The sequence below is a fragment of the Parasteatoda tepidariorum genome, chromosome 8, assembly GCF_982258835.1.
Source record: "Parasteatoda tepidariorum strain Cologne lab strain chromosome 8, Ptep-v5.0, whole genome shotgun sequence".
In the NCBI taxonomy this organism is placed as follows: Eukaryota; Metazoa; Arthropoda; class Arachnida; order Araneae; family Theridiidae; genus Parasteatoda; species Parasteatoda tepidariorum.
Window position 1 is genome coordinate 46,005,499 of NC_141762.1, and position 144,179 is coordinate 46,149,677.

General features: G+C 27.4%; 1 protein-coding gene across 1 annotated transcript; it reads right to left on the minus strand.

Moving 5' to 3' along the window:
* Positions 1-25,054: 25,054 nt before the first annotated feature.
* On the minus strand, positions 25,055-107,835 carry LOC107445842 (TWiK family of potassium channels protein 7). The gene is made up of 3 exons (XM_016060333.4): positions 106,080-107,835; positions 26,734-28,282; positions 25,055-26,681 (listed from the first exon to the last, which is right to left on the minus strand). The coding sequence occupies exons 1-2, from the start codon at positions 106,540-106,542 to the stop codon at positions 27,564-27,566; spliced, it is 1,182 nt and encodes a 393-aa protein (XP_015915819.2). The 5' UTR covers positions 106,543-107,835; the 3' UTR covers positions 25,055-26,681; positions 26,734-27,563.
* Positions 107,836-144,179: the final 36,344 nt, after the last annotated feature.

Consider the following 144,179-nt stretch of genomic DNA (forward strand, 5'->3'; position numbering starts at 1 on the left):
CCCAGTAGACTACCAGAAGTACCCAGTAGGCCTCGTGGGGATACCAAAGAGGGGGAGAAATCCCCTCTGCAAATGATCAAAATTCCGATGGTATGTCTTTTGATCATCCTTAAGGATGTTTCCCAGACTGTATCAAATTGACTATTGGTCAGCTCAAGTGCGATGTTAATAAATCATTACAATTACTACTTCATTCGAAACACTCTCAAGATTTAATAGTCGATCAAACTGGTTTTATTATTTTTAATTTAGTCGAATCTCTCCACCAGTGATTCGACTTGATTTAGAAGCACGTTAGTATTGCCCGTGCTTAGTCATTAATTTTAAACGGATGATATGCAATTTTAAATGGACGATACTTTATTCTTGTATTGACTAATAATTTATAAAAATTAAATTATTAGTAAAAGCAAAATTAATTAATAGACGTAGTGCAAATGACAAAAATTAATTATTAGAAATAGTAAAAAAAATTATACTATTTCAAGCAAGTTCGAATCAAATGTGTTCTTTTCATTTTTTTGGATTATAGAGGTGTATTATTCAAAAAAAAATTTGTTTTCAATCAGACATACATATTGATTGATATCGATAGAAATTACTGTAGATCGTAGAAAGTAGATTCCATTACGGTTCAGTAGACTTGAGCTATGTTCTTAAAGAGGTTTTTCTCATCATGTAATGGCTCTGTAGAAGGAATTTTCTACATTTACGAAAGGATTATGCTTCTGGATCGGATTTCTTCTCTTATATTTTGTTCTTTCTTACTGTTTCTCAACGATACGAAGATGGGAGAACGAAATTGAGTTAGGAAAGGGGGCAAGGCTAAATTTCCTTTTTTTGGCAACCTTCCAGACCGTTAGACAAATTCGCTCCAACTTCACGTTGTCTTCTCAAATTGCAAAGGGACTTCCTTCCGAAAACGGGAATTTCTTCAAAGCCACTGTTACCACACTATTTGTATCCGGCTGCATCTAATAACTCAGTGGCAACGAAAATATCACAAACTTTTTCTTACATAAGAATACTATAATATGTTTATTTGTATTATATGTTAATAATATGTATATATTATGTTTATAGCATATGTTTATAATATGTATATATTATGTTTATAACATATGTTTATAATATGTATAATATGTTTATTCGTGCAATTATAGATAGAGTAGGCATATAAAGTTTTAATCAATCACAACAGAATGCAAAGAACTACGAACAGTAATTGTTTGCAAATTTATCGAGGGTATAATGACTTTAATGAGGGTTGTTGTGAAATAATTTTGTAAGAGACACTTTTGTAAGAACTTGTAAGAACTAATGACAAATTTAGAAAAAAAAAAAACATAAATAACATGATTTTATTGAATTTCTCGATAAATTAAAGTTTAATGTTTAATTCTGTCCATTTTAAATATAGAAAACTTAATTAATTAATTAGTTTTGTGCTTTTCAGATTAAAATTGTCTTGATAAAAATTGCCTAAAAATTAATAATTGGACTGAAAAATTTTAATCCTATTTATGCCAACTTATTTTATTTAATTTAAAATGTCATAAGAAATGCTTTATGAACATTTTTGATAACACTTTTTTAATCATATTTGTGCTAACTTTTTTTTTTATTTGATTTAGAATGCTATGAGTAAATGCATTCTATACTTTTTTTACTGTTTTCTGAATTTTAAAAATTTGAATGACTAAAAAACCGAGGCAACAATGTACTATTTTAAGTATTCTTGGAAAATAATATAGGAATTTTAATCAATTTTAACTTCCTTTATTTGTCCTAAGAATTAACATTTAAAAATAAAGAGATTAATTTTAAAATTATGGATATAGATTTAACGTTACAGCCAAACGTTCATTAAAAGCATGCATTAAGGCATACATTTAAAGCTGTCATAACGAAATACTGTGTGCATACTTAGTGATCTACAAATAAGTTTTCATTTCTGATTTTAAATTTGATTCCATTTAGTGAAATTTAGTATTTAATGAAATGTGAATATCATCTGGCTTTAAATAAAAAAAAATCTCTCTACGATTTTGCGAAAAAATCTCCTTTGATGCACACTTTACTATTCTTTAACTATGGTTTCTATTTTAAATCAATTAATTTCTCCCGGCAAAGAATTAATTTCTCATATATTATTAAAAAAACGCCGCAATTTTAATCTCTGAGTTTTCATACGTCACATTATTAAAAGCTTAATTTGTCTCTCTCATTTTATTTGTATCACTGCCAAAGCGCTTAACTGATGTCAAATAATTAGATATCATCTATTTGATTCTAGAAAACCTTCATTAAGTTGGTGAAAAAATCAATTATCTGAACCATTAATCAATTTCATTATAGAAATCATTAATGAATTACTGAAATTAATAAATGAAATTATAAAACTTATTTATGTTCATTTTTACAGATCTTGATTTAATGATAATAGATAAGCTTGTCATTATATAATCGGGAAAAAAATTGAAAACAACAAATAACTGACTTCTTAGTTAAATTTCAGAGAAAACCACAATAATTTTCTCAGTTTTTTTTCTTTTAATCGTAAAGACAGTTTTTTTGCGGTTTTAAGCCAAAAAGAAGTTTATTAGATAAAAAAATATGTAATAAATTCATCAATCATCATTTAAATGTATCCTATTGCAGGTCGACATTTATTTTTGTAAATCTGTTATTTATTTAGTGATAAAATACAGAAACCTAATTGACTTCAGTATCGATAAAATGATATTTACATCGTATTTTTTCCAGAAACGGTTTTTTTTATTAAAAGAAATAAAGCAGCAAATCCTTCTCCAAGCAGCAAGACTGTTATATCAAGGAGGAAAAATTAGTACTTTTTAATTTAAAAAATGCTTGCAAAACTACGACACCTGATCAGAAAATTTTATCTCTTAGCCATAAGCTGTTTATTTAAAGGAATATTTAAATAAATATGCAATTGAATTTGCGGCACAGGAAGTAAAGGAAAATAAATTGAATTTACACAACAGGAAAAAAGTAAAAAGTGGAAATATAAACTTCCATGTCTTATTTTCAATTATCAAAACTTTTTTTTCCTGTTAAGCCCACTGTAATTGAATATAAAATTAAGAAGGAAATATATATATATATATATATATATATATATATATATATATATATATATATATATATATATATATATATATATATATATATATATATATATATATATATATATATATATATATATTTCCTTCTTAATTTTTTGATAATAAGTAAAGAAATAACAAACAGTTTTTAAAAAAAAGGGATGAAATTTTATTTAAAAAAACCGGAAAAAAAAGATATAATCTTTTCATCAGTCCACACGATTATATCCGCAAAACAGAGTGCTTTCTGATATTGTATCAATAAAGCCAAAGCAAAATATATTAATACAATAGTGTGACGAGCACTCAAAATTTTTTTTTACAGAAATTAAAACATATAAAATAGAACACCAAAAGTAAATATAAGTAAAAATAACATTTTTCTTAACTTTTTCGTGTTTTCTTGTATTCATTTATTATATATATATATATATATATATATATATATATATATATATATATATATATATATATATATATATATATATATATATATATATATATAGGGGAGAGTCGGGAAGCCCAGCCCACTGTCAATTTCATATGTATAGAATATTTTTTCAAGTCAATGGGCCATCGGACATTAATTGTTATATTAAAAAAAAGATTATTTTCAAAGTTTCAAGTATTTATGCAGCTGGTAACATGGTAAACAATAGCTTTGAAAATATGTTGTATACAGAATACAGTATTCATGAAATTCAGAAAAATTGGTTAAATGTTTCGATTAAACTTAATTTTAATACTAAAAAAATAATTTTTTCTATACATACAGCATTAAAGTATGTAGTCTTAAGTTTAATTTGCACAAAGAAAGAAGTTTGTATGTAAAAAATTGTTCGAGTAACTACAAATTTACAAAAAAATTGGATTTCGGGTAGCCCCGCTCACATGAATGTCGGGTATCACCGCCCAATTTTATTTCGTCGATAAATGTACGGTTGCAAAGATTATTATTTTATTGCTTCAAATTTGAATGTTATATGCATTTTTAACAAAAAATATATGTTTTAATATTATATGAAACATAAATTTATATATTTAAAAATGAAAAATTAAATATTTTTACAATGTAATTGATATATCCAAATTAAATTTAATATTAAGAAATCATAAATATTATGGTAAGCTATTTGCTTACTTATTTATTTTCACTTATTTGTGAACGAATCAATCTACAGAAGCATTTGAATGCAATTAAAATACAAAGTGAACTTGTAATTTTATAAGAATTATTTTATATTAAGTTTATAAGAGGAGATCAACCAAATAAGTTTATATTTAAAAACAACTATTGTTATTAATTATTGTTACTTAAATTAAATTATTTTCGTTAAATATTTAATATAAATACATATTAATATTTTAATATATTAATATACATTAATAATGATAAAAAAATATGACATTTGTTGTTATTAAATGATAGAATTCACTAAAAGTATATAATTATGTAATAAATAAAATAATTTTGTGATAAAAATGATAAATGAGGTTTATCTATTGTCAATACATTGGTCATTTTCATTTACACCTGATTATGATTATGATTATGAACATGTTATTACCGGAAATTTGGAAATTGTGGGTGATCAAGATCTAATTAGCATTTTAAGTAAGGGTTCAAAATTTAGAACCAGAGTTAAGATGAAAAAAGAAGATTTTATTTTATCCATTAAAAAAGATCTAGATTTTTTTATTGCAAAAATTTCCAGAAAATATCATTGGCCTGTTGAAGGTTTTTCTGAGTGGAAAGCTAAAATTATTGAAAGGGTTAGATTTAATTTATTTAATACCAGTTTTAGTTCATTTCCTAAAGGTACTTTTATTGATTATGATTTATCTAGAAAAATTAAAAATCTTAAGGATAAATTCATTGTTACTGTTGTAGATAAAGCTTCAAATAATTTCTGTATTATGTGTAAATATTTTTTTAAAAAATTGATTATTGGGGAATATAATGCAAATAATACCTATTTAAAGGTAAAAGAAGATAAAAAAGTTATTGAAAAAAGAATTATTGCATTTAGTAAAAAATTAAAATTTAAATTAAATAGGATTACATTTCCATATTTATTTCCAATAGTTAAATTTCATAAAAATCCGATTAAATTTAGGTTTATAGCATGTGGTACTAATAGTTATAATTCTGATATTAGTAAAAGGTTTTTTGTTTTTTAAAAATTATTTTGCTTAAAATTAAAAAAGAGAAAAATATTATTATTGAAAGTAATGTTGAAGTTTTGGATTTTATTAAAAGTAATGATATTTCCAGCATTAACACTTTTGATTTTGAAAATTTGTATACCAGCATACCACATGAAAAAATTATTGAGATTTGTGAAGGTATTTATGACAAGTATTTATTTGATGAAAAAATTGATAGGTTTAACTGGTTAGATTTATGCAAGTTTAATCTTTTTGAGAATGTTCTTTTTAATGGTTTAGATTTTTATAAACAAATTATTGGAATTCCACAAGGTAATTCCTTTTCTGGGGCTTTTGCCAACATTTTTTTGCACTTTTTTGAGGCTAAATTTCTTGAACATGGGGTGCTTAATGCTTTCCGATACATTGATGATTTGATTTTGTTTAATTGTGACGATTATAATTTTATTTATACAATTTATCCTGGTGATTTGGTCCTGAAAAAAACTAATGAAAATTGCTTTAATATCGAATATTTAGATTTTAAAATTGATATTGTTAACAATTTTATTAAAATTGGTGTGTTTGATAAAAGAAAAGCCTTTAATTTTAATGTTATTTTTTTCTGCAACTTTAAAACTAATTTGTGTAGTAAAATATTCAAAAATCTTGTTTTTTCGCAATTAGTTAGGATCAAGAAGATTTGTAATAATGTTGAAAGTTTTCGGGAAGCTGTGGATAATTTTTTAAATAATTTGAGTAAAAATGATTTTCCTTTTAATTTTTGTAATGTTAATTTTTTAATTAAAAAAATGATTGATGGTTTTTAAGATTTTATATATTTTTTCTTTTAACAGGGCGCAATTCTAGTCTTAACTGAGCAGCCCCAGTTAAGCATTCTATTAATTTATCTACGTATCTCCTTCTCCTGACCTTTTCATATCATTTTTAAACTTTTACTGCGCATTATTATAGGGGGCGTTTTTTTTTTTTTCAGTTTTTAGTGTTTTCTTTTCCTCCGCTTTTGAAGTTGATTCTTGACCTGTGACTGTGAGTTTTTAATTTTCTGATGATTTTTATTGATTTTCTTTTCGTAATTTGTTTATTCTTTTGAATGTATCTTGTTTTTCCTGGACCTCTATACAAAACCATCGGGGTACTGAGGGAGATATTTTAAGCTTTTGCTTCTCCCTCAAATAGAAATGGTTTTGTTTTTAATGGCTACCGGGGCCGGTACCCCCTGAAGACGTCGGCTTCGGTGGTCATATTTTTATTTTATTTCATTTGTTTTGTATTATTTATTTTCACTTATTTGTGAACGAATCAATCTACAGAAGCATTTGAATGCAATTAAAATACAAAGTGAACTTGTAATTTTATAAGAATTATTTTATATTAAGTTTATAAGAGGAGATCAACCAAATAAGTTTATATTTAAAAACAACTATTGTTATTAATTATTGTTACTTAAATTAAATTATTTTCGTTAAATATTTAATATAAATACATATTAATATTTTAATATATTAATATACATTAATAATGATAAAAAAAATATGACATTTGTTGTTATTAAATGATAGAATTCACTAAAAGTATATAATTATGTAATAAATAAAATAATTTTGTGATAAAAATGATAAATGAGGTTTATCTATTGTCAATACATTGGTCATTTTCATTTACACCTGAAAAAATAGCAAAAAAAAAACACAATTTTTGTAACTGGGCGGGGCTACCCGACTCTCCCCTATATATATATACAGTGAATTCGCGATAACTCGAATCTGATAGGACTGACGAAAAACTTCGACAAATCGGAAGTTCGACTTACCGTTAGTTTAGGTTTTGGACTTTCAAAATATTGTCGGATTATTTAATTAATGCTTATTAATTACAAATCTTCTAAATGCTGACAATATTTAAGATCATTTTTCTGACAAGCCATTTACGATAAGACTGTTTAAGCACTTTATGATACCCTGGTCCATCGGCTGCAATTTTGCTGTTGTGTTTGGCGGGAGAAACTGCACGTTTACTGCTTTCAAATTAGGTAGATCACTACGCGCTGTGCATTTATCCATAAAGAGTATCACTTTTCTTTTTTTAGCGAAGAATTTCCGACCCAATTTTCTTACATAGTCTTCAAATAAAACTGATGTCATCCAAAACTTTTTGTTAGACTTGTAATCCAAAGGATACGTTTTAACATTCTTGAAACATTGGGGATTTTGGTATTTTCCGATAACAAGTAAGGACAATTTCTCTGTCCCAGGCGCATTTCCTTCAACTAGGACAGTCAAGCGTTTCTTGCTCATTTTACCCCCTGAGCAGTTTTCATCCTTAAACATCATAGTCTTATTTAAAAGACATTTATAAAATAAACCCATTTCATCAATATTGAAAACATCATTTTAACTGTATGCTTGAAGTAAATTTGGTAACGTTTCATTTAACCACTGTTCAGATACTTCAAGAGGGACAGCTTTAGCTTTTTCATGAAGAGTGCAAAAGACATTGTGTGTGTGTTGCAAAGGAAGGGGAGAGATATCAGCTAGTAGGTTTTTTTTCTTGCTTTAAAAGATCCAAAAAAATCGAGTTAAAGGGAGTAAAATTCGAGAAATTGAGAATAATTAACATGAAATTGAAGATAAAAGGGTCGGGACCTCATAAAAAAAATCGAGTTATAGTAATATTCGAGTTATCGTACTTCGAGTAATAGCGAATTGACTGTATATGTATATATAATAAATAAATAAATACAAGAAAACACGAAGAAAGTTAAGAAAAACAGTAAGTATATATATATATATATATATATATATATATATATATATATATATATATATTATTCGGACCAAAAAATTTCTTCAAATTTAAAGTCTTCAAAATAATCTAAAATTTTTTTGTATACTTTTTAACTGTACTTATTAATATCTTATAGACAGCAGCGTAGTTTATTGACATTTGCTCGAGAAAAAAATAAAATAGAAATTCACCAAATCTTGAATGCCAGGGAAATGACATTACCTTAGAAGTTTAAAAAACAGTCATTTTGAGTTAATAGTAAGTAACTCAACTTAAGCCTTTGTGTTAAATGGACCATAAACTGCTTAAATTAATTCTTTTTATCCAATGTAGAAAGAAACAAAAAAAATTTTGTTGCTGATATGTACAGAATGAAATTGTGTATAATAATCAATCATTAAATAAATAAATAACTTTGATTACATCAAAGCATATTACAATCATATATAAACTTGGTATTAAGTTAATATTTGCTTTCCCTCTTTGCAGTATTAGCAGTTAAGAAGAATTTCTTCTTCATTTTATAGCATATAACTTTGCTTTAATTTAATATTTTGGCCGAAGACGTTTATATTCTGTAAAAAGCAACAGTATTTCTTAAAATAACTCGGATAAATATATGTATATTTTGTTATTAATGTTTTCAAGAAGCCAGGAAAATGACAGCATAAAAACCTACTCACCTTGAAAATTTTTTGAAATAGATTTTGAGCTAGAAAATTGGTTCTTTATTCATGCAAAGAGACATGTTCAGATAGGATTGTATCTAATCAATCTATTAACATAAGATATTGATTCCTGGCGCTATCTATTTTGGTTATAAATAACGAAATAAAAGTAGCTTGGAAAATGACAGATTTTCATGGAACAAACAAATTATTGACAGAAAAAATTATTTTGAAAGAAGTTTTAGTAAACAATACCATCTGCGTGTATTCTAGAAATGCTTACATAAGATAAGATAAAAAAAATTAGATTTTGAAAAATGTATGGGAAGTTTTGAAGCTAGTTATTATTGGAAATATTGTTTGGGACATGCAGGAAAATGACATTTCGATATTCAATTAAATTTTTTAAGTACACAAAACAGTCAATGCTAGTGCAAAGTCATTTTAAAATGCTAACAACAATACTATTTATTAATATTTTTCTAAAAAAAGTTCTTTTAGTGTTATAGTATTAGATTTTGGAGCAAGGGACAGTGAATTGTCACGTTTCGTGAGAATCAATCACCCATATATATATATATATATATATATAATATATATATATATAATATATATATATATATATATATATATATATATATATATATATATATATATATATATATATATATATATATATATATATATATATATATATATATATATATATATATATATATATATATATATATATATATATATATATATATATATATATATATATATATATATATATATATATATATATATATATATATATGAGGAGGATAAATATCTTGATTTTGTTGATAAACATCATAAGCATATTATTACTGGTAATTTAAATATTATAGAAAACTTGGAACTTAGGAAATCAATGATAAATGGCACAAAGTTTAGACCCATTTACCGTATATCAATCAATAAGATTCTAAAATACTTTCTTAATGATCGCAATAGTTTTTGTTTAAAGATATCAGATAGATTCTCTTTACCTTTAGGTATGCTAACAGAATGGAAATGGGGAGTTCATTATTACTTTAAAAACTTTATTTTCAATAATAAGGATAATTTAAGTAAGTATAACAATTCAACAAATTTTTCTAATATAGTTCAATCAATTAAGCAACTTCAAAAAATTTTGTGATTACTCCTATAGACAAAGCTAACAATAATTATGCTATATTCTGTAAAAAATTCTATGCTGAACTTTTAAATACGGAATTAAAAAGTAGTAAAAATTTTGAACTTAGTAATTTCAATAATAATATTGTCATTAAAAAAATTTTAGCTTTTTATAAGAGATTAAAAATTAAAATTAGCAATATACAATTTCCTTACTTAATTATCAGTCCTAAATTTCTTAAAATTCCAGTAAAATTTAGAACTATCACATGTGGGTCTAATACTTATTTAACTAAACCTGGCACCGATTTCTCTAACTACTTAAATAAGATTATTAACTATATTACTAAAGAAGGTTTCTCTTGGATTGTCACTAATAATCAACCGATTTTAGATTTCATTAAACAAAATAAAATTAATTCTATTGCGACTTTTGATTTCCAGGATCTTTTCAATAGCATTCCCCTTTCTATACAAAAATATGTCCTTTTGAATTATTACCATGATTTTAAAAATATCCTTTGTTGCGATTTTGATAATTGGGAAATTCTGATTAATCTTTGTCTTTTTAATAATTGTCTTTACAATGGAAGGGATATTTTTCTTCAAATTAATGGAATACCACAGGGATCTAATTATTCATCTCTCTTAGCTAACTTATTTTTGCATTATTATGAAAAAAAATTTACTCTTAGTATTAAATTTGTTTTTAAATATATTGATGACTTAATTATCTTTAATTTCCTAGATTTTACTGTTTTATTGGGTGATATATACCCTGAGGAATTAGTCTTACTTCGTAATCATGATGATAATATTAATTTCAATTTTTTGGATTTGGGTATTATGAAAGTTGAAAATATCTGCTTTGTTGATTTATACGATAAAAGAAATGATTTTAATTTTAATATTAATAAACTAGTTACTTGGAATTCTAATGTTTCTAGGAGCATCTATTTAAATACCACTTTTAATGAAATGAACAGAATTAAAAGAACATGTAGTAATATTTATTTATCCAAAAAACAAATCGATAAACTCTTTCAAAATCTGATAAAAAACAATGGATACCCAACTAATGTAATAAAATTTTATATAAAGTCATTGAATTAATCGTATATTTTGGTGGATATATTTACTAAACATTTTTTTAGTTAATTTTTATGATTTTCCCATGTGCAAATCCATTTCAGGTAAATCCTTTGCCAAAATTATTTACTAAATAATTTCCTTGTTAATTTGTATAATTTTTCCATGTGCAAATCCATTTCGGGCAAATCCGAGGATAAAATTGTTTGCTAAAAATTTCTTTATTAATTTATATAATTTTCCATGTGCAAATCCATTTCGGGCAAATCCGTGGCTAAAATTATCTACTAAAATTTTTTCTTTGTTAATTTTTCCATGTGCAAATCCATTTCGGGCAAATCCGTGTCAAAATTATCTATTGAAAAAGTTTTTTCCTTGATAATTTAAACAATTTTTCTATGTGCTAATCCATATCGTGCAAATCCGCGGCTAAAATTATCTGCAAAACAGGCAATTTATGTTTCTCTTTTCTATTTTATATTTTTTCTTAAATAAACATCTATCTTCTAAGACTATTTATGATAAATTTTTAAAATTATCCAGCATAATATTACCTTGCGCACATCCATTTCGAGCCCATCCTTGGTAACTAACAAATCAAAACTCAGAATAACAAATCACTTCAGCAGTGCTGTAAGAACGACACTTTAAAACCCTCTTGTTACACTCAATTTGCGCTTTTGTTTTCATCTTTTGTTTTCATATTTTGTAATCTGGCAATCTTTCTGCGAAAACATTTTTAAATCATTCTTGAAAAACATCCGTCCATGTAAGTTGAACTGATTTTGCTGCTCGCTTTATAGTCCCCTCTTTTTAATGTTTTTTCTTTTTATTTTATTATGTGTATTTACATGTTATTTTTACTTATTTGTACTTTTTGTGATCTATTTTATTTGTTGTTATTTTTTAAAAAATTTTTTTGAGTGCTCCTCACACTATTGTATTAATATATTCAGCTTTGGCTTTATTGATACAATATCAGAAAGCACTTTGTTTTGCGGATATAATCGTGTGGGCTGAAGAAAAGATTATATCTTTTTTTTTCCGGCTTTTTTTCCGGTTTTTTAATTAACATTTCATTTTTTTTTCAAATAAACTGTTTGTTATTTTTTTACTTATTATTCCCCCCCCCCCTTTTTCATATGTCTATTATTTTTCTTTGTTTTATTCTCCGTTCGAACTACAAAATGTAATAAACATCAAAAATTTTTAACAAAGCAGTAATACTTGCTCTCATACTTTGACAGACAGTGTCAGAAAAATCTTAAATTGTGTTTTTAATGCCCTGCTAATAATTGCAACCTCTCGAAACGTCTTATAGCGTTAAGATAAAAGAGCAAAATAGCAAGTGTTAAAATCAGTTTAATTAATATATTTTCATTACAAAATATTAATAAAAGTAATAGAATTAAAGTTTTTTCACAATTTTCTTTTAGCTGCGAACTATATTTTTAAGTAATAAATATTTCTCAACTTTCAATCCTAATTAATTCAAGACTTTTCGATTGATTCAGACCAAATTTGCCTTTAAAAAATACGTTTAAAATTAATTTCAATCTAGAGAAAATTTGTTTTAAATTCAAAATAATTTTTTTATATAATTTCTATTATTTTTGTTTTCAACACACTTAAGAAAAATATTTGTGGAAGTAAAAAATTTTATTTTAGGAAAATTGAGTTTTAAGTTTAGAAGAATTTCTAAACCGAACAAATTGTTTATGTCATAAAACACCCGGACACTTGCGCATGTCAGTGAGAAGTTTAGTACTTTTCTGTATCATCCTTTATAATAAAAGATATCATATATGAATAAGCTATTTTGTACATTTTGTAAGTAATATACAGACATTGAGAAATAACTGTACAAAAATATTTTCCTGTTCTTAAAAATAATTAACTAGCACTAAAAATAAAAAAATTATATAGCTATTGCAAAGCAATTTAATCATTAAAAAATACTGAAACAATATCATTAAAAAATGGAGAAAAAAACTGATTGAAGTTTATTAAAATTCAGTGATTACAATGATTTGGAATTTATTTCAGGTCCAGAGCTGCTTCTATAAATGAATTTTAGGATGATGCTGATTTTTAATTTACTTTTTATACACGGGAAATATATGTTTAGCTTCTCAAATAAACTGCGTAAAATAAATAAAATGTATAAAAAAAATTGATATACATGCATCATATTTATGTCGCATTTATGAATTATTGTTTTCAGTTAATTTAATTCCCTATTAGCCAAACTTCCAATATTTGTTGACAGAAAAGTTAATTGCTGATGCTTATGGCAACTTCTATTTTTTTTAAAAACATAAAAACTGCAGTAAATTATCTATGATGAATTATTATTGTTTAATAAAAATATAAAGTTTTTCATTGATTATTTAATCAATGATTAAGGTTAAATCATAAAAACTTTATTTCAGTTTTTCAAAATTAATTTTTTTTTGAATTAAAGTACTTTTAAAAACTCGTTGTTGAATAAGTCCCAAGTTACTATTGTTTCTAATATTAGGTTCTAAGAAAATGGTGAATATTCTCGAAACTATGTAACCAAACCTTTTCCTTCTAGAAGTAAACTACTGACGGATCTTTCTCTTTTTTGCTACACTCATAAAAAGCGTTTTAGAAGCAGTTAAGCAAAATAGATTAACAAGTTTACAATGCGTGAAATTTGATTCATGCATCGCAGCACATTCCAAGACAAAAACTGTTAAAATGTAAAGAAATGAAAACTTGTACTAAAATTTCTTTTTATGGAATGTAAGACTAGTTAAAACATGTTTACGGTCCTTTAACATAAATAGTTACTGTGAATACCTTGTTAGGAAGAAGGATCATAATTTACTTTGACATTAAGAGTTTATAAATTTAGTTAATATTACGACCTCCCCTTCAAGCTTGAAATCACTAGTTATAGTATGCTTAAAAATTTAAATTTTCAGTATATTTTTGAATTCTACAGATGTTAGAAGTTTTTGTAATTCATTTCATGTAGTATATGATTATGTTGTACAGCTATGAGAAATGAATTAGTCTCATAAATAAAAATTATACCCAGTTTTTCTTTCCGGTACGTTTTTAATTGGTGAAATCTTTAATTCCCTTTCACTCATTAAAAATGCTCGCGTCATAGCGTTCGCACTTTTGGCAATTTACTTTGCTGTCAAAAATATGATTTCTAAGGTTACTCGCCAACTGTCAAACAATCTGATGTCAAATGGACTTGGACCAGTCATCCACTCTAAAAAAACTCTAAGACTCGTGTAGTACCTTCATCATGATGATATTCTTGATGATACATGAGTAAAACTGATTAGAAAAAGTTGCATGAAGGTCTTAAGTGATGTTTGAGGGAATATGAGTATGAAATATATGCATCAACAACAACGGACTGTTCTATCAAGATTTGCTAGTGGTCACATCAAGTGCCTCACTTTCAACGAGGGCAGGAAAACCTTCGTCACCTGCACCAAGTGCCAAATTCGTCAGGCTTCTCCTGAGCACCTCTTGGATTGCATGGGACTCTCTAAGGAGGATCTCTATAGCAATCCTCTCCTAGTCTTCGACTTTCTTTCAGTCAACGAACTCGTGGATCTTGTCTGACTCCGTCAGACAGAAAGGATAAGTAAAAACAACAACAACACACATGGCTAAAAATTTGTTTAAATTAAGTACTGTACAATAATGACACTTCTGGTTTAAGGAAAAGAAAACTCTAGTTAATTAAATTCTGGTGAAACTAAACATAAAGCCAATATATACGGTGTATAAACCATTCATTTGGTGGTAATGTTTCCGTTCACATGCTAACGGTTTATCGGAAATTCTAGTTTACAAAATTATAGTTATTCTTTCCACACATTTCGAAAACAATACAAAATGAAAAGCAAATCAAGCTAAATGAATGGTTTTTATGTCATGATCTAAAGTATCATGATAAAAATATCCAAATTTTTCACTTTTACAAATGTTATCACATATTATTAAAGCCATATTTTATAGTCAATTTTACCAAAATCATTTCCAAAGCCCTTTGGTAAAAATTACCAAGCTCCTTGGTGTTCTCATGGAGACAAAAACGCGATTCATTTTTCCAAATTCTGGCAGTTTTGACAATGCTTTTTTCCTCAGTGCAGGAATTAAAAGCATTATTGCGTTTCCAAGTGCCGCAAAAAATCTTTTAGCCACTATTGACTCGAATGATGCTTTAATTTTGGTGATAGTTAGGTACTACTGATATTGCGATACTAGTTGCTATTGGAGATGTGATAGTAAATACTTTTGGTAGTTAAGTAATATTCATTATTTGGAAATAATTCACAATTATCAGAAATATATTAGTCACGTAAGTAAAAAAACTGCTTAGCTTTCCTTTTCGGCAAGCTTTCATTCCGTAAAATCTATAATTCCCTATCACTCATAAAATTTTTTCGTGTCATAGCGTTCGTATTTTTGGCATTTTACTTTACTGTCAAAAATATGATTTTTATGGTCACTCTCCAACTGTCTATCAGTCTACTTTCAAATGAAGAATAAAACTCTCTCTTTTGACAATTCAGTAATCCTAGAGCAGTTTTTCGATATTCATGGAAATTATTTCGTCACAAAATCACAGGATTTGATATGAAACGCGAGCTCTCAAATGTATGGCGAAAATGTTTCCACAACTCAAAACCTTATCGCAGTGCACTGGGAGATTGTTAACTATAATAAGGACTACACAATCCGAAATAAAGTAACGAATTAGCTGACCGGATTCATGCTTGGTCAAGGAGTTGGCTTTGTACCAGGAAAATACGAAAATACGGAGTTTGAATCCCGCTACGGTCAGAGTGTAATTTATATCTCTATTCTAGCTGTCTTTGTTGTGTTGTGGTACCTATATGCTTTTTTTTGGTAACCAAAAGAATGACGAAATATTTCTTTAGTTTTGATTAAATTAGTTTACTTAAAGAAGTGTTATTTCGTCATTTTGACGAAATTTTTGCTTGGAGCATATACCTGGAAACGGTTTCGACAAGAATGAAAAAAAAATATATTTGAGTATCTATTTTTACATCTCGAAGACATTTAAAAACCATTCATAGAAAGTGATAAAAATGAATTTAGTTAAAAACAAATTAGGAGAAAGGAATTAGAATGAAATGTAAAAAGCATGCGATGTAAAAATATAAACACCTAAAAACGTTCATGTATATGTAAAAAACTTATCTTTATTGAACTTCCAAGCACTTCAACTTTTACGTGAAAGATCACATTGCTTAAACATGTATTAGAATCATTTACCTTATTATCAGACAAAAGGCTGGTTTTAGCAAATGTAAGATAAAAGAAAAAAGAAAGAATTAAGTAAAGATGAAAGAAAGACGAAAAGAAGACGAGATGACGCAGAAGAAGCAATGAGGAGGAATGGCCCTGATAAGCCCCCCTTCCTTTTTTCCAGGTGACCGATTACAAATGGTCAGTTGCTCATTCTGGACACTAGCGGCATTCGTGTAAATAATTTGTGACTTCTTCTCCTGACGTTTTGTTTGCGAGTGTCACTTTATAACGATGACATCGACAATGTCAAAAGATTAATCGATTAAACTTTGTGGGTACAGTGAAAAATATTAGGAAACTTCTTTTGCGATGTAATTTGCTTTTCTAGAAACTGGTGTTGTGAATGGTGATCATTATATTTCATTGTTTTTTAAATTTATGTTTTAAACTGTATAATAACTAGCATGTTAGTTTTGTTAAATGCTGCTTTACTAAACAGCTCAAAATATGAAAGTAAATTTTAGACATGCTTATGGCTTATTATGGCTTAGACAGAAGCAGTGAATCCTTTGGCCCTAGCAAATCAGATTCATACTCCAGTTTTGACCAGCAGATACATGAATCACCTCTAACCCGTACTGATGATGGTGTTGATGTTCAACAAAAGTAGGTACTCTGCTAGCGCAGTCGATTGAAGCGTCGCTGACTCTGTGCTGGTGGTGACCTGTTGGTTGTATCTATATACGCAGCAAATTCCATTTTAAATGTACAGTGGATGGAAGTCCGCTCACTGGTTGTGCATTTTAAAGTTTGGAACATTGTCACATTGACCTCATTTGGAACATTGTCCAGACCACATTGTCAGGATGAGGTATTTTTTCCATGACTCTTAAGAGATAGGGGTAGGGGAAGCCCGGGCAAAACGGGACACCCGAGCAAGACGGGGCATCGCTTTTTCTTCTATGCGTATCACGGTAACGATATCTAAAGTGCGTTTTCAGAAAGAAAATATTGTTGTTTTTAATACGCACAAGTTTTTTCGTCAGTTCACAAGGTGTTACCGAAATGCAAGCATTGTTTTGTCTTTCTTACATCGTGCTAAAATATTTTTCCAGGTTTCTATGCTGTTATTATTTGTTTAATGCATTGCAATAAATGCTTCAAATTTGTTGCACTGTAGTGTTATTATTGTACAAACATAATGAGTAGTGAAAATTAAAATTTATTTCGAAAACAAATTTGCAGATAATTTTTTTTTTAAAAATATACTATCCGGGCAAGATGGGACAGCCAAAGTGGAATAAAAGTGTAAAATAAACATTAAACTCTCCGGATTGGGCAAGAAGCATAGAAAATAAGGTAATATTAACAAAAAACAAACATATAGACTAGCAAATATAACTTACTGTTACTGAAGACTGGATTCAATGTTTAGATTGCTCAGAATGGACTCATAAAAAGTGCAGTGCGTATTCCGGTTTTGGCCCCTTCTTATGCAGTAACTGTGATGCTTAGGAACGTTTTTCTTTGTCGATTATTCCTTTATTCTGACATTAATTTCTGTGATTTTTGAAATATAATTATGTGCCCCATCTTGCACAGGGAGCCCGGGCAAGATGGGACAATGTTCTATTTTTGCTTATATTAAGTTATTATTATTGAACTTCATTATTTATTTATTTTCTGTATGAGATGCGTAAGAGCAATGTTCCCACCATATCTTTACACTATAAAAGAAATAAAATTGATCTAGTTTACTATTTTTTAAACCAAGTTTCCTTAAGCGGTCTATCTTGTCCGGGCTTCCCCTAGTTGATTAGCCATGCTTAGAGGAAAATGTACAATAAATGCATTTGAAGAGTTTATTTTACGTCGAGCTAAACAAGGCAGGTTTAGGAGTTTCTTTATTTAAGCCATAATAATTTACTTCCATCTTTAACAATAGGAATGTAGTCTCCTGAAGATTTTAAGGAAGAAAAAAATATTTTCATATAATTTTAAACAAAATTAGCATCTAACATCTTCTGAAACAAAAGGTAAATTGTTTTGAACTTCCGACGAACGACTAATATCTTTTACAACTAATATGGACATTTCAATAAAAAAAAATTAGTACTTTCTAATATTTTAATAAATATTTGTTTTTATTTAAATGTAATTTTTTTTCTAAATTTAACAGTTGATTTCTATAAATACTTATTTTTGAAAGAAAGGAAAGCCTATAAAATATTAAGTATTTGCTGAAATTAACATATATTGTTACGCATTTCCATCTAAATAAGTTAATTTATATTAAATACAGACAAAAGGGGAAGTAAACTGAAAAAAACCACCAAAACGTTCGAGAATGCAACTACAATGTTACGTAACCTGAGTTAAGGCTGAGCTTATATAATCTGGGCAACGCTTTCATCTATAACAGCTCAATTATCTCATCTAAAAGCTCAATTTGCATAAGTAACTCAAAACTATCGATTATTTACTTAATATCATAATCGCAGCTAGCAATATTTATAATAAATCTATATTTCAATTATCATCTTACTGAAGTACCACAATTAATTACTTAAAAACCTTACCTCATAAACACCTCATAACTACCCGTATCTAAATACTGCTTTCAATTTTGCTTACGATATTTTGCTTTTCTTTTTACATTCCAATTTTATGCTTCTGTAATATATTGGAAAGCTTTTAAGCAAATGAAAGGACATAAGCAACGGAGAATAAGGAAATAAAAAGAGTTGGAAAAAAATGTTTAAGAAGATCAATCCTTCGAAAAGCCTCCTGTTATTAAGAAAAACTCCTGTGTCCGTTTTCTTTTTCCGCACCGCTATAAATCATAAAAACCAGCTCAAATTCCTTCAAGTTGCAGGTCCATTTCAAGTTTCATGGTAGAAGTGTATAAATATGAAATAGATGCAGGCTGGAACGACTTGAAGTTTATCACCATAAGTAGAAAAGCGGAAAGGAAATATATCGACGTGAAAAAAAAATTCGGATAAAAATTCGCCCGAGTTGAGTTGTTTTGTTTCAGAAACGATATTTTGTTTTTCAATTTAAATAAAGGGAAACGACACACTGGTATATTAAGAAAAATATATATACTGTGAGAAATATGCCGTATGAATGTTATGTAAGTTTCAAATGAATTGTGAGGGTAGTAGATAAAAGAAATAGGTGAAATAAAATATCTGAGCAAAGTAACAGAATCTTTGAACATCGAGAATTGTTGAAATAAGAAAATGTCAGAAATGGTGCCTAGAGTTTATTATTGGTGACCAAAAACAGCGATATATTCTTTTTCGGTGTCTGAGAATAGCATGTGTTTAATGATTACAGTAATGAGGATGGTAAAAAATTTTGTTGTCTTTATTACTTGGAAGTTTTTAATTATTTTTATTACTTTTATTAATAAATACATAAATTTTAGTATTTTAAATGGTCAAAATTAGTATTTTAATTTGGCATTTTAAATGGTCAAAATACTAAGTGCAACGTGACAGTGAACAGCAAAACAAATCATGTTAATAGATATAAATTGAAGGAAACTTATGAGCAATCAATTGATTTGAACCAGATTAAAAACTAAAATGGAATATTTTACTTCCTTACATGTCTAAAATTTTAATTTCTATATTTATTGTTGAAAAATTAAAGTAAGTTCAATATCAAAAATCATGAAATGCTTGGTTTTTCCTAGAGAACTAAAAATATTTATTTAAAAGTTTAAAGAAGAGATCTTTTTCTGAAATTAAAAGAAATTGTTGTACTCTTAGTAGTTGAAATTAATCTATCTCATATACAGTATGTTCTAAATTAGACTGACGGTTTTCAAAAATTTGTAGCAATAAAAAAGTTAATCGAGTACGTTACAGCTTTAGGTTTGGGTTTATTATCAGTCTGAATCAATGTTCGAATTAGATTTAATTGGATGCCTGCAAACAACGTGACGTTTATGCGTCTATCTGATCGGCTGATCCACGCGTGACGTTGCTTGCAAGTATCCAAATATTTTCTCTCACAGTTCCTCGTGTTTTTACAAATTAATTAAAAAATCCGTCCTTTTTATAATTTTTTTTTTGATTTGATGTATAAAAATTTCCTTCTCTGATTACATCATACGATTGTGACTATTAAAATTCATTTAAAAACATTTCAATGTCATTTTTATTCGCAGAAAGATTTTATAAAACTTAATTGTTTAATTGCTGTTTTCAATTTCTTTTCTGCAACTTTTTCCTTTATCAGCGTCATCTGAAAATAAATTTTTGAACTAAAAATGTGCAATATGAGGCTGTATGTCCCTTCACATGAATTTACTTAGAGAATTGTGCCTTTTTTAGCTCAAAGAATTTAATTATTATAACTTTTTTAAAACCGTCAGTCTAGTTTAGATTATCCTACTCCTGAAACACATTTAATTTGATTTTGAAAAAATAAAACACCTACAAAGTGGAATTAAATGAATCCCTCTTAATAATTTCAAAATATTCACCTTTCTTTCACAAATATTATTTAAAAAGTATCTCGATAAAATTATTTTTTGATGAGATAGTATAAAAAGTGTATTTGTTTTGTTTAGCTTAAGGCATGAAGATACTTCAAAAACATATTTACTTACAAAAGAACAGGTTATTAATAGAAGCAACTGCATTGTTAGAGGACTAGTTTTCTTAAAAAAAAACTTTTATTATGATTGAACGATGCAGGCTTTTAACTTATTATAAAACTTGTATTTAAATTTTATTTTTCTCCAACTATGTAGAAAATCGTTTAAAATTTATTTGATAACACGAATAAGTTTTGGTTTTTATAATTTAAAAAAGACAGGTATAGTTATATATATATATATATATATATATATAATGCTTCTTATATTATCAACTTAAACAGCATGGAAAATAAGTATCTTTTTACATTTAATTATGTATTGAATTTTTAAAATTTTTATATTTAATAGTTATACTTTCATTAAACTTTGTAAAAGGAAATGGTTTGCCTTTTTTAAAGGATGAATAAGAAAAATGTGTCCATTTTTGATCTTTTTCATTCTTCTTATATGAAGTAATAAAAAGTTTGCTTTTAATATCAAAAATGTATTTAGAGTTCAAGAAAATTTCAAAAACCTTCCAAACTATTGCTGATAGAATCTTTCGTTTTAATTTGTTTGATTGCTTGTGATTTTATAAAATTTCCCTAAAATAGTCCATTTTCGAGGAAAAAAAAGCTATTTTTCATAAGTATTTAGGCATTTTCAAGAAACAAGAACTATGAATGATCGTCTGGACTGGATATATGCTTTAATGTTAAAAAATTTTAAGCGATATATGTTATAGTGACTTTTAGAATACTAATTGCAGCTTTTTTTTCAGAACTAAAAACTATTATTTCTTAAAGTTGGCAAAAAGTGCTCGAAACAGTTGGTTATTGAGAAACAAATGAAGATCAATGTACAGTTAAATCACATAAAAGAAAACGATACTAAAAGTGCTTGTTACAAAAAAATATAAAGAAAAGCATACAACTTGGATAAAAAATTTTTATATGCTTCTTAGAAATCTAAATTAATATTTTCGTTTCTGAAAAACATCATTCAATCATTCACTCATCGTCTTTTTTTTTTAAAAAAAAAAGTAAATAATGAGTGATAAATATTTTAAATATTATAAAAATACACAAATTTCATTCATTTCTTTTAATAGTTCTGATGATAAAGCATTAGTTAACAGCAATGTTTTTTAGAGATGACAAGCGAGAGAACAGAAACTATTTGACTATTGGATTCAATCTAATCACGCACGATTGATGAATAACTATTAAGTTCATCATATATACATATGGCTGCTTTAATGTTTAAATTGATAAGCAAGCAATATCATTTCTTTTAAATAATTTATTATTTTATCCCAGAATAATATTAATGCTGAAAGTTAGATTAATGAAAATAATGGGTAGCTCACTACGCGGGCACTTCCTCTAGACAAACACCTCCAATTATGGAAATTTTTTTGCAATCTTCTATGAATAAAATTCTATATATTCTGCATTTTTGTAGGTCTTTAAATCATTTTTACTTCCTTTAAAGCAAACACACTACATTCCATAAATTTATTTCTATATTAAATTTTTTTAAACGTGAATGTTGAGTGAATGCTGAAGACGTGAAACACGAATAGCAAACAAATGAGTGTGTGTTCTCTTATAGAAAAAACAATGGCGCACGTGTGTGGAATGGAACGAAGGCAATTGCAAAACTAACATTCATTTATGATACATGATTGATTGCGATTTTGTGAGTTCTTTTTTTTATGATTGTACTGCTCAAGCAAATATGTGTACAATGCAACAAGTGCCAACCTACCTTCCAACAAATCTCTATTTTCAAGAGTTCAATCGGGCTTTACAAGTAGATGTTACCTCTGTATTTGTAAAACATATTATAAACCAGAGAGGCATTTTTTTTTCAATTCTTAACAATAGGTTATTAAATCAATCATAAAACTTATAATTGTTCAAGTTTGGATGCCTAGTTGAGACGGCGTAATTCGAGATAGCATATTCTTTCCATCAAGCACTGATTAAATTTATAAAATAGTTTTCGTTTTGATAATCCTTCTTCTACACTCTTCTTAGAAAATAGTGGAAAAAAAGTTTATGTATTGTTGAGTTATAACACTTTTAACTGTAAAGAAATCATAAAATCGGAGTCAAAATGTTGTGGAGTTAAAAGAAGTGGAAAATCATCAGGAAAATGTGTGGAACCGAAAACATATAGCTTTTTTCGCTGGCCATTAAGACAAGGGGTGCGATTGTTCTTGTTTTCCAGTGGCAACATCTATGGCCAAGAATTCTATTTCTGTCACACCCATTTATAGGGTGAACCCTTTCAAAAGTCAATTTATTCATCTACAGATCGTAATTTTGACCAGAAACAGAGACTGATCAATCTCCAATTCAGTACCAACAGAGGTATAATTTGCTATGGAAGTATGGAGGACTTTTTAACTCTACAGATTCAACGTGCATCAATCACAATTTATTACACAATAAGTCTTCAGCCGGTTATACTTGAACTCCCATTCTCACGAACGTAAGTCCAGCACCCTACCAACCAGGCAATCCCGGCTTCAAAACATATGATAAAAATATTTTCTAAATATGTTTTGCCTTTTTGAACTAATATTAAAAGCTGCGTCCAAGTTATTTAAGTAGTATATATCTTAACTTTCAACCGGGCTCTAATGAATCTTTATGACAATAATTTATTAGACTTAAATATAATAAATAAAAATATTTTAATTGTTTGTTTTTATTTAACTATTATAATAATAATATAATAAAGGTTATTAGCATTACGGTTCTCACTCAGCCTTAGCGCACCTTTTAAGCAAAAATTTATACTTTGATGATAACTTTCTTGTTGTATGTTCTTTTTACTACTGTTTTACCTTAATTGCAAACACAGTTACTTATTTGTCAACTTAAACAGTTTTATTTGTTAACTTAAACAATTACCACATTTGTTCGTAAAAGTAACTTCTTAAAGTTACACACTGAGACACTGTGGTCAAAACTAACAGGATATGGTGAAATTTACCATTTTCTGGTTTTATGGACAGCTCAAAAAGCTCTGTAATTTCTATCGAAGTGCCTTAGTACTAATTTTGGTAAACTTTACAATAAAATATGCTTTGCCTTATGATGTGTGTTGAAATTTGGTTATAGCTTTGTTATCTTGAGACATTTAAACACGGCATAAAAACAACTTCTTATTTTGCTAAATTTACTTTAAATTTTGTATTGTTTTGCTAATGTGGACTAAAATTTTGAAAACTGAAATTTCAGATAAACCATTAAAGAAAGTCAGACTGTACGGAAATTATACTGAAATTTTTTCTGCGTATAATATACTAACGTCACTGTCTTACATTTTGATATCTTAAAGTAAATATCCTATAATTTTGAAATAGAAAAAAAAATCGAAGCTATAAACTGTAAATAAATATTCGTATTGACTCAGTTTAATAATATTTATTTGCTTCTGAAGTATTTCGATCACTCAATACCACATCATATATTTACTTAAAAGTAAATAATTTTGAGGGGGTAAAACTATTCTTTAACGTTTCTTTCTAAACTAATTTATTTTGTTTACAAATTTATGTAGGAGTATCTGTAGTAACTAAGCAACATAGCATTAAAATTTCGTGATGGTAATCCCTATTAATGACTATTCCATCGACATGTGTTAGAATGCAAATAAACCTTAAGAAATTCCTAATCAAATTGAGGCAAAAAGTACCGGACCCATTTACCCGATCTTCCTCAAAATCAATTTCACCGCAAATTCCATTTTTACCATATATTTCACACCAACAATTATTTAACTACCTTGATTCAGTAATTTTATAATAAATTACTGTGAAGAAAGAAACGGTTTATCCTATTTTTTGCTTCATAGAATTTTACAGTAAAAATTATCGGTATCCTGGATACCGGTACATTTTATCGTAATTTGGTCCAGATATTTTACAGTGTACGTTTAAAAACTCTAGGTTTTAATGCAGGTTTTTTGCAGCAGCTCGGAAACTATTACACCCGTTTAAATTTCCAATTTATGCATGAAGTAAATCTTAGTATAAATTGGAAAACTATTAACAAATTATTTCACAGTGAGTAAAAAAAGTTTCGGTAATAACAAAATTCTTTAACGTCTCAAGCATAAAACACAGGTTATGAACAAATTAATAAAATGCTGAGAAATAAATTAATACGAGAAAGGAAAACAAAAACAAGTTTTTTTTCCAAAACACTCTTTTATTCCTTCAACCGGGTAACAAATTTCATAAGACCAGAAATCACATTTTCTGGGGTAACATTGAAATAGCGTTGCTCTCTGTTTCCATCTATTTCATCAAGATTCAGAGAATTTCTGGATTTATTGCAAGGACCTCTACGTTAGTTTGTTTTCATTAATAAAGATACTAAATTGTTTAGTATTTAAAATCTTATATAAAACACGGGTAGTAATTGTAATAATAATTATGAAAGTCCAATATCGAGTTTTGAGATAAGATTTCAATAAAAATTTACTTTATAGTTTTCGGACAACACTGAATTTTAGTTTTTCAGTCTTAATTCAGTTTCATAATGCATTAAAATTAATAAATTAAATCAAAATATTGCAATATGACATTACATGTGGGCTTAGACGAAAGTTTTGCCGTGAGCATCTTTTCTTGTAATAATTTTAAAAAATTCCTTTCCTTTAATGTATCTTTTGTGAAAGTTGCTCAAAAAAGATGACTGAAAATGATAACCCTGACCTTCATCAACAACTAAAACAATTCGCAGGTAAGATGTTATTTAGATATAAATAGTAATAAATAAATCGCATAAACTAAGACATTTTTTAATTCATAACTACACTAATTATCAATTATTGAGCGTAAAATGTATATAATAACATTGAACTCGATTTTTTTAAAAATAATATCTTAACAAAATTCTTTTAAGTTTTTTTTAAAATCAAGTTGCTCAGTTTTGATTTGGTATTTGGTTGGACCGTGCAATAGAATCTATAAACAATTGAACAAATTCAATCTCAATCAATGCTTTCATTTTCGGTCTGGTTTTTGATGCCATGCTTAAGATGGAAGTAGAACAACTAATGTGTTGTTTTCTTGAAAAAAAAGTGTGACTTAAAACACACTGTTCCTAATTTTTTGCCAATTTGATATAAAAAAAAAAGAAAAATAATTGAAATATATCGTGTTTAGTCTTAACAGTTGAAATTGAAGCATATTTATGAGTTTTTATCAAATGTGATTTTTAATCGGTTTATTTATGACATCACGCCTTTTCTTGAAAAAGAGACTTTCAAATTTTCAAAATAATTTCAATTTCAAAGAAATTTTGAAAAAAGAGATTGTAAAAGAAATTTGAACAAATTGTTAAATGACGAAAATTTACAGGGTTTGTAAAATATTATGCAAACCCTTACAAATTATGAAATACTTTCTTTTATGTAAACAAAGAAGCATAAATTTAAAATAAAAAGCATTAAAAAGAGGGAAAAAAAGGCAAATTAATTTTGTTTACAAGCTTTTATTTATCATAATTATATGCATTTTTCTGTCACTAATTTCTGCATGGTTTTTTCCAACTTTAAGCGCTTGAACAAAAAAAGTAATCAAAAAATGTAGGTCAAAATTTAATAACATTATTCAGTTTCTTATTTTCTGCTCTCCTTCTTTCGCTATTTTTAAAGTGTTTTTTAGAGAATCCTTCTGAGTTTTTAGAATTTTAAAAAAATTTTTAAATGAGGGTGAATTCATTTCATTCAATTCTTAGATCAAAATTTTAAAAAGAAAAAGGAAAATTTGCAAAATATATATTTTTTTAATACAGTAAACATTTATTTCTTGAAATTTTGAACACGATCTTTTTTAATTTACATTGTATTCATAACCAACCATAAATTACTATTCACAAAAATTTCCTTGAAAAAGTTGTTGGAAATTTAAGATGTGATACAGGTTATTATTTGAAAAGAAATTCAACGTGTTTCTAAATCTATCCAACTGTTCAATTAACTGCGGGCGGTTTTTTTTATCAATGTGGCAGAATATAAATTGCCAAGGATCGGACAGAAATTTGAATGTGGGACAATATACATTATGACATACATGTTTGCTAACAATCTTGATAAAATTATATGGTAAATTATAACACCCCAATAAAATTAGACAATAATCATCTAAGTAGTTTTGAGGCATTATTTTTAATGGTACTTCTGGGATACATTACAAAAAGCATTAAAATGATGATAGTAGATAAAACTGAAATATAAATAAAATCTGTGTTTTCAGTTTTAATTTTTTTATAATATTATTCCTAGTGTTTTGTTAGCAAAGCTCAATTAAAACTGCTCTTGAATTATGAGGAAAAAGCAATTCATATTGAAAAATAGCAATTAAACAAAATTTATAATTTGATAAAAATGTCTACTTTATGTATATAAAAACTCTTTACTCATATAAAACTCTTTTATAATCATGTAATCAACAAATACCATATATTTTGGATTGATAAATCTATAGTTTTGATCATTTCATCATAGTTACCTTCTCTAAGGAAGTATTCAATATTTGAAACTTGAGAAACTAACAGTGCCGAGAACAATTTGTCTGTTTAACGACAACCTGCGTCGTTCATTTCTGCTAAGGTAAATAATCCTGATTTCATTAGCTCCGCTTTTTAAGACTTCATTAAACTTTTATCATTTTATAAAATAAGTCTGATATCATCCCATATCATCTTCCTCTTCTTGATCCTTAATGACGCCAATGCTTCTCCCACAGTTTCTAACTTTATGTATGACTTCTTCCTGCATTAAATTAAAACACATAGCTATCAAAGCCATACCACATAAAAGATAAAGGGAACATATCACTAGTTTTTCTTGAGAACCTTCATCGGACACAACTGAATCTCCTGGGACAAGATCACCGAAACCGATTGTGCTGAGAGTCACAAAACAAAAGTAAGAACCATCTAAGAATCCCCAGCCCTCCCAAAGGGAAAATAAAACTGCCCCGCCGGAAATATAACTGACCAATATAAGTAGGCATAACGTGATTGGAACAGACACTCGCGGCCTCTCGTAATCCAGGTCCAGTTCTAAATCGGGCATGTTCTCAATCTGAACTTCGTCATCAGTGGGCAAATGCAACTTGTCCTGTATTCCAAGTTCTGCGTTAGAATGATGGCGATTTGGAGAGTTATGAGCTACTATGTGGTGCACCCTATAGTTTTCTGTTGGATGGTGGTTGTTGTGGCGCCTACGCTTATAAGGATCGTTTGAACTACAGCTGCAAAGTCGTCCATAGCAGTACCGGAAAGATTTGGCTAAAATGTCTCCTATGTTGGTGAGGTATAACAGCATCAGGGGTATTCCAAAGATGGCATATACAATAGTAGCAATTTTTCCCCAATTGGTCCGTGGAGCAATATTTCCATAACCTGGAAAAGAAAATATAAATTAATATTTCAAATAAACTAAATCATCTTTGTAATACATACTGCAAAAAAGTGATTCAGCATTCAGTGTATTGGTACGTTTTGCCGGAAAAATTGATTTTTACCCGAGCATCTGACAGAACAATAAATCTAATCTACTGTAATTTTGACAGTAATAATTATCATAAAATTATAAAAACTCTATAATTAAATACATATTACTGTAAATTTTACTGTATGTAATAATATTTTATCGCAAAAACGAGTTTTACAGGAATTTTTTACAGAATGGTAATTATATTTAGTCTAAGCAAGGGCATTAGTCATAAACCTTGAAAAAGGTTCATAAATTAAAATCTTTTATTAACTAGTAATATTCCAATGACGGAATAAAACAACAACAGATTTTAGAAAGAAGGGTTTCAGATTTTCTTCCACCAGACAGCTGAAAATGACAGTGAAAGACTGCACAAGAATTAGTTCGGAATAATTTTTTTGATCCACTCATACCTTCCATTTATTATCATTGTCATTCTTTAACTACTTGATGAAGGAAGAGATGGTCCTTCCGAAACGCGTAGCTGCTTGACTTTGTAAATGGTAGCTTCAGAAGTGTTAAGAAATATTCATGCGTGTCGCACCAGTAAACTTTCTGAATTGGTTAAAATATCATTTAATTCATTTTTAATGAGAATAAACATCCAAAAAAGAAGCATTTTGCAATTCCAAAAGCAAATAAAAATCTAAATCTGTTGATGTTTCAAGTTTCGGGATCTTACACAGAACATAGCAAGTATAAAATAAAATGAAACGCCATTTAACATTCTCGGAACAAATGCATTAAAGTTTCATGAATAATAAAAATTTAAAATGACGTGCTTTTAACTCTTTATCCTTTTTTCGTTTTCCTTGCAATGAAATTTAATCACCATTCGCGAGAATAATTTTAAAAGATTCCGATTACAGTTACATTTTATTTAGAGAAACAAGATACCTGAAGTCTTCTAAACGAAGGAAATGTGACTGCTATTCCATTATTTCAAAAACAGAAATGGGCGGCTTGAGTTGAAGTAAAGTTCTTATTTCTCTTATTCAGAACGGATAAACGATATTTGTAAACATCGTGATTATCCTTAAAAATTCACATCAATGCAATAATTCTTTCCAAACATATTATTTTCTTTTTTATTTTATACCTCAGTTTTCTCAGATCTTCCTTATTTACTAAGATATTTAATATTATTCACGCAAAAGTACTTCTCTGAAGCAAAACTTTATTAATACGCTACTATTATATATATATATATATATATATATATATATATATATATATATATATATATATATAATAAAATATATGATAAAATCTAAATCTTCTGGTTGTCATGTGTAGAAATTTTTGCATGGATGAAAAGGACAGTGTACTTTGTCTGAAATATGACAAATTCATTTTTGAAAAGATTTATTTTAGTTTAGAACATGAATGTTTACTTTATGAAGAAAATATTTGAGCAAAATTTTAAATATTGCCCAAATAGATGCTAGGACAGATAACAATATTTAATTGTAAGGGGAGTCGGTAAAGCAATTATTAATAATGATGCTAATTCTGACCTTTTACGAAGTTTTTTTTCAGCATCTAAGCAGGATAACGTTACATTTTTTTTCGCACAGAATATTTACATATACTTGTTTATACTGTAATATTTGTTAATATATATATTTAGCGGAAATTTTACAAAAAAATCTTCAATTAGACAGCTTTCAATTTTGTAAAACGGTTTATCATTTTTGGGCAAAATACTTTCATAACTCAGTCTTCTTGTTAACGCTGCAATATAATCGCATTATGCAACTGACATAATTAAAAATAACCGCAAAAATTTTCAAAGCGATTTCATAAGCAGTTTCTAGGGAAAAAAACATCGAAAAAAATAAGTTTTATCATTATTCATGTATGCCCTACTGACTCCCCGGAATTTAACATAAAAATTTCATTAAAAGTGAGACTGCGAAACTATAAAATTTTGGAAGACAGATTTTATTTTCTACACACTCTAATTTTTTTACAAATTTTAACAAAGTTTTTTTGGTTTAAAATGGTTTAGATTCAAATTATTAAACCCAATAATCATTATATTCAATTTAGTTTGTGCAAAGTTGTTATTTACTGTCTCGTTTAGGATGATCAGCATTTATTAAAGGAAATTAACAAACATCTCCAAATTACTTTTAAATTTTAACAAAACTTAAACATAATTAGTTGAAAAGAATTTATCTTTTCAAATGGTTATGTTAAATGTGTCTCATTTAGAGAGCCATTTTTAAATGTAGAACTAGATCGTGATATGAAAAGAAATTAATATTGCTTTTATTAGGATTAGTAATATTAAGTTATAAATTTAATTTATTAATTATCATTTTTTAAAGCAATTATTTTAAAAGTAATAAAAAGTATTAACGTTAGCCAATATTTTAGAAGGCTCAATATTTTAGAATTGGTTCATGCTGAAACCTTTAGATATCTCTATCTATGAAAAAAGTGTTACCAAAAGAAACGACTCCTTATTAAGTAAAATATGAATTTTTCTAGAGATATATGCTGTTATTAAAATTAATTTGTTCTTTTAACGAGAGTTTAGATTGAATGTCTTCATTATTACTTATCATATCAAGAATTTTATATTTTTAATCAAAGAAAAATTGGATTTATGGAAGCATTGCGTTAAATGTTTTTATTGATTATCTTTTATAAGCATCGATATATTTAATTAAGTATTCTTGCCAAGTATAAATACTTCCATTTCTTTTAGATAAAATTTATCTTCCACTTGCTTTTCTAAAATCTAATACTAACATCAAAATTTATATTTTGTAATTAATGACTGCACTGTAAAAAATTTTGAATCAAATTATGGTAAAAAGTACCGGCTCTTATATTGTCAGTACTTTTTTACTTTAAAATTCATTTTTACGTGAACAAGTTGTTAAATAAATATTTTAATATGTCAAACTTTTTTCAGTAATAATTACCATAAAGTCACTGAATCACTCTAATTAAATAAATATTACTGTAAAAATTATAGTATAATATTTTACGGTAAAATTTGATTTTAAGAAAATCTGTTGATACACGAAAAGTGCTTGTACTTCATACCGTAATTTGATTCGGAATTTTTAAATGCGGGAATAAAATTGTTATTTTAAATTACAATTGCAAATGCATGTACTGACTACCAATATAAGTATTGTATATGTTTTGCAAAAAAAATCATTTTTTTAAATACATTGCATCAAGTAATAGAAATATTGCAATTGGAAAGGGCATCTTTCCTATGTCGTTACTTATCCTTGATATGTATTCTATGTAATTTGGTTAACATAGCGTTTCTTTTAAAGCATATTTTCCAAATAGAATTCTGGGATATGCTTGTATGGATAAAGATAAATTAATTCGCTTCATTATTATGAAGCTTGTATTTATTGATAAGGGTGTATAAATTCAACTCGACTAATTCGATTCGAATAATATTATTATAATATGTAACAGAATTAACTTAGCTAATATCATTCAGTATACACATTTATCTTTAAGATATTTGGTACATTTATTTATTTGCAAAATGAAATGTAAAGTCATTAACTGAGCGATTAAATTAATATCTGCATTGATTTGCAAAAATATACTTTGTCGAATGGTTACTACAATGAATATTTATATTAGCTGCTTCTGATATGTACTTGTTCTAATGCATTGCTTTTTCATGACACAGGTAGAAAAAATTCTGAGGAAATTGCCGTACTATATAGTGACTTCACTGGTGAAGTTACCATGATATTGGGTAATAAAGCCAAAAGATACGCTATTTTAACTATTCAGTTAGAATTTTTCCTTTCATATGGTAATAGTTTACTAGAAATTCTAGTTTTCAAAATTCTAGTTCTTATTACTTCACATTTAGTGAAACATGCAAAACTGAAGAGTAAATTTAGTCGAATAATTGCCATTCTTTAAGGGATCATGATAAGGTAAAATTTCCGAACTGTATCACATATACCAAATTTCATCACTGATTATAAAATTATACTTTATTGATAGTTTTATCAAAATCATTAACAAAGCGATTTTCAAAAAATTACAAAGCTTTTGGTCTTCCCATAGAGCCAGAAACATGGTAAATAGAATTTTCTAATAGCTTTGACCATACTTTTTCCTCAGTGAACAGAGAATATCTATATTTAAAGTAAATTAAAAATATAACTTAAATTAATACAAGCTATTCGATTTTTTGTATTGGCAGGAAAAGGCCGTTAGTTTATTAAATTATTACACTGAATAAAGTTTTGGATTGAATTGCTTAAATATTACACCGAATATTTGCATTTTGTGCTCGCATTATTGGAAAAATGATTTTTGTAAACACTAAACATAACATAAAAACTATTCCTCTGTTTATAATATTGACTATAATAAAATTACAATATCCTATTGTATTAAGTTTTCAAAACTTTTTTTTCCTACTGAAAATAATATTTTTTTCCTTCTGTTAGGAGATGGTTTTGCTAACAAAAGTCATATTCAAAGTTTCTCAAATTTAAGCAATAAATCATTCTAGACAGTTCATTTCAGTTATTTTACATCAAACGCCTTAGAATTTCGGTGAAAATCGAAGTCGTTCTCATGGCGCTAGGTTTCCAAACATTCGGCAATTCTTCTCCGAAAGATAGCAATTACCGCAACATTTTACGTTTTTCAAGGGAAAAATATACATTCTTTTACACATTTCCAATTCATTATTTCTAAGCACCAAACGCTGTGTATTGATTTACGCTCAGCTTTTAAAGACTATGCTTTGCAACCGGTTTGTTTAAAGCAGTTTTCCAGTGAACGAATTCGAAATTGTTTATAGATAATGCATAAAGCCTAGAGTTATTGACCATAGTTTCGATCGAACTAAATTTGGGGTTTCCTTTATTGGATTTTAAGCATTTTTTTGTCGTCTCTGTTTACAACGATGGATCATTGGATGTGACAATATGAGTTCTTGTACTGTATTTAAGTCGGAGATTTATTTACTTTGTTTTAATGCAGACAAAATAATTTTCGCTACATCTATCTTTCAAGAATAACATATACAATATGCACATTTTATTTCATTTGTCTATTTTATTACAAAAATCGTTGCTATATTGGGTTCGTTTCTAGCAAAATAAGCTTTAAAACTCATTTTCATGAAATATTACTTCAAATGAAAAAAAAAGCATATGTGATGGTTATGGCATAATAAAATTGAAATATGCTTTTTGAGCACATTTAAATACAGTATAATATTTGAATATAGAATAGTATAACATAATAATATAATTCATAGTGTAATATAATTCAAATTGTATAATATAATTCAATACTAATCCAATTATTGCAATAATTATATTTTGTTACTAATTTTAAGCTTCTAATGTCATTTATTATAAAAATAAAAGTTTATTTTACATGCTGAGTGTTTTTTAAATTGTTCATTTACATATTTAGATAATGTTTGCAATTTTAAAAGAGAAGTTAATTGTTTATACCAGAATCTTATTACATAATTCGAATAATATCACATATTGATAACATGACCCACGTATTAAAAACGTTTGCTAAAAAAATCTGTGTTATATATAGTGAATTAATATTACGTTGAATCTGACCTTTTATCCACGAAAGAAAAAACAACGGAAAAACTAAATATTAACCAGGCTACATATGCTATAATTGCCTTGAAACAGAGGGAAATTAATATAATGAGTTTCTATTTTTTGTCTTATACCATTAAATTACGGAAAAAACACATTATTATAATAATTTAATGTAAGCTTACGAAAACAAAAAATTAACCAGGAAAAACAAAACATTAACCAGGTTACACATAGCATAATTTTCCTAAAACGGAGGAAATTTAAGATATCGAATTTTTGTTTTTTGCTTTTATACCATTAAATTGCTGAAAAACTATATTATAATATTTTGGACAATATTGTAAAATATTAGTAATATTCTCTAGTAGGCAAATATTCAAGAATTTTGTGAGTTGATTATAAACATAAGTCAGTTTTATTTTTATAAGTAATCAACCAAGATATTAGTTGCAGAATGTTGAATTAACTCACGTCTAATTACAAATTTCGATAAGCTGAAAGAACAATAATAAAAATTTCACAAAATGTTTGAAGCCTCACATACAATAGCATTTTCACTTATAAAAATTTCCACTCCTTGTCAAAACTCAGCAAATTGCATAACTTTACATATGGCAATGCTTAAACTATTTTTTTATTTTCTTTATATAAATATTTATAGTTACGCAGACAATTCTGAAACATAATAGTACTTACAGAAATATAATTTTATTATTTTCCTCTAGAGATTATATTGTAGAATAGATACTCTAAAACAATCGTAAAAGATATAAATCTTCCATGCATATAGCAAAACACATATTTCTTTAATGTTCTGACATTTGTCTAGACAGCTGTATAATATTTAACATTAAAAATACGATGCTCAAAAATATCCAAAAATTCATAATTGCATTAAAGCGCATGATTACAATAATAAACAATGTCGCTCATTTCCATTTGCCGAGAAAGGAGTCTATTTTAATCTCAGTCTTAAAATTTATGGTAACTAATTCTTTTAAAAGACTCGGAATTTACAAACAACGAAATTACTAACAGCCGAATTCGCAATAATCATCTTCTATTACAATCATCATTTGAATTACGCTGGGGTGTCCGCCATCTTAAGAATCCATTGCAATGCTCACGGACTTTTCAAGAGAATGAGATGCTTCATCTTAAACATACTAATTAACAGTGGAAAAGGCTCTATGTCAGCTATTAATAAGAAGAAAAGAGAAAGAGTCTTAAGAATCCCAAGATCCTTTAGGATGTGCCTACTATAGCGCATCGTGCCAGGGCACTTTAATGTGTTAAATGAATATTTATGAAAGTTATGCATTAAGTCCAAATGAGAAGATGTGATGGGCACTTTATGTGTATGCCGTGGAGGGTTTCATGAGAAGCGTTAGTAGAATAAAAAGTTATTTTAAGGCTTTTAGATTAATTGTGACACTTTTAGAGTTTCCTTCTTTTCAAAGCTGCTTGACAGAACTTACTATGAAATTTGCGAACGAAGCTTGGACTATTGTTAGTGAAAAGAGAAAAATTTGTGTGCAGTTAAGAAATGAGTAGATGCGACTTAATAATAAAAAAGAATTACCAGAAAGTTTAAATTAGTATATTGAAACGAAACTTCAACTATAATTTCAACAATAATTAATTTTCTTCTGTTTGCGTGAATTCAAGTTCAAAATGAATTTAGTTTTACAGGAAGAACATTCATAAGTTTAAAAATTATATTCAAATAATTATGTCAAGTATTTAAATGTGAAGCAACTGTAGTTTTACAGTAAAGACATTTAAATCTCATAAGACTTGGTGAAATGTTTTTTAATTACTCTATTACTAAAGTTACTAATTCTACTTTGATACATTATTTGCAATATATATATATATATATATATATATATATATATATATATATATATATATATATATATATATATATATATATATATATATATATATATATATATATATATATATATATATAATGCACATATTACGCTTTGTGCATTGCCCATACTCTCAACGGGCTGTGGAGGGAATGCTTTGCTTTATGTATAAATAAGAGATAGTATAAATTATAAAAATAATTCCTTAAACTCCAGATATCACAATCTTCATAGTCATAAAGAAATGTTAAATAGAATTTTTATTATCAAAATAAGCTGTATCAAGTTTATGATCTAATTTTTTGATTATTTAATTAATGTTTGATTTATTATTTATATTCATTAAAGCTGAAATTTTTTTTTCCTGTATGGTGTATTTCTGTTAAGAAGAAGATATAAGATGGGTAATGATGTTTAATATTTATTTATTTGTAGCTACGTTTTCCTTTGAATTCATTTCGTTTAAATTTCCATGGTTTCGGAGTAACTAAAATAGTCTATATTTGATTATATAATAATAGTATAGATTCGAAGTCTTTTACGTAAAGCAAAAACTAATCACGGTACATTTTATCGCATCGTTGCTAGCATAATTATATTATTTATATATAAATGTTTGCTAGTTAAAAATGTTAGACTTTGAATAAATCATAAGTTCCCAATCCAGTTACTACAATTGAGGAATGATCGTAAGAAAAATGTCCTTGCCACTATTTCAACAAAGATTTGAATTGTAACATTTTGTGATAAGTAGAGATTTAAAACTAGAATCTAATGTAATTAATATGAAGTATGAAATGCTTTGAAGTATAAGAATTGAAGTATGAAACGGAAGAATGAGTGAAGTGATCTGAAATGAAATAAGCATGCAGTACCGTTATTTAAGAGTAATAGCAAGAAACAAGAAATACTGCCCACTTTTTTTTAGAAAATCAAGTAATTGGTTAATATGAAAGGACGTAGAAAATGAAAGGGCGGAACACAAAATCTCAAAAGCTATACAGAACCGCTTAAGGTGGCTGCATTTTATTGCCCTCTATAGTAGTTTTGGTCACAAATGTGGAAATGCAGTGAACAAGTAGTTTTCGAGATATATATATATAAACACAAATAATAAAGTTATATAAATACTTTTTGAATAAAATAATGGTTCATAAAGTGGAATGCTAAAATTTATCAATTTATACTGGCATTACTAATTAAAATGAAAAGATGATCAAAAACCTGAATCGTTCTGTTTTTTAAGTCCATTTTCCCTTTTAAAAAATTACATCTTTATTCTCAGAAAACAAGATGTCTAAGCGCACACAAAAATCACGAATAACAGGACAACTACAAACCCTGGATATGCTAAAACCAAATTTTATAGATATAATCCGATCAAATTTTGTTAAATTTTCAAAATTAAGGGACTTATTGATGCTTCAACAGAAAATTTAAAATGAATGTTGAAAAAAATTGTAAGCTACATTAGGGAAAAAAAATAACACACTTCACGCAAATATAAAAATCATTACTACAACTATAATTGAATAAGCAATTCCAAAAAATAAATAAATTAATAAAAAAAACTATTTTATTTTCAACGATCTATTAAAAAAAAATTTCTCCTCCCCAAAACAACCTGTTTACAGTTTTTTAAATACGTTTCTTTCACCCAAATCGTTAACAGGAGTTATTAAAATACGCCATCTCGCTACTACTCCCAAAGCGACTAATTATCGAAATTAATTACTGAAACGGGAATACTAAAAAAGTAGCAAAAAATATTCATTGCTTCCATTTAAGTAACATCTGAATAAAAAGAAGCAACAAAAAAATTCTACAAAACAAAATGTCTTCATAATACGACCATTGATTTTTAAGCTTGAAGAAAAAAAAGAGTAAAAGAGCGTAAAACAAATTTCAGAAATGATAAAAATATAGATATACACGTCGCGGAACCCTCAGGCAACCAATCAATGAAGGGAATATTTCGCACCTTTCACTCAAGTTTGGCTTGGTGCCAGATAAATCCGCCAGAGGGATACAGCTATGCAGTAATGGCTGTTTGTCTACGGTCTTTATCTAACTCTCTCTCTGTTAGAGATTGAAAAATCTTTGCTGGAACAAAAATAAAATTATGATGATTATTTATTCGTCAAATTCTATAAAACATGAAGTAATATAGGATGCCAAAAAATCTTATTAAGGAGAAGAAAGGAAAGGCCGAGGATTTTTTTAAGGAAAAGAAAGTGTTTGATTTAAAGCTGATTAAATATTTATGCGACAAATTTAGAAATTAAATACTTTTGGAAGCAAATGAGAAAAATATTTTATCGCTTCTGCTTATTCTGAGTAGGACTCAATGTAAAAAAGTAATTCTTTATTTAGTAGAAAATGAAGATTTATATGTATTGAAATAAAAGTAACATCAACATATAACATTATTAACTAACATAATTCGTTAAAAGTAACATTATTAATTAGCCTTAAAAATATACCATTTTTAACTTTCAAAACTCATTTTTACAGAAAAAAAATATTGAAAAAAATTTGAATTTATTCCAAATTTACAAGATAATTTTTGTGTTAAATGTGGAATCTACGATAAATGGAGTTTCTTATAAATGCCTGCAGCCAATTTTATTCTTAAAATCACATGCTTGATGAGACCATTAATATACCTTGTTAAATCTTAGAGGTTTATTCACTGAATAACTGTACGGTAATTTTATGTTTAACTTGTTGTAAATAAAACAATGATAAAACTTGCTTTACTTCAAAGTTCCGAGCATAAATTACCATCTTTAATTAGAAAATAAGTTAAACGTTTATATTTCAAACTCTTCGAACTGTATTTAAACTGCTATAATTATTAAAAAATATCTATATTTTATATAACTTTTTTAAAATGCTTGAGCAATCTTAAAAGCTGCTTCCCGAACATAGAAACTTTATTGTGAATAAGATATATTCATTAAACACAAGCGCTCGAAGGACGTTTAACACTAACATCAATAGGCTTTCATTGCAGAATGCAAATTAATAAGGTGCTAAAATCGTGTCATATTTAAACTCATATTGAACCGTAGTGAAGTGTAACAGAGTTTCAAAAGTACAATAGTATTGTTTAATTTCGAATCATGATAAGTTTGCAACGGATTTAAACGGTACTATGCTTTAACAATCCTTAAATTTTCAGACATTTTAAAAATGAGTCAAAAAGTTTGATGAGCGGATTATGCTAAAAGTCTTACATATTTTCATTTAAGTTACATGACTTAGGATTTTTCTTGACAATAATGACCAATCTAATTAAAAGAATCCGAGCACCCAGACGCACACTGTAAAATTCTAGATGAAGTTACTGTAAAAAGTACTGCCATTCAGGGTGCGATTTATTTTACCGTAAATTCCATTTTTATCGGAACATGTTAAGGAACAAAAAATTTGATACACCGTACTTTTTACAGTAAAATCTTTGAATCATTAGAATGAAATAAATATTACGGTATAATATTTTACTTTAAAAATGGATTATACAGTAAAATTGTTTTTACAGATGGTGCACCATTTATTGTAGATTCCACCGTAATTTGATCCGGGACTTTTGCGGTGTGCTCAGGGAGTAGATAGACGTATATTTTTACGATGCTGCATTAATGAACCATGTTGAATAATGTATGAGTATTAATTCTTATAAAAATTGTAACCACATTATATTCCTCTTTTGGTTTTTTGAGTGAAGCAAAAGTGTGTTTAAAATAAGGTCTGTTTTTACGTCAATACTATCGAATTTATATCTAATTTAATTTTCCTTTGAATTATTTTTCTGTATAAATCTAATTTATTATTTTTGTAATACATTCATTACAAAATACAAAAAAAATCTTTTTTAATTTTTTAAAGTAGTTATATTTCTAAATATTTATTTCTGTTCATTTTAATAATTTTAATGAACATCTTTATTATTTAGAATGTTGCAGCTTCAGACTCTGCATAAGGAAAGTAAATTTATTCATTTATTTTTTTTAATTATCATACATGGCAACACTGGGACAACGTAAAGAGAACTACATTATGTGGATTAAAAATACATATTTACGAATAAATTTCAAAAAGCAATTTTTCAATAAAGTAATCACTAAAAATACTTTTTAAGTAGTAATCATACAAAGGAAACTTAAACTTTTTGGCAAGAACTTTTTGAAATATTGCTATGCTTATAATTTAATACATAAAATTTTATATCATATACATGAAATTTATTCGCATAAAATTTACTAAAAACCTGCTAAAATATCAAAAACTTATAATCATGTATGTTAGCTAAGGGACCTGAATTGTATACATTTTACAAAACTCCTCCAAAAGAAATTTAACAGTCTTACATTTCTGTAAATAATTTACATCTCGTCCCATTTAATTTGAATATGAATAACATTAACAAATAGACTTACACGGGTACAATAAGTAATAATAAAAAAAAATAGAAATTTGCTTAAAAATTTTTTTTTGTCACTTCGAATCTTTCATTGCACTGTAAAAATGCCGCGCATATCAATATTTGGATCCTAAAAGTGTTGCTGTCACAAAGATTATCTAATAATACATGCATTTTTTGTATCACTTAGCGTTTTTATTTACGTTGCACTAGAACTGCACAATGGGCTATTGGCGTGTATCATTTAGCCATTTTGAAGATTCATTGTTCTGACCAATGCCAGTGATCTTATGCAATATTTTGTTTTGTGTTGCGTTAACTAGCATGTATATCTTTTATTTGTTTTAACAACAAAAATCCAGCACACTTTATGAAGTTATTCACTTACTACAGTTAATACACAATTGATAAACACATTTGTTTTATTAATTTCATGTGTTAAAAACTGAAAAAAAAATTTAAAAAATATAAAATGACGTGTGACATGTCGGGCTTAGCCCACAGGACACACAGGCCTAATGGGTGCAGCCGCACCCTGCGAGCCATTTTCTAAATTTATTAATTTATATGTACACAAAAATTAATTCATTTTTACTTGAACCTCCATATAGTTCCATGTTTCTAAAATAAAACGATTTTTATTAATTTACCATAATTTGATTCTTCACTATATTTGTTTATCCTCACACTCTGAACAATAGAATTATTAGACGAATGGACAATAATTATTTCCTATAATGATTCATCATCATTCTTCGGCTAGTGTTAATCATCATCTTCAAGTTAATTATTCCACTAATAATGCCTTTTTCAACTAATGGTAAATGCAATAAAGTTCTTTTTCAAACCATTCCTGGATATGAAAAAATGAATTAGTCAAGCATTTAAAATTTAAATCTCTAATATAATTGCAGAAACTTACTAAACTGACAATCAAACGGTTCCAAATAATTAAATTACATTAAACGTCACAAAAATTCTCTCCCTATGTTGATCAGAATTATGTATTTTATTATCTAATTTCAGAATGCCAAATGGTGAAACAAAGTTAAAATATTTTATTAAGTTACATTTAACTATATGTAATTTTGTATTATTTTATTGATTTTGATTAATAGTTTGCTTTGTATTTAACAGAGTGAAGTTTAGTGCCAATCCTTTGAAATGAAACAGCAGATATAGAGCAAAAGCGAAACACACTTAAAAATATTTTATTGAATAAACTCGAACAACATAATTTAATTCAATTCAATTTAGCGTATGTTAAATAAAAAAGCAATTCATTTAATACCATGTATCCCTTAGCATGAATAACTTCACGAAACCGAAAAATCTCTTGATTCTTTTTATAAATATTTTTTTTTCTTTTGAACGAAAATAACTAAGTTTATATAAAATAAAATAAAAAATAAATAGAGTTATTATTTTGGACAAATAATAAATCTCATTGAAAAAAGTCACATTACGAATGTTGAAAATACTTTTATAATTTAGGCTGTTTTTACATCGGTTTAAAACTTACGTTATTGATTATTTTTATCTTATTTTGTATAAAGTCATTTATTCTCTATAAAAAAAAACAAGAGATTCATCAGCTTTATAAGGCTATTCATGATAAGGTATTTATAATTTAAAATCGAATAAATTACTTTTTATTTAATTCATGCTGAATTTGATAATGTTGCATTATGCCCTTACTGTAAATTTAGTAAAATATTTTAAAATGCGCTTTGCTTTTGCTTCATATTTGATGTTTGAATTCTAAGTAATAACACTAAACTTTATTCTGTAAATGTTATCAATTAAAACTATTCCATACATATTTCATGGTGTGTATGAGTTAAAATAAAATCTTTTATTTTGAAGAATATAATTTTTAAAAGCTCAAAATAAAGTATTTCATTAATCGTCAGGTTTAATATTAAGAGATATTCTCGATGATTATATCAATGAATTTTTAGAACCATCATTAATCACTAAAACTAGAGAGTTAAGATACTGCAATTGCATTTTTTTCCACCAAACATGCACTTATTTATTCAATGTATAGGAAATAAAAAGCAACACGTTTACTTCGCGTTGAATATACTTTTAATCACCGTTTGTCAAGTACTATAACCCCAATCTGTTTTTAATTAAGATGATAGAAAGAACTATTACTTCCGGACACCAATCCTTAACACTATATTAATACAGAATCAATTCACTCTGGGACAAGCACGTGAAGAATTAATCTATAAAATATCCTTTAATTGTAGAGCTGATGGCGTCATGTTTAGATTCATAAATTATTCCCACGACACAAAGCAGGTGATGGAAAATATCAAATTTCAATAGCTGAACGCAGGGTGAAAACAATTACCTTGATTGGAAGACCATATTTAACTGCAACTATGTATAGCTCCCTGACACCAAACTTCAATCATAGCACCATCTAGGGGTTTCACCCGGCGGGCATCTTTCTGTTGCCCCTGGTTACGTATGCAGTGCACAAGAATTTAGAGCTCTGAAACGCACGGAATTTCGGAGCTAGATTACATATTTGCTTCAATGTGGGCTATGAACCTCGCCAATAGAGGCGGCCCGAACCCCAAACTGAGATCTCATAATTTCAGGAGTTGAGTATTAGATTTTGGAGGCGCAAATACTATTGGAAGTTGAGCCATATTTGTCGCGAAGTTAGTTTAGGATTTGTGCCAGAGATGTGTGGATACTGTTTGAAATGGATGGGATATGTAATCCAGTACTTGTTGAAATAGAGGCTCGAATGTTTGTTTAAATTGAGATTTATAGAGTAGTTTAGAATTGCAAATAAAGGTGATGGAGAGATTAAAGGGATTATGAAATGAACCGTGACTAATGTTTGAACTAAAAAATATATGCAAAAAAATTATATAGGTAATTCTTACATAGAAACTTAATATTTAATTTCAAAGACATTTTTGACGTTAAATTGTTAGATATTTATTGAAAATAAAATTTTAAATTTTAAGGTTTGTGCAATCGAAATTGATAAGTTATTTTGAAAAATTTCAGTGATTCGAATAAAGATTCTGGCAACTAAAATAATGTTTCAAGTTGAACCATATTTGTCATGAAGGAAGTTTAGGTTTCTTACCAACAATATGATGCTGTTTTCTAGTTCATATGAATTTAATATGTCAGGTTCGAGTACCGATCAAAAAATGAAAGGTTTGTGTGTGGCTATGCTTTTGAGCTTTGTTGTTTGCTTGATGAACTCTGTAAGTAATGTTCTATCTTTTTTGTATTGCTTACAAATGGGATTCGCCCACTATTTAGTCAAGGTTCCAGTCCCGTAGAGTGTCATGTTTTATTATCTCTTTTTAGGATTTTTTCATGCTTTCAGAATGAAGCCCTGCTAAGACATAGACATAATGGTGCAAGTCAGGATCTAATCGTCTGGTTTGTTGGTCTCTTGGGTTTTCCTTCAAGGATCTTGTTTGAACGTATTCCGGGTGTTATTTTTTTTGCTGTAGTTCCTATCTTTATTAACCAAAATATAATTATTATCTATACCAAATATTGCTTGTAATTTATGCTGAATAATTGTGTTGTTATGTAATGTTAAAAGGCCAATAAACTAATGAATGTTCTTTGTTTAGTCTTGAAAAATAGACTTAATTTTAGTTTTTTTATCTTTCAAAAATAAGTTTTAGTGAGAGTTTGTTGGAAATTGGTATTTATGTAGCAGTTCTACTGTTACTCTAAAAATTGTAAAGTTAATCAAAAAATAAATTACACATTGAGTGATTATTAGCACACACATATATATATGGATATTTGAAAGTGTTAAGCATTGCAATTCGGCACCAGTTGAAACGGTAATAGTAATAGAACTTTTTTTAACGTTTCACTAAAGCAGCACAATGAGGTCTTGGCGACGGTCTGGAGAACATTCACGAAGATGATCCAGATACACGTCACTCTTTACAGTTGAAATAGTTTAACGATGGTCGATGCCGGGAGCCCTTAGTCTATTCGCGATTCTAATCAAAGCGTTCATCCAACCCTTCACTGTTCGCAGCCAGTGATGATTGACTTCAGTGATCTAGAGGCTTTGCGATCAGTCTACTGTGGGACGCCTATTGAAATGGAGTCCCAAATTTTGAGAATTAAGAAGTAGTTTAAATTTCCAAATAAAAGTGATTCCGAATGTGACTAATTAGGATAATTATTCCTTAGTCTAATCTTCTTTATACTTTAATCTAATCCATGATTTAATCTTCAATATTCTAAAGTATTTTAAATCCATTTTATCCTTTAATTATCCTTTTCTTAAATATTTAGAAAATTAGAGAGAAAATTCAGAACAAACAGCAAAAAACGTTATAACGAATGTCTTAAAACTTGTTTAGATGGATATGCATGGAACTTATTGAAATAGAAATTTTCAAGCCCATTTTTTTGAGTAAGATTTGTGTAAGCAAAGTTGATGATTTTTATTACAAATTTTAAACAATTGTATTACAAATAAAGTTAGTAGTTTATTTTTTTCATTCTTTATGAACTGAATGTTATAATTTTATTGACTATGAAAAATTATAAAATATATATTATAAAATATATAATAATATATTATAAAATATATATTATAAATTATAAAATATATATTATAATTATAAAAAAATTATATAAAAAATATATAATTATAAAAATTATAAAATTATAAATTATCTTTGCAAAGTAAAATAATCAGTTTATCTGCAAAATTTAAAATTTACATAAGAAATCTTCTTATTTTACAAAAGAGGGGACTTTTCAAGTGGACTGTTTAGTTCAAGGGAACTTTTCAGTTCGGAATTAAAAGCTGCAAACCAAGCTTAATTTCACAATTTATTAAAATTTCATAAGCTTAAGTAAAAAACAAGAAATATGATTGTAATTATGATAGTAGAAAAATCTCATTATTCAAAATACCCCTTACACTAAAAATTTATTACAATAACCAGTAGGAATATTACTTATCATTTAACTGTAAGAATGACCTATTAGCAGCAGAGATTTTTTCTTAGAAAGCTCTTATCTCTTTTATCGATACACAAGCTGTGAACATAGAAGTTATTAACGAAGTTATGTGGCAGTTAAGGTCTAGAGGTTACGATTAATGGAAAAGAGACTGAAAATTTTATCAGCACATTCCAAAAGTTGAAATGGTGAAGCTGTTCATTGGATTGCATTAGACTCCCTTTTCGAAGATTGCTACTTAGTGCTGGGGATTTCGAACCGTAATTGCGATTTTGATTGGTCTACGATTGGTTGTGGTTGAGGGAGGTACCTCATCTTCGAGAGCAATTAAAAGCCGAAATAGTTGTGGAGATTAGAAGCTTTTGGTTGCCTAGTGTCTGTAGCGATTTAATTAGATAACTCTTTGAATGGAAAGTATTTCATTAAAAGTAAATATTTTTTTTAGTTGTGGAATGTCGTTGTTCAGCTTACAGCTCACAATTATCTAATCTTTATTGAAAACAATTTTTGTCTGATGAATTTTTTTTCACACGTCAAAGAATATAAAATTGGAGCAAATGATTTCTGTTGTAGTTTTTGAGACATTAAGTTAAATTATAGACTAATATAATTTAAAATTTTCTGAATTTTGTTAGGACAAAAAATTTTAATTTATCATTTCAGACTTAAATTATATTAAATTTGCTTAGACACAAATTAATGTGTAATTAATGGGTAATTAATGTATAATTATCAGTAATTAATGCATATGCATGAGCGTAGAAAATTGCGTTTAATTTTAAATACTTATTGAATTGTGTAACAATCTTCAAAATATACAACTTTAATTTCAAATTGCATATTTTTCGGAGGAATCACAAACTACAGAAAAAAAACATTATTACATTTTTTGGAGTACGTAAAATCGTAATATTGCGAAAAAATTTTGTTATTGCTATGGAGGCAAATTGAATTATATCATAGCGCCTACTCTGAATTGTTAAGTTAATTGAGAAAATAAAATTCAACAAATTGTATTTAATTATTTTTAATAAGTTTATTGTTTTAGCAAATGACGCTAAGCATGAAATAGTTCACGAATTAATTATGGTTTAGAAATAGGAAAGAAAATAACTTTATCCCGTAGCCATAAAACAATCACATTGTCAACTAAGGATTTAGAATGATTATCTGCTAGTAATAATATAGCAATAATTCATTAAAAATCACCACTCATGTTCCCATAATACAATCATTTTGTCAACTAAGGATTTAGAATAATTTTCTCAAAGTTATAAAATTGCAATAATTAATTCAAAATGTGGAGGACTACGAGGAGGGATTTTTGATGCTCCTTTAGATGACCACAAAACCTCCCACTGCTAGTCCCACGGCAAGGAGACCCTCTATCACTTAGGATACTTTTGACAACACTGTGGTTGGCGTGAGTAGGGTGAGAAATTCGCATCGACCAATCATCCCTGGAATTCGAACCCGAGTCACCAAATTGGAAGCCAAGTGCTCTGTCCCCTGATCCTCCACCTATCCCGGTTTGTCATTTGATATTTAATTTTATAGCCGTCGTTGAACAGCTGACCCAATTTTTCGGGTTTACGACATCTAACGTTCGACTCCGTAGCCTTGCAACTTTTAGCCCACTCCAGAAGACAAGGAAACTCCAGGATCAATTATTGAGAGAAATTTGCTTTCGTGGAGGACTTTTTGATTGAACTGAGCCGCATTTGTGTTACATGGAAAGGAAAACCAGAAAAAGAGAAAGAATTTCCCGCAAACCTCCCACGGTTAGCCTGACGGCAAGGGGAACCGGTTTGTCATTTGCTATTGCTAGTTATTGACTTTCAACTTTGATGGTAAACTGCTGGTCCTATTTTAAGAATTTATGATTTAAAAAAATAGATTGTTGATAAAGAAATATTCGGTTAGTTTATTGTCAAAGGTGCTCCAATAATTAAATAAAAAATATTCAATAATTAAGTAAAAAATATTCACTAATAAAATTAAAGCAATTCGTTACTGCATTTTTTTCTACACACTTGATGATTAAAAGAACATTTAAAGTATATGAAAAGTGAAATTTTTACATTCAAAATTTTTATAACGTAATAACTATAGAACTTTAAAAATAACCATAAAAATCTTAGCTAGATATTAGTCATATATCGAGACTATTTAAACGCGATAAAATTAATCCAGTGTAATTTTTAAACTATTTTACTAATAGCAATTGAAATTCGTTGCTTTCTTTCTTTTAGATCTACTTATAACACATAATTGTAAGAATCACAACTAAATACAAAATATTCGTAGGGTAATTTCTGTGCAGAAATACACCAATTTATACATATTATTAAGTACAATTCAAAGTTATTTAGTTCATACTAAGCTCATTAAAACTTGGAAGATTTAGTTCCGCATAATTTTAAAACTATATTATTAAAAACTGTCTATAAGTGATTTTGTTTTCTCTTAAAATGAATCGCAACACAATCACAGATGAGTACTCATAAAGTAATTTATGAATAGATATACTCCAATTGTTTTAACAACCGATGCCTTTTCCCCAAAACATAAAAGTTGTTAAATGCATAGGAATCCAATTTCAGAACAATTCGAAAGTGGATCTAAATTCCTCTCCTTATTCCTTTCAATCCTCATACAAAGACAGGAAGTTCCATGCGTTGTCACGCTAACAAGTAGAGGAATGTTTCGTTGTCCTGAAATAGATAATGCTTTAGTATCCACTAGATTTGCTGTTTAAAGCTTAAGTGAGGTACGCAGGAATCTCTCTCTCTCTCTCTTACAGTGCTTAAAATGCTCTAATGCGTCAGCGTCGTAGTGAGAAGCGGAAATTTAAGTCTATTAGATTTCGCAGAAAGTACTCTTACAATGAAATAAGTCAGGGGACTTGTGCATATTTACTCAAGAATTGATTTCCTTAAGGAAAATTCAACTTAGTTCCATAACGGAAGCTATTTAAACTCTCATGGAATTAGAAATAGTATGGCTTGCAGTTGCAGTCTTAAACTAACATATCTAGATATTAATTTTTTTTAGAAAGTGACTTTTTTCTCTTTTATGATACACGATGTATGGTCAAAGCTACTGGAATATGATGAAATTTGCAGTGTTTCCAGCTCTATAGGAACAAAGAAAAGATCGGTAATATTTGCGAAGTTTTTTAGTAATTAATTTGGTAAAATTATTAATAAAATATGGCTTAATAAAATACGATAAAATTTGGAGAGTGTGGCAAAGTTTATTAATTTTATCGTGATACTTTAGATAGCATAAAACCCATTCATTTGGTTACATTTACTTTTCCGTTTTGTATTTTTTACTAACGATGTGGTAATAAGTAACTATAATTTTGGAACCCATAATTTCCAGCAAACCGCTTTCATATGAACGGAAAAACAGTCAAATGAATAGTTCTAATGCAGTATACTTAGGTTTTTATTGCCCAAAGAAATGTCATTACTTTATAGTACAGCAATTTTTCTAGAGTTTTTTTTCTCCGTGTAAGTAGCTTATAGATGTACTATTATAAACATAACGAATTTATTAAATGTATATTTAGTTAGTTTGTTAAATGTGGCAAAATCACGCAAGACAAAGACATTCAAGTTAAGTAAAATATACATTTGTTTGAATCATTTATAATACTCTAGAACGCCTTAGTTTCGTTTATTCAATTTACATAAAACAAATCTATTCTGTCTATTTACATAAAACAAATCTATTCAGTCTATTTACATAAAACAAATCTATTCTGTTCTTCTACTCGAATGATTTGAACACTATATTTATATTTAACTTATTATAAGCCATATTTGCAAAGGAGGAATGAACCATAATGTTGAATTAACATCAAAAATTATGCATTTAAAATTAATATTCATTGATAAATGTTCATTATGTATATTCCACCTACTTTAGGATCAATGTAAATTGTGATGTACAATAGTGGTTTTCTTGCCTTAAAAAGCAGCATTGGTGTTTTATTTCGTGTGGCAGCTTACAGCCCATCCACCCATCTTCAGATTAATGGATACCAGAGCTTTTATTTAGGACCGTTAATATAAATAGGATTTAAATGTTTAAATGCTTAGTATTTATTCTATGCATTTTAGGCACTGTCGTCATTAAATTCTGTTCTTAAATGATGTAAAACTTTTTATAAACACTAATGTTAAAAACTAAAACTAAAATGTTGTAAGCACTAATAATTGTTCATTCATCCTTACAACAACAGGCTGCGATGTTACAGCGATTAAGGCACTGAAATGTAATTGATAAGGATTGGTGTTTTCTTTCTTGTGGCAGTCTAAGACCAGCCCATTTTCGGATTGATGAATACCAGGTCATTTGGCAAGTAACGATGGTCAGTGCGCAATGCTGATCACATTGATAAGGTCATGCTGTTAGTCTTGAAATTGTGGAGGCATAACTTTCATGACCTTCTTGGTTCAAGTTGTATTGTTATACTTTACTTATATTAAAATTGAATGATTCTGTTTACTTTAACCTGTATGCAAGACTAATTCCACGTTTTAATTTTATTTTTTCAGGATGATAATATATAAAAGATTTTAATGACCTATATATTTGTATTATACCCACTGTACACAGCATGAAGCAGAAAAAAATTTAAAGTATTTATTACATATTCCCTTTTTCAAATAATTGTCTTACACTATGAATGAGAAATCCCTACTCAGAATCTAAAAAATAATTTAATTATGGCACTCAGGAAAAATTTTAATAAAAAGAAAAAAATTAAATTTAAGTTACTAATGTCTTTAAGCCCATAAGCACACAATTGAATTCCCATCGCAATGACAGTGGACGCATTAGTACAAGAGGTCAAGTCACGCACCAGAGGGGCCCCATGCCAATTAACAAAGAAAGCTTGTTAATTGTAGAGCTGGTAATGTTATTTGTTGAAATACAAACCTAACAGTAATCAATTGCTTTGAATACAATTCTATTTATGAACAGACATTTGGTATCAAAATGTTTTATATCATTAATAAATAATAAAAAAAAAATCCTTTTCAAAAACATTACAGATAGAAGACTCTTTAAAACATGTACCCATAATATATCTTATTTCTACTAAAATATCCCCAACAACATGTTTCAATTTTTTGATAGTCGATTCCATCTCATTAACTGGCAAAAATAGATCAAAATTGTCAGTCATTCGATTCATGTGAAAAAATACAATATATTTCATTCCATTAAAAAGATGAAAAATTGAAAATGTCACCCTTCAAAAATGTCAATTTCCGGTTTTTACAAGCCTGTTATCAGAAAAGTAGCAATTTTTTATGATAGAAAGTTTTATAAAGATAATAAAATGCGATTCCTGAATGATTACTTAAATTTTTAGAGTTAATAAGTTTTATAATAAGTTTTCTTTTAATACTTATAAGACTGCATTGAAATTTCTGCTCGTTTTTAGACCTTATTTTTACGCCATTCTTAATTACATATTTATCTGATGCAGAAACGTATCTAATATTGAAGCCATAAAACAAGTTTAAAAATACCCTAAATGAAGTCGTAAAACGGTGTATTTTTTTAAAACAAAAGCTTAGAAATAAGTAAGACATAAATATTTGCATTCATATAACTTAAATATTTATATTAATAAAACATATGTACACATATTTAGTAGCTTTGTATGGAAACGTAAGCAAAAATAACCAAAATAAAAATAGCAATCAACAAACATGAGAGATAAAAGTTTCGTGAGATAATATGTTGGCATCGTAAATAAACTCATAAAATATTATGCATAACCAATATAGCAAATCGATTCATTATATAAATATGTTATCCCAAATAAAAGCCAAAAAGGGGATGTAATATATATCGCACAAGTGAGATCTTTCTTTTAATTCAAAAAAAAATATTTAAAGATTTTGTTCAAATACAATAGAAGTAGTATCATTTTGCAATAATAAACATTTACGTTCTTACATAATTTCTCACATAAATGATTCTTCTAAAGCCATTTTTAATAAAATAGTTTGCATTATAAATTGGAATTTAATATTATAGTTTCACTGATTTCTTTTTAATAAGTTGTTTATTTTATAGAAGCGTTATGTTTGATAGATATCACTGATTGAATTATAATTTGTATTTTCTTGTTTAGAATAATTTTTCAAGAGCGGTTATAAAAATAAGTTAGCTTTTTTTCTATTTTTTATTTATTTTTATTTAGCGTACGGGTGAAGTGTAATTTTATAAATTTTTCTTTTTGTCTTCCTTAGAGACACAATAGGCTATTGGTGTTTTTATTGAAATTCCATTTATACTGAATTATAATTTGCTATTTTCATCTCCCATAATGAACAATAGCATTAATGAATAATAGCATTAAACGTAATGATCAATGAAATTAGCATTAAACTGTTTTGTTTTTATCTCCCAAAAATGAACAAAAACAAATTTTTTCAATTTTAAATTTTTTAAAAGAAGCGTTTAGCAGTATTAGAAGGAGCAGATATTGTTATAAGGCAATTTATTTAAAAAAAACTGCAATTTTTCAATATTTGCAATTTTTCTATATTTTTCAGTATAATACTCTAAATTCTTCAATCGAGCTGATTCTCTGCTACACGAGCTTATAACTAAATAATGTATGAAGTTGATTAATTATGAAAAATATAAAAAGTGTTGCAGACGAATATTCATAATTTTATAGCAGACCTTTATAGTCGTAGTAACCATAGATTTAAAAAAAGAAAATAACGCTGAGGAACGAATTGTTTGTCGCATTTATTCAAATATTTGATTTTGTCTAATTTGGGTGACGGGGTTTCATATCTGAAACTAGTTTTGCTAGTAAAGCTGCAGTTTAAAATGAAATGTTTAATCTATTTTCTTGTCGAAGCGTTCAAGATGTTATAACAAGGATTTGCGTAAATTTCATAACAAACGTCAAAGGTAGTTAGGGGATATCATCGGGATTAAAACTGCGCCATGCCCGAGAATAACATTGTACGCGACCAAGAGGCTTGCCTATTATGAACTGTTTAGCACACGAAGAAACAGCTCACATTAGGGAAGCACCCATATCGGCGTGTTATGACATTTGCGGGCATTAAAAGTGAGGCTTGGAGAGAGAAAGCGTTTGCAGATTTGGAATCTGTCCAAAAGACTCATGCAATAGAAAATAATGCTTATCTGTTTAATTAAGGCTATACATTAATTTGTATTATATCTGATCATGTAAAAGATACTTACAGTTTGTATTAAATTCAAAAACTTGAATATAATTGATATAAATTAACTATTGATATAAAGTATAATTATTCCTATTAGACAGAAACATGCATAAATAGATTTTGACCGGGACCTTTTGGTTTGGTGCCATTTTGTTTGGCGTCGAAGACTTCCCCCATTTCATGCCAACTTGAGTTGAAATGTAAACAACCTGCAGACAATATTAAAAGCTCGCCTCGTTGTCTTCGGAAGTGAAAACTATTCTCGTTTGGTGTGAATAAGCGAGTGTTTGGTGTAAGTTTATTCTATAGCAGGTGTTTAGATTTCAGTTACACCCTTTAAATCAGATATAGAAGCTCGATTTCGTTTTAACCTGAAATATAGTGGTTCGCGCAATTTTTCGGGAAGCACAATATCAGATTCGGAGAGATAATTTAGACCTCATCACCGTTTTTACACAGTATAATAGATCAGGTGTGAAAGATCTTACTTTAAAAAACGAACAGTTTCAGGTTTCAAGACATGGAAGCGGAATACCTTACTATTTTGACTTCATACAGATATTTCAGTCAGGACTTAATACAATCACCTAAATTTAGGAGCATCTCTGTGTAGCCTTCCGAGATCAAATTTGAATCGGCCTAGTGCAGTTAATTTTGCTTTCAAAAAAGAACAACATCGTGTAGAAAGATATGAAAAGGAAATAACTTAGTACTTAGACCATATTAGATATTGTTCATTGCTCAAATTTACGGGTAAGTAAATCATTTAATTTGATTATTCTGTTTATTATTAATTAACTAAGTAATAGGCGGCGGATATTGTAATCTACTGTGGATGTCAAATTAGAAATAGCTCTTTTATTATTCAAAATGTGCAGCAGAAAGGAATTTCAAGGTATTTATTACTGCATTCAACTATCGAAGGATACATAGACAATTATAAGGACTATTATAAACTTCAATTCATTTCTTTTAACAATATAATATGTGCGCTTAGTTTCTACTTATCTTTGCTACAATACAGTAATTGATTGTATTGTCGCTCAAGTATTACTTTTCCAATTACTTAAACAAGAATTAATTAGTAAGATGAATTCATGAATCCATTCATTTTATTTTTTTGGCATTGCACATAATTAATGCAAACGTTTCAAAAGTTTGCTCTTTTTAAATATTTTTTTTACACTCACTGGATTTAAATTTTTGGACAATTGAAAGCGGCTGTTTCAATAGTAAGCAGAAAGGCAAACGTTGGGTAAACCGATTAGGAAAAACAGTTCACAACTTCCCTTTTGCTTTTATATTTCAAAATAAAACCTACTTATTATTCCGGAAAATAGAATGAAATAGAACGCATTTACATACTATTGAGCTGAAGCACCCTGTGCCAACTTCGTATTTTAGATTTTTTTTCTATTTCAAAGGAAAGAATTTTGAAACAAACGAATTTGTGTCAATATAACGCATTTCGTATACTTAAGGATATATATATATATATATATATATATATATATATATATATATATATATATATATATATATATATATATATATATATATATATATATATATATATATATATATTATAAAATAAATGCATATAATTTAATTTTTTAAATTAACAAATAACAATGTTTTTAAACTGAAAATCGCAACAAATTAACTTTATTTTGATAATTATAGGTACACTTAAGCAGTAAGAACTATAATTTTACTTATAACCAATGAATTTCGTCCGATCTTGTATTCTTCAAAATATCCTCCTTTAGTCTTAATAGCAGCATCGCATGGTTTTGTCATTCTTTCTACTAGTTTTTGCAATGTTCTAGTTGAGATCTGGTTCCAACAGTTAAGTAAAGATCTTCAAAGTTTGTTATGATTTGTACATCACATTTTTCTAACATTTTTATCGAGTTGATCCCACAATAGCTCAATAGGATTAATATGTTGGGATTGAGAGGGCCAATCCCTTTATTTCAGTACTTTTTTTTCTTTTCTTTTGATGAAATGCAGTCTCTATATAATTTCGATTAATGTTTCGGATCGTTATCTTGCTGAAAAATAAATCCTTGGCCAATGATTTTCTGTCCTCATGGAAAAGAATAACGCTGCAATATTCTGCGATGGTATTTTTATCCATAATTCCCTCCATTCTAATAAGATCTCTAACTTTGTCACCGGCAAAACATCCCCAAACCATGACTGAGCCTCCACCATGCCTCACAGTTGGTGGAAAACATTGATTTGTCATGCGTTCACCAACTAAACGATGCACATACTGCCTTCGTATGCTTCCAAACATTTCAAATTTTGCCAAGTCAGTAAATGAAACGTTGGACTACTGTTCTAAGGACCAGTTAACATGTTTTCTGGCTCATTTCGGTCATGTAAGTATGTTTTGCTTTCTTTAAAGAGGTTTTCTATTTCTAGAGAAGATACACAATCTTTGAAACCATAGTCACGAAGTTGACGTTGTATAGTAGTTACTTACAAAGTTTTATGATTAGTAGCATTCAATTCCTCGAGTATTTCTGGTACTGTTTAAGTCTGCTGCCGCTTACTTTAAATGAAGATAAACATATCCTCACGTTTGGACGTTATTCTCCTTGATCGTTGGCGACTTCTAATTTGGCCAGTTTCTTTCTTCCTTTGTAAAGTTCTAACAACAGTCTTTTGGGAGACATTAGTTTTAAAAGCAATTTGTCTACTTGAATAGCCTTCTTCATGAAGTGCTATAATATCTGCTTGTGTTTTAACACTTATTTCTGGTTTTTGACCCAAAATGCTGTAGTAAATTGTTTAAAATAATATCAATTTTGTTTTTAATATGTACCAGTTTTTTCAGTCAAATGCAGACTTTTATATCAATATTTTAAATGTGTTATGTGCATGAACTTAACTTATAATGAACATTACAAAAGAAAATTGAAAGTAAATTGTTTATAAATTAAAAATTAATAATTTTTTAATAATAAATTATACTTTTAGAATTTTAGAATAGGTACAAAATGAAAAAAATTAGGAACAGTTTTAAATGGAAACAGCCCTTTGTGAAGTTTGTTGATATTTGTTGATATATATATATATATATATATATATATATATATATATATATATATATATATATATATATATATATATATATATATATATATATATATATATATATATATATATATATATATATATATATATATATATATATATATATATATATATATAGTGACCTCCCACCTCGTTTTTTCATTTATACGAAAATTTTCACAAGTCCCTGTTCATTATATAGGAATGTAATGATAATTCTTATTCGTTTATGCGTCACTCTAAAAATAATATGAGGCGAAATTTTTCTTAGAATTGCAATAAAATCTTAGTAAATCTACATAAAATCTTAGTGGAAGATACTATTTAAAAGTCGCATACTTGCAAATAAAAAATATATAATTTAACAAGAGTTTAATATCCTCAAAAGTATTGCGTTGAAATCCAAGTCATTTTTGTCGCGGTTAAATAGTATTAATCCGAGAAGGAAAATATTGTATCATTTTCAATTGAAGAAAATTGTTGATATTACGTTAAAATTCACCTCAATCATATCTATAAAAATGTATCATATTTCAAAAGAAATAAATCCCATTTAAAAGCTAATTATGTCTTAAAATAATTGAAACGCAATTGTAAATAGTAAATACCATAATTCTATAGAACTAAAATTATTTACAAAAACAAATTATGAAAAATTGTTTTAAAACTAAATTGAAATTTTACTGTCTTGGAAATGTAATTATTAATTTTTAGTTTGTGTGTTCAAGATAAATTTATAAGATTTTAAATGCATTATTATATTTATTATTATATATTTTAGTTGAGGCTTCCATTTCATCGTTACATCCATACAAATAAGGAGATTGAAAACCCTGTAAAACATTAAATATAAGTTGAAATGAAATCAAGGATATTTCTTTCGGGACTTAGAAATTTACTTAAAACATGCTTTACAAAAATAAATTATCGATTATACTATGAAAGAATTAAATCACAGCACAAAATTATTATATCACTTTAATGTAGGAAACATACTTTCTATAATTATTTTAAAAAAAAATATTTTCGACAAGAAAAAATAATTCATTAAAGAATTTAATTAAAGTAAGTATTCCCATTTCATTGGTTTTGAAATAAGAATGTCAATGCACAATTCGGATGTTAATATTTTTTTTTAATAAAAAAATTGAAAAATATGCCATTATTTCAAATTTCAGTGAAAGCTTCTGTTTAAATGTCAAAATTCTTTCAAATAAAGAAAAAAAGATAAATTAAAAGTCCTGTAACATCTTAAAAAAAGTGAATTGAAATCAATGACATTTCTTTCAGGAATAAAAAATAATGATCAGTGCAGGAAAATCATTGTAAGTCGTTCAACCAAATGGGGATGCTAATGTTACTTGAAAATTCACCACAATGGTTCTGAAAAACAGTGGGTGTCCCACAAGATACTTACACGTTTTTTTTCTTCTTTTATTTATTTATTTTTATAATATGCAAGCCTTGAAGCCACAAATAAAAAAAAAGATACGCATGAAACAAACGATTGAAAACGAATTGCGCGTTTTTGAAATCTTCTGTAACATGCATTGTGGTCGCCATTTACTATTTTAGAATAGCTGATTTTGTACGTTTATTGACAGATCTTTTTTTTTGTTTCGTTTTATTTGTTTATGCATTCTTTAGAATTTCTTTCATTCTATCTCCCTTGTTAGTTCAGTTTCTTTCTTTTATTGATTTTGTAACTCTTTTATTGCTCTAGTTTTTTTGAAGCTTCACGCAGCGGGTCTCAAAGATACTCGGTATACATTTATAAGGTTTCTTGGGACGAAAGCATGAGTAGATTTGGTTTATTGTTCACTCGTTTTTGAGATTCTTTATAACATTTTTCCGGAAATAAAGCACTTTTATTGTTTGTTTCTAAGGAAATTCTGTTTTTCAATATGCTTTATAATCAAATAAGGAAGCTACTTCTAAGAAACGCATTGATAGCATGTTTGCTATTCTTATTAAATATTTTTTGCCTTACTCAACACAAAGTGTTCATCATTATGTAAGGGAAAATTGTATATTTTTCAAGAACATGATATAGATTTTACATATTACCTACAGCGTCTGTTGGATGTTTTATTAAAATTTTAGTGGAATATAAACCATGTTTTAATCGACAACATTCAATTTTCCTTCTAATGGCAATTTTTCTTAGACCTGTTAACAGCTAGTTCAAATGTAATCGTGAAAAATCTTTCCTAATGTATAATAATAGTATATAACATTATAATATTATATAATATATAATATAATATTACATAATACAAAATATAATATCACATAATATATAATATTACAATATAAAGTATTATAAAACTCTATCTCAGTGATTCCTCAGAAATAAAATAATTAGTGTAAGAACGCCATATGCCGGAGCTCGAATAATGATGTTGATGCTTAACAAAACTAAAGTGATGGACGTAATTAAAATGTAAAGCCCGTCAAAAACTTAAAAAAACGTGAAATATATGCAATTCTGATTTCAGTCAAATGAACATCACTGCATTGATTAAGTTAAATGAGTCTAAAACTTTAAAAATATTATTTATTTCTGATAAATTTCTTAAAAAGGCATATATATCTACGCTTCAGAACTAAATAAAAGAGTACTTTAATTTCGTTTTGGAAACTTTTTGTACACTGAGTAGGTTGATTGAATGTTTAGATAATTAATTGATATGATCCTCAAGATTTACCATAAAGTCAATAACGAATAACTGAAAAAATGCTGCAAATTAAAGAAATGAGGCATTTTGAAATTAACAACTTTGTTTCTCGGACGTGAAATGAGAGAAGGTCTAAATCTTTAATTTATAATTTTCCAACGATATATTTTACTCATTTTATAATGTTTTGAGGGTAAATAAAAGTAATGAAAGTTTCTCATCTATAGACTGGCATTACTATTAATGGAATAATATTTCTATAATAAATGTTACATGAAATACAGCTCTTTTTTATAGTTTAAAAAGAAAGTAAGTAGAAATGTAAAAATATACTAAGCAGAAAATCGGAGGTCAAAATGAACAAAATTGTCTAACGAGTGTGACAAATTTTGAAATCATTTCAAAATTGCACGTAATAAATTGCAGATGAATATGGTGAACATCATTGACTCATGGCATTAGTCTTCGTGATTGTCTCACTTGAATATCTGTATTTCAAGTAGACTGACATCTTCTTTTTTATAAAACTTTCTAAGAAAATTTGAATATTTATTCACTTGAATATCTGTAACTCAAGTAGACTAACATCTTTTTTCTATAAGACTTTCTAAGAAAATTTGAAAATTTATTCAAAGTTTTCCACAAATCACTTCGAATTATGATTTATACGTTTAGTTAAGGCATCAAATGTCATGCTAAAATAATATTGTGCAAAATAATGTTTTTTTAATTAAAATACTAATGTTTATTGAAATCTTTATTTAATTTAAATCAAGCTGCATTTCCGTTTTTATAACTTAATTGTTGTTTAAAAAATTATTAAAATTGTCGAAATTTCTAATTAAATATTAACGAATAAATCTACAGTCTAATTTAATTTCAAAAACAAAATTTTTCATATCAAACAAAAAAATTTGAAACGCATACAAATTAATTACCTCATTAAAAATTCCCTGAATTATAAACGCTTATATATTATAAAAGTTTCCATTTTATATTTGTTTCGACTGAGTAGAAAAAAAGATCTTGTTCACTTTAAATTTAAGGAATCTAAATCTCTTCAATTTCTTAGAGAAATATTTTTTATCCTAATTCGAAGAGAAATTGTGTTTAATTTCGCTCCGTTAACATTTTTAACTTTAATTAAGTCGTAACGCTTTTTATTCTAAAAAGATGCCATGTTTAATTTATTAAGTATATGTATGAAACATTTTTAAATCATATTTAATTTGAATTAACGTAATTGAAGTTAAATTTGTAAAGCAAAATTTTTCCTAATTTCGAAGTATACATTTATTATTTAAATGAGTACATTTTAATTTTTCTAAGCAAAAATGAAAAAAGCCTTTTCAATGTGTGTTTTTCTTAAAGAATGACATTTCTAGAAACTCTTAGGTGCATACTGATGTTGAATAAACCTGTATATTTAAGTACATGACATTTAAAAACGATATGAAATTGAATTAATATTTTTTTAAAGAAACGTGTTACATTTTTATTTTTAAGTAAATAGTTTTTGCAATTTCATAATAAAAACTAATTTTTAGTATTAGAGTTTCGCACTAGGGTTATCATGTATAAAATTTAACAATAATTATACGAAAAATCCAAAAATAAGCAGTTTTTCAACTCTCGAACGACTAAGTGGATAGTTGTTACACGAGAGACCTATTGGGGTCACTTAGATATTCCATTTAAAAAATAAAAAATATTTCTTTCAAATGGCAGAGGTGAATTGACATGTTAAAAAGCAAAACACCGGAACAAAACAAGAAAGTAAAAATTCATTTCCTCAGGAGCGCTCTTGCTTCCCAATATAGCTCGGTAGACGACGACCCACAGAGGGCCCTGCAGCACAGGATGTGCCTGCCATCCAAAACAGCTTGGCTCATGCACAGAGAACAATAGGGATCAGGTGCCAGCCCTAACGAAGCAGGTGGGCGACTAGGCAGCCATGTCCGATATATAGTCGAAACTGAGCCACCGCTTCGCGGCGCGGCCAGTCTGGAATGGTGTTCTGACGAAGATCTCTCCACACTTTGGTTTTTACCCTTTCTGACAATAGATGATGGAAATCCCCATTGATTTTTGTTCTAATGTTCCTTTTCAAAGTTGAGAAAGGGCCTGGGCTACTAAGAGCCAGGGGAATTCTTGTGCCTCTCTTTGCCAAAACATCAGCCCTCTCATTTCCTGCAATATCACAGTGTCCGGGAATCCATTGTAAAGCTACAGTTTTGCCAAAATGGTGGAGTTTACGTATCGCATTCTGAAATTTTAGAACGTAGCAATTGGAAGGGCAATGCATAGATTCAATCGAGCAAAACGCCGCCTTCGAGTCTGAAAGGATAACCACATTTAAAAAAGACTCTATAAAACAAAAAAGCTGTTCGAGAAAAATACGGATTGCAACAACTTCCGTCAAAAGCAGATCTATTGGCACCCACAGGGGCACCAAAGGAGAAGAGATTACAAAAGATACCAGCTCCAGCATTTGGTTGATCCGGATCGAAGGAGCCATTTGTTAAAACTCTCAGCCAGAGCGGTCGCTCCGGGCAACGGATTCCCATTGTCTCCAGCGCAAGAAGGTGGAGAGCAGCAGTAGACGTTTCACTTTTGACAATGTCCTGTTCAAGAGAGATCCTGACATTAATTTTTTGGTAGTCAAGAGGGCTCACCAGTTCCAGCTGACCCTCTAGTTGGGGCGGATCGATCCCAACCAATTGATCTTGACTGTCTGAATAAATCCATTTGAGTTTTTAAACTACGAGGAGTAAGTGCACGTTATTGGGCATTTGTAATTAAGAGTAAATACACTAAGATAATACTTCTATATCTATAACAGCATATACACCGAAGAGTCATTATATTATGACCACCCTCCATCTATAACAATGGGGTCGCCCAGGTTTTCATGGTTTCTCACCCAGGAACAATGTTTTCATGGGGCACATTAGGACCCATAATCCTCATAGAACAATCCCTGAGGTCTGTAAGCTACTTGAACATAGTTGCAATCAGGTTCACCCATTCATGGCAACAGTTTTTCCTGCTGGGGATGGTGTTTACCAACAGGATAATGCACCATGTCATAAGGGTCGAATCGTCATGGATTGGTTCGAGGAACATTCCAGTGACTTTCAAGTCATGTCTTGGCCCCCAAATTCACCTGATCTTAATCCAATAGAGCATTTGTGGTCCTACTTGGAAAGCCAAATTCGTGCAGCCACGCTACCCCCTCGCAATGTTAGGGAATTGCAGGACCAGTTGGTGAGCGCTTGGTACCAGATACCTCAGACTGCCTATCAGCACCTAGTGGAATCAATGCCACGGCGGGTGCCAGCTGTTTTGAGGGCTAAAGGTGGTCTTATATGTTATTAGCAGGGTAGTCATAATGTAAGGGCTCTTCGGCATGTACTCTAATATAAAGTGTAATAATACTACACAAAATATAGTATTGACAGTAGTACCTATTACCAAAATTGAACATCATTGGGGTAGAGCAATTTTCCACAGTTCCATGAATATTTTATTTTTGTAACATTGTTTATTTTTAGTTCCATTGGTACCTATTACCTTAATTTGTTAAATATAATTGATCTTAATAAGAGTATGACGATATTTTATAATTCCTCTAATCGGATAAGTACCTCAACGCCAATATATTGTCCGTACTAAAAAGTTCCAGCCATTTTCTATCAAAAATTAGCAGTTTATTGCGAAAAAACGCTACATTATGTCCAGGGGTCTGTCCAGACATTTTGTGAAAGGTCCGTTTTTCGTGAAATTGTGAAAAAATTGCTCACATTCTTTCAACCAGGGTCCGCTTTTATTAATTTGTGCAAATAGGGTCCGTTATTGCAAAAAGAATTTTTTTTCAAGGAGTTTTTAAATTGTATAGACATACAAGATTATGCTCAACACTGTAAAATTGTAATCAAAAAAATTAAATTTTAAAAAATAAACAGCAATTGCTCCTTCTAAATTAGAGATGCAACATACAAATATTTGGTATTTAGCCTATACTGCTGAACGCAGAATATTAATTTCGGACGAATAATGGAAGAATCGTCTGCCGAAGACAAAACTTAATTCGTTTACATCCATCTTTCTTGTTTTCTGCCCTGGAAAGGGTTTATTCGATTAACAAAATAATAATGAAGATAAACAAATTTGTGAAGGGTCCGATTAAAAGAAAAATCATTTTGTGAAGGGTCCGTTCTTAAGTTAAAATATTTTGTGAAGGGTCCGTTTTTAAGTTAAAATATTTTGTGAAGGGTCCGTTTTTATGAAAAGATATTTTGTGAAGGACCCGTTAACGGACCCAAATTTCTTCTAAACAGACCCCTGATGTCTCTTGGCTTCAGTTCGTATGGAACGCAACTTACATATTTTTGGATCATTCTCAACGATTTCAAACGATATGAAATTGCTTGCTGGGTCACTTGTAATGTAAGACCAAGTTCTTTTTGCTTTTGGGATGATTCTTCTTCCAATTCCTTTCCGTCGTACAATTTCGGTCTTCCACTGTATTCTTTGTCTTCCACATCAAACTCACCGTTTTCAAGCTTCTGAAACCACTCACGACAACTTCTGTCACTTAAAGAAGCCTCAGCATATGCTTCTCCAAACAATCGATACTTCTCAGCTGAAGATATCTTAAATTAAAAAAGCAAATCAAAAGTTCTCGCAAACGACGTTTAAATGTCACAAACCTTGACATTTTTGCACGATAACATTTAAATAGTAATACGGAATCACTAATAATGTAAGGTTATGTTGTTACCAGTTGAACAAACTTACAATAAAACGTTTAATACCATTCAATTTATATATAGCCTTCTTGTAGTGCAATCTTTTGACGAATGGCGGGAAACTTATTTATATACCCAATGGATTTTTTTCCCTTTTAGTACATAACTTAAGTGTTTGTTTATTATAATAAATATACCACAAGTAATAACGCATCATTGACGTCAGTAATAACATGGCATTTTTTGCATTTCTTTTAAACAATTTTGTACCATGTCTCTCTCAATTTTGCTTTTCAGTTCAATTTTTCTTCCCATTTCATATATTAACTACTTAGTTTAATCGAAACACGTTCTAAAAGCGAAACTATATCCAATAATAAACTCGTGATTAAAGACATACAACCTCGTTTACGTAAATAATTAAATTTATCTGATATAACAAATAAAAAATAATTAATAACTAAAGAGCATGTAATAAATTCATTTCCATTTTTTCTATTAAACAGAGCTACAAGCTAACACACATCACTGGTGTTAACTAAAATATTTAAATTTAAAGAATCACCTACCGTTCAATTTATATCAATGGATTCTGCTGAACAAAATCGAAAATTCGATTTTTTCAAATGTTCCCCCTCTTAAACCATCTTATGAGTATCTTTAAAAGTTTTTGAAAGCTATCATTACCCTTTTTATCTGTTGACTAAATTTCAAGGTTCATGCCCAATCTGTCTTGGAGTTATAAAATAGAGACACACAGACAGTCAGGATCATGAACAGCTCTTTTCAATATTATAGATAGATTTATTTAAATAAATGGGAAATTCACTTAAAAAGTAAGAGTTTTGAGAAAAAAAAATATAACATGATATTATAGATATTTTACAAGTGTATTCAACGATTAATTTTCCTCCTTCAATGAATAAAAAGAGCGCAAAACAACTTTTAACAGTAATTATAATTTTGCATGGAGCAAATTCTATTTTATCTAAAGAATTAACACCTAACGCACAAGAATAAGCTACAAACATGACACTGATTGTTGATAATAAACTCAAATTTTAACTCAGAATTATAAAAAGAAAATATATAACTTACATATATTGAAAAATGAAACAAATTATTTTGATAGATCTCCCCATGAAATAAAACATTTAAAATTAATAGCCGGATTTTTATATGATTACTTGATTGCCTTGATTGTCCATTCATTGATTGCGTTGAGTGCAAATATTTGACGTAATTCCATAAAGGGCAAACCATGGGAGGCTTCCTTAAAATGTAAATAAATGGCTAATAAAGGGTTAGTTTTCCCAAGAAAGTTCTTGATCCAAATGTTACCATGTTTTCTGCGTTGCAATCAAAATTGCAAGGCCACAAATTGTAACATATTAGAGTGCTATCGCAACACAAATTGTAACGTATATAGCATGTATCACTAAACTGACTGTTTCTTGATTTGCAATCGGAAAAAAAAAAACATTTTAATAAATTCAGTTGAATTTTAAAATTTAGTTTTGTGCTTGAGTACTATAAAACAAAGCAAATTTAGTTAAATAATTAATGTTTACGCGATTGTCGCTTTTAAATTGTTCATAATTTACTTTTTTTTGAGATATCGTCAATAATTCTTTTTAGACAAATTAATCGATATTCTGCAAGCATCCTTTCAAAAATTTAATTAACTAGAACTTTTATTTCTGTGCTATGAACTTTGTACCGCATCTAATTAATTCTAACTTCTGCACATTGTAGCATAGTTCAAGAGTTTTGTTATACTTTTAACAAAGGCAATTATTCAAAAAAAATTTTACCTCGTCGCGCATGTTGACATTGAGGAAATGACATTGATGATTTGAAAACAATCATGTTTTTCAAAATATTCAGTTACATCGGTGAATTTTCGTGGAATTGTAGATTGATTTACTATAATAAATATTATTGAATTTCTTCTTGGAAATCTGATACATTTACATTCTAATTAATTGGTAGTTTCAAGCGAAGAAATGCAACAAACTAATTAATCAGCGAGGGATAATTAATTTGTATTGCCATGCATTCTTAAATGATCAGGAAATAATATTGATGATTGCTTACTAATTTAGGCAGAAGAGATTCGCTGTTTGATTCGGGGAATAATTTTAAATAATGGAGAAATTAATTGCTTTCATTATTTTGTTAAATGAGAGCTTAATGTTTTACAATTGTAAATAGGAGCACTTTTTAATTACGAATTTTATTTGCTGTTATAAAAAACAGCTTTTTTTTCAATTTTATATCATAAAGAAAAGACTTGAAAACAATTAATGCTATTAAACTACATAAAATATCAGTAAAAATATTACTTACGGTAAAATATTATTTAATAAATATCTAAGCATTTTTTTACCTGCAAAAATCTAGTTACAATCAAATAAATATACTTTCATATATTGCAATAAATAGGAGACAAAATAAAACATGATTTATAAAAAGTTTCAAGCGTTATATGTTTGTTACATTAAGTAATTATATAAAAACACAGTTATGTTTAAAAGGAAAAATAAATCCTAAAACTATAAAACTAAATTTTCTCTAAAATCTTTGAAACAAATTTTTTTCTAAAAACTATGAAACTAGTTTTTGATAAAAGAATAAAATGATATTTAGTTAATATTTTCTTATCTAAAGCAAAGGAAGTTAACCTCTTTGTAATTAGTGATACATGTTTTGTATAAAAAAAAAATATTTCGAACTAAATTTGAAGAAACATCAAGAATTACAAGGATAGTTTCTTTAACACAACTGATTTAAAATATCAATTAGCTACTTTGATTAATTCACGTAAATTTGAATTTTATCAAGGTCCTTTTACAAGAAATTTTTTTCCCAATGTCTTATTTTCATTAGAAAGTTTTTAAATACATATTTTATTACTACAGTTTTAAAAAAAAAATTTCTTTTGATTGCAATATTTGACTTCAAACACTTTTTTCGTCGTGCCTATTTTTTAAAAGATTTATTTTTTGTATTCTAATTTTATTATTTTTATTATGTTTCAAAATATGTGCATAATTATTTTCACATCGATGCTAATCTTCTGTCGATTTTACTATTCATTTACTATTCATGTTTGTACAGAAAAGTTTTGGATTGCAAAATGAGGTATAGATTTATCGGCCAAGTGAAACCAAGAAAGTTTAATTTGTTTTCAAATAAGTTTTCAACATATATAATTACATTTATACAACTATAATTGATATTTGTGATACTATACCGTCTAGATAAAGATTATATTAATGTATCAATAACATAATGTATCAACTTACATGTTATTATTTTATTAATATGTGTGTTTATTGCATTATAACAGTGCTTTTCATATGCTTCATAATGTTATAATGCAAATAATAAGGGATTGTGTCTGTATTATTTTTACGTTTTAAGTAAATTCCATGTACCAAGAAAAAAATTGCCAATTTGGTTGACATATTAATAAGTTAATGTCCGTTTTTCCCCTTTTCTCAAAATGTTTTGGTCATATTAAAGCATAATGGTGCATTAAATTATTTTTTTTTACGTTTCAGTATTTGTATGGTGTAAAAAATAAGAAAAAGTAGCTATATTATCTTTGTCTTTAAATTATAATGTATATAACCTGACAAAATATGTTATTGCGTCTGTAATATCTTTAGGTTTGAAATAAAATGCATGTGCCCTGATAGAATATGTCAATTTTACTGATATTTTTCAACTACTAAATTTTTTCAGAACGTTTTCGGCTATATTACAGAATTATGGATGATAAAAATACTTTGTTTACGTTTCATACTATAATATTACCGAATATAAGGGGAGGGCTAGTATTATCTTTATGTTTGAAATAAAAAGTACGTACCATGCTGAAGTATGTCAATTTCATTAATATCTGTAATATCTTTAGGTTTGAAATAAAATGCATGTACCCTGATAGAATATGTCAATTTTACTGATATTTTTCAACTACTAAATTTTTTCAGAACGTTTTCGGTTATATTACAGAATTATGGATGATAAAAATACTTTGTTTACGTTTCATACTATAATATTACCGAATATAAGGGGAGGGCTAGTATTATCTTTATGTTTGAAATAAAAAGTACGTACCATGCTGAAGTATGTCAATTTCATTAATATCTGTAATATCTTTAGGTTTGAAATAAAATGCATGTACCCTGATAGAATATGTCAATTTTACTGATATTTTTCAACTACTAAATTTTTTCAGAACGTTTTCGGTTATATTACAGAATTATGGATGATAAAAATACTTTGTTTACGTTTCATACTATAATATTACCGAATATAAGGGGAGGGCTAGTATTATCTTTATGTTTGAAATAAAAAGTACGTACCATGCTGAAGTATGTCAATTTCATTAATATCTGTAATATCTTTAGGTTTGAAATAAAATGCATGTACCCTGATAGAATATGTCAATTTTACTGATATTTTTCAACTACTAAATTTTTTCAGAACGTTTTCGGTTATATTACAGAATTATGGATGATAAAAATACTTTGTTTACGTTTCATACTATAATATTACCGAATATAAGGGGAGGGCTAGTATTATCTTTATGTTTGAAATAAAAAGTACGTACCATGCTAAAGTATACCAATTTCATTAATATTTTTCCCTTCAAAATTTGATATTTTCAGAACATTATAGTTATATTTTAGAACTCAAGTATCATTAAAATATTTTCTTACGTCACAATATAATATAACAAAATGTAAGGGAACATGTCAGTATTATCTTTACTTTTAAAATAAAATGCTTGTACCTTGATAAAATATGTCAATTTTATCGACATTTTAATACTTTAATGTCAATTCTTTTTATTTTTTCGGAATTTTTTTTTCTGTCATATAGTTTTATTTATTCCAAAGGGAATCAAGTTCTGTCAAAATGTAGCGCACTGGCAGATGCAATGGGATTTTCATTGTGTATCTCTTTCTTTGAGGCACAAGTGTTGAATTTGAAGCAAAGATATCTTCCGTTGAGACTGGCACGTGCATTTATTCTGAATCGAAAAAATTGCTCACTCGGGTATTTGGAATTTCAAAACATGTCAGGCACAGTTTGGGAATAGGAGTGAAAAACAAAAATATCTTTTGTGTCATTTTAATACAAAAATAGCGGTTTCCTGCCCGTCTGCGAAAAAGTTGGTTCTATTTTGATACAACATAGAATATTTAACATTTAGACTTCTCTTACAATTGAAACAAGAATGCTTGAAAGTTATTGTTTTAAAAATCACTCAAATAACGTTAGACGAAGAATTGTACTGTTAAATGATTTAAAATCCACCTAATTACCAAAAAATGAATACAAAAATATCTTTGTCTTTTTTATACAAAGATAGTAGTTTCCTGCCGACCTGCAAAAACATTTATTCCATTTTGATATAACACAAAATATGTAACATTTACCTTTCTCTTATAATTGAAACAAGAACTCTTGTAAGCTATTGTTTCAAAAATCTTTGAAATAATGCTAACTGAAGAGTTGCGCAGTTAAAGGAAATTATTTGAATTCCATTTAAATAATCCATCGGTGGCATTCAGAATTTAAAATCCACCGGCGGTTAAGTTATTGTTTTAAAAATACTTGAAATAATGTTAACTGAGAAATTGTACTGTTAATAGAAATTGCTTAAAATCCATCAAAATACTGAAAAGTAAGAACAACAAATTATACCAGTCCATGCAAAAATAAATAAGTTCGTGTTCACTGAGAGAAACCTAAAGCAAAATAGAAGATATATAAATTCACAATGAGAAGCAAAATTTAAGATTTAAACTACCAGAATGCAATGGAACTGCAGAATGGTACAATTTACAGTGCTTTTAGATATATGAGAAAAAGAAAACCACAATAGTTTATGACAAAACTTTTCGGTAATGACTTTTGGTACAACTAACAATAAAATATGGTTTGCTTAATTACATGATATGCTTAATATATTGAAAAAATTATGGTATCCTCACTTCCGTTTGGTAGTAAATGTGGTTACCATATATATATATATATATATATATATATTAAGAAAAAGTATTTAATGTGTTTTAAGAAGATATATAAGACACAATATCAAAATAAATTTCCCGTGTTTTCAATTCTAAATTGAATAAAACAATATAAACTAAATTGAAATTTAAAATTTACAGCATTAGAATTCAGAATTAACTTTTTTTCCCTGCCTACAACTTTCTTTTAGTGGATTTTACACACATAGTATTCAATTATAGTTGAATTTAGGAAAATTCCATATCAAGTTAACTTTAACATTACAGCATGAAATATGGCCGCTCTTATTAAAAGTAATGTTTTTTTAACTGATAATATCCGATATTATTCGTAAGAAAATCTCGGTTTTAGGAGAAATAAAGGTTTTATCCACAGTGCATCCTATTAAACAATTAAAACATTTTATTTAGCTTCACTTAAATTATTTTCCACTCTCAGTCATAATTCATCTAAATTTAATAATTTCACCAAACTTATTAAATTTAATGTATATTTTTATAAATTTAGTCTTTTTGTAACAAATATTGTATATTTCCTGTTGTCACATATGTTAAGACATAAAACTTGTATTACAAAGTAGGTACTTAAAGTGATATTTTTGTCGAATTGCAGTTGTTCATAATTATGTAATACTTATATAACATTTTTACTGCGTTAAAGAGTTCAAGAAATGTCGAAATTGTTTTTTATTTACTACATATACTTATTTGGAATTACTAATAGAATATTTTACTGATATTTTTTAAACATGTCAGAAGCAGTGCTTAATTGCTTCAAATATTTCTAATTACTATAAGCAATGCTGTTCTAACCATCTTGCTCTTCTAGCTGTTCAAAACACGGTTAAATCCCAAACTCTGTTTTTTTCGACAAAATATAGGTTAGAATCTTTTCTAGGATATTCATTTCTTGCTTTATTTACTCTAACTACGGAATTCAAATTAAATGTTTTGATTTCTTTCGATAAATAAGACACAATAAAATTAAAAGTTTTTGATCAATAAATTTAAACATAGATTAAGAGTGTTAAATTCCGAAGCAACAATGTCAAGTAATATAAGTGATCCTCTAATAACTATGCAAGCATTTTTAATAGTATTTCTTAATAATCAAATATTTTCATTTCTCCATCCCATATTTTCTTTTTATTTTTTTCTTTTATCTATCAATTTTTGAGAGAAAATAGTTCTAAACAAAGAGAATTTGCAAAACTATTGAAGAAGTTATATACCTCATGAAAAAATAATGTTGGTCTCACTTATTGTATGCTCACCAAATCCCCTTAGTTTTTTGCGATAAATCATCAGAAAACTATGCTTAAAAAACTATGATAAGATTCTTGATAAATTTATTTCCTTATAAATCAAAATTGATTTATTTAAAGATACATGAATCATTTAAATTGCATGGAACACAGAAAAGGACCACTTTATTTACTTTTAATATCGGATTTTCACGCACTAGGACTCCTAGTAAGTATTGCGTAGTCCTTACCTTGTATGCTAATTTATTTGTACAGTTAATATTTTAAGTAGCAAAGTCAGACACAAAGGCTTATTTTGTTTTAATAAATATGCGTTTTTTTTCCGATATATTTAAATTCCTGTCCCTCAAAACATGGGGTATAGCTACAACCCAGAAAATATATCCCAATACTATAATCCCAGTAAAATTTGGACCTGTGAGTATTAATTTAACTTTTTCCATACATAATAGCCTAAAAAGTTATTTTTAAATTTTACTTTGTCTTAAACTTTCCGTTCGGAAACTTTCAAAGCAAAGATTTTGTCATTTAAAATTACTATAAAAAATTGTATATCATACCATTGAAAATTTTTTCGACCATTAGTAAAGTAATAAAAACGATAAATATTTACAAAATGTATTTCTTACGTGAATATACATATATTTAAATACAGTGTTTATAATTATATTTAATCAATTTTATCTTTGCTTTATTATTGTGTTATTACCATTGTGTTATTATCATTAGTTTATGAGTACAGTAAAGGGATAAAGCTCACTAAAGGGATAGTCGACTCCTTCGCCTAAATTTTTTCGACCATATTTTTCAGATACTTCCTATATTTTCGGAATCAAAATTCCAAGTGCTTGGAAAACAGTTATGTTTATTTAAATAAGTCTTTTAGCCATAAGTGATATCATAATTGAAAAAATGGCCTGCATTAATAATAAGATTGAAAACTGTTTAACTATTTCATCAGTGTTTTATTTCAATGTATTGGTTATTCCCATTATGTTTTTATCAAGTTAGAATATATATATATATATATATATATATATATATATATATATATATATATATATATATATATATATATATATATATATATATATATATATATATATATATATATATATATATATATATACATATATATATATATTCTATATATATATATATATATATATATATATATATATATATATATATATATATATATATATATATATATATATATATATATATATATATACATATATATATATATTCTATATATATATATATATATATATATATATATATATATATATATATATATATATATATATATATATATATATATATATATATATATATATATATATATATATATATATTTGTTTGTTTGTTTGTGTGTGTGTGTAAACTTCATGAACACATAAATGTGTAACTAAGACAATAACATGAGTTTGTTTAAAATTGTGTTTCGATATAAACAAATTTATTTCCAAATTATATGACAAATTAAAGTTCAACAATTTTTATTCACACAAATTGATTACGTACATATTTTTCTTAACCTCTTGAGGCTTATATATCATGTTCTCATTTTAATAGTCATGAAAATATTTAAATACTAAAAAAAATTTCATTTTCCATTCTAAAAAGTCTCAGATACATTCTTGAGAGAGCTGTTTTTGAAATTAACTTGTGATTTGTTAATAGGTTCCATTTAAGATATTTCATTTCTGTTAAGTGAATCAAGGATTTCATTTTAACTTTTGCATCACAGCACTTATTAAAATAAAGTTATTTACTAATGATTGAATACTACTGAATCACCAGAACTCAATCAAGATGTTTCGAAACTCAATCACTGTTTACACAAAAGGGTAACTAACACAAAAGGTTGCACAGAAAAACAATTATATAGCAGCGCATTTATTTCCCCTATAATTCTTCTCCCAATCAGATATCACCATTTCGTGTATCTCATATCTATTCTTTGAAGTATTTCCCCTTATTCTCTTTTACCCATCAAAATACTTCGAATATTAAACAAAGAGAAATTTACCAGCGACAGCACCGTTTGATTATTTCAGGTTCAAACATTATTGTGAACATGTAGCTTATGTTAACACGAAACCCGTAGCTGTTTACGCTCAACCCTTATGAAAACGCATTCGAGCGATATATAGAATCCTGAATCAGCGAAACTATCAGAATTGAAATACGCGAAACGAGAAAAGTAGATTTTGTTATTCAGATCGAATAAGGGTTAGATCTAAAATTTTCCTTTTTCTGTGCGAAAGCATTTTCCGCCATTCAAGGGAACTTCCTTTCAGATGATAGATGAATTTCTGATGTAGGTTTGTAAAGCAGATGCAATGCAATGTTTGAGAGTTCTATAGGAAAAGTTTATTTTAAATGGAGGATTAAGCATTATTGTCTGTTTAAACCTAAACTATAAGATGGCAGTCGTAAAATAAACTTAATTCCTTTGTTACAAATTGAATGCCAGACTTTAATGTTACTAGAACTTCTGGAGTAATTTTTATACGAAAATATTCTTAATATTCCTATTGTATGTAAATTTATAATATATTTCTCTTTTACAACTATAGATTACTTTTAACAAAAAGTTTAATTGGGAGTTTAAAGAACTTTTAAATGGAGATAAAATTGTGTTCACTAATGAAATAAATTTGAGATAACATAAGGTATTTCTTAACAACCACGCTTAATATGCATTTTTAAGTACCTAGTAAAATGATATAGAAAAAATTTACCAATTTTTAAATTTCAAAATACTATTAAAGCTAGTTAAAGAGAAACGTTTTCCAAGACTGACGAACTACTGTGGAAGATGGTGAGATTAAAACCATTAAAAGTTTGTTAATTACCTGATGTTACATAAGGCATGTTCTACCAACTATATTTTAACTCTTCTTTTTTTTCGGACAATAAAACATGTTTAATTTGCTTTTATCCTGCTTTCTGTAGTAGTTATTCGCTAGACTTTCGTTTTCACTTCTCTTAAAAATTGATTTTTCGGCGTTAACCCTGTCATGTATACAGACCTCATATTAGGACGCCTATAATGTTGCTTTATAATATTATTCAGATACGCATTTATACTGCAATTTACACATAGTACTCATTTAGAGACTCCGCATAGTTCTTCAAAACCACACCAGGTGGCAGGCCATTTAAGATAGTTAAAAGAATATAATCTCTTAGACAGTTAATGGAAGATTCGAAAAAGAAGTAAAAATCTGATATTTTGTTCATTTATTTTGGGAGGTATATCACATTATTGGAAAGATTGCATTATTTGATATATTTTTTTATCTTATAATTGAAATTTGAGTATTCAGTTTTTTCATGCTTACAATTATTTTAATAAACTATGCCAAAAAGCATATGTCCTCACTAGGACGAGAGGACATCACTTTTTGACTATATTGGACAAACATGTTCAACAGTAAATTACTATACCACAATCCTGTGATACTAAATGACTTTGTAGCAAATCTAAATATTCTTTATAACTAAAAGGAAAAATTCATGCATGATTGCGTTAACTTGAATGTTATTACTTTGATTATATTGAGAAGTATTCTAAAAACTTATATTCAGGGTGGTGATTGTAAGACACGTTAAATAATAGTTAATTTATTCTATTATTCTTTTACAAACCTGAAATCGAGTGTATTTGTAAGTACTTTCTATGCAAAAATTGATAATGTACTTCCTTTCTCTAAATTTTGACTTTTGATTTTTTTCATTATCCTCATTATGTAGTATTTTAGTTCTCTGAGTCGAATCCATAAAGTTTTGAAAATTATAAACTAATAAAGAATTGTATTGCTAAAATTGGAACGAAATGCTAAACATTGAGAAAAGTTACTACATACAAAACAATAAATTAAAAATTTCTCTAACTTGTTTCGCTCCAACACTGTCGAAACATTTATTAGGGTTGAATGACTTCAACTATTCCAATTTTTTCATTCGATTTTATATTTTAACAAATACGTGATATTCAATGAATTTTAACCAATAATTTAAAAAAACAGAAATAATGGAGATAACAATCTAGAGTTGACATTTGATTTCAATTAAAATCTACATAATTTAGCTTTGAATTAATGGTCAATACTTTTAACTACACATAAATACCTCTTATATGCATAAATAGACATGTACGTTTAATGAGTTATTGTCGAAATGAATAATTATTTTCTTTAATGTCTTCAACTTTTACAAATTTCTAAACTATATATTAAACTCAAAATAAGAATTTTCAAAATAGGATAAATTTAATTGTAAACAAAATAGCATATTATATCTTTTAACATTAAAACTAAACCATAATCAATCATCATTATGGTAACACGAGAATCTGGTTTTTGGCAACTTCAAGAGATAATTACGCAATTAGAAAATTAGTAATTCTGTATCTTAGTGTGATTATTTTATTCAGAAAACAAAACCCGTGATTCAATTAACGATTAATCACTTTTTTGGAATGAAAATGTTTTACAGCAACAAAAAAGCAGTGCAATGAATTAGTTTAAATAAAGACGTTGGTTAGATTATAGTTAATGTTTTTTCTAAATAGATTTTTTAAAATAACTACGAGTTTTCAAAAGCAATAATATGCTAATAAATACTTTAACATAATTTAGATATTGTTGTCTTATATTTCTAGACTTTTAATAAGATTGGCAAGTTTTGCCATATCTGAGTATTGGACCGTTTTAATCATGGCAAAAAAACTATCGCACCAAAACCCCTGCGTCAGAAAATTGCATGAAGAACAATAAAAAATATAATTTTCTATGGATATAAAAATCATTATTTATATCACATTTTTAGAGTACATTTCTGATACTGTTTAAGACCTAAAATTAAATATTACTTTCCTTATGTAACTTTAAGTAAGTCGAAAAGAAAAAGTGTAAGCAAAAAGCACCTTCAACTTAAAAGCTTAATTTAAATATAGATCATTATATGCTAGCAAAAGATATACTGGAAGCTTAATAGTTGCGAAGTTGTTTTAAGGAGGAGGCCAACACAGTAAAATTTTCAAAAAAGGAAAATCATTACATATTATTACATATATATTATATCTTTACCTTCAAAATAATTCTAACTTAGGTAATTAACATAGATAATTCTAACATATATTTCTATAAGTAATATATTGAGTTTTATTTTGTATTATTATTACACTTAAACTTACTTTTCATGGATTATTGTCCTAATGATTAACTATAATCCAAAATACTTAAAACAAAAAAAGCTATTTGTCAGTAATTTTACGCAGTTCTTAATCGCAGAATTAGTTTTAAATTTTTCGAGGAAGTTAATAACACAAAATGAATATTAATCGTTTCTATCTCATAACAACATTATTAGAAATTTTTAGGAAAGAAATGGCCAAATAACAATCTATTTAATTGTTATTTTACCATATTTAAACAAAACAGTCAAATAACCATAAATAAGACGGTATTGAAACCATTAACAGTAAGAAAATCGTTTACAAACTATTTTTACCAAACTGTTAAATAGTAAGAATTTTACTGCACCAACTGAGCCCACCTAATGAAGCGACTTAGTTTTTTGCAACTACGTACATATTATAGCCGAGCGAGCTAATCTGTCAATCTCATGACTGACAGAACGGGGGTTCAAATACCAGCGTCGACACCTCCACTCCCTTTAACACACACGAAGAATTCTAATATCCTGCACTCTCCAATGCCCATTATCTAACGAGAAGCCTAATTCCTATGTCCAGTTAAATGTCTTTTTTTTACGGTTTTGAAACCATGGTAGGTATAAATGGTTAAAAAACCACATTCTTTAGCATTCATGATCTTATAACCATACTAGTTGCAAATGGATTCAAAACCGTAAAGGTAAAAAATAATCTTCACATTAATCTTTACGGTTAATCGGATAGACAAACTGCTACCGGTTATTTTACCGTAATTTCGGAACGAAAATTCTAAGTTTTTCTCTAGTTCTAAGTTTTTCAAAACTAGCAGTTTTTCAAAACCATTTCTGCAAAATTTTTTGATGATCATACTATTTTTAAGAAGCAAATAAAAAGCTTTTTTTTAAACATGTAGCAAATTCTTTGCCTCCTTATTAAGCTGCATCCATAGTAACTTTTAGTCAGATTTACTTTTCGTATTTAAGACAACGTCTTAAATCAAGTTCTTGTAAGTCTTCGCACTATAACTATTTTTAAATTTTTAATGGAACGTTGAATCAAATATGGTTTATAATCAGCCTATTGAAAATGTAAACTCCTAGTAACATAAAATTTTGAAAGTTCTTTTCAAAGATTTCTTAATATTCAATTTTGTTTTATATATATATATATATATATATATATATATATATATATATATATATATATATAAGATCTCTTACATTTTATTTTATTTTTTTTCGTATGTATTTTTTACTTAATGTGTTCTAATTTCGTTTCAATTTTTTTGAGTGCTCCTCACGCTATTGTATTGATATATTTTGCTTTGGCTATATTAATACAATATTATAAAGCGATTTTTTTTGCGGATATAATCGTGTGGGCTGATGAAGAGATTATATCTTTTAAATTGCTTTGTTTTCCGGATTCTTTTTTCTTTAAGATATCAAAAATTAAACTTTTTTTTAAATACTCTTGAAAAATTATTTTTAATAATTTTCTTCTCTTGACATTATTTTTTATTATTTTCCATATTTTCTCAATATTTTAGCTTATATATATATATATATATATATATATATATATATATATATATATATATATATATATATATATATATATATATATATATATATATATATATATCAAGAGAGAGATAACATTTAGCTTAAATAAAGCGTATGGCGATAAATTAAAAAATTTTAGAAGAATTTGATAAAATTTTAGAAGACTATCATTAAGAAAGTTATTTATGTAGAAAAGAAAAACTTCATTTTCAACTAATAAATATTCTACGAAATAATCCCTCCTCTTTAATTCTTGCTTTAATTTTAGGATCAAGAGAAATTAAAAGAGTTTAATAAAATAATTTGTATAGCATGCAATTAAAATATTTAATGCATATTAAATTTGGAATTCAGTCTATAAAATAAATCAGAAAGAATCTATTTAATGAGATAAAAGCCAACTTTAAATAGATTTAAAACAAGTTGTGTAATTATTGTTAAATAACAGAAATTAAAGGAGGTGTAATTATATTAAATATTTTAGTGAATTAAATTCTTCAATTCTTTTAGGAAAGCCGACTATTTAAATCAGTATCTTCAGATAAATATAATATAATGGGTATTAACTTAAGTTTATTTTTTTAATTATAGCTTATTGCGATATTTAATTTTCGAACACAATGAGTACTTTTAATTTTAGACGCAATTTTTTTATAAATATTACTTCCTAGTTTCTTAACGTAACATTTAAAAATTATTGTTTAAATTGTTTGGCCGTCAATACAATTAATTTGATTCCAGGATCAATTTAAGCAAACGCAGGAGTTTTGAAACAGATCCGTTAGATTCTAAACCTTCCTTGTTTAAGTCACTTAAAGGTTTTAATTTAATACGCTATTTTGTTTGGCTGATGTAATATACAGAAGAAAAATCACCTTATTATTATTTTGAGCTTTATTTTTTTTTTGAAAAATATCACCTGAGTTAACAACATTTAGTTTAAATAAAGCGTGTGGCGATGAACTATTAAGTAACAAATATGTAAATATATTTGTTATTTTTAAGAATAGGCAATATTAGGCAAGTTTATGCCAGACAATGACCCATAACCTTAAGAATCACCAGAGTAAGGAATACAAGGCAAGTTTAAGCCAGTAAATGCTTTCTAACTCTAAAATTCCATCAATGTATGGACTATCAGTCATGTGTATGACAGCTAATAAAACTTTTTAATGTCGCTTTGTTTCAATGTCAATATCATCATCACTATTTTGAATAGATTTCATGAGTTTATTACTTTAATTTTCAAATTAAAGTTTATTTTTCAAATACTTCAACAGTTTAAGAACACCAAGTAATTATCTCTATGACTTGATATCAATTACGATTTTATACATAATAGCTAATATATGGTTACTATACAAAAATTTGGAAGTATAAAATGATTTGCCTTACACTCGTTTCATTTATATAATTCCTAAATAAACGTCAAATCATACTGCCAGTTATATTATGAATAATAACTGGTAGTTCTTCTAAAGACCATTTTATTACCTTATACGAAATAATCAACGGATGTTATAAATTTGAAAATAATTCTTTTTTACCAACCTCAGACTATTATGAATGTCAGCCAGTTTTATTTTTAATTTTTTTTTATTTATCTAAAACATGATACTCAAAGTAACATGTTACTTTTTTTGGGTGATATGTTTTAAATAGTATTTTAAATAGCTGTTTTATATTCGCAATCGTCTAAAATAATAAAAAACAATAAATCGTAGAATTGAACTGCCAGTTATTATGAATAATAACTGGTAGTTCTTTAAGACAATTTCATCGAACCTTATGCAAAATACTCAACTGATGTTATAAAATTAAAATCATTTCTTATTAACCAATCTCACTTCGCTACGAATATCACTCAGTTTTTTTTTTTGCATACTAACTGAAACATAACACTGAAAGTAACATATAATTATGTGTAGATATAAATGGAGACAGCAAGACCTTTTCTATACACGAAAAGAGAGTTTATTCCGAAGCAAGGCACGTGCATCTGACAGCCACCATTTGTAAGCTTAGAATTCTTCCGCAATAAACTCCGTTTCGTTATTTCTACACCAGCTAGGTGAGGAAGCGGATTGGCGAAAGGTAAGCCCTGTGGGGGTGGTTGGACATGGATTTTCCAACCTATATTTGATCAATGATAAGAGAGAGAAGGTCAAAAAGTACTTTATTCTTTTTCCCAATTTTTTTTTCTCCACCGGATTTTCTGAATATTTTGCTCGAAATTTCTGAATATTTTTAACTTTTGATGGTATGTAAATTTCGAAGAAAGGTATAAAACTAGACTATTCTTAGCACCACATATGAATAAGCAAATTTCAATTCCTTACATAATTATTCTTAACATAGTGATACTATATAGATTAATAGGTTTACTAAAACAAGGCATATTTCAAACGTAATATCCTTCTACATATAAATAAATAGGATCATTAGTCTAACCTACTATATATATATATATATATATATATATATATATATATATATATATATATATATATATATATATATATATATATATATATATATATATATATATATATATATATATATATAACCAAACATACGAGGCTCACAAAGAGAATATTAAGACGAATTAAAATTAGGTTCAACAGAACGCAAGTGGATCGAATTTAAATAGTATAAAATTATTTTATATAATTGACAGGGCCGTGGTGACTCATAGGATAGAGCACTCGCCTCCCAATAAGGTATACCGGGTTCGAATCTCAGTGATGACGGATCGATTCGAATTCCTCACCCAGCTCGCTCCGACCACAGTCCTGACGTAAAATATCCTTAGTGGTAGGTATATTAAGTTTTATATATATTACTTTTAAGTTATTAGTGGAAGACGTGCGAAACTAATACGCTTAGATAATGAAATTGATGTTATCACTGATATTCCGCAGATGCCTTAAAATAATATACTTAATTTAAGATACCATTTGTGAATAATTTTAATTTTCATTTGCCAAATTTTTGCTTCTTTAAAATTTAGGGACATTGTTTTCATAACAATGATACTAGCTGAAATTAATTATGAGCTATTTGAAATTAATTATGTACGTATCTTTAAATGTCTTCATCCGTTTCATAAATTTAAAGCATTACGCCAAGAACAATGCCTTGAAATAAATTTAGAAAAAAAAATTGCGTATTCATGAAAAAGTATTTTAAGGCTTAAGGATTAAAATATATTTTCATACAACGCAAATACATATTTAAACACTCTAACACTTTACTTTAATCTAGCTTAACATAATTTGAAAGAAATCAATTTTCATTTTTCTTCTTTTTTTAAAAGAAATTAAAGGAATTCATTATGATAAAGACAATTTAATTTGACTGCACATTAAGAAATGTAAAGTAAACTAATTGTAAGAAATTAATATTTAAGCAAAAATTGTACATTGAGAAAGAAGTATGGTCAAAAATACCAGAATATTATAAAATTTACAATGTTTCTAAATCAATGGGAAGAACCAAAGAGCTTGATAATTTATATCAAAGCACTCTGATAATGATTTTATTAAAATTAACTGTAAAAAAAATGTTTTACAAAACATGTTAAAATTCGGTAATTGCGCTAAAATTTAGTAATTTCATCATGATACTTTATAACATGGCATAAAAACTATTTATTCGGTTAAATTTACTCATATCATCAGTTTTGTATTTTCTTATTAAATGTTTGCTAATAAGTATTATAATTATTAAAACTAGAAATTTTAAGACACTGTTGTCTTATGAACGGAGAAATTACTAACTGACAGGCTATCAAATGAAATGTTTAAATACGGTATATTTTGGGTTTATTTACCAGATTTATTTTGAAATGACAATACGGAACGGTAATTTCATCCAAATTTTTTTTCTTGTATAATCTCATCGATTTTGCAACCTCTATCAATTCTCAAACTTATAAAACAAAAGCTACTTGCTAACAGATAACTAAAGTTATGTTATTTTTAAAATATTGACTTCCATAAACAAATTAATAATTAGATAATTTTAAAACTTCTTTTTCTTAAATATAAAATTTTTTCTCACCCCGCACTTCTATTAAGTTATTTTGTTACATTATTGTGATGGTGATATTTTTCTTTCTATTTTTGTGTTGAAAAAAGACTACAAGCACTATTTTTTTTTCTCGAGACATAAACAACAAACAAGCATGATTAATATTAGTGAGATAATAAAATTTATAAAAGTATAATATTACATATGTAAGGAAATTATAAACTATATACATATTTTTTGATAATTTATAATAGCAGTTCCTACTGATATGTCTATTTGAGTTTAATATTAAAAGTTAATGTCATAATATTCGGGCGTTAGACGCTTGATTCCATGATTGATCCTTAAATAAAAAGAGGTGTTTCATATATTATTATTTAAAAAAAGTCGATTGAGCATAAACAAAAAACTTCATACCTTTAAAAGCAATGATAAACTTAAAAAACGGAAAAATATATTGAGTTATGCTCTCTTTCTTTTAAAAGCGGAAATCTTCAGTTTTTTAATAAATCAATGTCTTGGATACAAAACATTACGCTTTTCACACCTGCGCTCCATCAGACGTAAAATATACCTTTTCCCTAAATATGGGCATGTCTCTGTACTATAATTAGTCGAACTTATCCGTCACTGTGATGTGCTTTCAGTGAATAATGGCTGTTTTTTGAATAACTAGTGTTTGTTTCCTTGAATAAATAATAGCCCTTTTTTAATTGATTCATCATCTCGTACCTTACTTGAACCCATACATAAATAAATAAATTTCTAAAGGTACACCGGGAAAAAAATTCTGAAAAAAAATTCTGGTTAATAAAACCAAAATATACGGTATTTGAACCGTTCATACGGCACTGTTTCCGTTCATATGGTAAAAGTTTATTGGAAATTAAGGTTTTTATCATCATTGTTCTTATTACCTCATTTAGAATGAAATGCGAACCTGAAAAGATGCGTACCTGAATTTACTGAAACCTGAAATTATTAAACTATCATGATAATATTACTAAACTGCACCAAATATATCAAATTTTATCATACATTTTAAAACCTTACTTAATTAGATAATTAATTTTTTTAAACTCACTACTAAAACGTTTTAAGAAAAGTTAGAGCATTCTGTTGTTCCCATAGAACCAAAAGCACGACAAATTTTACTATTTTCTGGTAGTTTCAACCCTACATTTTTCTCAGTGTACAAATTTCGCTTTATATATTAATTTTCTTAAAATTTGTTTATCTCAAGTTTCCTAATATGTTGTCAATTTGAGTATTATTCAGCATAATAAGGCAACATATTTTCTTCTAAAAGTAAAAAAATAATGGAAAATTGTTTTATTTCAAAATATGTAAGGCTTGATTAAAGTAAAATTCAGCTTTCTTTTGCATCAATAATTTTCCTTTTTCCCTTTCTCGAATTTAAAATAAGTTATAGATTCAAAAGCTTTTAAGGGCATAATCAAAAAAGCCCCAAGGACAACACAACATGGAAAACAGGAAAATTCTCAGAAAAGAGGAAATAAGCTAATCAAATACTTGCACTCGGGGGCGCACCATAAAAGAAGTCTGCGAGTACTTCATAAACTTAAATTACTTAAAATAAACATTCTTTGCGATTTGTTCCTCAAAGCTCTTCTGCTGTGGCTATTAAAAATCCAAAGGTAAGCAGAAAAGAGAAAATGTTTCTTAAAGCAATTATCTTAATGAAGTAAAACTTTCCTTGATATATAGCACTGCCCACCCCCTGACCCTCGGTTCTTCCGGAAGGCGTGACCTTACCACACATTCGATGCTGACGTCAACTTCTGCTGCAGACACTGAAGAAACCCACGAATCGATTCTGTCTTTTTTAAGGAAGAAAGTGTAAAATCTTGATTTTTTTTTTCGAACCGAAACTTTTAGCTTTAAGTAGAATTTTTTTCTTCTTTTTCCCACTTTAATTTGCAAGGTTGAACACAATTTGAAATTAGAATTCGGCTTTTACGAATTAAATGGCTTATTAGGAATGCTTGGTTTCGCAGTATTTAAAATTTGTTGTATGTTTCACAAAAGTAATTACTATCGAAAAGTAATCTGCTTAAAAGTGCAAAACACATAGATGATGTTATGCAACTTTACCTAAATTAAAGAAGAGAATGTTTTGGCCGTCAAAATTAAAAATAGCACTTAAAGAAATGCAAACGTCTGCGTGTTTAGTTTGCAAAGCAGAGCAAGTTTTCACCTAGTAATAACACACTAACAAATATATCGTGTCAGTTCCCAAAATCGTCATTTATAGTACTTTTCCTGTTCCATTGAAAAAAATTATTTTAACCTAACCATTTCGTAAAATGTGTTTATTTTATTTAATTACCTGTGACACAATTTTAAATTTACAACCAAGAATAGTTAACTGCTCAACTTAAATACTTCGAACATGAATCGGAAGACAAAGGACCTAGTAGAACAATTATTTGAACAAACCTGCTTCCGAGGCAGACTTTTTTAAGGATTGAACCCGCCTTTTAGTTACAAGGAGAGGAAATTTACGATGACCTTCTAAATAGCTCTGACAATAAAATTTTAATCTACCAGCGACAGTTGGAAATCGAACCTATTTCATGATATTGGAAGGTGAGTGCTATATCTTCTGATCCAACGTGACTCTTTCCTAATATTTAGGAAAATTTGGAAGCCACTTAGAGTTACATCTGGTAAATATGGTGGTTGAAATAATTCATAAAATTTTGAATTTGTTGAATTTTGGTCTAGTAATAACAAGCTTGCGAGCTCTTTGAATGTTGGCAAACGAGACCTTCATCTACATCATGTAATTTTCAGAAATAAAATCTATCACACAAACAACCATGGTACTTGCATAATTATTTAAAAAAATATCCAATGGCCAGTTGATGTTAATAAGATAGGCCGATTTCTAATGTTCTTATAAATTTCCATTGCCGTCATTACAACAGGTTGTGTAATGATCTATCACCAATTATGGTTGCCCTGCCTCTTTTAATTCCAGTGTTGCAGCCATCCAAATTTAATCACTACATTTGAAGAATAAATATACTTCAATTAAAACTTTATTTCTTGTTTATATTCAATAGCTGCACAATTTTTTTGAATAAAATAGTTTATCAATATTTTTCACAATTATATATTTTTTAAAATATGTATTTTTCACAATGTACAAAAGATTTTGTAAATGTGTAAAACGTCATTTTTTTAAATGCATACATGTCTTAACGTATGAAATATATTAATTATTATAAAAAAAAATAATGCCTGTTCAAACACATGATGGAATTTTGTAATCTCACAAAAAATATAGATAATATTTCTATTTTTAGGCAAAACGTTAAATTTCTCGCATTCACCTCTCTAGCCCTAATTTTCAAAATATTGTCTAGGCAATGATGTTTTCAAGTTGTTTAATGAATACTTTGAATATTTAGGTTAAAAATGTGATTATTTTAGCAAGAAAAAATTTATAACTTTTGGTCCAATAATTTATGTCATTTTGTAGCGTATTTAATTAATAGTTTGGATCATCATTTGTGGGGATCGGGGCAAAATTGTTTTTGTAATCTTTATCCTTTACAAGATAGAAAATATTTTTAATATTTGGACCTTTAATTAAATCATGTTATTCAAAGATTCGTGCAAAGATGATTTGCTCTCTGCATGCATCAACAGTGATAACGCCTACATGTTCAATACTATCAATCGGGCACTTTACGCACCACAGATTTGATTTATTACTACAACCTTGATAAATAAGAACAAACGTTTCAAGATCTACCCTATACGCTGTAAGATATTTCTCTCAAAAAATGGTTAAATAACACTTTATTTAATTGTGCTTTTACCATATTCAAACAAGACAGTCAAATAACCATAAATACGATGGTAATCTAACTGTTAACTATGAGAAAAACCGTTTATTAACTGCTTTCACCTAATATGGTTAAACAACTAAAATGTTATCGTACCCACTGAGTCCACCTAATGAAGCCACTTAGTTCCTTGAATTTGCTTACATATTATACCCGAGAGGGCTAATCTGTTAGTCGCACCCCCAACGGAACTGGTTTTCCAGTCCCAATGTTCAATATTTCCTCCATTCCCTTCAACACATGAAGAGTTTTTCTAGCATAACGCACATCCCAATCTGTGTACTGCACTCCAATGCCCATTACCTAATGAAAAGTAAAGCTCCTAAATTTCTTTTACGGTTTTGAAAACATGCTAGTTGCAAATGGTTAAAACACCGTATAGTTTTTTTATGCATGGTTCTTTAGCCATACTAGTTGTAAACGGTTTGAAACAGTTAGTGTAAAAAATGTTCTTTACCATAAGGCTTACGGTTAATTGTATGGGCTGAAGGCTACAAGTTATTTTACCATAATTTCAGAATGAAAATTCTGACAGCGTAACGTCTTGTCAGCAATACATATCTTGCAATATATTGTAAGCCAAATATTATTTTTGTTGGCAATTTTTTTTCATGTACTTATCACAAGCTCACAAGCTACATCCATATATCGATAACTAAGAATTCATCTAGAATCATTTAATTAAACAATAAAATACACTTAAAATCTTGGAAAGTTAAAATATGCAGTAGCGTATTTTATTTTATTTGTTGCTACAAGCGAACTTCAAGTTAAAAAAATTTATGCCTTATAATATAATTGGTTTTAAGAAGTATAAATTATACCATAAAATGATATGAAATATTTAATTTTTAAAAAATAATATTAGCAAAAGGCTAATAAATGCATTTACTTACTGTGCTTATCTCATTAAATTAAATTGTCTTCCAATAAAAATCGCAATATGATTATTAAAAACTATTCTTTTTTCTTCTATTTCATACTTCTGTTTTATAAAAAAATAAACAATTTATTATTTTAAGCAGCATAAGATAGTGAAGTCCGTAATAACAATAATAAAAACTTAAACTGGTGATAGAAAAAAAATAAAGTTTAAAAGTATTTGTATTAAATAACTTGAAGCTTCAGAGCTTCTTTCATTTTAAAGACTTTGGCAAAATAACTGAAATAATCTGAAGAAAAACAGTTTCCGAACGAAAAAGTTGAAACAGAATTGCTTTTGCCAATCTCTTTCTTAATATGTTCTGATTATCTATGCATTAAGTCGAAGGGAAATTTTTTCCAGCAAATTTTTTCCTTCCAATTATTTCAGCAAAGAATCCAGTTCACGCTAAATAAAAAATAAAAAAAAATCGAAATCTGTGCATGGACAAGCTGATTATCTTCTTTTTTGAAATGTTCAGTTAGTTATACTTTTAATTTTCTACTGTGTTTTGCAATTAGAAGAAAATTGAACTTAGACTATTAAACTGATAGAACTTTTTTATGTCCTGGTGAAGATTTAAAATTTGTGAATGCATGAAATGTATAAAGAAATTCAACAAAGACTTTAGAAATCTGCTGAAGGCATTTGCTGAACTTCTCTTTAATGCTAGTTTTTTTTTCCTTTATCGAAACGAAATCGAATTTCTTTCTTTACGCTTTAACTGTAGTTTGCATTCGGGTGGGATTATTTCAAAACAAAAGTTTAAATTGGGTAAAAGGACGAAGATTTTGGATGAATATAAATAGGAATTGAAATGACACGTTAATTAATCAATCAGATCGAAAAAACTGAAGCATGGTTAATCACTTCTTTCAGACTATTGGTTTTAATTATTGCAGTAGGCAAGTAAACAACGATGTTTGAATGACAGCATTATTAATTTTTATTTTATTTAAAAGTGGGAGAACAATTAGAATTAAGGAATAGAAAGTATAGTTAATGTGGACTTACGTACTATTAGTTTTAAGCATTATCGCATGTAAGGGGTTCTTTTTCTTTTATGGATATTTCTTCAGCACAATTCGTTAATACGTTTGCATACTTATATTAAATTTTCATTATTTATTTATGTATTTATATTTCTCCATTTAAATTTTCTCAAAAAATGTGAATTTGTTTAAATTTTAAGCTTAACTTGAAATAAAATTGAAAAAGTGATGCTATTACAAGAAGTATATATATATATATATATATATATATATATTTCTTTTCAAAAATTCTAACTTTATTCTTAAGTTATAGTTATGTTTTTTAGGTGTCATCGATCTCAACTCTATAATATTTGATTTATAACAAATTTTTTTATCAGAATATAAAAGTGGGTATAATATAAGGAATACAATCCTTAGCAAAACGCTGTATTCCAAATATTTACATATCTCCATTTTACATTCCTGGCCGGGCATGTTAATTATAAATTGATGAATTCTGAAGAAGTGTTCCCAGAAATTATTTTTAATAAGATAATTTAAAAAAAGAAAGTGAAAAGTAAAATTTATGAAAAATGGAGCCCTGGTAGATCAAGAGACAGAGCGTTTGTCTACCAATGTGTTTAACTAGGTTCGAATCCCAGCGGCGGCCCATTGATACGCATTCTGCATCCGCCTCGCACCGACCACTGCGCTGACCTAAAATATCTTCAGTGTTATCCTTAGTGATTCATGCATTAGAATCTCCTTGCCGTCGGACTAACCATGGGAGGTTTTTGGGATTTTTTCTAACCGGGTAAGGCAAATGAGGGTAAGTTCCATAAAAAAAAGTCTTCCACGAAAGGTAGTGTGCTTGATTCAGAATTTTCTTTGTTTTCTGGGTTGGGTTCAAAATTACAAGGTAGCGGAGTTAAACATTACTAACCATAATTTCAGAATCTGTTTAACACCGGTTATAAAATAATAGAATAATAACGTCAATACATAAGTTAACGTCAATGCATAATAACATCAATAATAATAACGTCTATACATAATAACATCAATAATAATAACGTCACTACATAAATGTATGTTACACTTATTTACACCATACTGTATTTATTCGCAATTAGCGCATTCTCAAGTTCCTAGGCAACGTCGATAATTAAAACCAACTCAATATCTTAAACACAACACATTCCTTTGTACTTTCAGTGAAATAAGGCTTTTCAAAGCAAATGAATGAAGGTGCAAATATGCACACCTTTTTGAACGGAACGACTGTTAGAACCATCACCTTTCTCGTCCTACCTCGATAATTTTCCATTTTCTCCACCCACTACTCTTAGCACAGACCGACATTTATCTCACATGCCTTCACTTCTCTTCACAAACGCAAGGTTGACAATCGGATCAATAGTTATGTGGCAGGCCTCACCGACTCCTGAAGTTGTTTTCTCCCTATTTTTGTTTGATACTGCTCTCTGACGTTCAGCTAGTTCAAAGCAAATTCATTCTTCGCTTTTTTTTTCACTTTTTATCGTTTTCAACTTCCGAAAGGAAAGTTCTAAGAGAGAATTTTTGCATCCAGGAAAAAGGGATGCTTTTTTCGATTTTCTATAAATAAAATGTCACTAATAAAAATGATGGTAATGAAAATTCGATTTTTCAATTAAAAACTAAGAAGTGTATATGGAATTTCGTTAGCATGATGATATATAATCAGAGAAAATGTCGAAAATAATAATCGATGGGTTGCATTTTCTAATAAACTGAATTGACTTTATTTTTACAAAAGTAGCTATTTTTATTTTCTTATTTTTGTGATTTAGAAATTATTTATAGTTATTTTCTTAATTCACGAATTCTGCAAAAAAATTATTTTATTTGAAACGCACAATTTCTTTTAACCGATAAAAAAAAAATTGTTTCTTTTTATACTGAAATAAATTCGTTTACGTAAAATTTTTAAAAAAAATTTCGCACTTTTATACGGGGTGATTAGATAGTCGAGTAGAGTAGAAAAAGATCGAGTAGTTGGGGAAAATCAAGTACCTCGATTTTGTACTCGATGAGTACCTCGATTAGCTTCGCTTTCTTGCAGTCAAGCTCTGAATTACATTATACTAGGTAAAAAGAGGGAGCTGCCATATTAGAGTATTGTAATTGTTGAATTCATGGCGCCTGTGTTGATAAATTTGATTTATTGTGTCATTTTTCTAATCTTCTCTTGTTTATAAACTATCCTTATTTATTGCTCATTACAGTTATAAAAAATATTTTTTGGTTAACTTATTAAACTTTTATTATAGATTCATGCCCTTACAAACAATGAGAATTTAATCTAGCACACTATAAGAAATCTTGGTGTATAGTCGCCACCATTTTTGGTGTAGAGGTAAACTAACAGTGCATGTTGTTGCATTTTTACTTACTTTTTCACAGCTATAGATTTATTGATTTATTTATTCATTATTTGTTTGTTTACTGACAATGCATATTTTCATACACATTTGAAACAATGTATGACTGCATTGTAATATAGTTTCGATAGAAATATAGTTGAAATAATTCAGTCACAAAAATTGTTTCCTTGCCAAGTTTATATAATATATTTGCCCAATAGCTCTATACATAACTCCAAAAATGGTAGCAAATTTACACCATTATTCCACAGTGCAATAGCATGGATCTGTTTCCTTACAATAATTTCTGATTTCGAGATAAAATTGAAAACTGGGTATAACCGGGTTGTAAGAGAAAGACCGGGTTTAACCGTCATCATATAAATCCAATTTGGAAGATCAGGTGAAAGAAAACCAAAAAAGAACGAGGAAACATTGTGCATTAAAAAGGAGAAAGTAGTTTTACAATGATAAATAAAAGAAAATCACTTGAAGGAAAACGTCAAAAATGACCAAAAAGAGAAGTGTATGGAGAAAAAAAAATAAAACAAAACAGATTTAACAAAAAAACCTTCTTTCCTTGATTCCAATGAAGAGGATGAAAACACTTCAGAAGCTGATAATTGTTTACATTGTAAGGAAGGAGGTACTCAAATAAAAAAGTAAGGGGGGGCGAGGGATTGGAAAAAGTTTTATCTGGGCCCACGAAGGCAGCAGTGCAGCTGAGGAAAAATAAAATTATATCACACCTGAATTTCCTGATTATTTTACTTCAAAATTTTTAATCCAAAATTCTGATTAAAATAAAAATATCTTCTACTTCCCAGTGAAATTCAAGTCTTTCTAAATATCCTTTAAAGATGACATACACGCTTAATCTTACTCCACTAATGGGGTGAAATCGGATGATTTAAAATGATCTAGTGTGAAGTCATTTATAAAAAAGTATATTTATGGCTTAATTTAAAATAATACTTTATACACAAATAAAATTTCCTTTTTTTTATTAAGATTCACTGTCTCTGTGTCGAATAGCTGAGATCCAACTGGTATATGAGTCCTAGTTATCCATACTGATGAAAAACGTCAAAACTACCAATAATATGGAAAAATTAACGTTTCTGGCTCAAGAGGAACACAAAAAGGTTCGTTACTTTTTATGGAAGAGCCTTGGTAATGATTTTGGTAAAATTAAAAGTAAAATGTGACTATATAATGTGTGACAAAATTCAGTAAATTTGATAAAATATGGTAATTTTATCGTGATATTTTAAATCATAGCATAAAACTATTTTTTTGATAACATTTACTTTTCAGTTTTGTATATTTTTCTAAATGTATAGTAATAAGAACGATAATTTTGAAAATCAGAATTGCAAGTAAACCGTTACCGAACTGAAAAATTACCAATTTAATGGCTTTTTTCCATCTTGGTTTCATTAACCAGAATTCTTTTCACTAGATATTTCATTATTATAGAGTACGACAGTTTTACAAGAATATTTTTCTCCATGCCAACTAACCCCACTTTCTTCTACTTTTTTTTTTAAATTCCTAAAATTAAACATTTTTTAAACGTTTTAGTTTCTGAAACGTTAAAAATACTGTATTTTTCAAAAACAGTTTTTTTCACGTTACTCTGTAATATGAGTAAGGCTGGTAGCTAACAATTATAATATCTGTTTAAAATTATTTGACTGAAGTTTGGGTAAATTTTTGAGAAAATATATAGTATATTTTTTTAGACAAGCGAATTCCAAAAACCTTTCACTAAACACATTGATTTTTGTACAAACTAAATGTGATTTTTTTCAGTGAATATTTTTACTGTGAAAATTAATATGCTTGCATTTAAAATATATTCAAATTCTGTTATTCTGAAATAAAAGAAAAGTTATTGATATAAAACTTTTATTTATATTTTTCAGACTTATAAAATATCCAACTGTATAACAGATGATTTATCAATAAATGCCAGTAAAAAGATTACCCATTAAAGTATTAAAATAATTTTTAAAAGTTTTCAGTATAAGTATTAAATTTAATTTATGAACCCTGATTAGAAATTGTTTTTGATTCTATTAGGACAAGATATCTAAAAAAAATGCATTAAAGCATGCGTTTACGGAACACCTGTATACAATTAATTTTTCTATTGGATTAGTACCAAAAAGTTAATATCTGAAGGATTTTACAGCTATTTCTCTTAATCAGCTTAAAATAATAACTTCCAATCATTAATCCTTACATCACTTACGAATGAAAATCTTATTACGATAACCTTAGGAATGAGAATTTGCGAATTATATACGATAAGTATAACTAATTCGGAAGAAGGAATTAATTGAATTTTCATGTACATCGAATCTTAATGATTAAGTTTTGAAATAAAACGTACAACTAATACACTTAGTCCGTGACAGTCATAGTTTAATACAAACTTTTGCAATTTCTGCGATACACTTTTAGAGATTTTAATCAAACTTCTCGTGTTAGATATTATTTGTTATTTATTTACAAGAAAATTCATATAGAGTTTAGTTTAATTTTACTGCAATATTAGTTAACGATATTCAGCTTAATTGTTATTTTAGCTTACTTGGAAATAATCAATCGCAATTAAAAGTAAACACTTGTTCAAGCAAAATTATGTCCTAACTAAAACTATAAACAGTGATTACAGTGTCCTAACTAAAACAGAAACAGATTCATTTAAATCTAGATCCAAATGTTAGAAAACGCAGCAAGTTTGTTACTAGCTTATATCTATTAAACATTTCTGTGTGGATAAGCAGTGTTAATTGTCACAAAAGGTTTTAACATTTTGCTTCCAATGTTATTAAATTTTACAATCTGAATAAATATACATAAATGGAATAATTTAACATAATTGGAAAAATTTATTTTAACGTTACTTACCCTAAGCAAGATTTAGTAAGTCGTATTCGTTCACTTTATGATTTTGTGTACGCATATTTAATGTAAGGAAACTGAAAATTAAATATGTAGGCCTATAACAAATTAAAACATATTTACCAGATCTGTGCTTTACATTTAATGCAAGTATAAGTTACAAATATAAATTCATTTTCACCTTGAGCTCTAAATAGCTCAAGAATTTAATTAACAACAAATTTAACTTATTTACACAAGCTAAACTATAAATATAATGTTAAATAATTTTACTCAAATAAAGCATATTTACCCGTATACAGTTAAAGTTAAACTCTATAACTTCCAATATTGAGTAAATATGGAATTTCGAAACATAATTTGTTTTCTAATGCAATCTTTACATTTATTCTAAATTAATTAAGAAAAAAATTGACTTATCAACGAAGTCTTATCTTGTTAGATTCAATTAACAATATATATATATATATATATATATATATATATATATATATATATATATATATATATAATAAAACTTATTTACCAAATCTGAGTTCTGATTCTGGTACAAAAAAATACAACACACAACAGAAAAGTAAAACTTACCTTTTAATGCAAATTCAGAAGCTACCCCAAATATATTTGTAATAAATGATAAAAAATTGATTTCTTTGTGAACTCCGGAATATTTGACTATTTATCTAGAGCTAACTCAGTTAAAAAAAAAAATTAAAAAATCTATCTACCAAATTTTAGTTCCCATCTAGTTTAAAAATAAATATTAAATCTACTTCATTAAATAATATTTGGATTCAAATTTACAATTCCTTAGACAAAATAATATAAATATTGAATTTTTTTAAGAGAATAAGTTGCAGGTGTGGTTAATTTAATCTATACATAATTTGACAATATGCAGATTTCTTGGAAACACTATTTTATTCCATAATAAAGGCAGTTAACCGAAACATGCTGTTCTAATTTGTTAATTTTAAAGTTCAGCAATCAGAATAAGAATTAGAGAAAATAGAATCAACTTCTATAATTGGCGACTTAGCATCGAAGTTTAAATATTCAATATAATGATAAAATCATTTTCTATTCAAAATTTTTTTTTAGAATAGCTTTGCATCTTAATTTAAAAACCGAAATAAATAAATATATATATATATATTTTTGATTTCTATCGGAAACATTATATATTTTCAATTTATTCAATTGTTTTAATTTCATTAGCAACCAATCAAATATTTATAGTTATACATTTAATCTCTCTTTTACAATAATGCCAAATCAACTGACACAAAGTATAGTAAGTCAATTTTGTTATTGTAATATATATATTAATTAATGTTTGGCTGTCATTGAATACTTACAGAGCATCGAAGTTTAAATATTCAATATAATGATAAAATCTTTTTCTATTCAAAAATTATTTTTAGAATAGCTTTGCATTTTAATGTAAAAACCGAAGTAAATATATATATATATATATATATATATATATATATATATATATATATATATATATATATATATATATATTTTCTATCTGAAACTTTATATATTTTTAATTTATTCAATTGTTTCAATTTCATTAGCAACCAATCAAATATTTGTAGTTATACATTTAATCTCTCTTTTACAATAATACCAAATCAATTGACACAAAGCATAGTAAGTCAATTTTGTTATTGTAATATATATATTAATTAATGTTTGGCTGTCATTGAATACTTACGGACGAAATTATATCCCACTTCTTGCAGATATCAATAATCATGATGTGATTTACAATTGAGCTGGACTAATTATCGAATGGTTTCCCACGAAGCTACCCTAATGAGATTTATAATTAACATCTAGCAATTTTCAGTAAATAACCAATTTGTTACTAATGATATTATTGATTTACTTTTGTCGGTGAGTTATAAATTTAGATAAATTAACTGAGTAAATAGTAAATTTGGTCCAGAAAGCCTGCTTATTTTAATAAATAAAGCATATCTGTTTTATAAATATTTAATAGATATTTTATATATATATATATATATATATATATATATATATATATATATATATATATATATATATATATATATATATATATATATATATATATATATATATATATATATATATATATATATATATATATATATATATATATATATAAATCCTTCTTTTTTATAATCTAAGAACAATAATATGTGAGATACGTTATTTCAATTGTATCACGATTTAGGAAAATTTAATAACCCTTCTAAGCAATATAATTTCAATTTACAATATTGATTTTAGTCGGTGGCTCTTATTTTATTTATTATATCATTATTTTCACATCACATATATTGTAATTCGATAAATTATAAGAAATATATAACTTTCCTATAACTTGACAAATATTTTCAAAACATAAATACTTTTTCTTACTTCACATATAAAGAATAAATACTTTGAATAATTTTTTCCTTCTACAGTAAACAGTACTAAGAAGGCTATTGGAATATTTACATTTAATACTTTTTCAAACAGAATTTAACGAATGTTACTTCTATAAAAATACTCCTTAAATTTATCGGTACTTAGAAAGCCTTTTGCCCATTACTTTAAATTTAATATTAACACTTATATTTAAGTGTTAAAAAGCGAATTTTTTTAATAATAAAAACGAACTTATTACAACACCGATATTTTAACCTGAAAAAAACATTTTTTACTGATTAAATACTTTTTTTTCTGAAACATACATCTAAGATTTATCAGTTTAAAGCTATGCTCTAAAATCGTACAACTTGCCGAAAACTTAAAAAAGTGTTAAAATTAACTCTTTTTTTTTTATTTAAGTAAACTTTTAGAATTGTGCAATCGATTTATATATGTATGGTTAATTTCTAACTCAAATAAATTAAAGATTGACCAACATTCAATCATTTAATGAATAAAAAATATGCTTTTTATCTAAAATACTAGAAAAATTTATAAATTGCAAAAATTAATCACATTTTAAAGATTCAAAATTTAATCACAAATTTAATTTTTATGCTGATTTAGCATTTTTATGGCTTAAAAAAATGTTTTTATATGAATTTAATTAATACATGCAAGAAGAAAATATAAATAATATATATTGCTATTTATTAAAAAGAGGTCTTCTGACAACAATTTGAAGAAACAACTTATTATACTTCCGTACAAGAAAAATACGTTTAAATGATAAATAAGAGAAAAATTGTACTAATTAAACTCGAGATAAAACATCTGCGGAAACAAAATTACGCCTGCATTTAAATTTAAAAAGTCATTGTGTCAACAAAATCACAATTAACTCTTTTAATTTGACTTTTAAATTTACTAAGTAATTTAAATAAGCTTTATTCACTCATTTAGAGAGCAGAAATGATTTTAGAGATTTTTTTTCAAAAAGGCAATGAAATCTTTTTTTGGACTTTTATGACTAAAAATATATTTTTAGAAAATAAAATGAACGCATAAAAGCTCTAGGCATCTATTAAGAAAAGTGCTAGATTTACTAATAAGCTTCCTATAAGGTGAAACATTTTAACGTAAATGATAAAGGCAAAAGTAAAAAAAAAATTAACATTAGTTTGTCCGGGTATAGAATTTTTATGAAAAAAAATAATATTATTAACAAAATGTTTTTAATAAACCGATAAAGGTTAGAGAATTAATACGAAAGTACATTGTTAAAATATTTAAAAGCGTATTGAACAACATTGTTGTTCAAATTGTTTCGACCTTAATACGATATTAGGGTGAACAATAATACATTGCTTTTTACACTTAATTATACAATATTTGCTTTTACTATACAAAAGTTCTACTTAAACGAAAAAATCGTTTGTTCAACACAGTATAACATAATTGCAGCTAGTTCGATAATTTTTTGTTTCAACGTTGAACTAATTTTTCTTAGATGCACTAACTTCCTTAAAAAACACGTTTTTTTATTGATAAAATATTTTTAAACTGGTCCAAATAAAGAAAAAAACAGCTACTGATAGGAAAAAAAGCCAAAACGTGGTTGACCTGTTTACTGCCCACCACATTCTCCTGATTTAAGCCGCATGGATTATTTTCTTTGGTGTGCACTTACAATTGTTCTGCGCGACTGCGTTAAAACTACTGTGAGTTAAAATTGCTGATTGCAAGAATCGTCTGAGCTATTGTGATATCCAACAACATCCAGGTATATTTTTTCGCGTTTCTCAATTCATAGCTTGGCGGCGAGATGCATGCATGCATCGCTAGCAATAGTGGAAAGATCTTTCACGTGTGAACAATTTTAAGCATGTTTCGTTATATTTTCACATATCATAAATCATAAAATTTAAAGGAAATAATTTTTAGAACTTGATATTAAACTTCATAACCAAAAAATTAATAAACTTCTCACCCGATAAAAGAAGAGATTTTAAGGTTAATATTATTAGTTTAACACATTTTAATTCTAACCTATTCTTTAAGATTTTTAAGAATATTTTGATTGGTTAAAATATTAGGTTACAATTTATTTGTAATAATGAAACAGATTTTCTTTCAGCTATTGGGAATTTTAAAATTGCATTGGAGAATAATAATTTTCCTTTTAATTACTGTAATTATAATATTTTAATTCAAGTTATTTTATAGACTTTCAAATAATTCGGCCCATTCTGTGATATTTAGGATTTTTTTATTCCTGAAGCATATAGATAGCAGCACTTTTTTGAAATTTTTTACTCATTGAATGTTTTTTGCTTTATTTTTCAAGATTTTCCAAAGAGGTCAGCACTTGATATATTTCTAAAGTTTTCTTAATTATTTGACAATTTATATATATATTTTTTGATTTGGTTATTCTAACTGTAACTTTATCTTTATTTATTTTTCTTATTTGTGGGAGTTTCATTACTAAGTCTTACTCTGTGTACTTTTAAATTGTGTTTGTATGTTATTGATTTTTCATTGCATTTACATTTAAATTTTTCTAATTGCATTTTCTTATTTGTTTATCCATTATGGGGCCTCGGGGCATGGCCAGTTTTTGGCACGACAACTGACGACGGAAATGCTCCTGCCTTTTGACTTTCAGCGTGTCCCCTGATGAAGTACCGTTTTGCTAACACACATATCTAAAAATAATTTTCGTTTTTTTCTAGAATTGTGTTTCTGACTTTCTAAATTATTAAAAATAAGGCAAATTTGGTTTTAACTACTTTTAGCACTTTCCCATTTTGATTTATTATCATTCTAAGTGTTATTTACTTATATTGTCTTCTTTCTGAACTTGAATAAATCAATTTCATTCTTTGATTTGATTCAAAATTATCTTTATTTAGTAAAATATTCAAACTCATTTAGTAAAATATTCGACTCATTTAGTAAAATATTCAAAACTGAAAAGTAAATTTAACCAAACAAGTGGTTTTTATGCCTTGTTTTAAGTTATTATAGTGAAATAACTAAATGTTACTAAATTTTCCAAATTTTATCGCATATTTTAAAGTTTTATTGTATTCTTAATTTTACCTAAATCGTTTACTAAAGCGCTTCGGTAAAAATACCGAGGTTTTTAGTGTTTCCATATCAACAGAAACACGATGAATTTCGCCACACACTTGTTTCTGTGTATTAATCTAAGAATAAGATATTTTTTTGTAAAAAATAGGTATTTTATTTCAATTTAAAATTTAGAACCTCTATTTTAACTGCAGAAAGAGCTGAATTATTAATTGTTTCGCTAAAAAAGGAAACACACAGACACTTTTCTAACAAATATTTCAAAGAGATTTTATTTCTTTAACTATAACAAGTGACTTGCATACATTGATAAACACTGTGTTGAAGTACTTAGAGTACTTGTATTATTAGTAAATAGACAAAGAAATATTTCTTCATCATGAAAATTAGGGAAGATTAAATATATTAGTACAGATGTAATTAGTTTAAATTAAATACCTCATTTCTTTAGAAGAGATTTTTAAAATAAAAAAAAATCCTTACCTAAAAAAATTTTTATAATTAAACATGGAACAAATATAAGTGCCCACACCTTCCTATTTTTCTTATTTGCATAAAGCATATTAAATTTAAAAGCACTTAACTTTAAAAAAAAGAAATTTTTTTCTAGAAGTGAATTACTAAAGTATGCGTTGAAAAATCTAATAACCGGTGTTAAAAACTACGGCGTTCTCATTGAGCCTGGATTTAAGTTTTTTTTTAAAAAACTCTCCTTTTTTTATTATAGCATAAACACTTAAGTTATTTTATTGAAATACATTCTGCAATGCAATATAGAGCAGATTTTAATTTTTAACCTAAACTCTTCTTACTTCATTTTCTAAAAATGGTAATTATTATCTCCAAAATTGTGTTTTTCAAAATCAAAAATGTCATGCTAACAGAGAACAGCCGGATTTTGGACTTACCAAAAGCCGTCACTTGGTGTCAATTTGATCTTCATTAGAAACTGATGTCATTCGTAAGTAAATGGTTTTATAAATGATGAATATTAAAAAACACAATACATAAGGGGTTTTATAGATTATTTTTTTATTAATGTAATGAAAATATAAAAATATAGAGTAATATTATATAACAGATTATTCTTTCATAGGAACGCAATCCTTATGAAAATAAACAAGCGATGTGAATATAAACAATACGCATTAGGCCACAACATGTTTTAAATGTGTAAATTCCATCATTAGTTTGACTTTGGCGTAAGCGTACTGCAGTATATCCGCGCGACGTGAAAAAGACAGCGAATTATCAAAAAATTGGTTTCAACCATTTCTTATAGTTCATTTCTCATAGTTACCGGAAGTTTTCTTCTGTTCTTTGCGGTGTTAAATAGCTTGTTTCTTTTATTTCATAGACTGAAATTTATGAATTAGGAGCTATTTGATGCACAAACACTGATTCGTAGTTCTTCAATAAGGAAAAGAATGAACTTGCTATGAGTAGTGAAGGTGACAGAAAGATTTCTTGAAAACTGTCCAATTAATGAGGACAGCAACATCACAAACTTCGTAACAATATGCGAGTCACCTACAAATTTTACGTAATTTAGAATAGTCAGGTAGGTAATTTAGAATGTCACAATTTTATCTATTGTAGTAAGTGATAGTGCTTTACTTCTACTCGATGCTGCCATCTGCAAACGCATTCACATAAATGCTATTCAGAATTATGTTACTTTTTTGCTTTTGCATTGCGTGTTTTGCTTCCATTTTACTACACAAGATGCTTTCCATGTTTAGGCTTAGAATTCCATTAATGTGGGAATTTCTTTTAACAAAAAAAATCACTTACAAGTTTTACTGAGATATAACACCTATCAATAGTCTCCTTGTGTTCAGAGTTTGGATGTTGCCTCATACTCAGGGCATTATAATTTCCCAGATTAGATTTCAGTTTGAGCCGTTTTTTCTATTTGAACAAATAAAGCTAACCATCGAAAAAAACTTTTATTTTTTGATTTTATGTCAGTTGGAAACAAAAATTTGAAGGTTTCGTTATGCGGCAAATTTGTATTTTGACTTGTTTGGCAATGAATATCCCCCTTTCAGTTCCCCTGCTTGTTCTTGTTCAGGATTATAAAATAATAAAAATTTATAATCAGGATGAACACTGTTTCTTTCAGACTCAATAACGAATTTGTAATGCAATAACTATTTCAAACATCAAGTCTAAGATACATATAATTTAACGGAAACTATTACGTGCATTTTTGAACAGGGTATACTCCCATTTCTGTTTTACAAATCATTTTTGAAAGGTTTGAAGCATTTCAAAATCAAAAACAGGTATAAGAATTAACACTTTTCTTATGGGGTCAAAATTATCTCGTTTGGTTGTTTTAGGTAGCTCTATAATTATTTATTTTATTGCTAACATAAACGCTTGAAATTTTAAAACAGTATACTTAGAAGCAATTTAGAAAAAGTGAAAAATATTGCCTTCGAAGCTCACGTGCAATCTTAAAAACAACATAAGAAATGGCAAAAAATGATTAAAATGATCCCAACGCCTTATCTGGCATTAAAAACTACTATATTCTCAAAGAATTATTTTATTGAAATATAGTCAACGATGCAGTAAAAACATGTTTTAATTTTTACCGAAAATCTACTCACTTCAATCTAAACAAATGCTAATAATTCTCAAAGAATTGTTTTATTAAAATATAATCAACGATGCAGTAAAAACATGTTTTAATTTTTACCGAAAATCTTCTCACTTCAATCTAAACAAATGCTAATTATTATCATCAAATTTTTGCTTTTCAATATAAAAAAAGGCTATGCTAATGGTTAAGAATGTTTTGAATTTTCGGGAATGGGGAAACAAGTCGATGCCATCCATCATCGCGAAACTTCCTTTATTTGTGTCATATCGTCTGCAGTAGTTCTGGAATGTAAGAGAAAAAGGCCTAACCCTGGTTACCCGCTGATGTTAAAATATGCATATATGCAATGATCGATTGCTACAGCTGGCAGATTTCTCATCTTATTTTTTTATCTGTACAAAATGTGTAAAAGATAAGTGCTATATTTAACGCTTTTCTTCTTTTTTATTTCCGCACGGAAAATGGATAATATGAAACGAAAACAAATACGGAAAATGAAAAAACAACTACTTTGATAAAATTATGTTTGAAAAAAATATTTTTATCGAGTCAACAACTCTGTTTTAAGTATATAAATAAATCTTTCATTTCATTTGAATGTTACATGAGCTTTCATTTCTTTCTATTTTAGATTATGAGATTTGAAAGATATGTGATAAAGCAGAAATAATAATAAAAAAATACTTATGCGTTTATAAATTGGGAGGAATTTAATACATTTACACATTTTATAGTTTAGAGAATTTGATTTTGATTAAAAAATAATCCACTGAATAAACTAGGAATATTTTTAATGAAATAAATTATATGGTTATTATTGCTACATTTTATTTTTCACTTTTAATACATTTATATTTCAAAAATCGGTTTAATTTTCTTAAAGTTTAAAACGGCAAAAATGTTTCTTTCAATTTTTTACAACATCGTCAACAGTATTTAATAACTTAAGGAAAAATGCAAATAAGGAAGCCTAATCATCAACACAAGGAGAATTCTGCCTTAGTAACAAGGTAATGACATAAATATGTGAAATTTATATAAATCTTTCATTTTTCAAATATTTTTATTTTTTAAAAATTCTGCACGTGACATTTATTTTTGAATTTTTTTCTAAATTTGGTGTAATTACATTAAATAGCAACGGTTTCAATACAACCACATTTCTAGATTATAGAAACAATCCTGTCTTAAAAATAGAAAACGGGATCCAAATAATATGCAAAATATAATTTCGTATGGGAAACGGGATCAAAATACTATGCATAATATAAATTTTGATTGGAAACAGGGTTCAAATGGTACGCATAGTCTAATTTCCTTTTGGAAAAGGTGCCCAAATAATATGCGTATCGTAATTTCTTATTGTAATAAGGGTGTGAACAGTATGCATAATATAATTTCTTAAATGAAACGGGAGTCCAAATAATATGCAATCATAGGATTTCTGCTTACTTTCATATCTTTTCTGATTAAATAATATAAATTCGTTTTCTGTAAAGGGAATTGAAAAGATACACTGTTAGAAATTTCTCTGAAAAAATGGTTAAATAACAATTTATTGAATGGTTATTTTACCCTATTTAATCAAAACAGTCAAATAACAGTTTGATCACTATTTTATTTATGGTTAAGTTTGAGAAAAATTGTTTATTAACTACTTTTCCTTAATACGGTTAAACACCCCGAATTTTATCGCACTCACTAGAACGACCTAATGAAGCTACTTACTTCTTTGCAAATGTGTACATATCATAGCCGAGCGGGCTTATCTGTCAATCTCATGGAACTGGTTTATGGTACCTGGCAAAACTGGAGTTTGAGTCCTAGCGTTGACACTACAATATTTCCTCCATTCCCTTCAATACATGAAGAATTTCCAGTGTCCGGCGCACTCCAATGCCCATTACCTAACGAAAAGGCGAGCTCCTATTTCTAGTTAAACAATTACATCTCTTTTTACGTTTTTGAAAAATGCTAGTAGTAAATGGTTAAAAAGCCGTATAGTTTCGTATTCATGACTTTATAACCATACTTTTTGTAAATAGTTTCAAAATCATAAAGGAGAAAAATGTTCTCGACCGTAAACTTTACGGTTAATCGGATGGACAGACAGCTGCCAGTTATTTTACCGTAATTTTAGAAGGAAAATTTTAACAGTGCACCAACGATATATTTTTATTCTGAATATTTAGTTGTAATGCTATCTCGTTCTGCATTTTTGCTTCTTTTTGTGACTTATAGAGACTGAGAACATAAATATATTAGCAAAATTTTTCTTTTGCTTAACCCACTGATGGTTCTGCACTTACAAAGTCATATTTAAGCTGCTGTTTGCAGTCAAAATCAGTTTTTCGATGTTATAAGAAAGGGAAATAGTGTATAGGGAAGAAATTTTTCCTCAATTTTGTATCTTTGCTGAACCTCCATTAAGTTAAAAATAATATAATAAAAGTATTTATAATCATCTAATCATAAGTTAACAGGACATAAATTATAATCATATTATACAAAATGCAGATTACAATTGAGTCATTTTGAGACTTTTACTGCATAAAATTACATTATGTATTTATTTTTTGTTTTTTCGGTATTAAAAAAATTATTTTCATCCATTTTATTTTAGTCATTATATATGTATTTGTTTATCACTATTGTGTAGCAAATGGAAATTTTCTAAGTAATAAAAATAATGAATACTGACTGCTAATTAATAACAATATTATATTTGATGAAGTACGTCTCTCGTAAGTTTTTTTATTAATATTTATTGATTATTTTACAAATTCCCAAATAGCGAGTATAATAATTTACTATGCAGCGCTAATGCATACATTGTTGAAAACAATTTAGTATTATTACTAGATGTGAAGAATTAAATGAATATTTTTTTAATGTTAATGGTTGTTTGAAAAATAAGTTAGAAAAAATTGTAAAACACGAGTAAGAAGACTGCAAACCAGACTTAACGACAGTACTGTATGCTATACTGATAAAAATAGCGCCGTCAAACCAACCATAATATGATAGAAATGGTGTTTTTGACTCCATAGGTACACCAAAAAGATTGGTAATCTTTACCGAAGTGCTTTGGTAATGATTTTGGTAAAATTTACCGGTACAATATGGATCTATAATGTGTGATAAAGTTTGGCGACTGCGGTAAACCAATTATTTGATTAAATTTACTTTTCAGTTTTGTATATTTTACTAAATTTATCGTAATAAGAATTAAAATTTTGAAAACCAAAACTAAACCGTTGCTATAAGAATGGGAGAAAAATTATTAATCAGAAATATGTTTTTTTTATACCAGAAGTGTCCTTACTATACAGGGTGGTAATTTTACTAGTTTTTTTTCTCCTTGATAAAATCAACAACTTTATAAGTTTTAGATCCTATGTTCAAAACGGAGTTTTATAAATATTTTCAAATTAAAAATATCTTGTATAAGACAATTGTTTTTAATTAAAAAATGAAGGAAAAGACAGAGAACGTGTTTTAAAAAAACGTATACACTACTATGTATTCATTATATGTTTATTTTTAATATAATTCAAATTTAAAAACACTGTTTCACATTTAATTATTCTTTAATTACCCATAAAATGTTTTCTTCTAATGGATGCTATAATAAAACCTCAATGCATTGGTGTATTTAAATTCTAAATAAACTTACTAGTTTTAAAACTTAAGATTATAGATAAAATTAAAAAATCCTAGCTCTGCTAAGTAAAATAATCTTTCTACTGATTTATTTTACATATTTTAGAATCCATAATGTCATTAAAGCTTATTCGAATATGCCAAAAGGTTTTATTTTATTTTCAGTATTGATACTATACTTATTTATAGTATTATAAAGCTAACTAAACTTTTATTTTTGAAAACAGACATCAACAGTTATAACTTAGTTAAAATACTAAATGCAATTTGATAAGCAAAAATTTAATGGCTTTGATTCGTTTTGAGAATAAAAATATTTATTAATATTTTAAAAAACAGAAATTAAATAGATTGTTAAAAATGAATTAAGAATGAATCATTTTAAAATTGTGCCAAATTTCGAAGATATAAATTTTGAGATTTACTACTGCAACATATTAAATATATAACACTTGATGTTTGAATAAAAAATACGATGGAAAAGAATTATTTTCGGCATTTTACTTTCTGTCATTGAGTTAAAAAAATACTTACAATCATTTAAATATTTGATTAAAAGTTTATTACTTTTCATAAAAGTATATTGATATATTTTTTTTACGAGTCACTCTATCTGAGTTTTTTTTTAATTCTTAAAACAAAATTATTGAAGCTACAACTGTTTGATAAATAAAAGCTTTTTTTAACAAACAAAAATCAATGCTATAATAATCATATTATTTTTAAAGCGTTTATCTTTCAAAAATCATTTAAATGTCCAAGAAAAAAAGTATCAAAGGAAAAGTCTGAAGAATATGATAAAGGATGCAAAAACTTAAAAGATCATTTTGAAATCTATGTTATTATGACGAAAATTAACAGTTTTGAATTCACTGACATTACAATTAATGACAGCACTTTACGATTTCTGAATGTTGTATCATCCTGTCTAGAAAGGAAAATTAAAGATTATCAATAATTAAAAGGCAATTTAATTTAACTTCTTAATAGCGTACTTCTCCTAAACAGTAGAAAAGCGCCATACTCTAAACTTTTAAAATTAACAAATACAGAGAAATATAACAGTGATAATTAGCTGCATCTAATGTAACAGATAAATATTACGATTAAGTTTTCAGTTAATGTTAAAAGCTTGGCAATAAACTAACAATGAATCAAACAATGTATTGATTGACTTTTTATCAATGGTTGTAATTATTGACTGATAAGATCGAAAGTTAAGAACCATCTTTTACACTTATCATTTTTAAAATAATATTAGAAAAAAATATTAAAATATTTTCATTAGAAAATTAAAAATCTTGGAGTATTATTTTCACATAACCCATTAATAAAGAAATAAAATAAAAACTAATAAAGCTTTCAAAAGAAATACTCTAGAAAAATAATTAGATTTAAAAATAACAATCATTAAGAGTTAATGAGGACATTTTCTCCATATTTGCTGCAGTTAAAACAATAAAATCAATAGCTATGCTCGAAGGTTTATAAGTATGATAAATTTAAAGTTAAATTATTTTATATGTAGCTCTCTTATAACCTTGAAAAAAGTTTATTCCCCCTTTTATGATATTTTTGTTTCAGTTTTTCAGAAATTTTGTTTCTTATTATCATCTAAAAGTCAAAAATAACAATATTTTTTTTAAAAATTTACCACTGGGCAATATTGATTGGTTCGGTGTTTTAATTGTATGTAAAAACGATAGAATCATATTTATTTTTAATAAAAAGGAGCTAAAACATATAATAATCTATCTAACCTCCTGTTTTTTTATGAACGACACATTTTCAGCTTACTTAAATTTTCTAGACTTAGTTATTATTTAAAAAAAGGTAGCTTTAAATATGTCGAAATATGTTACACATTTCAAACATATTATGCATTTTAAAAACATAATTTTGCACTCTCATAAATGTAAAAATGTCCAAGATACGTTTTCTATTTTCGGAAAAATTGTGTTTCTTTGTTTGCTGTTAGTTACTAACAAGATTCGTTTTTAATAGCTGTCAGTGTGATTAAATATATAATAATTTTAAACCATTAAACATTTTTCTTCAAAAATATTATAAGAAGGTATTAATGAATTTGGGTAAAGAAACTTACCAATGGTTGTAATGACAGTCAATGAATATAGAAAAGCCCCAGAAAAAGACCACTGTTGATTTTTACCATCCTTTCCATCATATCCATCTTTAACAGCAGCAATTAGTTCTGTTTGAAAATGCTTCACTTCATGGGCAACCATTCGCGTCCAATTATCCTTATAAAGTACATTAAGATTGTCCGTTATTTCCCAAAGCCGTCGCACAGTTTCAGATCTTAGTTGGCTTACTTGGTGAGCTTTTTCTTCCTCATAAGGGGCTTCTAATGCCCTGAAAGCGAATGCACCCATAACGCTGTATCCAATAACCAAAGCACATAGTCCAACATGTGAAAAAAGAAAAGTGGTAAAACGTCGACAACAGCCTTTGCACTTGGATTCTCTGTGGTGATTACCTCTCTTCCTCGGAGGGCGGTGATGGCCGGGGCCCATCATACCACCAGTACGATTCATTTCCATTTCCATAACTATTTCTTCGGGATTTTTCTTTGCCTAAGTTAAGGAAATATGATGCATCGTATACTGAATTCCCAAACATGTCCTTAACATCTTGTACGTAATGTAGAACTACTTAAACTTTCGGATCAGTGCACTAGTTTTTCAACTGGGATGGCTGACATTCCGTTTAAAAATTTATTGACGAACACAAACTAACATAAGTTTTTTTTTCGTTGGTAAAGTTTTATCCTGCGCAGTAGAATATAAAGGACATGTTTTTATAAAATAATTATTTACTCATACTGGATTATGTGTACTAAAGGAGAACTTCAAAATTAATTTCACTATACAAAAATTTATGCATTTTAAATATAAGCTAATTTCTTTTAAATTTATTACTCCTTTATTTTATGAGCCAACTGAAATTTCAAAAAAAATAGAAAGTGTCATGTCTCGCAGTATGGTATGCAACAAAATTCAAAAATTCTAAGTAAATCAAGATGGACATCCATGGCCTTCATTCATGAAGTAAAAATGGTAGCCATGATCTATATTGACGGAGATGAAATTTCAAATAGCCATTATCATCGTAAATTCTATAAGCTCTCCGATACAATCGCCTTAAAATTGCAACAAATATTAACATGAGCATTGGATACAACATGATTTTTTCCTAATCATGAAACTTAAATATTTCGAATAGTTCATTAAGGATCTGTGTAGCCTTACTAGTTATTATTTAAAATTTTGATTTAAAATTACATGATATTTTGAAACATTTCATGCATGTTTGTTTTATTTAAACAAACGATCGTGTACAATTTAAAACAGTTTAACATTGGTTATAATTGTTCACAAAAAATTTAGTAGACACAGGCATTTTTTTTTCTAAAGAAAATGCAGATTCTCTGCATTGGAACAACGCATAATAAACATAATCCTGTGGCCACACATTCGCTAATTTTGAAGCAGAAATCACATGGCACAAGTAACAGTAGTAGCTGGATTCGGCTGATAGGCTTAGTCGAAATCAATAATAAAATTCAACTCATAAATCCTGACAAAAAGTAAGAAAATCTAATGAAAATGATCTCTAAAGTGACGACAGAAAATCTGAAATTTCTTCAATACTGCTACACAAGGAAAAAAAAATTTGGTGAACTCATAGGAATCCTAAGAATTAGATTTGACTCCTATCACACAAGTTTTCCTACACGGTAAGCAAACTGCAGAACCATCTGACTCAACTGCTGTGAAACGATTTGAGCTCAGTATTAGAAGAATTCCATTCCAAAGCTTCGGCAGGGAGAAGAGAAATGCGCCATCTTGTGGAAGTAATTTCATACACTGCCGGTTATTTAATTAACTCGTTTTAAAGAAGAGGCATGTGAATGAAATGAAGTAATTAGAATTTTCTTCATTAATTTTTAATTTATTTATGAAATTCAATAGATGATTTATTTTAATATCTTATTAAAAGTACATATACCGAGTCCTATTTCGACTAATTAATTTGTGTTGTGTTTTGTTTAAATGAAGATTTAATTATTAAAATAAGCTTTCGAACGCAAATTAAATTGCTGAAAATATGAGTATTTTTCTTTAGTTTTTGTATTGTTTTTCATTTTCTGGCAATTTAAGAGTGTTTTAATCTTGAATTTTTAAAACAAAGATTAAATTTCGTAGTCAGTTATTCTTAATTTTTTTCCATGCTTCAGGGATTAAATTCTTTTTTTTGTGTTTATGTGAAATTAAATATCTTCAATATTTTAATTGTAGTTATAAAACATCAGAGATTTAGCAATTTTATTTTATCATTAGCTTAATTATGTGTAAAGGAAATTTATTTTTAGCTTTATTACAATAATTTATTATTTCTTTTTTTCTTTTTTAGCCTATAGATAAAAATATATTTTATGTACATTTTATTAAAGAATAAAATGCTTATTTCAGACATTTTATAAATACTTAGATTGGAGTAGTAATATCATTTTTAAATTCATTGTAAAATCATTGCAATGCATTTTTTAATAATGTATAAAAATTCAAATTGAAAGATTTTTCTTTTAAATATCCAAATGCTACTTTTTAATATGAGGAAGTAAAAAATGTAAAGTGTATCAATTTGATAGTAATTTTCAGACCTCTAATTTGAAATATACTATCTGTCTCCAATCAAATAAAACCTCTAATCTGAACTTCAAATATAAAGGGAATTTTAATTATTTTAAGTTTATATAAACAAGCCGTCCTTACTTATCCTCTTTGTGCCGAACTTGCACACAACGCCTCTAATCTTTTTCTCCACACACTCCTGTCTTTGGCCAGGCAACGCGCTTCTTCCTATGCAGCTAATCTTACTCTACTAAGATCTTCCTTAATGCTTTGTTGCCATGTTAGTTTCAGTTTCCCTCTTTTTCTCCTTCCATCAGGCTCCCATGAGTTTGCAACATTTGCAGGATTGTTTCTATCTGTTCCTAGTATATGGCTGATCCATCTCCATCTTCGTTTTAAAATTTCTTCATTGACAAATGGTATATTAGTTTTTGTTAAAAGATCTTTATTTGTTATACTATTGAGACAGTAGATTTTTAGTATCATTTTTAAACATCTATTTTGAAAAGTTTCCAGCAACAAGACTGTCCATTTAAACAAGACGGTACATTTTAATTGCATAGAACAATTTCTAAGTTATCAAAAAATTAATAATGGGTCCTATGGATTTACTCTGAAGTTTTTTGAGTTCCGTGTGTTTGAATAACTTTTTAAAAATCAAAACTGACTGATATGGATATAAGTTACACAGTTATCAAAATTAAACAGTGAACAATTAGTTGACATATTTCAGTGAATTATACAAATTTTTTTAAAAGATGTTTTATAATATATTTTAAGAAGGTGTTATAACGTTTTTGGAATAATCGTTGTCTTAAAGATTGTGACTTCTACAAATTATAAAAAACACCATCTAATTTGTTACGGGTGTAGCATTTGGTGTTACGGATATAAGACGCTATGATTTTAAATTATGAATTGCCTTTCACAAAATGGAAACCATAAGTACCCAAAAAATTACAAAAGGACTTATTTAATTTAGAAATAATAGCTTTAAACGTTATAGGAGTAGTTCTGGAATTTGATATTACGGAATTGAATTTTCTAGGGAAAAAAGAATTTTATTAACAAATTTTTAGGAAAAACAAATACTTCTTTTACGTTCCTTTTACAAAAAAATATTTAAATAAAGTTTTACAAAATAAGAAGATCGTTTCTTGATCATGCTTGGGATTAAATAAAAATGAATAATGCTCATATTTTAATTGTAACGTAAGAAATTTCCGATGCCGTAATGAAATTTATTATGGGGAAAATTAGAAAACTTTCGTTTTTTCTTTGAGTCTGTTGAATCTTTAATAGGCTTAGCATTATTTTTTCTGTATTTTAGCGTTTCTTAAAACAGTGCAGGTTGCTGCACTGTTAAAATTTTTATTCTAAAATTACGGTAAAATTATCGGCAGCTGTCTGTCTATCCAATTATCTGTAAAGTACATGGTTAGAAAAATATTTTCTACAATTACGGTTTCAAAACCGTTTACAACTAGAATGGTTATAAAACTAAGAATACAAAACTATACGGTTTTTAACCACTTACAAATAGCATGGTTAAAAAACGGTTAAAAAGAAATTTTTCTGAACATAGAAGCTAGGCTTGTCGTTAGATAATAAGCATTAGGGAGGGCAAGACGCTGGAAATTCCTCATGTGTTGAAGGGAACAGAGAAAATACTGTGTCATCAACGCTGAGTCTCGAACCCCAATTACCAACTATGTCGATCATTTTCGTCGATCCCGAGGCAGATAAATTAGCCTCCGCGGCTATAACATGTGCTCAGTTGGAAGGAACTAAATAGTTTCATTAGGTGAGCTTAGTCGCTGCGAAAAAATTCAGATTGTTTAACCGTATCTGTTGCAAGCAGTTAATAAACTGGGTTTTTTTCACAGTTAACAGCTTAAGTATCATCTTACTTATGGCTATTTGAATGTTTTGTTTGAATATGGTAAAATAACCACTAAATGAATTGTTATTTAAACATTTTATTTCTGAGAAATTTCTAACTGAGCTGAAAAAATATCAACATATTGAAAATCAAGAAGTTTCATTCAGATCTGTCAATGAATTGTCATTTGGCGAATCTGAGATCATTGCATATGAATATATTCTTCCTATAGTGTATGCGATTGCTGTATACATTATAGTTTAGTCATTTGTCCAGTATGCCCTTTATCCCTCTTTTTGGTTTGAACAATGGTGAAATTCTTGCTGAAATCCATCCCATGAATACGTACTCTTATACACATACTCTTATCTGATATCTGATTTTTGCATTCATGAAAGTAAAGGTGTTTCAATGTATTTATTCACAATGTTTAAGAAATGAAAATTTCTATAAAATTTTTAAAACACCATAATATTGCAGTAAGTGTTGAATTAAATTTCAATTTAGAACGAATAATATATCCCATAAAATATCACTATTTTTAAAAACAATGTCATAAAAAAAAGATTTTTTTTATTATCTTTATTTGAAACCAAAATTTGGTAGTTCATTAAAAATTTTAGAGCAAATAATTTATTTAATACAAATAATTTAAATTCTACATTTTCACCAAAAATGAAACTACATATTTCCTGTCATTCGAAAGATTTTCTGTTGCAAGATTTGAATATATAATCAACATCATAGGTAGAAATTACCAGTTACCAGTAACTAATCACCAGTAACTAAAAAGGTATGGACACATTTTCAATAATCCATATCCATATCTTGATTAGTCTTTTAAGTTAGTAAAAGGAATTTATATGAAAAAATCTAATAATTTCTAATAACACAATTTTGATGAAATATGATATTTTGTGTCAAAAACATTCACCAAAACATGAAACTAAAAACCACAGAAACTAGAAGCCTCATTCAAAACAGAATACTCTTCCATTAAGAATAATAGTTAGTATGGAGGACCCCTGTGAATTATTTCACGGTAGTTTGAGTCGTAATCAACTTCTTGGAAAAATGAATCAGTGATTATTTCAAGCCCTAGCACCAAATAATTTATCCAGAGTAAAATGCAATTTCTTTTAAAATATTATTAAGTTTTTAGAAAAATATTTCATCTGAAAACATTTACCTTATAAATACGAGACATTCTAAATTAAATCAAACTGAATTTTGGGACGATTTAAAAGAACAAAAGTTAAGAAGCTTAATCATTTGGTCTCTCCCAATTTTTTTTATATCTAACGATTATTATTATTCAATTTTATTTCTTATTTGAATTGAAATTCTCAATTTGTTTGGACATGTAACAATGTAGATATGGTACGTCTGGAACTAGTTTTTAAAAGAATTTCATGCATGCTTAGAACGAAAATGTTCATGGAATTTAAAGTGTTACTAAATGATCAAAAGTGATTTGAAAAATATTGCTTGCTTTTGATTTAAAAAAAAACTCTTGCTAAATTTATATAAATAGATATAAATAAAAAATATAATATTAATAGATTAAATACTGAAAATATTTTATTAAATATAAAAATGGAGTATTTAAATGAGGCCCTTATTTCACATAGCTCTTGAAGAAAATGACACTTGAGTTCTCAGTTTAAAATGGCGCCATTATATAATTCCTAACCAAAATAATAGTCTCATTAGTCTTACTGGTATTCTATATAAAATCTTAATTAGCAGGTGACACTATACCACTTTATTGTTTTCATGCGAAGAAAACTGCTTTGCTCTTGCTTAAGTTCGTATATCAATCGATTAAACATTGTGATGCAATACGTTAAAAATAAATACAAATAGAAAGTATACAAAAATCTCCTGAATAAACACCCATTACATAAATGTTTAAATATTAAAGTATTGCATATTAACTCGTGCAAAACATATAATTATTAAAAAACTACAGTGCGTCTAATAATTTGGCAGAATTGTTATAATACGCGAATATAATACGTGATACAATAAATAGTTTATATAATATATCGTATAATTTATGCAATCGTAGAATTTATATTATGTATCGTCTAATTTAACCAATTGATGCACAAATGTAAGCAAGTGTAAACTGGTTTGAGTCGCGTAAAAACAAAAAAGCTGTATAGTATCACCTGATAATTAAGATTCAACATAGAATCTTATAGTTCATCTAATGATATGGCCAGGGGCTGTATATGTTACAAGAAATCAATCTATGTAAAATTAAAATATACATTTTAAACTTTGAAATGACATAAATATATTAAATCTGCTAAAGTTTGAAATTTTGATATATTAGTTAGAATCGCCCGGTATACCCTACACTGATGTTTTTTTAAGGTCAAGTGCCATTGCCCGGTGTATATTTGCCCGATACTCCAAACACTGATGTTTCTTCTAATCTGTCGTCAGTAAGTATTAAAGTATATAAATAAATATAAATATATCAAATAAATATAATAATATTAACGAATAAATTAATATAAAATTGGATATAACAAATATTTCGGACATTCACCAAAGTGACTATGTGATTGTTGACATTCACCGGTGAGAGTCAGAAATAAGGGTATTTAGCAAATATTTCGGACAAACACCAAGCGACTACGTGAATGTCGACATTCTCCTGATTGCGGTGTTTCACCGTAACGTATATATATATATATATATATATATATATATATATATATATATATATATATATATATATATATATATATATATATATATATATATATATATATATATATATATATATATATATATATATATAAACGAAGGACATAAGGGATATCAGGGACATAAACATAAGCAAAAATTGGAAGTGAAATGTTTAATTAAAATAACCTTTTTGCATTTTTCGTTTAATAATAAATGTTTCAGAAAGTTTTGTTGCCAATAGTGCATATAAAAGTAATAAAAACATTTTGCGTTTGAATTACTTTTGATTTAGGAGTTGATGAAAGTATCAATCTGTAAAATAATATTTTAGGCATAGACGTTATGAGATATTCAGATAATGGTCTATTGTTTATATATGGATTTTTAGAATTACAAAAATACCAACAAAATTTCTTTTCAAGCAACAAATAAACTAGGTTTGCATTTTCAGAACAATTCGCATGTATTTCACGTTGTATAATTTTTCCCTCTTTTTTTTATTTTGCATTTGTATGCTTCCTACGTTTTTTTTTTTATTTAAAATAAAAGAAGTCTGAAACAGCATTTTCCTAGGACAGCTTTGAATTTCCAATTTCCAATAGGTTTGTAGAATTTCCAAACACGACGCATGTATGTAAACTATATAGTTAGAATAATATAAAGTCCATGAATAGGAAATTTATAACTGATTTTCAGAGTTTAGGAAAATATTTTTTGTTCTGGGTTAAGATTTCAAACTAGTACAGGGGAAAAGCTTAAGTTTAGTTGATTTTTACGTTTAAAATTTTCACGTTTAAAAAGAATAAAAGTCCAGTTAACTATTTTCTTACATTAAGAAAAAAAGTATGATCTGAACTACCTGTATATCGTAACGTTTGAAGAGTTTCTGACATTATAGAAACAACAAAATGTTCGATAACTTTTACTAAAGGGGTTTGTGAATGGCTTTGGTAAAATTAATAATAAAAAATGAATTTAATTAATAATAAAAATTAATAATAAAAACTATGTAACAAGAATTGATAAATGGTAAAATTCGATAAGTAAATCATGGCACTTTGGAGCATTGCATAAAAACCATTTATTTGATTAAATGTACATTTCAATTTTGTACTTTTTCCTAAATGTGTATTAATAAGAACTATATTTGTATAAAACCACGTTCTCGGTAAATCATTACTTAATTAAAAGAAAAATTAATAAGTAAATGGATTAAATACCATAATTTTTTTAACCATAAATATTACTTATTTTTTTACTAGAAATATTATTAACCTACAATACGGTTTTTTTAAAAGAAATTTTCCCTCCTTGTTAAAGCATATGTTGAGTATTTATCCTTTTATAGGAAGGGCATTGGTGAAAGTAATTGTACTAAAAGGAAGACAAATGGGAACAGAGTCTTGGCTGTGGACAAACCAGAGGTTATATGGTTATATATGGCTTAATACTGGAGGTTCCTGAAGTGGATCAAGAAGTACTCTGCGATATCGCATCCTTGTGAGCTGAAGACATGTTGATTTTGGAAGAAAGTGGTAAAATCCTAGAATAGCCCACCTCTTGGCGACTTTTTGAAATCTCGCTAAGTTGACGATTATTACTGGGATCAACGTTACTTTTTGATTATTGAGAAGAACAATTTGAATTATTAAAAATTTATTGAAACATTTTTAATAGAATAAAAAAATAACTTACCTTTACTCTGATGGTTCCTCTTTTGACACCGGGAGGTACGTACTTATGAAATAATAAAGATGATTCTAACAGCAAGAGATTAGAACCGTACATGGCAAAAAAATACATCCTTTCACCTCTTTTCTAACGAAATCCTAATTTCGCGTAGGTATAAATATCAAAAAAGGAATCAGGTTTAAGAATTTTGGTGGTGTGATCGCACGTTCAAAATAATTTCCCCGAAATATCTTGCAGAAACCTAGTTTGGTGAGATTTCACAAGCTTGTTTGGTGAGATTGCCGACCAGCCTGTGAAGGAGGCAGGGAACTGTCCTTGCATCAGAAAGGTTCTGGGTTCGAATCCCGGTCAAGTCATGGGTGTTCTTTCCTTTTCTGTACTATCTGTCCTCACTGTGGGAGGGAAGTTGGTCCTCCTAATAAAGTGCCCCTGAAAGAGAGGCCAACAAAATCGCCCTGTATATGCCTGAATTGACGAATGTTAACACAGGTGGGCATTGGAAAAGAAAAAAAATGTTTGGCGAGATTTAAAGAAATCAGCACGGGGTAGGCTATTTTCTGATCCTCCCGAAGAAAGTAATTTTTGGACAAATGGCACTAAGGTAGAAATTGGCGACAGAAGTAATTTTGATGTCAGCGAAAACTTGCCGAACAAAGCCATTGAAGGAATGGGAGATTGTTTAGCTGTTATAATGAAAAGTGGCGATGGAAACAACTGTGAGGAAGAAAAAGTGACAGATATTGGCGAAGGGGTACTGAAACAAAGTGTACACAAATCAGCAATACCAGAGAACAGAGACTGTAAATTGATGAATTTAGTATCTAATGATGTAGAAACGTGGGTAAGGATTAAGGAAATATTGGCAACAAAATTCTCAGATTTGAGACATGTTGGTGGCACTAAGACTCAAAGTGCATTAAAAGTCCATAGCAAGCTTTTTAGGGACAAAAAACTGAAGTTAAATGCATGGGATACTAAGAAGAGAAAGTCATCAAAGGTTGATGAAAAACCACATAGAAAAAGAGAAAATGTTTAAAGAAAAAATGTTTTCTTCGCGTTGTTCGAGACAGACAAATAGAAACCAAAGGAGAATTCGTATCAAGCAAAATGATCATACACTGGAGTATGGAGAAGCTGAAAATAAGCAAAATTAGTGCCAGAATGTCAAACACAGGAAACAAAATGGCAAATGTACACTGGAGCATTGGAAACTTTGCTAGAAATGCAAATTTAAAGTGGTTATGAAGCAATACTTGCAAAACCAATAAATCTGTAACCATAAAAGTCCCGAAAGGTGGATCCTAGAATAGCCCGCAACGTGGTGATTTCTTTAAATCTCGCTAAACAAGTTGGTGAAATCTCACCAAACTAGGTTTCTGGAAGATATTTCGGGGAAATTATTTTGAACGTCCGATCACACCACAAAAATTCTTCAACCTGATTAGTTATTAAATATGTATTACGCGCGAAAGTTAGATCTCGTTGGAAAATGGGTAAAATGATTTATTTTTCCAAATTTATGCTTCTGATGCTTATTTGTGATATTTACCTGAATAAGTATTGAAAACGATCCAGTTTGAACTGTAGGTTAAAATTTCTGATTCTTAATCGAAACAATGAAAACAAAAATATCGTTCAAATGATGAAATTCTCTTTTATTCACAACTCAAGAAGTATTTATGGGATCTCTCTGGTTCCATATCTCCAAAAAAAACTCACCAACTTAATGTATAACGAAATTATAAGTGAAAGAAGGAATTATAAAAAAATTATCAAACAACAGCAGTTGTCATAGCAGCACTTGCAATGACGACGCATGCGCACTGTTTACTATTACTCTTGATTACTGTAGCTGAAAAGTGTGAGGACGCCATCAAATTCAAACCAAGACTCATTTTGCCAATGGGTAATAAATTTGTAATAACTTAAATTGCTTCTTTTTTCTTATTTTTTTGATATTCAAAACGCAACGTTGATCCCAGTAATAATCACAAACTTCGAGAGATTTAAAAAAATCACCGAGAGGTGGGTTAGTCAAGGATTTTACCAATCAAGAAGAATTATACAGATGCTAAACAAGTATTTTGAAATTATCATGTATGGCAATTGAAGACGGGAGAGAAAACCAGGCAGATTTTTTTCGGAAAATTAAAAAGATTGTCTTGAATGCTTATGGAATGGTGAAAAACAACCAAGCATTTAAAAGTTTTTATCATATTTCATGCTTTTAAGAGTGGCAAAAGAATGTTATTTTTAGAACATTTTTATAAATACTTTAGCAAGATTAATTTTTTTATATAAATATTTTGGTTTATGAGAAAACACTTTTCAAGTATAAAGATGCAGATAATATTATTAGACAGCTGATGAGACTTTTATTTTAATGAAGATGATAAGAAAAAAAAACCTCCTAACAAACATTTTATTTTAAATGTGTCTTAGGTACTTTTTACATCAATAGAGTAATTTTAAATTGTTGTTTTGAAGATTTTACTTGTATGTAGTAATCTTACATGAGTTTACTGGAGTTTAAAATATGAATTGATAGTAATGCGTAGAGGTAAGAACTTGAGATGCAATATCTTAAATAGTATTTGATCACTATAAAATTTGCCAAGACTTTGAAGTAGAGCAATTGTTAAAAGTAATGAATCGTTATATAATTAGGAAAGTAAATGATCCATAAGACTTAAGAAACTCTTAAAGAGTATTTCTGTCATGAGATCTTCATTTATATTAACTAAATTTTATTTCTATTGGGAGAAAAAAAATTCCAAGTTAATACGGCAAATTTTTCTCTTGGTGGCATGTCAGGACTTTTAAAAATAAAATTTAACGAAGTTGTTTACAGCAAGAAAAATAATGAAATACTAAAACATGCAACGCAAATATCAAAAACCTAAAAGGAAAGAAAAAAAAACAATAATTTATTTTTAGGAATAGAACGATAGAGACTGGCCGGTTTTTTAAAGAGTTTAAAATTTTTTTTTTTGGTTGTACTCAATGTAGTCTAATAAATGAACATTTTTTTTTAACGTCTCTCTATTTGCAATAGCGCTAAATGGCATATTTCATTTAATCATTGGTGATTCTGCTAGTCTGAATCCAGACCTTTCGTACAATTCTTTGACAATTCCTCTAATTCTTTATTATTATTACTGTATTTACATCATAACTTCAAAAATGAAAATTATTATTTTAATGAAATTTTTAAATAAACATTCGTCAGATATTTGCCATTAATGTTGTTTCTAAATTTGTTTCGGGAAAAATACAAAGCTGTAATGTAATTTTATGTAACGTGATTTTGTTTACTAAGATGCTTATTATATTTGAAAGCTTTTAAGATACTATATTGATTATTTGACTGTGAAATTATCTTCGTTTTCCTTATTTTCATTAAAAATTAATCTCGACTCTTTATTTAAACTAGTTGTAATTATTGAAAGTAATTGTATGGTATTTTGACAAATTTAATATAGTAAGTATTATTTTTTTAAATTTATATAAAGAAATTTAACTTTTTTCCCCAAACAATTTGGAATTTTTCATAGATTATATTATCGTTATTCTGAACACTAAAATGAACATGCAATGAACACTAAAATTCTTCGAAATAATCCTAATGATAAAATCTTTCTATGAAAAATTTATTTTATTTTGAAAGCGTTAAAATTTATTGTTTGCCATAGATATATTTTTTTTCTTTAATTTTTTAGTTTTTGTTTTTAGCATTACTTCTTGTTTTATGTGTCAAAAATCAAAATTAAATTCTTATCTAAAACATAAGCGAAAAACTTATAAAAAACGATTTTTTTTTACTTTACTTTTTAAAGAAAACTTAAAAACTTTTTAAAGAAAATTTACTTTTCAAGGAATAATTTATTGCTAAAAATATTCGAAATTCGATGTGCTTTTTTTTTCTAAAAAAAAAAGACTTTTGAATGCTTAATTAATTTAATGTCATGTAGTTTCTTGCCACTATAAAGTTGTATGAAATTCTGTTTTAAGAAATAATTGAATGGAGAAATGAAAAATTTCTTGAAAAGTCTTTTACGTTTGTTGTAAGAAAACTAGCATGATATAAAGCTATCACTACAAAAAAGTCATTCTTTATCATAGTAATTAAACTTTTACACAAGTCAAACTATGAAGTAAATATATATCTTTTTCCCAGAAACACAGAAGCAGTTTACTGAAACACAAATCAATCAATCATCGTAGAACGAAATTCAGTTCCCGCCCTAACTTTTTCTTTTGTTGTGCTATGACATGTTATTACAAAGCGGATGAATCCGTTTCATTTTTACTTTTACTTTTGGAAGATGTTTGTCCATGTGGCTGTCAATCGTACCAAATATTCACCGCCTATCCTGTCATATCCTAAAATGACAGACTACGCATGTTAGAAGCTGATAAAATATCCGATTTAGAAAGAAAAGGTTTTGCTTTCTTCTTCCTATTTTTAACGTTTTATTATTTTCAATAAAAATATGATTACTTCTGCACAAGTGCAATTTCATTCTTTTCTTTTCTTTTTTTTATTTTGCATAACTGATTGAGTTTTTAGTATACTTTTCAACTAGTAAAATAAGATAATAGTGCATAGTAAAATTAGATAACTTAATAACTGCTTAAAAAATTAATTATACTCTGTAGTAAAACATTCTGGATCAAATAGCTGTAAGAAATATTTGCACCCACAGTACAGCAAGCTTGTACAGCTTAAAATTGACTTTTACCGTAAAATTTATAATGTAAATTTTACAGTGATATATATTTAAATACAATGATTTTATAGTATATATGTTTCCAAAGAAAATTCCGGTATATCAGTTTTCTGCTCCGTAAAACTTAGCTGCTTTTAAGAAAACGTAATATACCATCTGTTAATGAAGAAATTTTGAAACTAAGATGGAGATGTCTCAGCCATATACTGAGACCAGATCGAAACAATCCTGCAAATGTTGCAAGCTCATGGGTGTCTGACGGAAAGAGAGAAAGAAGGAGGCCGAGACTAACATGTCAAGGATGCATTAAGAAAAATCTGAGAAGAGCAGGATTAACTAAATGGGTGGAAGCTTGCTTGGCCAAAGACAAGATTTTGTGGAGAAAAAAACACAAGGCCTTGTGTGCCATTCGGCATGAGGAATATAAGTTAAGTTAAAGTTGAAAGCTAAGCTGCAATTTGATCCGGAATTTTCGGGTGTATTGTGTACACACAATAAGGGCCCATATTCATGAGGATCATGGGAAACAAGGAAAATCCGATTAAATCTAGCTACTCGACCTGATAATATCCGAATCTGAAATTTATTTTTTAAAAAATTAAATATTAAAAAAGAAAAAAAAAAGAAAAACACGTAAATTGCTGCGGGAAGATATTTCCAGCTGAATTGCTTCCCTTCTGAGAGCTTAAAATGCATTTATCTAACTGTTATCATTAAACTTAACAAAATTTTGTGGCATTAAATTTTGTAAACTCTCAGAGTCGGTATTACCTCCACTGTATTTCGAAATCTGTATTTTCTATAGACAGCATTTAAGTGATTTTGCAATGTTTGCACAGTACCGATGCAGTTTAAATAATTTTCAACTGCTACACAATACTTATTGCTTTTTTTGTTGTTAAAATTATTTTTCATTAATTCAGATACAATTTAAGGATACAAAAATTATTTCGTTCATGAAAAATTTCAGATTTCTTAATGATAAAAATAAAATTATTTACCTATTTTAATATATCTAAAAAAAGGGTGCCTTTCGAAAGAGATTTTAATAAATATTTACTGAAATTATTTCTGGGGTAAAAAAATCGTTATTGATTTTTAGTGCATAAATTATATGCTTTGAAAAACGCGTTTTAAACGTTGTTAAACAAGAATAATAAAATACACTGCACAACAGTAAATTCATTTGGATATGTTTTTTTTTAAAAAATGTGAATAAATGAATTATTTGTTTTCGTTATGAAAATAATGTTTACATTTAAACTTTATATTGAGCTTTTATAATATAAAGTAAAAACTTTCCTTTTTAATTAAATTTCAATATTATTCTTATAATTAAACTCCTCTATTGTTAACGTATTAAAAAAATTCGAATGTTTTTATATTTCATATTGTAAGTTCAGTAATACTAATAATAAAGAGACTAATCATGTAAAAAATAAATATGAAAAAGCGTGCATTTTATACACTTTATCTGTTAATTTTTCAAATCTTTTTCAATTTTCTACATATAATTTATTTCATTTAGAAAATATTTTTTTTTATTAAAATACATTAATTTTATCAACATTTCAATGCGATTATAATAGATAGTTTGTGCACTTAGAAAAGCATTGTTGTCAAAACTACCTGAATATGGTAAAATTTATAGCACTTCTGGCTTTTTGAGAATAACTAAATGCTCGGTAATTTTTGAACGATAATTCTAATAAATTGAACAATGAAATGTTGCTAATTTTATCATGATACTCCAAAGCATGGCATAAAAAACCATATTCATTTAAATTCACTAGCTTATGAGTTTAGCATTTTTTATTAAATGTATGGTCAATAAGAACTATAATTTTGAAAACCTGAATTTCCGGTAAGCAATTACCATTTGCCCGAAAAACGAAAGGTTTTAATACCCTATATTATAATTATTTTTAACCAGAATTATGTTTTATTTAACTATTGTTGTTTTAGCGTTTTATAAAATTATCCTTAACATACAGTTCGGTAATTTTACCAGAATTTTATTTTTCTCCGTGTGGGTTCTTAATTTTTTACCAGTACAGTTTTAAAAATGCTTACTATTACCAATCATACGTTTTTGATAATGAAAATTATTAGAGCTTAAGCATTTAAATGTTAATATTCTTTGCCACATGAACAATTAAAATCTTTAATAATGAATGTTTTTCTTAATTTCCATTTGTCGCAACAAAATTACTACAAAGTTATACCAAATTACTTAATCTTTAATATTTACGAGATATTAACTTATTTCCAACTATTTTTACGTTTGATCTTTAGACACATCCTTGAAATTTTTTTAAAAAATAGTGGCTTTGAAAAGAAATCTTTCCCTAAGCAGAAAAAATGAAAGGGAATTCCATAATTCAAGCTTTTATATCAGCCTTCTTTCAATTTATTTATTCCATAGCATTCTCACCCATGGAGAACCCTAACCTAAGCACTTTTCTAAATAATGCAATAAGCAGACGGAATGAAAAGTGGAATTGAGAAGGGTTCACCTCTTATGGACCCTAAGGGATCGCGTGACGCCCCCCAGCCCCTCTCAAATCTTTCCGGGAAAGGTTAGCGTGATCTCGTCGGACGATTGACCTAAATCTGGAGGCAGTCCCATGCCATCGATTTGTGAATGGGAACTACCGCTATGAGTTTGAGTTGTTATAGCCATCATCCCTAGCATTTTTTTTTTCACTTAGAAAAATATTTTTTTTTTTTTGCACTTTCATAACTACTTTCTTTACACATTCAAACAAAAAAAAATTTTTTCAATTAAAATTATGCTTACCTTCATGAATTCAACTGAACTAGATTTAATTAGAAACATCTTTGCCAGAATAATATTTTCAGTACACATAAAGGCTTAATAATGAAAGGCAGTTTTAAATTTAAGCTATATCAAGAAAAGGTAAACCAAAATATACAATATTTGAGCCATTAATTTGGTAATTACTTCATTCATATGTTTCTGGCTTTCAAATTTTACTGGTTTTAAAAAATAACCCCATAATTATTACCAAATTTTTAAATAAAAATTATTACAATTGTAATAACAATTATTGCAATTAAAACTGAAAAGTAGATTTTGTCATTTAAATGCCATACTCTAATGTATCGGGATAAAATTACCAAACTTTATCATATTTACTAAATTTTATCACATATTGTAATATCTTATTTTATTGTAATTTTTATCAAAACCACTCCCAAAGCAGTTCGGTTAAAATTTCAGAGCTTTTTGGTGTTCTCATAAAGCCAGAAACACCGTAAATTTTACCCAGTTCTGGTACTATTCACCATACTTTCTTCTCAGTGTAGCTTAAATAACGTGATTAGTTTAAAAAACACCTAAATTCAACAATTCAACAATATTATAAAATATATCTTTCTAAGACTTCGTCCGAGAAAATAGTTTCGTAATTTTTTGAAAGTTATTGTTAAAAAGAATATTAAAGTATAAGAGTAAACGCATAAAAAAAAATTTGATGCAGAAATATTAAAATAAAATTAAAAAAAGGAAGAAATATGGCATGAGTATGAATGAAGCTTTTAAAATTATTAAAGGAAAAAATTTTCTCTTCAAATTGTACATTTTCCGAAAATATTTGAAATTCTACATGCTTCCAGTAAAGACAGCAAAAATCTAAAAATAATTATCTAGACCAAGAGAATTAAAAAATGGACTGTAAAGGTCGTGAAAGCAATTTATAGTCTCGTAAATAAGTGCGTAACGGATTGTTAAGAGCAATTTATCATCTAACTTTGTCGTAAAAGTCGTTGTGAGAAAAACGATTTTATTTATAATAGGTAATAATCCCCTTTTTATATTCTCCTATTATTCGTAAAATCTTTCATAAATTAAATTAATTTTAATGTGGAGTATGTAGTTTCAAAATGGTTTTCTGAATATAAACACAAATTAATCCTTTTTAAGCCTCTATTAGCTAACATTCTCCGCATATGGACAATTAGGTTTTTTTAACTAAATGCTCGATTTATTTGTTTGTATTTTAAGAAACAAAAATATATATTAGCTAGAATTTTAAAAAAGTAAATAAATATTTTGACGCAATATTTATACTAATGATTCAGAGATTAAGCGGAAACGGAGTTAGTTTTTAAATGAATAAGGACTTAAATAAACGAGATATAACCAATGCCTAAGTATATGTTATTAATATCAATATAAAATATATTTATAAATATGCGTTTTCTTAAATAAAAAGAATATTCAAAAATTGAGGCTAATCTCAGAGAGATTTCTTTTCTAATATTTTAAAAATGACTTTCAATAAAAACAATCTTTGTATGTACACTTAAAACTACAATCTTATTTATTATTTATATATGTATTTATTAATTTATTTATTTTCAAAATAATGTCTCTTTTTAATCAAAAAGATTCTCCGAATAAACCTTTGAATCTTTCCATTCCTTGAATATGGAAAATATTTACTTTCACAAACGTAAATATTTACTTGGTAATAAATATTTTAACAGTTTAAAAGTATTTTTAACTTTATTACAAATATTTCGAAGTTTTTTCAAATTTCCTGTATTGTATTATGTGCGCTACATTTACGCTACCTGCACATTTCTTTGGTCTTTTGTCAAAGATTTAAAGGAAAAGGGAAATTAGCATTTGAGTATTTATAGATATTTCAGATTCATAAATTATTGATTAAAAAAAGTTTTTTTTCAAGGGATTTAGTAAAAAATAGGCAATAGAATGTGGGTATTTTCTGTTATTCGTGTATGCATGTCAGAAATTATATGATTTTTAAATATTTCAAAGTAATGTAATTTTTTTAAAAAATTAAATCTTTATAAAGTTTATCAAAACAACATACACTGAATAGCCAAATTATTATGACCATCCCCTCGATGCACTGTTGGACCACTTTTAGCCCGTAATACTGTTCGAATTCTTCTTGGCATAGATTCTATGAGATGTTGGTAAGTAGCAGAAGGAATTTGATCCCATTGAACTGCACTTTTCAGTTCCATCAGTTTTTATGGTACTGGATCCAACTGTCCTGTTCGATTTCATTCCACAAATTCTCAACTGGATTAAAATCTGGTGATTGTGACGGCCAGCGAAGCAAGGTGTAGTTACTGTAATTTTCTTCGAACCATCTGACAGTACGAGCTCTATGACAATTATCATTTTCTTGCTGAAAGTATCCATCGCTGGCAGGGTACACTGTACATCATTAACACAACAGGATGTACTTGATCTGCGATAACACTTAAATATCCTAGGGTATCAGATGTTGTTCTTCAGGAATCAAAGGACTAATGCAATACAAAGGAAACATCCCCCAAACCATAGCATTGCCTCCACCAGCTTAAAGTGTTGTGGCAATGCAGTTGGGGTCCATCCTTTTGTGCTGTTTTTGCCATATCCGAACTCTGCCATCTGCATGGTGTAATTAATAACGCGATGCATCATACCACATGAACCTTTTTCCATTAAACTGCTGTCCAATTCTTATGATCTTTTGCAAACTGGAGACATCTGCTCTTGTCAAGGTTGACATCGGAGACTTTCGAACAGGTCGTCATCTCTCATAGCCTATATGATGTAATGTGCGGTGCACAGTTTGTTGCACAAACGAAAGTCAGCACAGTAAATGAGAAAAAGAGTTGATCCTAGTTGATGGTTCACTCGCCTTGCATTCCCTTTTTGTAGCTATCTCGCTCTCTAGTGGCAACACTGAGACTTAATAGCTCATTTTCAATAAAACTTTCAGGAAATCATAATAATTTGGTCACTCAGTACATTTCGTTTATGATAATAAAATATGATACATATAGTTAAAAATGCTGCATTGTAACAGTTTGGATATATTTCATTTTGCCGTCTTGATGGAATTGCTTCTGGGAAATTTAGGATCAAACTTTGTTTTTAAAAAGAGAATTAAAAAAAAAAAGAATTTATTGATATTTTGATGATATCAGCTCTTTTGTTGGACATCTTAAGTTTTTAGTCACTGGATTAATATGTATAGAGGAATAGTAATGTAGAAGAGTAATAATATAGAATATAGATTATAGAAGAAAACAGAACCATTCAAATAATTAATTAAGTTTCAACGTGTATATATATATACCTTAATACAGGATTAAAAAAAAGTTCTAAGTCTATACACGTCCTTCATACTCTAAAACCAGTATAAAGAAAGAGAATTTAATGCACCAGTTCCGATTCTTAACAGGTTTAATCAGTTAGTTCTTATTGGCGATTCATTACTTAGCTATTGATCAAAAATATCTAAATGAAGTTAGATTCAGTGATCTATAATAGTTAGCTACATAAAGCGCAGTGTATATTCTATATTCCACATTACTAGCCTTTACTTCTAACGATTGAAATTTTATATAATTTTGAGAATGAAATTAATTTCCTCTCAACTTGATCTACATAGATAGAAGAAACTAACTCATGTTTTATATCAATTTTACTGCTTTAAATTTTTAAAAAAATATTATTTCATTTACATTTCTATTGCTCCAATTAAGACATCGTTAGAAATGAGTATTGTTTCTTTAGGAGAAATTATAATTATTTTTTTGGAAATATTCAAAAAATATATTAAATATTTTTGATAACTGTCTATTTTTTATTTTTGTTAAATCAATTAATTTCGTTTCAAAAAGCCTAAAAGCTCTACAATACATTAGTAAACAAATGCAGAAAATAACTGTAACATTTTTCTTAAATTGTTTTTCAAATTAATATACTCGGTAATGATATTTTTAGTTACAGAAAACATAATTCTGGAAATGAAACCAAAATATTTGGTATTTAAACCATTCATTTAGTAATTTCTCCGTTCGCATAATAATGGCTTGCCAAGAATTCTATTATAGTTGCACACTTTTAGCAAAATTACAAAATTGAAATATAAATTTAACTGAATATATGTTTTTTACGACATGCCTAAAATATTATGCTAAAAATACCAAACATCACAAAAAACTTTCCCCAATATTTTTCTGTTAATTTTAACAGAAGTTATTTTCAAAGCAACCAATCATCATTATTTTCTGTTAATTTTACCAGAGGTTATTTCCAAAGCAACCAATAAGCAATATTTACCAGTTAATTTTATCAGAAGTTATTTCAAAAGCACTTTGGTAAAACTTACCGACCTTTTTAAGGCTACCATACTGCCAGCAATATAAATTTTACAATATTCCGGAAGTTCTAACCGTATTTTTTTTCCTATTGTTCAACTATAAACATAAGTAGTACCAGAAATCTTTCTACAACAGTGGGGTAAAATTTTATAATTATGTTAATAGGAAATTAGAAAACAATCAGAAAAATATTTTGAATTTTTTTAAATCGCGTAAATCAAAATTCTTCAAATTTACATTGTGTGAACGCTTTAACTTTATTATTCCATATATTTTTCAAACAAATGGGAAAAAATTACGTTAAGGTATGTACGTATTATTCAATATCTAGTGGAATATTTTCTCGATTGTTATTAGATCCGAAAACTGAATATTGGGGAAAATGGCTGACTAATGAAGCATCGTAAACTTTTCCGTTGACCAATATCGGAAACTAATGCATTGTGGTGCTAAAGTGCATCAATAGCATATAAAACTAAAACTAAGATACTTAATTTTATCAAAATTTTCTTATGAATTGCCTAAATTATCGTATTTGATGAAAATTACATTAATTCAAATTAACCGAATCATAAATGCTTTTACATGAATTAAAGGTGCGTCAAAGTATTTAACATATATCAAACTAAATCGTAATGGTCTACACTTGTCGTGATCTACTCTTACTTTTAAAACTAAAGTTTATAACTTTTCTCATTGTTTGAAGTAGTTTACGAGAAACGAACTTTAAGTAGAGAAAAACTCCGCCCATCTTGAATTCTCTCTAATCATTTCTTTGGTTATTTAGTTAGCATTGGGATTTTAATTTAAATGAGTTTGAAAGACTTCTGCTTCATTAGTATTGACCTAAACTTTGAAAACCTGTAACAGAACATTTATATTAATAATTAATTCTATATTCAGTGCAAAATGATGCTTAAGCGATTAAGGATCATTTTTAATTTTTACAAAAACACAACACCAGTTTTAATATTATTTTAGAAACATTATTTGAAAATATAACATTATGATAGTAACACTTTTGCTGTGTTACTTTCGAAACTTATTAGCTTCTTACGTGATCTATATTATATTTCAGGAGTATTTTGAATTCTTTTTAAAAACAATAAAAGTTATAAATGATTTTAAACGTAATTTTAATTGGAAATGTATTATTTTGATAAAATTATTTTTGGAATGTATCCCAACTTATTCCTCAAGAAAAGCTTTAATGATCTCAAAACTATTTTTCGGAATTATAATTTCAAGTTAGAAGCATTTGTGGTTTTATTTTAAACATTTAATCTTTTCAAACATTTTAGCATTTTTAAATTTTTTGAAGCACATCAAATTTTACATTATTTTTCAGTTGCAGTGTTAAAGTTTTCAGGAAATTTCTATATTCTTTGAAACATGAAACTATCCGAAAAATAATATTTTCCGAAAATGTAACAATAAGATAGAATATTTCTGAGGAATATTCGTAAAAATACTTCAATTATTATTAGCTGAATACCCGTACTTTTCACGGGTTATAAAAAATGTAGATAATTCATATGTATTGATCAATACTAAGATATCTTGGCCAAACCACCTATACCGACAAGCGAAACACATATACGGACTACCGTAACACATTTACCGACAAGTGAAATTGATATATGGCTACAATTATTTAAGCTAAAACATATCAATATTTTTATGTATTAGTATCTATTACCATTCCCGGTGCCTTTAAGTTATTAGATTAAGCATCAAATAAAGACCAATTATAAATTCCACTTGCCACCGTGCCTTAATTCGAAGTCAACCATGGTTGATAATTATGATTAGCTTCATCAATTCCCTTCCAATTATCCTTCTCAATGTGCCTTAAGAAATTTTTTTCATTGTACCTAAACTAGGCCTCTTGGTACCAGTAGTAGTACATTTAGTGCATATTAAAAAATCACCAATTGAGGTAATAAAACTAGCAGTTGTCGTTTGTCAACAAAATTAATTTATCATCATTGCTGTAATTAACAGAAGGGCTATTTTTTACGTTTCTCATTCACGAATAAATACCTTTTCTTTATTAATTTAGCTTTTTTAAACAAAATTTATTTTCTTTATTTCAGTCTGTAATTTCCAAATTATTCGAAATAAATAAAACAATTTATTCCCGAAAATAGCCATCAGCGACACTAATGACTATATACAATATACTTGTAAACAATTATGCAACATTTTTCATGCATTTTTTTTTAAATAAAAATAAAATAATTTTATTGAAAATGTGCAAATATACACAGTTAAGGATGTTCGAAATATAGCTAATGTTATTATCACCGATTAAAATTGTGCCAACGCCTTGTAACGTTTTATTACAATAGAACAACAAAGAAAAAACTAATCAAACTTCATACATATTATTTTAAAGATCAAATCTTATTTATTATGTTATTTTGATCTAAATTTTTCAATTGAATATTTGTTTTTAAAACAAAACTTTTAACATCGTTTGCATCGTGAACATTGTCTTTTTGTTTCTTATCAACATTGAGAAAAAGTGATTATGGTTGAAACTGCCAGAACATTTCAAACGTTATTTCTGGCTCTATGAGAATACCAAAATGGTCAGTAAATTTTACCGAAATGATTTGGTATTGATTTTGAGAAAATTAATAACAAAACATGAGTCTATAAAATGTGAAAAAAAATTTGTAAATGTGGCGAAGTTCGGTATTTTTATCATTAGTTAGCTCATGACATGAAACCATTTATTCGGTTAATTTTTCAGTCTTGCATTTTTTACTAAATATGTGGTAATAAAAACGATAATTTTGAACACCAGATACTCTAGGAAATCACTACTAGAAATACAAAACTATCCAATGAATGGATAAAATTCCGTAAATTTTGTTTTTATTAACCAGAATTTCGATTTTTTTTTTACCAGAAATGTCAGTACCTTTCAATACGATAATTTTCACAGAATATTTTTCTTCGTGTACTTATGATTTCTAAAGTAAATTGAATGAATGAGTTTTTAATATTTAGTTTTTTAGGAGTATTCATAAAAAAAAAAAATTCATATCGAATCGTAAAGCAACTTTCAATTACTAAAAATGAGCTTATTCTTAGTATAAGTATATTTTGATTCCTTCACAATTGACATTGCAGTCTAGATTGATTTCTTTAAGAGAAAATCGAAATTATATCCTTTTGTGTAGTATAAAGTATTTTATTAGTTTTAGTATGCATTGGAGTATATTAGTAGCATCGCGAACTAATTATTTTCAATAAAAAATATCTATTTACGAAAATGAATACCCTAAGTATTATGATTATCAGAATAATGTCCTGATGTTTATCATTATTTTAAATACACCAATAATATTTTTTTTTTATGTTGGAAAGACTAACAAACTTAATCTCTTATTTTGATTCAATTAACGGTATTACTATATATATTATTATTAGCAAACCACTATGTTCATATTTGTTTTGACACATAGTTCTAATTTTTATGCAGAAATAGTTTTCAACATCTACTTTTTTTCCGGCCAATTCAAAGAATTTTGTTAACGTGATATCTTACTCAGTCATTTATCTTTTAATTTAAATGTTCATGCAAAATTTCTCGTAGATTCATTACTGTTGAATTGATTTCATATGCATGACGAAGTAAATATGCCAATGACTTTAAATATAATAATTTTTATTTTTTCATTCATTTTGGATATTTTAAACTTTTAAATGTTTGCTAGCGTATTTAATTTGGTATTGTTACACGTTAATTGGTTATTTTATTAATTTATTATTTTTTATTTTTAAGGTATTATTCTTTGTTTACATTTGTGAATAAGTGTTAAAGTGCATTAAGTAACAATTATTTAATTAAATAATATATATTAAATTTAGTGAAATCGCGAGATATTTGATTAATAGGCTAGATGGATAACTTTCATTTCATGAGTTTTTTTCTTCTGTCTTTGACACTTTGGACATGTTTTGCTATACAATATAATTGGTTGAAAATTCTAAATAATTTGAAATATTGATTAAATTTAAAAAATAAATTAAAATTTCATTTTTGTTTCATTGCAAGTCTATAGAAATAATTATAGAATAATTCTTAAACGATTAATTTAGAAAAATCATGATGCATCTGATGCATATACAGAACAGAATTCCTGATTAATCTGATGATTTATAGCCGATATTCATTACATTTAGAGAAAGTGAAACTTTGTCATTTTGTGTAGTAAAATTTTTTTTTATGTATTGGAGTACATTAGCAGTGTCGCGAATAGTTATTTAATATAAATATATTAATAATTACATTAGAAAAAATGGAAATTTTATCATTTTGTGTAGTACATAGTACTTTATTAGTTTTTTTATATATTGGAATCTGTCATCAATGTCGGAAAAGGTTATCTAGAATAAAATATACCTAATCACTAAAATTGAAACGTTATGATGCATCTGATACATATACTGAACGCAAATTCTTATTAATCTAGTAATTTGTAGTTTAAATTCATCATTATTGCATAGCGTAAAGAGACATCATGATGCATCTGATATTTAACAGAATTGATGCATCTGATACTGAACAGAATTAATTTATTTCAGAACTGATTAATTTCAGCACTAGTGAAAATTTTATAGTATTTTTCATTTTTTGTCTGCTAGATGGAAGCACTTTGCCTCCTCATATTCAAAACCTTTGCCTCGGTCTAAATTAAATACTCATTTCAATAAGAAATATATAAATAGTATAAAAAAATGGAAAATACTTCGGAAACAAACATGTATAAACTAAAAAATTATATATTTGTGACAAACTGAAGATTTGATTTTATATAACAAATATTGGCTAAATGTACATTGAAACTCTACAATTAGTACAAACAATAAAATAAATAAATACTTATTTAATCTAAATATTATTAGACTTTATTTTTATTTTTATAATTACACATTTTTAATTTGTATAGTATAATATTAGGTAACATAATATTTTGTTTAGATAATATAATATTGAATTTTCACTTTAAATATTATTTATTTCCTGAACTTACTTTCCTTGAAAATTAAGGCTCTTAAAGTATTATAATTCAATATAGGCTAAATAATTAATAAATGTATTAGGATTTTAAATTTGTTATTTTCTAAAGTATTGATTATTATAAAAACAGAGAAAAAATATCTGACGCATTTTTCCACCCTCATATTATATTTTATATTTATTAACTAACAGTTACAGTTTTTTATATTGACTAGAATTAAATATAAATATTTTATGCTATATATTTTAATTTTAAATACTAAACAAACAACAGTTTCAATTTATAATATTTAAAGGAAGCCCTATTTATGAAATACGTGATTGGTTTTAAATTTCTTAAGATAACCAGTAGTCAACGTGATCTAATAAGCTTTTCTAAGATCCGAAAAACTTATTTTTTGCAGACATTTTTTTCTTCATTTTTCTACTTTTGGTTTAATAGTTTGGTAATATTTATTAAAACGTGTAATACATAATTCTTTATATAATCGATAATGAATGTACAGAACTTAAAATAATATATGCATTAGATCAGTTATTTTTTTTTAAAAAAGAGAAGTAAAACACTGTGCTTTACTGTAATCCTTCCTTTTTCAACATTAATTTTGCAATATGTGATTCTAATTTCTTTTTGGGATGAATAATATTAATATTTAGAACACGAAATTTTTTTAAAAGTGTATATGAATTTAAACACGAATAACTTAATAACTAATTAATATAAAGAAACTAAAAGTTATTATTTTCATTTTTAGTTTCAAGTATAATTTATTGTAATGAGAGTTTCGATAATTTTCAAATTTTTATCCTTCTTTCCAATTAATTGTAGCAAAGAACTTGTCTACTTTTCTGTTGTGCACATTTAAAGAAAACGATTAATGGTGTCAATTAATAATACAGATATTCCATTCAATTACTTATAGTAAACTTCAATTTGATTGTGATATAGATCGTAAAAATAAGACTACATAATTTTCATGTGAAATGGTTACTTAGTGAATAATATGTAATATTTTATATGAACTACTTTTTATGCATTTCTCAAACTTAGTGGCTCCCTCTGTCTTTATGTATTTAAGTTCTCTTTCGATTTATTTGAAATACATAGGTAATTTTAACCGAATCTGTTACTTATTTTCTATGAAATAGGATAGAAAGGAGTGTGTTTAGATCTTTTCTTTTTCTCTCATCAAAAATGAACTATACTGCTATAAAAGTTTTTAATTCAGGAAATTAAGATATTCATATATTCTACTTCAGAATTAAAGCGTCATATTCACAAACAATACTTGTAATAAAGCAAGAATAATTGTTCGTATATATATATATATATATATATATAATAAAAAAAAATCTGTAGCACTACCATGAAATAATACTTTTTAAAAAAATTTCAAATTATTAAGAAAACATAAATATTGAAAAAAAGGAAAACATTTCAAAAGCAGAGTTTATTCTACGTTCAGCTTTTATTTATGATGCAAGAGAACTAAATATTGGGCAACACTGTGCAGATTTGTTTACTGATTACAATTTAAATTAACAATTGAAATTACAATTTACTGATTACAAAATGATAAGTTGTTAAATATAAAAAAGGGATGAAATTTTATGGAAATTGATTTAAATAAGTTCGCATAATACAGGTTTGGGCAAAAATATAATAACTTCTAAGTTTATAATGAAAATCGTTAGGTTTTAATACAAACCCTATTGCAATTCAAAGATCACTCTCCTAACTACGCCTTTAAAATAATAAGAAAAACTTTAATAATTATTAAAAAGTTTCTTTTTTTTAATTTTTTAGAACAGATTTTATTTTAATCTCTCTCTCTCTCTCAGTGTATATATATATATATATATATATATATATATATATATATATATATATATATATATATATATATATATATATATATATATATATATATATATATATATATATATATATATATATATATATATATATATATAAAATGCATAATGCATGGTCGAAATCAAAACACAAAACCGCTAGAGGGCGTCGAAGTTTATGTTCTTATATCAGGCAAAAACACACAAAGTACGATGAAATTAAGTTATAAAAGCAAATTTAATGGCATATGATTACAATAAGTGTTCAAAGCAGTGGCCGGCAATGGCTATGCTCGCAGTACAACGGCGATGAAAAGATAGACTAACACTCTGAAACACACCAGGCATATCACGAACTTTCCCTGCAGCGGCCGAAAGCTCTGCGACAAGTTCTTCTGCAGATTCAATGGGAGTCTAATACATAAGAGCCTCCAACTGTCCCCACAAAAAGAAATCCAGACATGAAAGATCTGGCGAGCACGGTAGCCAAGCTATAGGATCACCTCACCCAATCCATTGGTTTGGAAAGGTTACGTCCAGATAGTTTCGCACTTCTCGTACGTAATGAGCAGGTGCTGCGTTCTGCTGGAACTAAATGCATCGTTTGCATCTAACAACTTTCCAAATGCACCAGCACCTTTGCGTTTTGTTTTCGACTATGCATTCTTTGATAAAAATTGTTTGCTTGAGTGTGTACTATCACTTCTTAAAATTTTGCCCATCTTTTTAGAATCCCCCTGTGTATCATTAATAAAAGAAGTTTAAAAAAAATAATGCTTCAATGATTATTATGCAGTTATTTTTAATTTTTTTGTTAACGTTTCGTTTTATTTTTTTGCTTGCATAAGAAACCGTGCTAAAATCATTCATATAATACCTGTAAAATACATTTCAAAATATATTTCTAAGTAAATGTAATACTGCAAATAAAAAAATAATTATAATTTTGCGGAAGAGTAACAAAAGCTGACAAAATATAGATTTTTATCCACAGATTTTATTTGAAATTAAATTAAACACTTGAAGACAAAACACCTGATTAAAAGCATTCCTTTAATAACTACACAATGCATTTACAAGTCTAAATATCATAAGAAATTCAGTGAAAAGAGGATTAAGAACTAATAACAAAAGCTTTAAAAACTATAAATATTTATAGTAAACAGATAATATTTATAAATAATAATAAAAAAAGTTAAAATCTTCTATGCAATAGCCGTTCAATGCATTTTCAAGATTACATCATATGGTATAAACATTTTTGTTCGTAACATTGTTTATCTCATTTGGAAGGAAAATTATATTTTTTTTTTGTATCAAAGGGGACTAAGAGTTATCAATTCAAGCGCATCGATTCGATATCATTTGCATTTCTGATATTGTACACAATTTAATTCAATTGAAGAAAATGTACTTGAATCAACAATAAGTAACTATTTAATAGCTATTGCACAATTTTCTAAAAGAATGGTTTAATTTTAATTTAAATAATATCTTGCAATTTAAAACGATGTTTAAAAATTATTTAAATATTTCTGAATATTTTTAATTTTTTTATCTTTTATTTACTTTTTTGCTAAAGTAAATTTTATTGTTCATAAATAATCCTCATAATTAAATATTTTAACTCCAGAAACTTCTTGAAACATAAGAAACTAAATTTAAAATTCTTCTGAATGCATCAAATTTCAAAATATAAGAGCTTTAGTCATTACAGAATCGTACAACATTACTTTACATTATACTTCTAAATTGCAATACTTTTTTATAGATTTAAATAGCAATAACTTTATTATAGATTAAAACAATAATAAATTAGGTACAAAAATAAATGATTTTAAACAAAAATTAAGTATAATTCCGCTCTAAAAATGCTTAAAAGTTTGCAAAGCAGATATGTTTTTCTCTACCTTGTAAAAGATATGTTTCTGATAATCAACAAATATGAATAGCATTAAAAGAAATCCATTTCTTTATTTTAATGATATTGTTATTCTGATTTTGATAAGTAATCATATTAATAAAATATATCATATAAAATATTATCAAGCTTTTCGGTATTCAGAGCAATGCTACCGAAACAGTTGAACCTTATAGCACTAAGTACAATTGTAACGTATATTATCTAACAAATAAAAACATATTGCTCATTTTAAATTAGAAAATTAGGTATTAAAATGTGTAAATAAGCTGTAAATCATATTCTGTTGGAATATGATGAAATGGTAAACGTGATGTTGTTTATATATATATATATATATATATACAGGGTGTCCCAAAAGGTCGTTTACAAACTTAACATGCTGGTCTGTCATATCATGATGAACAAAATTTACATAGGAACTTGTGTCCGAAAATTAAAACTGCGACCGCTAGAGGGCGATAATTACACGAAAACGGGAGAGAGGGAAAAACAATCGTTTCAGGCGTGGACGTTGAAGGAGAAGGATGAATGAGTTTAGTAACGCAGAAATGGCCGACATGCATTACGTATACGGCGCCGCTGATGGAAATGGACGAGCCGCGGCACGGACGTACCTTGAGCGCTTCCCAAACAGACGTCAGCCAAGTCATGCTTTGTTTGGACGATTGCACAGCAGATTATGTGAATCAGGTGCTTTCGTACTCGTGGCCACATCGGTCGAGAACGTGCTACACGCACACCTGTCGTAGAAGTAACCGTGCTACAGGAGTATGCCATCAACCCGCAAAGAAGTCTCCGAGAAGGCGAACGTGTCTTGGGTGTAGCTCGTTCCACCATGACGCTGTGAAACGTGCATTGTGGCGAATGGAAGGAATTTTGAGCATTTGCTGTGATGTAATGATGTTTTATAATAAAAATCATATTAACACCGCTATCGATATCATTTTTTTCTCCTCATCCAAACCTGCACTTATCGCCCTCTGGCGGTCTCAGTTCTAATTTTCGGACACAAGTTCCTATGTAAATCTTGTTCATCATGATGTGACAGACCAGCATGTTAAGTTTGTAAACGACCTTTTGGGACACCCTGTATATATATATATATATATATATATATATATATATATATATATATATATATATATATATATATATATATATATATATATATATATATATATATATATATATATATATATATATATATATATATATATATATATATATATATACGAAAAATGTCCATTTTTGATACGCATGAAAAGACTTATGTAGTATCGTATGTAGTATAAAACTAAAATAAGTATTGCGTACACGTATATAAATGCGTTTACGTGTTATAGTACTTATAACAACACCTTTAGTAAACTAGGAATGAAATACAAAACAGAAAAGTAAATTTTATGCTAAAATATAAATTTTATGTTTTATAATTTCATGATAAATTTACCAGATTTAATCTCACATTAAAAAATGTATTTTATTGTTAGTTTTGCCAAAGCACTTCCAAAAGGATAAGAAAGTATGAATTTATTCACGATAAATTCCCATTTCAATTTTCAAATAAAGTGACACAATATTAATACTCGATATACTTTTTAGTTGAATAAAAAATAACAGAATTATAAATGTGTATCCAATATACCTAAAGTGTAACAAATAGCTACTCAACGTACATTTTATCAATCAGTTCGGCACATAGAAAAGTGTGTTTGATCAGTGCGGTTGAAAAAAAAAAGTAATTTATAGCCCGCTTTAAATAAAGTGTTATTAGATTATCTGCATTAATAAGGGTAAGGAAGAATTATTGTTTGTTCAGAGATTTATCTCTTTCGGTCATCTCCTAGTTACGGTACTTTGGCATCTCTTGAGAGAATGGAAAAAGGTTCCTTTCTCAGGTCGGAGCCGTAAAAATAAATTAAGACTTACGAGGTCGTAATTCATTAGATAAAGAAAAACAGCTGTAGAGAATAAGGTGGTGTGTATAGATCGCTACTTTCCGGTCAATTTTTCTTCATTAATAATCACTTGACCGAGAAGAATGGCTGAACTCTTATAAAAGGTTTTTGCAAACTTCAAATAATTTTATTTACTGTTTGAACTTTAATGTTTTATTTTATCCGATGTACCTTTTAGAATTGTTTATGCTTCTAAGAATTATTAGTTAATAAATATTGAACTCTCTTATTTGAAGAAACGTGATACAATTTTAAAAGCTGAAAATTTATGAAAGGTTTTCGATAATTATAAATAATTTTTATTATCTCTAAAATTAAAAATTGAAAGTTTTCTCTTATTCGAACTCAAGAAAAAAATCAGAATAAAACCAACGTACTGTATATTAATAAAATTTCTGGTAAAAAAAGAAGAGAAAAAAATTTAATTATAAGATCAAAATATACCGTATTTAAGCATTTTATTTTTAATTTTTCCGTTCATTCAGTTTTCTGGAAATTCAGATATTAAAAATTATAGCTCTTTTTGCCACACATTAAGTAAGAAATGCAAGAGTAAATGGTAAATTTACTCGGCTGTCATCCAACGTTTTGTTTTACTTTGATATAAAAAGTCGGGATTAAACAGGTTATCCTAATAAACGAAAATATGCAATGATCAAACGTACCATAATAAAAATTGCCAAATTTCCCGACTTTTATCATATAAGATTTATATATTATTAGATTATATGTTATTTGTAATTTTGCCAAAATCATTTCCAAAACAATTTGATGAAATTTACTGAGCTTTTTGGTGTTCCCATAGAGCCAGAAACCTGATTACATATTCTGGTATTTTTACTATATTTGTTTTCTCGGTATGATATCTTTTGTAAGATTATCCACTTAAAAGGATATTGTAATTTAAAATGTTTATTTTATCACAGACATAGAAACATGATACTTTTTTTAAAATATGTATACCTTATAAAAGAGTTTTGTGAATTTCGAATAAATTTTTATATACTTAGAGCTATATAATTTTAACTTATCTCGTATATCACATAAAATTATGTATTTATCAAACGGTCATATTTTTATTTCCTTCGTTTTCTTTACTGCTATATTTATTGTTTCTTTTGAAAACTCTGCTTCCTTTAAGTGCGTTTCTTTCAAAGATAGTTTTGTCAATTTAGAATTAAATATTTTGTATTATTTTGCTATTATATTTATCAAATGACGTTATTTACTTTGATTTTCGCTTTCTGAAAAAAAAAATTCATTAAAGTTTTACAGAGCAAGAGAAAATTCTAAAGTCTGAAAAACTAATAAAGGCGTTTGTCAATCTGAAATGATTTTATTTTTCGATGCTATTACGGGACTGCTTTTCTTTTGCTGAGATATGCCTTGTAGAATTATTTGTGTCAAAGGATTTTGTTATTTTATAATTTTCTTTCTTTCTGATACATAAAAATGCATTAAATGTTTTCAAATTGATACCATATTACAACTTTTCAAAAATTTGAAATATGTTTTCGCTATAGTAGTAGAAGTTTACAGTTTTCTTTTATGTGACATACCTTTTAGGATTGTTTATTTTCAAATGATATTTTAATATAAATAAACGCTCTAATTCATTCAAATGCGATGCAGTTTTAAGGGTTCAAACCTTAAAGAAAAGGAATTCTTAGAATTTCTATTTTGGAATTACGGTAAAATCACCAGCAGTCTGTCCATCCAATGAACAGTAAAGTTTACGTTAAAGAATATTTTTTACCTTTGCGGTTTTTAAACTGTTGGCAACTAGTATGTATGGCTAGAAGCCATGAATATAAAACTATACTGTTTTTAACCATTTATAAGTAGCATGGTTTCAAAAACGGAAGGAAAAAATTTAGCTGATCATAAGAGCTAGATTTTTCGTTAGGTAATGAACATTGCAGTTAAGGTTGTGGTTGAGTTGGGTTTTACCAAATGAATCGAGGAAGGTGGATTAATTAATTTATCTGGTTCTTTCCCCTATCGTAACATACGGAAAATACCAGATATTTTGTGTTAAACAGTTTCATGTTGCTGTTATCATGTTGCTGCGTGAATGAGAGTATCGTATTCTTATGGACCAGGGTCACAGATTAAGGATGGCAGAGCATTGAAAATCCTTCATATTTTAAAGGGAATGGGAGGAATATTGTGGTTTTAATGCTGGGGTTCGAACCCCCGTTCGATCAAATATGAAATTTTATGGTGTTATGAGATTTTATCACCTATGAGACTCTAATATGTACTCAGCTGCTAGGAACTAAGTGATTTCATTAGGTTGGCCTAGTTGGTCCGATGAAAGTTTGGTTATTTAACCGTATTAGGTGAAAGTAGTTCATAAATGGTTTTTCTCACAGTTAACAGTTTGAATATTATCTTATTTATAGTTATTTCGCTGTTTTGCTTGAATATGGTAAAATAATGATTATAAAATTTTTACTTAAAGTTTCTTTTTTGTGTAATTTGTTCGTGTATGTTGCTTTTCTGTCCAGACGCAATAAAATTTCAGACAAAAGTTTCGTAATGACTACTTCAATGAAACAATGCTTTTAATACTTCATAATCATTTTATAGTATTAAAAAATACAGTCCATGTGAAAACAAAATCTCATATTATCACTTAGTACTCATTTAATAGTGATACAAAATAATTAACGCCTCGAAACTGCAATACAGCTTACAACACAAAACGTAGCGATGCATTTTTGTATGAGATGAACAGTAAATTTAGTCAAACATACTGCAGTCTCAGAAACGTTTCTTGTATATAACAATTTAAAACTTGACAATGTAATCTCTCTCAAATGATTTAATTTTTTAAATGTCTCTAGAATGGCACACGATGTAATATTTCGGGTTGTTTCTCTAAATTTTGAAAGCATTTTTGAATATAACATATAAAGCTAAAATTGCTGAAAAGAAGCATCATTCCCATTTTTTAATCTGTATAAGTTATATTTTATAATATCTGTTGAAATATAATAATTTTTATAACATGACTATTCTTTTCTGCCCATAGGGTTTCTTATAAAATTAACTATTTTTCTTGCATTAATTATAATACTATAAAAACACTTAGTGTAGGGGGAAAGGTAATACTTTATTTTACTTAAATTTGAATCATGTTCTTTTTTTTCATATTTTTCTTGAGAGAGGCAAAAGATTTTGAAAATGACTCTTTCAATAAAATATTTAGCGAGTTTTGCACTTACAGCATGTTAATAATTCATTTACATTCAGTGATATCAAATTAATAGTAATTAAATGCACGACAAAATTTTTAAAATAATACATATTTTTGCTTCTTCTATTTGACCAAATGTAAATAATAATTCCTAACTTTATTTCTCAATACGAGATGGCGCTATATTATTGCACTGAATCGATTCTTTGCAATCTATAAAATGTATCCATTTACTTATTTTTATATCTAAACAACACTCATCTCTACAAAAGCTAATAAAATAGTGTCAAAAGTTAATACTTGTACAGAAAGATGCAACTTTTTAAGTTATTGATTCCAAGATTTTAAGTTGTGATTTGTCTTCAAGATAGAGAGTTTAGAAATCTTAATATAACTGCTTTTTTCAGATTTAGGAATTTAGAATTGCTTAGAAAATTTTAAAATAGAATCAAAGTACCAAGCTCAATTTTTTTTAAAAAAAATAGTTATAGAAACTGGTTTATTATTTTTTTAGAAATGGATTGCTTGAGATTTTTACAGAGAAATTACAGAGAAATTTAGCATTTATTTTTTATTTCTCATATTTATATAAGTAATAACTAAATACATTTGAGTCCTAATGAAATTTAAATTGATTACTTTTATGAAAATATAAACAGTATGAAAACAAAACGTAATTTTTATGAAAACAAAACATATTTTTTTTAAAAGAATCTGTACTTTTCGTAAACTTAACAGTTTTATAAATTCCGGATTTTTATTACAGTAAAAGGTACAGGTCATCAAGAAAGCCGGTGCTTTTTACCGTAAATCCATATTTAACAGAACGTGTTACGGAACAAAAATATCTGATTTACAGAAATATTTATAATAATAATTACCATAAAATCACTGCATCAATCTAATTGAATAAAAATCACAGTAAAACTTACGTTATAATATTTTATGGCAAAAATGAATTTTTCAGTAACATGAATTTTGCATGTTATGCGCAGAAAGTTTCGGTACTTAATAGCGTAATTTATTCCTGAAATTTTTATGATGTACCAGATAGAAGAGCTTCGGTAATGATTTTGACAAAATTAGCAATAATGCATGGTTTCATATTGTGGATTAAGATTAAGTATATAGGACGAAGTTCGGTAATTTTATCATGATGACTTAATGCATGGCATTAAAAACAATCTTTTGGTTAAATTTATTTTTCAATTATGTATGTTTCTAAATTTCAATATTTTTAAAATCTTTTCTTTTTTCAAGCATTTTAGAGCATTTTTTGTTATTAATTATGTGGCACATTAGCGAAAATACACGCACTTTCTTTAGGTTTGTCTTTCGTTTTTCAAAATTGTGAAAAATACTTATAAATGCTTCAAAACTTCAGTACAATATTTAAAAATAATTTTATGTTTAATTATACCGAATTTAATTTATCACATTTATGTTTATATTCACTCAGAAAAACGTATGGTTAAGATATCAGTATCTGGTCAAATGTATTTTCTGCCTCATAAGGTATTTCATCCAGTAGGAAAGTTTTTATTATGATGCTTTGACTGTGACTTATAGCAGCCAAGGGGGACCCTTAGGAACTTTAAAGGGACACTATGGAACTCTAAATAAATAACACAAATCAAATTCATTTTTATTCAACGTTGCAAAATTTGTTAAAAATTTTATTTAAGATCTAAATTTTTAAGTTATTCTTAAAGATAAATTTCAAGAATAATTCAAAAATTTAAATTGTTCCAAGAGCAACTTAACAATTAGTAACGTAAAAAATAATTTCAAAACGATAATAAAAAATTCTTACTGAAAAAAAGTGACAATCCTCGACTTCTGAAGTTAAAAACCTACCCCTTACTAGGAAATAAGGTGTTTTTGTGGTTGACAGATGTAAAAAATACACCTGATTTAGAAAATGAGGTCATGTTTTGCACCAAAAACGACCTTATTAATAAATCTCAATTTCAACCTCATATATATATATATATATATATATATAGATATATATATATATAATATACAATAAAATAAATAAATACAAGAAAACACGAAGAAAGTAATAAGTTTCATTTATTGCGCATAAGCTGCAAGTAAACAGAACTCATTAGATAAGTTCAAAATGAAGATAAACAAAGGAAAATTATAGACATATGCAAAAGGGGGGGGGAATAATAATGAAAAAAAAACAAACAACTGATAAAATAACAAACAACTGAAAAGTATAAAATTTAAAAAAAAAACCGGAAAATAAAAGAAGATATAATCTTTTCATCAGCCCACACGATTATATCCTCAAAAAAGAGTGCTTTCTGATATTGTATCAACATAGCCAAAGCAAAATATATTAATACAATAGTGTAAGGAGCACTCAAAAAAAATTTTTTTACAAAAATTGCAACAAATAAAATAGAACACATTAAGTAGAAATAACACGTAAAAGCAGAAAATACAATAAGCAGAAATATAAGCAAAGATATGAGCAAAACTTTAGGGAGTATCAATATATCCGATTATGAATGTCACTGTGAAGAAGAGAAATATTTTGATTTTGTTGATAAACATCATAAACATATTATTACTGGTGATTTAAATATTATAGATAACTTGGAACTTAGGAATTTAATGATAAAAGGCTCAAAATTTAGACCCATTTACCATATATCAATCAATAAAACTCTAAAATACTTTCTTAATGATCTCAATAGTTTTTGTTTAAAGATATCATATAGATTCTCTTTACCTTTAGGTATACTAACAGAATGGAAATGGGGTGTGTCTATTGCTACTTTAAAAACTTTGTTTTCAATAGTAAGGATAATTTAAATAAGAGTAACAATCCAACAACTTTTTCTAATATTGTTCAATCAATTAAGCAACTTCAAAAAAATTTTGTAATTACTCCCATAGACAAAGCTAACAATAATTATACTATATTCTGTAAAAAATTCTATGCTAAACTTTTAAATACGGAATTAAAAAATAGTAAAAATTTTAAACTTAGTAATTTCAATAATAACATTGTCATTAAAAAAAATCCGATCTGATCCGATTTTTGTTCTGATCGGGTGCAATTATTCACATTTCAAATATATGCATTTACTTGAAGTGTAGAAAAAACAATATGTACATCTCAAAAACTATTGCCCTAAGCTGGTTGCTCTAAAGTAGATTTCCAACGGCCTCTAAACAACCTCAGGTTTAAATGAAACAGCTTCATACACCTTGGTTATACACCTTGGGAGGTTGATCTTTTAATTTTGTTTTTGAAGTCAGTCTCACCTCAAAACAACCTCCATATAAACTTTTGTAAGAGAAGAGTTTACCTGCAGAGCCACTAAGGCACCACTCTGATGACACTCTTCTCTTCTTATATAGACTGCTTAAAACATTTAAGGTCAATTAAAATTT

Bases quoted from the DNA above. Each gene is read 5' to 3' on its own strand.
- LOC107445842 (XM_016060333.4), bottom strand. From the start codon at position 106,542: ATGGAAATGGAAATGAATCGTACTGGTGGTATGATGGGCCCCGGCCAT. The intron at 28,283-106,079 runs GTAAGTTTCTTT...TTTCTTTTCCAG, and splicing joins GACTGTCATTACAACCATTG to GTTATGGAAATATTGCTCCA.